The sequence below is a fragment of the Tympanuchus pallidicinctus genome, unplaced genomic scaffold (assembly GCF_026119805.1).
Source record: "Tympanuchus pallidicinctus isolate F22 unplaced genomic scaffold, pur_lepc_1.0 scaffold22, whole genome shotgun sequence".
In the NCBI taxonomy this organism is placed as follows: Eukaryota; Metazoa; Chordata; class Aves; order Galliformes; family Phasianidae; genus Tympanuchus; species Tympanuchus pallidicinctus.
The window spans coordinates 16,407,598-16,529,493 of NW_026294739.1; the positions used below are offsets into that span (position 1 = coordinate 16,407,598).

Below are 121,896 nucleotides of genomic sequence, written 5' to 3' on the forward strand. Positions count from 1 at the left end.
ACTACTGTGCTCTCAGCATAGAATTGATGTCACAGGAGGCTGTGTAGTTATACTCTAGTCTTGATAGATAGTGACAGAAAACTGTTCCCATCTGGGAGCTTTGTATCGGCCTTCTGAGTAAACCAATGGTTTCTTTTCTTAGATGATGGGTGTCAACTCATCGTCTCCTTGTTACCAAGAATAACCTTAGCTATCTAAGGAAAAGCAAGGATTGCATACAGCAGATCTGCAACCTGCCCTTGCCTTGTTGTGATTGGCCTCTCAGGGATGGGGTGGCCAAATATCATGGAAGAAAGCCAGTAACAACTGTTGTAAATCCCATCTCTGCTGTAGATAAAGCTGTTAATCTACTATGTGGCTTCATTGCTGGGTTCATTTACACAAATAAATAAGGCAGCCATTTATGCCTTTTAATGTTTGAAAATTCTACAAAATTTCATGTCTCTTGTTTGAAATTGAATCTTTCATTATTGTCTCTATCGTGCAAATTAATTTATCATTGCATTTGAAGTCCTAAATGCCTCTTGAGAGAGCTGAACATACACTCTAACAATCTACCCATAAAGAGCAAACATGAGTTACACATTTAAAGAAGATAATCTTTCAGTTGTATGGAAATCCTGTCACTCTTGCTTTTCTGTTTAAGCTTCACATAATAAAGGCTTTCTTTCTGCTCTCAGAAAAGTTGTGATTTTTCTTCACTCATCCCTGCTCTGTGTGGCAGAGAAAAATGACACATTGAATTGTGTCTGTGAAAAGGGCACACACCTAAACAATATTAATATCACTAAATTAGAGGAACACTTTTGTTCTTGAGTGGAATGCATTTTTCTGGGTATTCTCAATGAAGAGTAAGGAGGAAACAAATAACTGTGGATACAGTCTTCCAAACCTGCAGTCCACATTATGTATGAAGCTGCTGCATGTCTTTTTTTGAAGACTATTAAGAAACAGCCACTATCACTTTCAAACACAGACAGTAAAATTTACATAAGCAAAGGCCACCTGGCTAAACACTGCCCTATAAATGCACATATTATAATCAGCTATTACCATACAAAATTATATTGTCATGATACATCAAAATATTACAACTGGGGATTTTAAATGAATTACCACTCTTCATTCTTGTGCATCCATTATAAGGCCAAAATGCCATCTACATCTCTCTTATGAGTCACATACATCTCGTACTGTCTTTCTAGACAGAGGCATTTCACTTTTTTTGTAGTAACTCAATGAACAAGTACTCCCACTAAACCGAAAATAAGATTGAAAAAAAGGAAGAAAAGAAAATCCCTGAACTGCTTGTTCTCTCTTAGGAGAACACTATTTCATGATGCAATTAAAAAAAACTAGACAGAGGAAAAATAATTAAGATTACAGAAATTAATTCTATATCAAAGTCCACAGAAGGACTCATGTTGACATCAAAGCTTTGGCTTCCCTTTGATAATGAGATTACACATCATGCTTGAATTTCTACATTTTCTCCTCTGCAGAGTAGATGCATTACCATTCTGTCAATGAGTCTGCACAAAATTCAATCATTTAAAAGCAAAGGTTGTATTTTTCATACCACCGAGTTTAGAAAAGCTGTAACCCAAGACCTTGCCCCATAATCCTGCAGCTCAAACTAACCAGAGCTTGTGTTTTCACTGTTTCAGCACATCGCGCATATGTAATATTTTAGGCTTTCATTTTGTCAGTCAGGAGTCTGTCTCTACATTTTGGCCTGTATTATCTATCCAGTTTAATTGAGTACAGGTGTACATATGTAACTATATGGAACTTGGTCAGCAATTCTGTTGATAGGATGAAAAAGAACTGCTGTCCTCTCTACTGACCTCTCAACCAGGTCTGGAAAGATGAGCTGAAGTACGGTTAAGAAACTTTGCCTATTCTCTTACCAGAATAGGACAGTATAAAACAAATACAACATCTCTGTTTTCTGAATATCCCGTTAATACAGGCTGGCAACATTCTGACATGACCTTTTAAGAGTAAAGTTGGTAAGCTGTAAGGGAGCACAGTGCTTTTTATGCTGTATTAGGCTGAGGTGCCAAGTCACTGTTCCAAAGTTCAAGGTATGTTGCTGAGTCAGTCTTTGCTAATACTGATGTTTTACAGCATCAATATGGTGAAAACACTGGAGGAAAGTCTTGCAGGAGGCAGACAGATGTCTATATTAAGACTTATGCTGAATTGTTAATTTTTAGATATCAGCAAAACCAAACTAAGAAACTGCGTGCTCAGCTGAGAATGTTACTGGTGCAGCTTTTCATGCTTCAAAGATAACAGTTGCTTTCACTATGAAATGCTGAGATTTTTTTCTCCTAGGTTTGAGTTCTTCAGCTCAAGACATACTGCTTGAAATTGGTTACTAAATCAGCAATGAAATTTATGATGTTTACATCATTGTAAGATCTGAATTCTCCTGGATTTGGGGTAACTTGGTGCTGCCTGTGTGGACTGAGAAGAGAATTTTAAAATAAACATTTAAAATCACTAATACGAAACTCTTAACATTCTAATATTAATGCTGAACCTAAGCTGTGCAGTGGATGAGCAGTGGGTGAAGTTCAGCAGAACATGGACTGAAGAAGACCAGCATCTTGGACAGGGTACCTCTGACCTGCAGCTGGAGAAGGCTAACTTCATTGTCCTTTATGTGAAAACACTACAGTCCTTCATCGTGGTCTGGTAGACAGCCCTTATGTTAGAAATGACCCATATGGCATTTCCATAGTTTGAGTGTTTCCTCTTCCCTGCCTAGGGCTTCTTTTGCTTATCACTTCTTCCCTTACGCCACAGCCATCTACAGATGTAGGAAGTTACATGTAGCCGAAAGCAGGTGCTTTCAGAGGATGTAAAAGATAACTGATAGGTGAAGACTAATTCCTGATCTAGAATGTAGATCCCTATACCAGGAAAGAGATGATATTACCTGCCCAGAAGTCCTCACTATAGAACCTCAGTGTTCTATTAGGCAAAGATCTTTTCATGAATCAAATACTGGAGAATTTCCCTGCTGTTAGCAACATCACAGCACTGACCTTAGAGAATGCCCCACCGGAGGCCGTCTGGGGTGCTGGAGAATCCCCTTCTTTAGAATTTATGGCTACCAGCATAGCCTACAGCATGAGGTGGTAAATAGTGGTGCCTCTGTGTTAGAAACCACAGGAATGCAAAGCATAAGGAAAAAAAAAAGTTTTTCAACAGTGCTGAAGAAAACTGAAGCGAGGTTGTGCTGCAAGGATTCTGTGACAAGCTCAGTAAGCGCTTTTCAACATCTTCAGTCATTGTCTCATTTCAGTATATTAGGACACCTCTATGCCTGATCATTATAGTGGTTCACAAAGCAAGGAGTAATTTAAGTCTCTCCAGTGAACAACAGTTCCTCACAGGCTGAGAGGACCACTTCAGTGAAGTGGTATTGTAGCAGAGAGCCCAGCACTTGTGCATGTGCAGAAAATGTTTATGCCTTAATGCATTTTTTGTGCTCCAAAGAAAATATAGATTTCACAGCCTCATATATGGTAATATATATTACCAACAGCCTGTTGGTATCACTTCTTTTCCTACCTTACTCCACTTCAAGATACTTCCTAAAACGTATCTCCAGTCCTTTCTTTCTAAAACTAAGCAGTAGGTCAGACAGTAGATAAATATATTATGGTCTTGGTTGCAGGAACTCCACTCTAAATATTCAAGAAGTCATTGCAATAAAATAGGAAACAGACAAAACAATGAATGTGCTGATTAGTCTCTTGTAGTATATAGCTGCTATTCAGCTGAGAAGCTAACTGGTGGGCAGAACACTTACTGTTACTGTATATGTAGACATCACTATGGAGAAGGCAGCAGCAGTCCTTGCCCTCATACCATCAGCAACATTAGCTGGCACCTGCTAATGGGATGTCTACCATCAAGAACTGTACAAGGCTGAAAAGAATCTATTCAAAGCAGGGAAGGCACAGAGAGATGCTACCTGGGTGAAGGATAAGATGCCCTGACTTTCACTGTGCTTTTTCATCCCACCAGTAGAACAGCTCTGCCTGTGAACCCGCCTACAGAGAAGTAAAAGAGAATGCATATCCACATCTCGCAAAATTACCACCACAGTGTAAAGTTCAGTGGGAATCTCATTTTAATAGGACAAAATACTATTTCCATGGAATCATTTTCTCCCTGGAGCATCCCCCCAGCAGGTACTCATACCTACAAGGACAAGTGGTGAAACTATGTCTAATCCTCAGAAGACTCTGATCTCACAGACTTCACTGACTTGCAGCCATGAAGTTATACAGGACCTCGACAGACTTAAGGCTTGTAGTGTGCTTCGCAGTACAAGTGGCACCTGGCATTCATCAGAAAATAGAAACTTCAGCACACCTAATTGTGGAGCTTCGGAGCAGTTTGCAGCCTAGGGCATGGGCTTCCTTCTGCATTGTGAAGAGTGCCTGGTAATGAGAAACACAATACCAGCACCATTTGATTCTTGGATTACTTCACCTCTTATTCCAAGAGATCATAAGACCAGAGAATAGAAGAGTTGCAATTTTTTTTTTTGTAGTCTTCATTATTTTTTTTCCTTTATCTACTTTTATGCCTGCTTTTCCTTGGCAAGGGACATCCAAACTATTTCTAATTTAATGTTAGGATTTGAAAATGCACTTAGGCCTGTTCATTATAAGCAGGTGTAGTTTATCTGGGAAAAGTGCCAAAAAAACTTTATAATAGTTTCAAGTAGTCTAAAGCAATAGTCTGATAAGCTTACTTTTGAGAAAAGGAATGTATTAGCTACCATAAAGGCAGTGAAATGAAAAGGAGACCTTCTCCAAGTTTTTATTCAGGTGCTATTTTTTTTTTCTTTCTATTTCTCTGTCAAATAGTAACCATTTCTGAGCTACAGATTCAGCAGATGAAATTATTTAGGCATTACAGTCAGAGAGCTTACTGTGGATTCTAGAGAGTTTACAATCATTTTGTGGTACTGATGATGGGGTGACTCAGTTAATTTCGTGATTGAATATTAAGCAATCCAAGTAAAAACCTGATGGGCTCCCAATTAGTGTTTGGATCTCTCTCATATCCTATTCATAGGTCATACTCAAAGACCACAGTCAATCACCTCACTCATACAGATTTGAACATTAGAACAAGCCATACTCTCAAAAGACATCAACAGAATAATCCCCATAGTATGACCCTGTTATGGCATTGGGAAACAGCCTGTGTCTGACAAAATCTGCTTCTAACACAAATCTGGACCAGACAATACCCTAATTAATCCTTAAGAAGCTTCTTTCTGTGACTGAGGATAATATTCCAGCCAGCTAGAGAAAGTGAGAGCCCCATTTCCCTAAAGTCCATCCTCTATCTTAGCAGTAAATACTTTTTTTCTACCTTACTGGAGAGAATCTCTTCAACATGTTAGATCTGCCTTAATATTCAGTGCTTACACCTGGTGATGTTATGCTGCCTATCATCAACTCCCCGGTAGATTCTTGAATGTTTGGCTGTAACAGCAGCAAATCATACAGGGGAATACACCCACAGCAGAATGAACAACAAACCTACTATAAATAAATAATTACTTGCAGAATTTAATGTAACCTCGGCAGGTAGGAATACAAAAAGTATTCCTAGATGGCTTGAGCTTTTCATCCAGTCTCCATCAGGAGATGAAAAAGCGGAGCTGAGCAGCAACACCCAGCTAGAGAGATGCTGTTGGTTACGTTTTCTACCCATCAGTTTCTCATTAGTAAAACCCGGAATATTCTGAGAGTGATAAAATGTAGCCTGACTTCAGGAGCGATGTATCACTACTTGTGCATCATATTTCACTTCCGTTGATATTCTTTCTGTAGTGGGAAAAGGCCTACAGGAAATACACATTTTATCTCTTCCAGCTTTAATCCCCAAAAACTTGAACAGGATGGCTGTTTGGACTTAGCACAAACACAGTGAATCTTGGGTTTCTGTATTTTGTGCTGCTGCTGCCATCTAGAGTATAACAATAAAACTGTGCCAAGAAATATCAGCACTTTTTAAGTAATAGATTTTATATTATCAGTGAGCAAGTATAATCACAACCATACATTTTTCTCTATTTTGTTCCACTGCTGCCATCTAGAGTTATAAAAAAGTACTTTTTTTTTTTAATTTTATTTTACTTTAACTACAGCTATTTAATTAGTGGCTATTTATATTTATGGGCAATATCTGACTGTTTCATATTTCTATCATTGCTTTGGCTTGTTTCCTTGTTCCGAATGTCAGCATAGCCAAAGACAACATCTGATACTCCTTTTTAAAGAATTAACAAAGTGGTCAGGCCAAATACTTAATTTGTTTTGATTTTAGGCTTTTGAAGGTAATCTTCAAATAAGCCTATATAGAGAGAAAATATCTTAGGTCAACCTGACATTTTTTCTGGTCACAGGATACCATTCATCATGAAAACTGGACTTAACATTCTCATAAGAAGCCCTGATCAGAATTAAAAAGGGAAAAAATAGGCTGCCATTGTCATAACTGACAGTCACCATTACGCCTATAACAAAGAACAAGATTTTATAGAACCTTTTTTTTTCTTTTTTTCTTTTTTTTTTTTTTTCTGTGATAAAGAGAGCAACACACATGCCTTGGGGACTGTAAAACAATCAGCAAAAGAAAATAATGAATAATAGGTTACCAAATCTGCAGTCACTAGTGCACGTGACCTCCTTGTATATTTGAAGGTTCAAAAGAAGTACCCTTTGAAGCCTAGTAGGTAACTACAGAAATTCCTGGAAGAAATCCTAGGCATTCTTGTTCTTTTAGCCTATTTAATTTTTAGACAGCTTTGGATGACTGCACTGGAGGTAACAGCAACCCTCCAAGATCAAACATCCACCAACGCTTTACCTGGATTGTTCCTTCCTCTTTGCTGATGTAATCACTTTCATTATCCCTCTTCAGGTGGCCTCGACAGCTTACTTTGTTGGGAATCCTTAGCTTGTCATGTCTAGTGGAAACAGTAGCACTTTCTATATCTTTGTTTGACAGCTCTATTACAGTGCCTCAAAACTAAGGAATTTAATACATAGGCCTCCTCAATATCTCTAATGTCAAATTTCATGGGAAAAAAAAAAAACAACAAAAAAACACCTTTTCTTGAGCATTGATCACAGACCTTTCTCCAGCTGGCTGTTCTTGGCTCCTAGCTTGTCTAGTTGTGCCCCTTGCCTTCTTTCACCTACCTATGAAGTAAAGCTGATGTCCTGGTTTTGTCTTTTCAAACTATCTTTATGAAAACTAGTCATAGCTCTTGTCACAATGGCTTCACCTTAATAGCAACATGAAAGTCACACATGCTTCTGTACACTCTCCAAATAGCTCGCCCCAGGAAGGCTACTGCAGATACCGTTGGTAGTCAAATGAAGGAAGGTTTTGTTCTCAGGTTGGTGTCATTTGTCTCTTTGGTCATACCATGGAAACTTTAGGATAATACATCCAATCAGTTCCACAGTTTCTCAAAGAATGCCCTAGGCATAAATGCACAGCTATTTACAGATTTAAGAAGAATCAAATGGAAAAGAAAGCTAAACAGGGAATATAGGAAGCTCCACATATAGAGCTGGCAGAACCAGAAGCTTCAATATGCTCTGTAATTTTCTACAGATCAAAGCTATTAACAGCATGCATTGTAACAACTAAACATCTCATCTCCGCTTGTCTTCTCATTGTAGAAGTAAGTAATAATGGAGTGAAAGGCAGGTCTAGAGGAAAGAGCCACAGGAGCCCAGCATGTGTAAAGGATGAAGAGCAAATAGTGTGGGGAGGGAAAGAGCCCTATGAGGCTGGAAGGCAGGACAGAGACCTGGTGATGCCCATGCACTGGGAGGGCTCATTCAGTCTCACACTGCGAAGACAGAAAAGCTTCAGGGCATTCCTGAAGATAGAATAGCAAAGTGGTGGATACGACCTTACCAAGCTAGACAGACAAATATAAAAATTGCTTTGTGTAAGGAATGAGAGTGGCTGAAAAAGCATTTTTCTGAAGCATTCATCACTGTAAATAGTTATTACCATGAGATTATATGAGAAGAGCAAGCTTAGAAATAGCCTTTGTATTAAAGGTATGAAAAAAGTGTTGGCAATAGGTTGCTGTTATCTCCTAGCCTCACTAGCCTCAGCTATATCTGAGTAACAATAAAAAAAAAGAGTTGTGTAAACTATATAATCTTTACCTCTGCTAGCTATTATCGCCTCGTGGCCACAGTGGCTCTATCCTCTTAGACCACCCTGAATTTAGTCTAATTAGTTTCTGTCCTTCCTAAAATTGATCCAGGGGTGAATGATAATACATGACTTCTGTAAGAACGGACCACCCATTATCTTCCTGGGTTAGCAACCACTTTCCAAAATTTATCTTTTTTATTTTTTTTCCCAGTTTGAAATAGGGATCATTTGCTGTCATGTTTCATTTGGTCTGCAGTGACTTTTTTTAGGATGCCTTGTTTTCAGTAGATATTGACAACATTTTTCTTTTTTGACCTCTAGGTCCTATAACCAGTAATTGTAATAAATGCTATTCTCAGCTTAAGAAAAAGGTATTACGTTGTCAATACTTTGGTTTTTTTTGCTTTAAAATAAATCATTGTCTCTGGTATTTATGTTGGTTTTTCTTCTAATATTTGTTGCCATTATATTTCAAGTATAAATGAGAATTGATCAGAAGACTGCACCACTGGGTGATCGTCCAGCAGAAAGATTCATTCCACATAAGCTTTTTGAAAACCTTTTTTTTTTCCTGTTGGAATTAAAAGTAATCAATAATTTGTTCTGCAACTTCAGTAATTTCTTTCCCCATGCCGGTCCATTAGACTGTACTCAAGCTTCAGCCTGAGTGGAGGATGCTACTGGTCACTGCCCAAGTACCTGAGCATCTAATTGTTCTTTCTAAGGGCTCACCTGGTCTTCTGCAACTGCCCATTCCTTCTGGTGCTTTGATGAATTTGCCATGAATTCATCTTTTTTTTTTTTTTGCCATGAATTCAGTTAGTTTAATTAATCCTTTCCTGACATTTGGTCTCTCTCATGCATTGTACAATCTCTCTCTCAAAGCATGGGGAAAGCATGGGGACTAACTAGTTTTATTTCAAATAAGCAGTCCAGAGATAATTACTCTTTTTGTAGAACTCTAGAGATTCAGGTCATGGCTTTCTGATGGCTCTTATTTCTTGGGACTGGTTTATGGTTAAAGTGGAAATCTGGGAGGTATTTACCAAGAACGGAGGTAACAATTCTGAACATCCTTTGCTACGTTGGCCCTAGTCAAAGTAACACCTTTAGTTTTTAAACAATACTCATCGTATCTGCCACTATATTTGGATCTCTAACTTTTGTTCTCATTTCTTTTTTTTCCCCCCAACAGAGAAGTTATAATTACCTTAGTAGATGTCGTAATATACTCAATACCTACTATTTATCCACTGAACTTTCTTTTAGTGTTACTTGTTCAGCACACTGAAATTCATATCAATGTGTTATCTTTTATGTATAGCATATAAGGAACTTAACAAAGTTCTCACGAGATTTAGGAAAAGCATTTGCATCCTGATCAGCAGACAGTGTATACCCAGCACTCATAGTTGATAGTTTGATTCTGCAGCTTACTTTTTAATCCAAATTCACATAGGATCCCTGTTGTATTGCTTCAAGTGCTATTTCATCTTCTTGTAATGTGATTCAAAATGGTTAAGACATAAGAGTTCCCACTCTGTTTACATTATTAAACAAGTATAGCTTTTGCTTTTGACAGTAAATGGTCAGGCTCATAGTGCCTCAAGTAATTATCTTTCATTGAATACCAATATTTATATTGAAATTTACATCCAGGAACTAATCAGTTAGAAAATCCTGCTTTGAAAATGTATTAACAGAGAACAGCTAATTGTTCCCATGTGAACACAGCTTTGTCCTCAAGCTGTTTGTTCATGTAGGTGTGTTTGCTCTTATACCTTAACAATTTTTCCTGAATGGTGCATGTTTGCATTATATAAGCAAGGCATATGAAGCAGAGAAAGGCAGTACAGTTCATTAGACCAAATGCTATAAAGGGGAAAAAGCCATGATTTCCTGTGCAAACTCCTGTCTTTAGGTTTGAAATAGACACAGCAAAATGTAAAGTAAGGTTTAACATGATAAACATGTTAGGTAGATGCAATATTGCATGCTTTTTCACAGAGCAGTTTTGAAATATGTTACAGTTGAAATATTTTATAGTTGTCCTATGTTTATGAAAAACAATTTATTCTTGTTAGCTCTTGGTCTGTTTTCTGTAGTCATGCTAAAGTATATATTTCTAATGAATGCTCTTCAAGTCTGTAACTGCAATCACTATCATTTGGAAAGTCAGTATCTCTCTCAACGCGTGCAGTCGATTTCCTGCAGTAACTGCTTTGGACTATTTACTATCTTTACAACAAACAGTTGGTCAGATCAAGCTTGTGTAGATTTGTTAGCAAATAATGAACATAATGATCAATGACCTCATCCAACAATTTATTATAAAAGAAGTATTTTTGCCAATTAGCATTGTTGATCAAAAGACTGTTTAAATATATTTCCTTTGAAAACTACTGTACAGCCAAAAAAGTGTTCTAACTCTCTTGGTACTCCATCCCACAGCTGAATGTTGGAAAACATAGAGTGCTAGCTGCAATGGGTTGAAAAGTAAGTGCTGAACTAAGGAATCACAACCATTCATCCTTCCCCTGCCTTTGCAAATGTCTGAACCGCAACAGCCTCCACAGAAGGAACTGGCCCAGGCACTTCATTTCTCTAATATGTCATGCAGCAGCATGTATGGGATATACCCATCTTCAACATTAGGTGGAAACCACATGCTGCATCAGGGGAGATCTGAGGAAATTTTGATGATTAAGACCCATTTTGAAAACAAACTCATTCTGCAATGAATACATTATAAACTCCATCCAGGAGTTTTCATCAAAGTAACTAATCACAGTTTGTACTGTGAACTGTATCAGAACTGCAGAATTCACTTTTTCTAGCCAGCAGAAAATAATGTCAATTCCCCTTCCAAGCAATTTAAATTCTTTAAATGACCACAGGTCTACTCTGGAACACCAGATGCAGCACAGTATCATCAAGTTTGTCTCCTTAAATGGTTCTGCCAAAACAGAATTTTGTACAACACACTCAGCAAGCTTATACTTAAACCTTGTGTTTCAGAACTGAAATAAGAGCCCACGAAATGCACGTACTTATCAGAGAGTATCAAATCTTATTTTTGGTGTTTGACAACTACGTTACTTCCAAAGCTGTCTGTGAGCAAATTCATGTTTTTCCAAGCAGCACCATGCATTCCTGGAATAGCCAGAAATTCAAAGTCACAGTCTGGAAAGCAAACCACAGCTACTCTGCCAGTCAGTGCTCAGGTAGACTTGACGTGGCATTCTTTTCCCAGCAGAATTCGATAAAGCAGGTAAGCAACCACAGAGAAGCAGTAACTTCAGAAGGTGCTTACATGGCAATTACCCCACTGAAATTCAAGAACTTATGCATGATTTAAGAATCAAATTGCCCAGTTGTTCTTAAGCAAAGGCTTTTTCCCTATTGCCCATTTCATTTCTTTTCTATCTGATTTCACTGTGAAGGCATAAAACCGAACTTGCAAAATCACAGCCATTTCCATGGCAACAGCTTGTGATGTTTTGAGGTCCACTGTTGCAGCAAACAAAAGAAGTGACCAAGCTGTTGGGATAAGGAAGCAGTGAGAGTATTTTTTTTAACCATAAAGATTCATTTCTAAAATCATTGCTGGTTAATACGTTTATTTCACAGACATCCCCTACCACTTTTCCCTAAGACCACAGTCTCTTGCATAAGTTAAAATGATGAGTTAAAGGGTTGATCTAATAAACAGTAAGGTCAATGGAAAGCCTGCTATTCTTTTGGGAAACTAGATGGTACAGGAGAACTTGCCAGGAGGAATATGATCTAGATAAGTAGCATTATTCCTGTATAAAGGGGATGTAAAATAACTTGATTCTTTGTGATTTACCTAGAATCATGTACTAGATATCTGAAAGATCTATCATGGGACTGGTAAATTACATAATTCTTGTACTATTTTTTTAATAACTTACAATCTAGCTTTAATATTCTATCAACTCTTCAGGTTTGTGTGTGTCCAACAAGGTGAATTCTACTTAGAAACAGTGAGTTTCCATTTCCTTTAGGAGAGACGATCATTTTCTGTATTATGAGTTAAATTAAAAGTTGATTTACAAGGTTCAAGGTTAATATTTAAGTTGAAGGTGTACATTTGTATTTCCACAAATGCCATAAAATTAGGATTAAAAAAAAAGAGAGGAAAAATGGATTCTGCTTTCTTACATTTATAACACAATTGAATACAGCATTATCTGTAGAAATATAAATGTTATCTTTAAAACTATGGAGCTCAGTTCTGCTGTCATTGAAGCCAATGGAGATTTTGTTTCAATCATCCCCATTGTCAGTTATATTAAAAAATATGTTATTATAAAGAGATATATATTTTAAAAGTGCTCCTTTGATGAATGGCAGTAGCAGAATGGAATCTCTGAATAAGCTCTTTGAAGCCTGCAGTTTTATAAGCTCAGTGCCTTCTGAAGCTTCTAAAGTAGTTATAGACAAATGGAGACAGCTAAGGCTTTGCACGCTTACTTCAGACATAGGTGAGTGACTAACTTAGAATGGCCATTAATTCTTCAAAGGTGAAGTGTGACCTGAATATTACTTGTCATAGTACAATTTATTAGTGAGTGGATCTGATCAACTTTTTTTAAAATTAGAATCTTTCCACAAAATTCCAAGATCATGACTTAGATAAATTACACCATCTTAAATACAGTTTTACTTCTAAGAATTCACTTCAGATACCAGTGAATGCAAGCACTTTCTGGATATTCATATGATGCTGGCTCCCCCTCATGCTTCCAGCTGAAGATTGCCTATGTGTTGCTAAAGCTTTTGCCCTCAGGCACTGTTCTACTCTCTCTCTTCTTGCTTTTCTCATGATATCTCTGTCCAGAAAGCCCTTCCTTCTGCTGAATGCCATAAAACCATCTTCTCTTACAAATTGCTCTTTGCAGTTCACTTTTCCAACAGTTCTCAGGCTACTCTGGACAGCATATAGACACAATCATGGAAACACCATGGATTTGAAGATTAAGAACTGTTACCAGTTCAACTGATGTTGTCGCTCTCCATCAGAAGTGTGGAATGATGAGTGCACTGACAATCCTTTGAAAAATCTCTGGCAGTCTTGCACATATTGTTTCCCTTCCCCTTCTTTGTCTGCTAGAGGTCATCTGTTTCTTTGTCAAGACCCATTGTGTCTGACTTAGACTATAACAGTCCTCAAATGGAATTACTTATTTAATTACATTGAAATAACAATAATAATAAAAAAGTGCATGCCTACAGTGATGTGTTATGGCATTAGTAACAGTTATGCTTCATTCTCTGGAAAACAACCCAGAAATGAGAATTGGAACAATTGACCTTTATAGATACAAGGAAAGAAGGTAATCAGGTCTGTTAGTATTTCTTTACATGTCAGAACTAATTGTAACCCTTCATAGATCCTCTGTTTATGGACAATAACAGAAAAAAAAAAGTCTGACCTGTATTGTATTGTATCTTGGACTTTCAAGCAAGTTGTAAAGTTATTTGGACAACTTACTTGCATGCATAAAGCTGGACTGAACCCCAAAGTTACTTCTTACTAGTCTTCCAGAAAGACTGGAATGTGTGGGAATACTTGTTACTTTTCTGGAAGCCTATGATTTTGATAGGCCAGCCACAGGGAACTTACAAATGATCAAACAAAGCATACATCAACTGCTAATAGTGGTGACATTTGGTGAAGAACACTGTGAGAACTGCTGCCACAGCCAAAACTATTTTCTCCAGAATCACAAATCTTACATTTTTAAGCGTTTTATTAGAAAATGAACCATGACTGCATATACTGTAGAAAAGGAATATGTTAAGAAACTGAGAATACAGAACATTTAAGTGGTTTGAAGTGGATTGTTGCGAATTTATGTTCCATTACAGAAGGAAGCTTTCACAGTTCAGAAAATAAACAATCTTCAGAATAAAACAGGATCCTTTTCCTTTCAAATGAGTTCTCAGCCCCTACCATTAGCTGTCAGAAGCCTTTTTGCTTGTCCGAGTATCTCTAGGTATGTCAAGTCACAGATTTTCCAGCTACAAGCAATGATAAATGGACACATTTCTCTTAGTGTTTTAGCAAGGAAAGTTCCATGTAATTAAGAGAATTTGAACACAGGTGCAATGGCATGAGTTTCTAAAACTGACAAACAATAGGGAAAATAAGTTTAGAAAAGAAAACACTTAAAAATATCAACATTTGCAACTATTATATTAATGCTGTATGTGGCTCATAATGGAGAGATGACCATGAGTTTGGTAAGATGTAACACAGAATGAGCAGTAATAATGAATTTGAAACATCGTTTATAAATGTCCACTGTGCAATTCCTGATTACTAGATAATAATAAAATAATTCTTGAAACTAAGTAGCAAGTTTCATGTCCATGACAAAGAAACCTATATCCAGAGATTATATAAATAATACGTAGATTCAATAAAATCACAGTCTTAGATACAAAAAAAAAAAAAGTTGGAAAATGAAATTTAAGCTGCAAATTCTATGAGACAAAAGCAACAACTAGCAGCTGAGAGAACCAGCTACAGGTAATGTCTGAGAAATACTTTTGTGAGGTGAAGTAAAATGAAGTCAGCCTCTGAGGCTAAATTGTCTCAAGAGTTCCTATGTGAGACCTAGGAAAAGAGTCTCAATCATGGGGAATTTCTCCTTTGTGATGATTCATCCATTTTGCATTCAAGAAATTTATCTTTTGCTTTTCTAGAAATCCTGCGTTATTTTCACAATGAAATTAGCATAATGTTAAGACTGAATGTAGATGAAAGCAGCAATGGAGACACGTTGTTACTCCTCTACTACTCTAGAAGAATCCCTAAATTGCTAGAAGTTAACCAGAAGTGTTAATTATTTTCTGCAATTTTCTCCTAACAGCACCCAGCAGCAAACGATCAGCAGGAGCAAGCTATTACTATTATTATTATTATTATTATTATTATATATTATATATGTAATACTATATGTATACATTATATATATAGTATTATTATGGTATTATTATTACTATTTTAAGAGCAGGGCAAGTAAAGACAAAAGTAAATTCCCCTTAGAATGTGTTGGCGATTGCCTGATTACACACCTGTACTCTCCTTTCCTCTCTGCCCTGCTCTAACCACCACTCTCCACTACCTGGCAGCATGCTTCACTGGAGGCCTGCGAGCAGAGGTTTGTCCACGTCTGTACTGTCTTAGGGAGTAACTGCAATGAAATTGTGCAGAACACGAAGCAAATCTCCAATCTATTGTTTCACAAAGGAGTAGAAGCAAGGGATAACACCTCTTCTCTGGGCCTAATTCTCAATACAGCAACCCAAGAAGAGGAGTAGTACCACACTATATTGGACATCTGTTTTTGAGAAACAACAATTTCTGATCTTAGAAACATAATATATATTAAAGGTAATGAATTACTAGGTCATTTGGAATCAGCTATCAGTTTCAAGCTTTAATGACAATTAGCAGAACCACATTTTCAAAAGCAAGTAAATGTGTTATTTCAGCCATTCACCACTTGATGCAACTGTTTATCTCCTTCTCCTGCCTGAAGAACAACTGCCTCAAAATCCCCATAATTCAAGGAATTTCCCATAGACATTCATACTTTCCAGATTCTCAAAGACCTCGCTTACGTTCTTTCCTCCAGTGCCCTCTCCAACATTCCTGCCTTAATTTAACAAAAAGATATGTGTATATAATGGATGTTATATTTAAATGTGTGTGTATATCTATACAGACATACAAATTTATAATTATCTCAGTATACATACATACACACAAAGATACAGGGATTGCTTGAGATGCTTGCTCAGGCCACGCACAGTAGCTTGGTGTTGATGTATAATGAAGCACCACTAGACAGAACAGTCACTTGTGGCAGGTAGCTAAGAAATTTCAATAAAGTAAACTCTCAGTATTATCAAAATTATACATTTGGGGCTGTTAGCATGGCCTAGAAAAAGATGAGGACAGGCTCATCTCATTAAATGAGAAGAAATAGTGGAATTAGCTTGAATCTAATTACAAGCCACACTATCTAATGTAAAAACATGACTGTTTTTTCACTCCCATTCATTTTGGCTAGTAATTAGTTTTGGCCTCTAAAATGCCACCCTTTAATCATCCAAACACAGATGTGATTTGCTGTGCAATTTAATCTTGCTTTAATGAAGAACTAATGGACGCATCGCAAATTACTTTCCCTGTTGGAGAAAAATTCTATTTCCTGCTTTTCAAAAGATCAAGAGTATCTTGTGATAATAGCCCAAGCGGCCCTGGCAGCCTCGTCGCACAGAGCAAACAAGCTCTTTTACTCAACTCCCAATTCAATGGAGAAAAAGAGGCTACAATTAGCAACAAAGCAGGGGAAACGCGGCATTACTGCCGAATCACTTTCTGCAGCTCAACCCCCAGCAACCACTGCCTTGTTAGAGCCAGGTCTAAAGTGTCAGGAGCGAACAATGTGCTGTGATAAATTACTCTCTTCAAACAGCTGCACTGCTAATTTTCAATTATACACACAAATGGCTCTCAGATTGGAAGAAAATGGAGTGCATGGGGAGAACAGTAGTAGATTTCTATGTTTGTTTGGTGGTGAGTGTGGAGGCGGGAGAGTGACATCCTGAAAAGAAAGCTGTAGCGTGTGGAGTTGGTATTTCAACACCAGATGATGAGCCCTCCCAAATCTCGCAGAACCTGGTGGCTTCCTTTTCACGTCTATGCCAGGCTAACAGAGAAAAAGAAACGGAACCAGTTATATCCACTTTTAGATTAAGAAACTTTGAGCACCGGCTACGTGGATAGGTAGCCTTAGCAGCAGATGCAAGACAGCTGACCAAATTGGAGACAGAGGTTTCAAGTCCTGAAAGAGCTGACTCCCTCCCTTTCTCAGCTTTCAGAGAGAAGAACAGGGGATTCCACGTGTTATAAGTGGGAGAAACACTGAAGTACGTGAACTTGTGATTCTGTGTGGACAGTGATAATATGTCTTTCATAGGAGCACAAATTTGTCCATGATCAAGGTCACACTCTTCTCCATACAATCAACTGCTGCATCATATCCTGATGCTGTAGGATTGACATGACAAATTCTACAGAATTTGTTTGGGTGAAAGATGCTATTGAAAATATTTAGGTGTTTTGTTTAAGTCACGATTTCTGTTTTTTCAATATTTTGGATGAAAAAGCCAATATGAAGGTCCTCTTAAGATTACTGTGATCAAGATGTGCCTCAGTTTCAACAAATTACAAAGAGTCAATACTCACTTTTCTCTTGTCTTAAAAAACTTCACAGTCCCACTGAAGACAAGTAGATTTGAATTTGGCTTATCATAGTAAAGTTTGGATTAAGGTTTGATTATGATCTATTTTCTGAAAGATGGGAAGCAAGTATCAGAATTGCAAAATCGAGCAGCTTGCACTGAGGTAGAATAATCAAATCATAGATTCATTTAGGTTGAAAAAGACCTCTAAGATTATCAAGTCTGACTGCCAACCATCCCCACCATGGTCACTGACCACATCCCTCAGTGCCACATCTGCATGGTTCTTGAACACCTCCAGGGTCAGTGACCACCACTTCCCTGGGCAGCCTGCTCCAGTGCTTGTACAAGTTTCACCAAAATCAGGAAAAATACCTTCAGCTTCCCTTGCACTGTTTTGCTTAATCTCAATTTCGATGAATAACTGCTTTTTTATTCTTCTGCTGGGGGGAGGATGGGGAGGAAACAACTTTGGTTATATGACAAAATTGAGACAAACTTCAAAATCAGATTTCTTACATGTTTGATATTCAGACATTGAGATTCAATTGTGGATATCAAACTTGAACTCCAGAAAGTAAACACTTCATATTGCTTTCAAAATCTTGGTCAGCTTTTACATTTTTGTAAGAGCAGAGAGAGAAAAAGCAATTTTGGCAAATGGGAATACTGAATCCATAATTTGGAAATGGCAATGCTGCCTGATCGATGGCAATTTTCCTAAAATTCTTTATTTGGAGTCTAATATTGGCCTTTTTCCAAAAATGGCAATTTAGCACAGCTTTTATAAAGGCAAGGAGAAAGAATAGCCCAGCGTATAAAAGGTAAAAATGCAAAGCTAAATCCTCAACAAATGTAAGCTATTGTGGTTCCTTTGATTTCAGTACGAAACAACAGCTCTGTGATTTACATCCTCTAATGATGCTTTCTCTTTGCACACCTTCATCAACACCATACTAACTCTAAGTTCAGAGGGAGTTTTGAAACAGATTTTATGGTAACTGCAGTCCATAGTATCCCTGAGACAGTCAAATACGACATATGCTGTTAAAGTGTTTATGGAAGAGGTTGGCAAAGTCATCAGATTTGTTTTATAAATAGCTATCATTTCAAATGAAACGGGCAAATAAAATCTAGTTGATTTTAATACTTTTCAGCCTAGCTTTTTTTTCCCTTCCAATAAATGCTAACATTGTATCTCCTAATTATAAAGCACATTACCATACAAAAAGGATTATTTTTAAATTTAAAAATGCCAGTCACAATTTAAAATTACTTTTCTCAAATATGGCTCCTCAGAGAAGCTAAGGAGAGAAGAGAAATTGAGGGGGGTGGAATGAGAGGGGGAGAGAGAGAGAGGATGCAATATTGAATTGTAACAAGACACTTTTATTTTTTTGCTGAAGTGGGATTTCACTCCCTCTAGTTTATAATCGTTACAGAAATTTAAACCTCAAACCATTTCAGTCCAAGCTTATACTAAGCTTGTTAGTGGTTTCTGATGCTGCATATGATAGTGCTACAGCATTACCATAAATCAGCAGAATTAACTATGATCTTCAGAAGCATGCCTGAAAGTGGGTGACAGAAGTCTGCAATTTGGCGCTCTGAATATTATGATAACATTCTATATTAAATGTTTATAATCTACTTAGAGCTGAGCTTCGAGTATATTTTATATTTGTGCTTTACCCAATATTAGAAATCATGGGCTATTATGGCTTTCCATGCCTATGTTGTTTGCAATATCCAAAATTAAAGAAAATACAAAAACACAAGGCAAGCAAGAGTGGTTTTTTTTTCTTACCAATGTAATGTTATAAATATTAAGAAGTTAAAGTTTACATACAGGTTAGAAAATTTAAATGTACCTTGGAATAAATATACTTTACCCCTTTCCGTTCATAAATGAAATAATCTACAGCACTGACCGGATTTTAGAAACTCCATCCTAATACAATTTAGAAACTCTCTGCTGGTGTTGGAGATACAGACTCAATTTTCCTTTCAGTCTTCATAAAAAGTAACATATCTAAATTATTCATCTAAGAGTAAATAACGACGATGATTTGCAGAGGTAAATCACAAACTCGACAGTTTTGCTGGCCAGTATAAAAATCAAGGTTGCTATGTTACACAAAGACATTCTCATCCTAAGCAAGCATGATCCAAAATGTTTTAAAATACAGCCTTGTCTGTACTGGGTAGAGGATCCCAGTGCTGCCCTCTCAACTTAAAAAAATAACAAATTGGAAGAGCCAGTATTTTCCTGTATACATATATAATGACAACTGGCTGCAGGGTAGTAGGAGTACAAGCTTTTTTATCAGACTGCTGATGGATACGAGAGTCTTGCTGCATAAACAGGCTTGAGAGGCAAGAAATTACATCCTCGCTATTATAAATCAATACACCTCTGTACTTTCTAGTAAAAGTAGGTTGAGTTTACACTAGCTGATAAGCTAACTACTGACTTTTCAGGAAATTCTGAGCAAGAGCAGGAAAACAATGCTGTCTTCAGGGTTGAAAAGTATGTTTAAGAGCAGCTTACTTTAGATGTAAACTACCAAAAGTACGAACTAAGCAGTGAGCCTGCATTCTTTTTCTGAAAGGACCAATACATACAAACATCAGCTGTCCGACCTTGCTGTGTTAGCTACCAGACAGGGCAGGCAAAGCAAGGATACCAAACACATCCTGTTGTGCAACAAGATAAATTAATCCTGATTTCAGAAAAACATAAACTAACAAGTCTGTTGCTGTTTTCTACACCATTATTAGACCCCAACCTGCCCACCAACTACAGCAATGAATGACAAACAAACCAAAACACAACCAAGATAGTCTATGATGTCTGTGCTCCTGTGCATGCCCAGGTTATCAGCGCCCTGCCCGGCACACTGCTCACAAGGAAGGTGAAGAGAGCAGAGGTGACAGAGCACTGTGTTATGCTTGGGGCTGTTCTAAAGCTTGCTCTTTCAGAGCAGCATAGGGCAGCAGCCGGGGTTCTTGGTGACAAACTCTTTCAATCAATAAGCATTCTCTTAGCTCACACTGATTCTTTGCGGTACAACCAGGGCATCTTATGATCCCAGGTATGACTTTATCTTCCTGCTGCAAAGATTCAGAGAACTGAAAACAACACATAACTGAACCATACTGAGTTCTCTGTAGTTTAATTTGGTTAATTAACAAATTACCTTCACTTTTGAGATTCTTGTAAATGAACTACAGCAATGGGAAAACAGCTATGCATCATAATATATAGCAGGCAAGAGAGAAGCAAAAGAACCACCTGTTCCTTCATTACTTTAGTTTCTACTGTAGACTATTTTGAAGGTTCTTCACATATATTTTTATACCAAATATCCTGAATGGTAGATGAAACCTCCAGCGAGCTGGTTTGCTTTAAGTTTTATTAGAGCTTTTAAGTTTCTTTAAGCTGAAGCATTTTCCGAAGTGAAGACTGAGAGCAGGGATTTACCCTCACGACATCTACTGAAATATTTTGTGCTAGTATGAAAACTATGAATTAGCATATTGCGGTGTTCCTGAAATTAGAAGCCCCATGAACTAACCACTTTATGATATTTATGCTTTGCTTCATAATGCATTCTCCACAGATGAATCAAAGGGCCAAATGCAATTGCTGTTGTGAGATAATAAAGCATGAAGTGGTGTGCCTGGAATTAAATTTACATAAGACGAAAGATGGTGGGAACGTTTATGATGACAGTAACAATCGGTGAGCGTTCCGTGGGTCTGGCTTCTCAGAAATGGCTCAACAAAGTACCGCATCACCAGCGTGAATAATTAAAGCAGTATCTGGGGATTCGATCAATTTAAAAAGGAAGAAGGAAAGTTTCCTCTTTTTTCTTGGCTTTTATGATCAGAGCTGTCTAGGACACGTATCAGAGTTATTTCCCCAAAACAGTCTCATAGCATTGTGTAGTTTGTTCTTCCTGCATTTGCTTCTCTCACAGATGTGTGTTTTATAGTTAGCAGAAGGGCTGTTGGATAAAGCCTAGCAGAATCCCCCACAGAACACACAGATTCAGGGCAATCCACATTTTCAGCCTCCCATTTTCCACCTGTCTGCTCCACGAGTGAAACAGCCTTGTGTCCCTGCCCCCCTCTCTGCCACTCTGGAACGTCACTAGGAGGAGGCAGCCCACTCTGTAGACTGCAGTCATTGTTTGTGTCATAGGACTTCTGCCTGTCCCATTGCTCAATGTTTTAGAAGTCCTCAGAATGAAAAAGAACACGGTAAAAATTAATAGCATTAATATATCAATAGCATTAAAAATCAAAATATCTCATAGAAACTAATACTTTAGTAACCCTCATACCCTCAGATCATCCTCAATGTATCTGGGGGAAATCTGAGGCATGGAGAAATTAAAATATTTCAAAACTAGATTTTGCTTTCTGGAACACAAGGCATCTGATTCCAAAGACTGCAGTGTTAAGGTGGATTTCTATTCAAGGCATGCAAACGCTTGGACCTTTTAAAGGAACATCTAAATGTGCACAAGAAATCAGACATCACCTCAAAAAAACAAGTGGCTCCCAGCTTTGTGTCACTTTGGTGGTACCAGCAAGATTGGAATTCATGACTTCTCAACTCTTAAATCTCTTCAGCCATACGACCTACTTAAAATAGTCATCATCACCACTCCTGATCATGCAATAGCCATTTACCAAATTGGAAGTACCCAAAAGCTCCCAACAGACATGCTCACAAAGCCACATTTGCACAGTGGCAGCATGAGGCCAAACTGAGCGGCTGGTGACATCCTTAGGCATCATACAAAACTGAAATGTTAGACTTCTCTTAAGCTCCAAGTATTATTAGTTGAAACTTGCTTGGTTTTTCTCAAGTGAGCAGTGGTAAAATCCTCTAGAACACAAAAGCAAGTGCAAGCAACTGGCAGCACTGCACTAGCACTGCTCTCCTCCTCTCCATGAACTGAACCCCGGCTGTCTAAGGGTGCAAATACAGCTAGCAGAAGGGGGACGAAAGGAACACATACTTCTAAGAAGTTTGAAAAAGTACTGCTGTGTTGAAATTACGTCAGTGCAGTCGTGAGGGCTTTTTGGCCTGTTCTAAGTCACTGTCCATTGGATAGTCCCACTGAAGCACCATGAAAGCTCATAAGGCAAAGTTTGCAACCTCAAAGTATTCAGTTAAAAAAGAGAAGAGTTTCCTTTGGCTGATGTGAACAAAGGCAGATTTCTTCGGGTTTCTACCCTGTGATCAGTTATACAACCCCAAAGACAATGACAAATGCTCACATCTCATTCATTAAGGCCTCACTGAGTTTCAGAACACTCTGAAGTTGGAAAATATCTTCAAATGTATGTTTCGTAAAGAGATTAGAAAGCAGAACTCTAGTTAGCTTTTGTCTGTCTGTTTTACTGAGGGTGTTATTCTAAGAGCATGCAGGAGATGAATGATCAACACTGAAAACCTTGACGCTTCCGTAAATGTCTTATGTTCATTTTTTAAGAAATATGACAGCAAGAATTAGTACTGGCTCTTCTATTTCAATAATGGTAGTCATGTTGAAATGACAACAAACATCATTACATTTACATGCACATTTATGCAGACAAAAATTGTCATTACTTATTTCAGTGGAACATTTTATAATTTGCCCTATAAACAAATAAAATCTGTATAAGCTGTTTTTAGCCTTCAGCAGTATGTCAACACAAGCAACTTAGAGTTAGACTTACTGACACTGGAAAGTATCTCCTTCTATTTTTAAAACGCTTAAGATTAAAGATATATTCTTTATTTTTCAGTTTTAAAGCATATAGCAAAAATACTTTTTGATTGTTGGCTGCAAATAAAAAGCAGATGGTAGAAATGTTGCAACTGTAAATTAAAAGGGGGGAAGGAAATAAAGAGGCATCCGTGCGCTGGCTTTGACTTTAACGTTCTAAGTAGGTAATAAAATATGGCAAAACAAAAACCAAGACACAAGTTTATAAAAAAGTACACCTCCTTTTGGTCCATTGCAATGAAAATCTATTCTATGTTCCTCCACCCATTATCTACCTCATCTGATCTCACTTCTGTCCTTTGTCTACACTCTGATCACTGTTACACCTGATACAGATACTTTATACCACATTACCGAAATCTTATGGTTAAGGTCATAAGTGCTAGGGTGCTTGGTAAACACGTCTATTAAGCATCAGCATAAACTGAAATACTGTACAGGGAAAAGCATTTCCTAGTACTGAAGGAGTTGAACTGGCTTTTTTCTAAGTGGTTCTTGTTAGAATGTACAATTGGATAATGCCACAAGATTCAGGGAGTATCCAGGCGGGTTGTGGAAAAGCAGGACAGAGCTCCAGGTCCTCTTAATATTGAATTTAAAACAAAGAAGACAAAAGAAGGTGATTGTTTAATTAAGATAAAGAAGATGGCAGAGGATGAAAGTTGCTGTTACATTTGGTTTGCCGTGAAAATTTTTCGTGTAGAGGACTTGGATCAGCTTTCCAATGGAGAAAGTGGGAGCAGAGAATCTAACCTTTACAGTGGAGCTTGAGACCTGATCAGAATTAATATGACACTTCTGTGGCTGCAATAAACAGATTTAGCAGTCTAAGATATTGTCTTGTCCTAAGTTTCCACGCAAGCTCTTAGCATCCTATAAAAATTAGCACCAGTCAGGTCTTTTTATACAGAGGTAAAATGGAGAAGAATCGATCTGGAACGAGAAGCTGTGTACTTTTTATTGCCTTTGAGTTCTGTCATGCAAGCAGGAGCCAGAATTCAACAGATGTGGCTGCAAAATATCCATGTGCTTTGGTAGTGAAGTTTCAGATTTTCATCGTGCATCTTCAGTTACCTCTTCTCCCTCCTTTACACACTCCAACAGGAGAGAACTTCAAGAAACTGTGTACAGAGCCCTGCAATCAACACGACTGGACGTGACCATCTCTGTTCTAATCATTGCTATTTCATGCACCAGCTGAGCGCTTGTTATGACAGAGCCAGTTTAGGCTGAGCAAAGTCTGAAGGAAACCTATTGACTTCAGCAGAACTGTCCTGCATACACCTCAGTATGGCTGAGAACAGCATCCTCTGTTGGGTGCTCCTCAACTGAGGAGACAACTTACAGTTCTCTTTAATATCAGGGCTGTTTTCAATATTGCTTCTATTGGTCCAAACTCTGCTATTTAAGTTGAGCATTATACACCCAGATTAGCTTCACTGAAGTAAATATAGTCATTCTACACTTATGCCCATGCAGTTTACCAGAGGATGTTATTTTCCTATTTCTTAGGGCATCTGTAGTACAGATAGCTGAATATGGAGGACAATAAAAACTTTGCTATCAGAAAAAAGCATGAAGAAAATGACTTAATATAAAAAAGTCATGTAAGTGTGACATACATGAGTGCTGATAGAAGCAACTGAATAAACAGCTGAAGAACAGCTGGAAGCAATCACCTGACCTGGGTTAGGGTTACAAAGGGACACTATCTCTGTCATATGACTTAGGTCAGAATTATTGGTTCCAACAACAAGCCACATCTTTCCTCTTTTTTGAAATTCTAATGTGAACAAAATGTATTGCCAACTACAAAGAATCAGCACAAACTAATACAACCCAGCAAAGAGGTAGTTAATAGTTACTCCTGCTGCTACTACTATTGCTTTCTGAATTAAAAAACGAAAGAAAATGGAGAGTTTCACTTTGAGACAAGCTTCCTGACTGTTTCCTCATCCTCATTGTAATACACTATGCTAAATGCATACCTTGACACTGTTCAGCCTTTTAGTTCTTCTTGCCTCAGAGAAAAAAAAAGCCCTTGTGAAGGATGTGCCATTAGGTATCATTATTAAAAGAAAAATTCACAAGTTTTATGAGTAAGGAAAAGGAGGGCTCTGATACAAATGGCTGTAGTGTATCTGTAGTGTATCTGATGCTATTTGAATAACAAGCTATAGATCATGAATGTATTTGTTAATGAACAGTGAAACTAGAGCAAGCAGAGAAATACGTGGTTTGCTACTCTGCCTTCATTTATATTGGAACAACAGACTACATTTATTTAGTTTCAGCATTGTTTTCTTCATAAAGATCCAGCCTCCAGCTGATAAAATTGATATATATACCAGATTCAGTATCAGTAGGTGAAATAGTGAGAGGAGCAATTTCCGAACAAGCTTTTCTAAATACTGAGGAATTGTGAGGGAAACCTAAAACTAAAACATATTCTCATGAGAAAAAAAATCATTTAAATGCTTGTCATAAATGAAAACAATTTACTTGTGCCAGTGTCCTTAAGTGCCACAAACTCTTCTGCCTCTGCTGCTACATTCTCTAATGATATTACTGCACATAGCACATCTCATCTAATCTGTTAGTAAAATCCTAAAGTCACTTATGTCAGTCTCTAATGCAAGCCAAATGAGTCTTCCCAGTAATAAGAAGCTTCGCAGAATTAGTTTTCGTTTTGCAGAAAATTGCCATTGGGGCTGGCACTTTTATCTAAAAATTTCACTCGTGCATAAGCAAAAAACTCATATATTATTTGGTTACATTCCATCAGTATGAGAAATAACATTGTGAGAATTCTATGCATGCTAATGATATATAGAAATCCACCTGCTTTCAGATAAAATGAGTTTAATTTTCTGTTGCCCACTGCCTGGTTGGCCTTTCATAAATTACTTATGCACAGCTATTATTAAAATAGAGGGAAAGCAAATTAGAAAGTCCTCATATCTCTCCACTGGATTTAACCAAGGCAGGGCTGTGACAGCTAGAGTCAGCGTTTTTGAAAAAATTCTGCTCTCTTGAAAAATTTTGCATCTCTATACAATTCTATGCCACTGTTGTAAACGTTCTGACCTGCCTTCTTACCAAATTAACCTAAATCCTTTCTATTTTTCAACATTAATGGAATCCTCTAGAGTCTTGCTGATATATATTAAAATATATTTATTGGTTAATTTGAATTCCAGCATTTTGTACCTCATTTCCCAGTACTTCTGTTATATCTGAACAGCTTGGAGCTTTAGCATTAGAAACTTACAAATTAAGATAAATACATCTGACAATTATCAGATCAAAACAACTTAACTTTCATTGGAATATATGATTGCAAATTTCCCTTCCTGATGAAAGAGAAAATGAGGACTGTCTGCTTGAAACAGTTAATTGGATTTGAAAGTACTGTACATTTCAGCAATCGGTGCAGCTTTTGGTTGGTCAATGACTACTTGACCTCCTGATTTTCCAACAGACAATTGGTTTTCATTTCTTGAGGGTCTTTTAAGTCCACAGTTCATGGTGACTTTAAGTTTAATTTTCTGTTAATGATATTATTTTGCTCTCTTAGGATAAAACTTTCTTGTGATGTGCTGAGCAGCAGTGGCAATCCCATTACCGGCTGAGGAAGGACGCCTCAAACCGCATCCTTCAGCATTGTCTACATTCTGTTCTAAATGTTATTTTAACATTTCTGCTTTGTAATTCTTGTGCATTTAAACTACTTGCTATTCCTCTCCTCGAAAAAACACAAATGCAAAAAAAAAAAACATCAGTCACAAAGCCTTTGTTGTCACCTGTCCAAAGCTCCCCTTTAAGTAACTGGGTCCTGATTCTAATCAGCTACTAGTTTAATGCCTTCCTCTGCTGTACTGACTGCTGATTAGTGGTGGTGTGGGTTTGTTTGGGCCAAGGACGTGCCCTACAGGTTTCAGGCTCAATCTCTCCATTTTCAAGCCCATTAAATTTGCATCCATACCATATAATAGTGCATTAAGCCCATCCACACAGCAGGCAATTTTCTAATGCTAACAACAAATTTGTCCATAGCTGACATCCACAGCACTTTGCTAAGCCCAGCCAATCAATGCTGGCACTGCTAAGAAGTCTCTGCAGCTCCTATACTAAAGCAGTTTTTCTGATGTTGAAGCAATTATTCTGCAGGAGTTTTTGACTACGTATATATAAAATGCATATTTATTTGTTATCAGATATAGGCATTGTTTTATTTCGTGTCGTTCTCAGCAATGACAAGAGCCATAGAGATGTGCCCACACCCTCGGGCTGCTCCTTCCCACCGGAGCTGTGCAGATCTGCCAGCCACCTGCCACGCTCCAAGCCAAGGGAAAATGTCCCAACTAACATGTAAGCTATATGTAGGGTAACAGCAGAACCGGGCTCTGAACTACTAAAATTTATCCATCATGTGTGCACTTCAGCGATGATGACAAAATATGCACACGTGCATCTTTTATTTCACAAAGGAAAACATTTTAAAGCCCAACTGCCAACTGGCATTACCACTGTCACTCACTTGACTTTTAATGGAATAACAACTGCTGCCAGTGGACCTGGTATAAAGGAACTCTAAAAGGCAAAAAGTACAATTCAGGCAAAGAATTGCAAAGAACTGTTTCTGGGGTCTGTTCCTCATCTTGCCATTTTCTCACCCAGGGACCTTGGCCTACAATGGTCTCACCATTTCCCAAAGCAATCTTAGAACTACTGACATAAAAGTTGAATGCCTTTCTAATATGGAAAATGCTCAGATTCCCATCTCTACTCATTTTAGAGCATACACATTCTCTCATTTCCTACACTTCTGTTTGCTAACCAAGAGGACAGGTGACTTGCAGGTTAAGTACCAGCTTTTACCCACACTGAAAACATTTTAAAACTCATTCAGCTCCTCCAAATATTGTTAAATTTGTCTCTGGTTCTGAAACTCTCAGACTGCATTTCCTTTCCTGTGTCCAGAATTACAACTTTGCATCCTTCTCTCTCTGCTTTTCAATGACAACTGAAATTATCAGAGGTGTGTGTATGCAGGAAGGTTCTCCAAATGAAAGTATATGTTGCAAAATCTTTGATAGGATGGGAAGAAGTATGGTAGAGTGCCAGAGTGTAATACTGAGTTTCATGCATATTATTTGATTGTATGCTTCAGTAAAAGCTACAAAACATGACAGAAGGCTGTAGGGACGTAGGGCTCTCCACAACACCTTGTCTTCCCCTTCAGTTTCCTGTCCCTCCTGGCAACTCGCTGTCTGTGGGTCACACTGTGCATTCTGACACAACTCTTACCCTGAGCAGCTAAACTTCGTATTGAGGTCTTACCACGCACAAATGCAAAGGTTTTAGACAAAGCTATCTGACTAATCTGTGATGAATTACTTTGGTGTAATGTTTACATGATGGGAGGACGCAGGGATCCTTGTGCCACTACAGCAGATGGTAGACAAACAGAAAAAAATGCCACCTCTTCTGCAGAAAGTTTGCAATCTAGACATAAGTTGTAGATATAACTAGCTTATGGGAATTCCATAGACTGAAATACATTCTTCTAACGCCAATGACAGGTAATTTTGAGCAATAATGAGCAATTATGTTTGTTTTGTTTTTTCAAATTGATCTGTTGGCAGCTCTTGAACATTTCAAATATTCACTTTATGTAACTTAACCAGATGCAACAGGAAGAAATGAGTAAAAGCCTTTCATGAATTAAAAAAACGATATAAAACACATAAAGAACACCAAAAACTATGATTTATTTCTGTACCCTCTCAAGTACAGAGTGTCCTGTGCACCAGTAGAGGACATTCTATACTGTAAGACTGTTGAACTGCTATAATTAAAGGTCTGTCAGACTTTCCATTAAATCCCCGATTTTCAGGGTTTAATTAATAATAACAGTGAAAATTAATGTGAGTAGAATTAAAACCACTGTCACAGCCCTACTGCATATTAATTCGTGATTTTAAGTCTCTACAACATGTGGGACTGATCCAACTTTCCTTCTTTAGGCAGAGCTCCCATCACAGGGAAAACCTCTTTGAATGTAAAATTGCTCTTTGGAGACAGTGGATGTTTGTCTGAGCACAGACAGTGCAACTGGGTTCTGAAACACCTATGGCACTTTCATGGTAAGTCAGATGAACATTTCAGAAACTGGGGAGTTACAGAATTGAATAGAGACAAGGAAGAAAATTCCCTGAGAGTGCACTTGTTAAGCACGGTTCAAATTCATACACCACAAACATTCTAAATCCATCAGTTAAATCCTTCTCATCAATCAACTCAGTGTAAGCTTACGCATTTACTTAAAAAATATTTGCATTCTCAATTACTGCTAATTTTTCCTAAGCAAGAACCAAGGGATTTGTCCCATAATGGGAGATGTAGAATGTATGTAAATACTCGGAAATGGGCTTTCTCTGGAAGTATGAGAGCAAAACCAATGTTCTGGTACTGAAACAAAAGCTACTGCACTTCATCAGTTTGGAACACAGAACAGAAGACAATTCCCTGAAAATAAGGGCTAGTAGCTTCCCATACAACACAAGGAAATTAAATCTTTGGCATAAAAAGATCAAATAAAACTACCTCAGTGTGGAACTGTGGAGAGGGACCTGGCAGAATACTAGAGGATATTCAGCTCTCTGAGAAGTAAATAGTATTACAGCTCAAAAATGGGAAAGCATGAAATTTTCTCAACACTACTGTGAGAAACAGACCCAGAAAGATCAGGGATATGCAAAATATTACAGCAAAGGGTGGAGAGACAGCATATTCAGGAACTGCAGAAAATGTTAAAATAGTTTGTTTCAGGTAAAAGCACCTATTATAAGACTTGTCCAGATTCCAAACAAATAGCTGCCATCATTTTCTCTTACATTAAAAACATATGTTGTAAAGTAAACCTCTATCTCATATTTTAATGGTCAATAGATAGAAAAGGGTTCAGAACTATTTGCTGCTAGAACTGTTAAGTAGGTCAAGGAAATTCACAAGTAAAATCTGCATCTCATAAGGAAAAACTGATATTTGAAACGTAATATAATGAAACTTATGGCAACTCAGACAGAAGCACCATCAAAAACAAAGTCCACCTACAGAAAAATGGAAATTATGTCATAAAAAGTGAGCTGAAAGCAACAGCAGAGAACACGATCTGTTTTCATTAAAGTTGGATACATCTGCAGCACAACACAAAAACTGTGATAGAATGTATGCAATCAAAATGCTTTAGCTACTCTGGTGTATCTACATTTTTGGCTTCACTTCTTCCTGCAGCTGGACCATTTTGTTCCAACAGCTCTATGCTGTTTTGCGAGCAAAGCTGGCAAAATGCCACAAATTTATGAGAAAGTTTGCAAGAGTTTGGTATTAAAGACTTCTACTTTGCAATCAGTACAGCCTGAGCTGATAACACTGCTACTAAACGTAAACGGGGACATCTTACAAATATAAAAGCCAGGCAAATCTAAGTCTCTCTTTTCCATGCAGTTTGAGATAACACCTTGCTCTGTCAAAAAGGGAATGGAGAAGAGATGTAGGTACAGCTGGAAGATTGAACACGCATCCAGGTGTATGAAGTACTGGCTAATTCTGCAATAAGATTTTGATTCCATCAGAAATAATACATGGGAAGAGATCACAAAACACATTTACACTGTAAAAGGAGGAAAGGAATTTCTAGCACATCGCATTTTAGCAGTCTGAACTTTTTGGCTTGTTTACAGTACTCAGTTTACAGTACTTGTTTTACAGTACCTAATCCCTATTACTAATAAGTAAATAAAAGACAAATTGCATTTTCTATTGCCTCTCAAGCGATACTTCAACATGCCCCTAAGAGCAGACATTCTACTCCTATAAGCCCATCTTCAGGTACATCCAGAGAACAATCAGTCACAAGCAGTGACTTCAAACACTGCAAGGCCTTCCAAACACGTGTGAGCTGTCTCCAGGCAGTCAATGCTATGGAAGATGAAAGGCTCAGAAAGCACATCATGCTCATGGCTGCTCCAGGTGTGCAAGAGATACATACACTGACAGCAGCTGGTGAACAGCTACAAGCTGGTGAATGGCTACAAGTCAGAAGTTCAGCCCCGGTTTAAGTCATTAAAAGGTTCATGGGTCAGGTCAAGCTACAGAAGCTGCAGCAGGCAACAAGGGGATCACTCATTTTTGTGACTCAAATTCTCATGTGATATCTATATATATGTATGTAACAATTACAGAACTGCATAGCTTGCAGTTCCTCTCCTCTTACATATAGGCTGTCTGTTCCTGACACAGCCACTCTCTCAGGCCTGTAGCTATGCTTTTGAATAGCAGAAGTAATTGGACACTGAGGCAGAGAACAGCTGCTTTTAACACAACTCTTGTAAAGAATTTGCTAGGAGTTTTCTTAAAAAAACTCTTCTTGGAACCAGAACTTTTCACAGGAATTTAGTAATTTTAGCAAAGCTTTTAGAGAAGTCTTTCACGTCAAAGATTTCTGACAAAGAGCAGCTTGATCAGCACCTCCATATAGTACATATAGGTACTAGCTTGAAGTGCCAAAGAGCATTCAAAGTTTACATTCAAGGAAGGGTTTGTGAAGTTGTACCGTATGTTCTGGAATACCTGCATTCTTCAGACTGTCACCAGACAAGAAGCTGCCTGGATGCATGAGACTGCTACATACCCTAGTCCTGGACAAAGACCCAAGCTACAGCCTTTACAACATGAAAACCATTTCAAGGGCCATCTTTCTCATCAGGGCCAGGGGTACAGTGCTGTCTGAATGCTGAATGCACGTGTCTAGAAGACCTCGGTGTAAGGGAGAGGTAAACAGAAGCTTACTGCGAGTCTGAGAAGCAACACCTGGAAAGTTGCCTAAGGACTCTCCAAGTGCTCCCTCAACACCCATTTGACAACAAAGTTCATCCAACGAGTTCAGTGAAATTATCTGTACGGAGGAGTCTGAGAAAAATGAAGCTGCTTAAATGGTAAAAACCTTCCTTGAACATCTCCTTGTGCAAACCAAATAAAAACACAAACACAGCAAGTGGAAAAGCAGTCCAAAGAATACTCTCTGCCTGTAGGTGGAAGTCATTTATGTTACTCAGTGAGACACAATAACGGACATTATTTTTCACTTTGCCAGCTTAAATTGTGACACTGGGGGAAGGCCAGGCTGTCAAGTTTTTGGGCACAGTGCCTAATTTTTCACCACACTCCTCCTGCTCCCTCTCCATTGTGTCAGGGGTGCTCGAGGTGGTGGAAGGGCAATGAGACTCAACCAGTGGGTGGAGAGGCTGCAGCAGGGGGACTGAATTACAGGCAGCCTGCTGAGTCTGGCTGAAAGGCTGTGCGTTCCTCTTTATGACTGATAGACATCTATGTTCCCCATGCCATATTACATGGAAGGGATTAGAAATAGGATTTCTGATATTTCAGCTGACATGTGAGGAGAGATCACTCCACGCAACTGTCTATCTTGCAACTTCAAATTCACATATTCTGCTTTCTAAAGGGATTGTATATACTCTCATCTGTACTCCTAGGCGCAGAATCTTACGCGTATGACCGATTCTGCAATTAAATGTACTTCAGAGTGTCTAAATCATAGACAATCTTTTGTATCTGTAGGTGTACCTTACTCCCCAGAAACACAATTGGCTATGTGAAATAGAAATAAGTATTAAAATAGCTCCAAAATCTGGGTATATCACAGCTTCCAATAGTATGGAAGTTGTTTTGAAAAGCAAACATTAACATCTTTCTTCTGATGGTTTTTGTTTGTTTTTTAGCCAGGAGAAGAAAATAAAACAGGAAAAAAAAATACCTTAAACTTGCTGTAAGTGCCAGATATTGCTGCCTATAAATAATGCTGTCACATAAAACTTAAAAAACAGATTCCTGCAACTATCAATACAGCTTTACAGTATCTAAAAATTTGGTTTATTTTCAAAGAAAACTACAGGATCATATTAAAAATATTATACTATATAATATTTTATATATAATATAGCAAACATGACATCAAATATACACTTTAGAAATAGTAATTAACTATTGCATAAAGACTGTAACATTTCATGACAAAGAGTGCAATAACAAGACTTAGGACACCTGATCTCTCCATACAAAACATTCTTAAATTCTCAATTGTTTCATGGGAAATGTAACTTTTTTTTATGCTTCCCTGGAAATAGGCTTTGAGGATTCCAACTGTATTATAGAGATGTAAGATATTCTAACTTTTCTGTGTTCAGGCAGTCAAAATTCCAACACTACTCCACACAAAAATTGCTTGGGTTCTGCCCTTGTGCTAGAATGGGTGACGTAGGTTATAGTCATTTCTAGCACTCCAGCAATGATGTTTTCCATGCTGAATTCATGCAGACCACTGTCCACAGCAGATACAATTTAACATAGTTCTGTTGGTTCAGATGAGATACTAAGGATCTGTTTGACTGTTTTTAGTAAGTTTGTCCAGAGTGAGAAACAAAATCTCCCAGTGAAGAGTACTACCATAAGAACCCAGCTGGTAGCTTAGTCCCAAGGAAGTCCTTCTGGAATATTGAATAGTATCAAAAATATTAATCAGAAAGTTCCAGATGCTAAAAGTTCTATGTACTAAAGAAAGCCACGCTGACTTTCTGTCCCAACATTCGAAAATGTGATTTATGCCAATATTTTCTATGGATATGTACACAACAGAACAGATACATTGAAGAGAAGATCACTTTGAGCCCATAAGTATATACCTGAGAAAATATTAGGATGTTTTTGTCTGAAGCATGAGCTCCATCTCATTATGTTGCACTGTGTCTAACTTATTATCCCTAATGCATAAATTGATACCATTTGAAGAAAAGGGACCACACACGTTTATAGGATGAACAACAAAAGACCTTGGTTCTCTGGAGGATGTTCCTGCCACATTTCCTTCTGCTGTTCTCCATCAAAAGCTGCCTTGTTGCCTTGACAACTGTGGGGCATTTTCTGGCTCTATGTATGCTGGTGGGAAGAAGGCCAATTTCTTCCCACAAAAAACAAACAAACAAACAACAAAAAAAAAACGGAACTGATAAGAAATAAACAATAACTGTTCCAGTTCCCTCAATACTACAGAACGAGGAAGAAAAAAAGGAATTTTATTAGATGTAGGTTTTTAAGTCAGAAGAAAAAATATTCAAGCACTGAGGGACTCATAGATGAAAGTGGGGAATTGAAGAAATAGCAATTACTTGAGATTCTAGCAGTGCTGGGAATAGTTGTGGCTAAGGTCAGGGCTCAGTTCTTCTCTTTGACCAGATTCCTGCAACTGTCATGCCACTGGCCTTCCATGGCATTGCCCTGGCTTTACTGTAACTCTGTTTATAAAAAAACAGAAGCGATACTACACATATATACAGAAAGGATCTGTTTGTAATTTCCACTACTTCTGCATACAGCCTTTGAGAATACTAAATACAATTAACTTTATCTTGAATTCTGCGCCTCGTTTTTCTGAGCGCAAGTGTTCTTTGCTTAACGCGTCTCTAAAGCAAAAAAGAAGAGTAAAGAGATGACAGTATCTGCATTTCACTAGAAAGAACAGGAGATGGGCACAATTTATTTGCAGCACAGAAACAACTATCAGTGTGCTGCCTTGAAGATCTGGCCCTTTCTGTTTCCTTTAACTGACATGGAGATTTTCAGCTATGGAACATTCATTTATGTGGCTGTTCTGTACCAAAAAATTCAACACATCCATGAGGAAAAAAAATCACATGCCTTGAAAGTCAAGGCTTCTACAAAGAAACACAGATATGCTGTCATAATCTTTAAATTCTTAACTACTTTAATCATGTATCATGGCTTTTGCCATTTCTCTTGAGTTATCAAACCTCAACCTCCTTTAAGGGTTAGTGAAAGCACAAGCTACCTATCTTACCAGTAGATATTTAACAATTACATTACATGCATTCTTTCCTAAGATTAAATTATTTTGGAAAGTACTCATTACTAATTAGAGCTCAATTTTCAGTCAAAAGAAGCTAAAATTGCCTGTAATAAAAAGCAGTGTACTCTGTATTGCACAGAAACTGCAGTATATCAAGAGACACATCTGCCAAATGTACCTAACACCACTGAAGTTCTAGTCTAAGTTTATTTACTGCATTTTATTCAATGACAGGAAAGACAAAGGCTGTTGCAGTAACACCTCTGCTAGCAGCATAAATTCAACATGCAAACATTTATGGTCAGGATTCAGAATACATCAGCCTGCTAGTCAAACTAATAGCATTTTTAAGTTAAATGGAAAGGGATTAAGGCAAGAAAACATCCTTTATTGACCACTGAACACATGACACTGTTTATTACATAAGAGGCAATTGCTTAGTAAAGATTCCCTCTGCTTTTGCTGCAGAAAACGTCTTAGTTTGCCATTAACCCTTCTCCCCTTACAGGATGGTCACATATGTACCAGTGCTCACAGAAGCATAGGCAGCCTTCTGCATGATTGAGGGCAAGGACTTTGTAATGCACTACCTTTATCTGTCATATTTTGGTCTACAGCAGTAAATTCTGTATGCTTCTACAGACTACTCCCCAGAAATACGGTAAAGATGTGGCCTTTTATACAAAGATAAGGTACACAAACGATATCCAGAGAAAATACGGTAATAGAAAATAACAGGCTCAAACAACAATGAACAGCTCACAGTCAAATCCAAAAGCATTAGAAGATTTCAGGCTGTGTGGTAGAGTACAAATCCATCTTGGATCAAATTATTCACCCATTTTCTGTGGTCCCTTGCTTGGCCTGGCAATTAGTTCAACTGTGGAATGGTACTTACGGGTACATTCACAATCCCTACATATTCTCTACAGCACAAATGGACTTCGGAATGGAAGAACTGGATACAGGCTATCCCAAGTAACCAGAATAGCAATTACTTTTATACAGGATGTTATATTTGTGTCTGAAAACAAAATGCAAACATGCTAGGTCTATGTGGCAAGATTTTGGTAGCAGGGGGCTGCAGGGACACCATTTGTGAGAAGAGCTCAGGAACTGCCCCATGTCAGATCAGAGCCAGCTCCCAAAGGAACACAGCAATGGGCAGAGCTGAGCCAATGAGCAGTGCTGGCTGTGCCTCTGGGAAAGCAGATTTAGTGGAAAAAAAGCACTACTGTGCAACAGCAGCTGAGGACAGCAGAATGAGAAAATGAGCGAGAAACAGCTATGCAGGGCAGTGGAGAAGGAGGGCAGGAGGTGCTCCAGGCAGTTCTTGAAGAGTTTCAGCCTGTGGGAAACCCATGCAGGATCAGTTTGAGAAGGACAGCATCCCATGGGAGGGACCCCATGCTGGAATAGGGAGTGGCCACGGAGCAGCAGGAGGGAGGAAGTGTTGCAGACTGACCACAGTCCCCATTCCCTTGCACTGCTCAGGGAGAGGAGGTAGAACAGGGTGGATGGAGGAGAAAGGTGATTTTAGTTCGCTTTTAGACTTAGAGCAGTGAGAAACTGTCTGCAATAGGAAGTAAATTATATTAATCTCCCTGCCTTGAGTCTGTTTTGTCCATGACAGTTATTGGTGAGGGATCTTCCTGCCCTTATCTCAAACCTTGAAATCTTTTCCATTGTTTTTTTTTCCCCCCTTATCTTTCTTTGAAGACGAGGAGTGAGAGAGTGGTTGTGGTGTAGTTTGAGAGTGAAACCACCACAGCGAGGAAATAATTCCCATCCCCTGCTTGGTGTTGCAGGCAATCTGAGGCAAGTTAGTTGACCTCTTTGTGCCTCTGTTTCTCCATCTTTGTGTCAATTATCATACAACTGCCTTTGTGAGATTCACTGTTTTTGGCTCTAACAGAGTTAACTTTCCTGTCATGTGTAACATACATGTATGTTTAGCAATACAGATAGAGTTTAGCAATTCTACATGCTACTGTAAAACATTGTTCCCTTGTTCGGCCATCTTAACATGGAGAAAACTCTTCTACTAAGCAAAAAGTTACGTTAAGAAACTCACTTGAGCAGACTGAAAGTAGAAATGAATGCTACTGGACAGGCCTGATCTGCAGAAATGGACTTTTTCCATTCTTTCCAAGAAACAAAAATCAAGAAATGCTATTTCTGGAATTACCAGTTCTGATTTACCATTGCATGACACCATTTCTACAATAATTTGCAGGGAAATGTTGCAATTAGTCTAATCCTGTAGTGATGTAAGCTACTTTATGACTATGTAAATAAAACCATTTTAGTCTAAGCAGCAAAGCCTCAGTCTCTTCTCCAAACTGTCTAAAGTAATTTTGGTATAATTAGCCACCCCTCCAAATGTAATTATTCTGACAGACAATTCTGCAGTAAAGCTTCCCTTCCCCTCAGATGGGTTTTAATCAGAAAGGTCACTTTGGCTAATAATTTCTATGACCTTTCCTCCCCATCCTCCATAAAGTTGAAAGCTTGAGTTAACATATGATGTCTTTAAGGGGAAGGAACATCCTGTCTTCTTTGGACTGAGAAGCATGCTATAACTCTGACCTACAGGAATAACTTCTGGGAGAAGAAATACAATGTAGTCTCCTAAAGCAAGTCTGGCTTTACTCCCAAATTCTGGAGAAGGCTACTCTGATCACAGCATCAAACAAAAGGGTGATTTTTTAATTAGTTTTGTGCTTATCTAAAGCAGAGTGCTGCTTATTCTTTGACATTTGCTGACTTCCACCCAGTTTGAGCAGTTCCTTAGCTGCCTTTCAGCTGACCAGTGTCGACAATAACAACAATACTTTTTTTATACACTTGAATCTAAATGCAAGTTAGCACTGCACATGTATGCATGCGCACACAAATGTAAGTAAGATCTGAACATTTCCAAAGGCAACAAGTCCCTTTGGAATAGTAATGAATAGAGAAATCATCTTGTGCCCTGCATGAGATAGGTGCACTTCAAGATTTTCCTATATAGCTTCCATGAAAATTGGCCCCTAAGCAAGGGTGTGAGTCATTGATGAATGCAGCTCTAAGGCTTCACGCTGTGCAGCAAGAGCTGTAAAAGGCATTAGAGGAACACAGGGGAGGAGGAGGGGAGAGAGAGAGAGAGAGGTTAGGAGGTTATTAAATAAAACCTAGTAATGGTTTTACATGGACATGTTCTGAACAGTGTTTTGAAAACCTAAGTCCAAACCACTGGGCACTGACCAGATTACCGGCTGCAGCGCCCTCTGCTGGCGGGCGCTCACGGGGGGCCGCGCGAACCCTTCGCTGCCGTAGAACAAATTGTGCTGACACTTGCAAGGATTTGCTGTCCCAGCTACACTCGTAATGTCTCCCAGTAGAAAACTCCGCTTGTAAAAGGGAAAACTACCCTATGCCACTGGGTAAAAACTGTGCTGGAATATTGATTTCTCCTCTGCACCCATATCCACAATATGAAAGTCCACAACTACAGCACTGTAACAGCAAAGTCACTCTTAACCAGCGTAGTTGTGCAAAAAGTATGGAGCAGGTCAAAGAGAATCTACTGCTGACTGATCTGAACTTCAAATTTCAGAGGTATTTGGCTTACACTTGTCTTTCTTTCCTTAAGATCAACAAATTAAAGCTGCTGTCAATTCATCTCATTCACAGGTTAGGAAAGGACTATACATCATTGATAACACATCTGTCTTGAATTATGAGCAATTCAGCTTTTTATATATCTGTGTTTTGCCTATCCACGTTAGAAGATCCAAGTGTCAATACAGACATAACATTTTTAGTCAACATGCAAGACACTGTCATGCCAGATTCCCCATCCTTCATGCTTTCAACACGTTCCGTCTTCTACTCACCGCTGCTGTTTCCTCAATCTCTTCCCATTTTTGCTTCTTCCCTCGTGTTACCAGTCTTGGGATATCCATCTGAAAGAAGAGATCCAATACATCCCATTGAAAACATCTTGAAACTTACAGATGAAAGGACTTCAATGTGAAATTTAGTACAAGCACTGTCTAAATGACAGTAGCTGGCTGTGCTGAAGTTTTAAACAATCTAACAGACCTTTAAATGGGTCTTTTTCTTTTTTTCCAGGAGACACTCAACCAACAGACCTTCCTGTATTTTAGATAACAAAAATGCCTTGCTAGAAAACAAATCATAAGAACTTGAGAATTAAAAAAAAACCTTAGGAACAAACAAAAAATCAAACATTTTTTCTCCCTCCATAAGACATAAAAGAGGAACAACACATTTTAAATGCAGTAAAACAGTGATTTTACACTTATATCTTTTGAAGAAATAGGTGTAGTGGTCTACATCACTGAAAACTCAATCCAAAAGGAATGCTGAAACAGGAAAATAGTGTGCCACATTGCAATTATTTTTGTTTTTCCAGACAGCCTTAACACCTATACATTTTAAAAGAAAAGAAAAACCTTGGTGTACTTACTGATTTATTTTTTTTTAGGACAGAAATTACATTTCCCTTTTTAACTAAAGAGCTTGATAACTGTTAAAAAAAAAAAAAAAAAAAAAAAACACAAACCAAACACAAAACCATCACCCTGAAATACACAGACGTGCAGCACCATCTGCTGGATCAGCATCCCTGCCAAAAATTTCTGCACTTAGCAGAAGATAATTCCACGGGCTAAAAAGAAAAAAAGCCATACAAACAAAAGTATGTAGTACATCAAAGACAGTAATTTAGCCAGTAACCAGCAAGCAAAGGGAAGGAGCAAGGAATTTCCATGAAAACTGCAAAATAATACTCTACTCATACAGCGCTTTCTACATCTCAGACACTATTTATAAAGTGCTGTGCTTAAATATAAACAGAACACACGTGGGTACAAGAATTCAGAAGTTTGGGATGCATTTTAACTGCATTAAGATGATTTTGGTGTGGCTTCTTAACTGTACACGTCACATTACATGATTATAAATTAACGTTTCTCCGCTGAACGCTTGTTACAGAACTGCTCCCCTCACGATGACCCAGTAATTTGCTTTCCTGTGGTCAAGCGCTGTGTGGTCCCACATTAGTAGTACAGAAGCTCTTTTAGGATGACAGCAGATCATCACTACAATATCACATTTCATCACAGATGTTGATTTAAAATCCCTGCGAGACAAGTTGTGAGATGAATTGATCCTGGGTATGGGGAGAAGGGGCCCTTAAACATATCATATACCACAGCAAAGCTCTTTCATAGCTTCTACCATCAACCCTTCCCTTCTACCAGGCCATCTAACTGCAATCTGTGAATCCAGCTCTTGGTGCACTACTTGCAGCAGGTAAAAAAGTACAGCCCTCAGATGGCACTCCTTTCACCCAGCATCTTCCCAACAGCTGTGGATTCTGCCTTTTGTTCACAGCAGGAAATCACACTTTATACTGATTTGTTTTCTGATCATCTTCATTTCTGATACAGAACTGACACTTGTTTGTCCTAAGAATTTATTCTGAAAAGCCAGCTGCCTTCACATCATTTTTCAAGTCTTTTCCACATATGCTAGAACCAAGAATGCAAGGCCTTAAGAAGCCTGAGTTCAAAACAAAGGCAGCCACAACTTCATACATCCAGAGGGCAGACAGAACTGTGACAGGAAGCTGTGTGCAGTTAATTTCTGTCCCAAGCCACAGACAACCTTTGCCTGCTGCACATCGGCGTTGCTAAGCTTGCTTCTTCAAAAACACGTTTCAGCACAACTCAGAACCACTCACTGTGCCACATAAGACAACAGAGATCCTCCTACTGGCATATTTGTTTCAGTTAGCTTGCATGCTAGATTTCCTGCAGCATTCCTCTTTGTAAAAACCCAAGTTGCCTCCTAGCACTGTTTTTCTGTTTTCTTCTGGTGCTGTAAAGAACTTGAGTGACTTTTCTCAGGGGTGAAGTAACCAACAACGGAATACCCACAATAATCCCCCAAAAATAGCATGTTGCCATTTTAATATATTCACATCAGGCCTGACTTCCACTGTTTTTCAGTGATCTTTTCTTCTCCAGAAGCATTATATACAGCTGTCTACTAACATCGTTTCTCAATACGGTCACTGTTGCTACCATGCCACAGAACCATGTTCTGTATTCAAACTCACTGCAAACCCCTTCCCCAAACCTTCTCCAACAAGCACGTTCTAATTGTGCTCCAATTAATTTATTTCATGCCTTTTCACCTATTAAGCCTTCAAAGACGTAACAGTACTTATTTAACCTTCTAAGGATATCTTCTCCTAAGGATACAAAGTCATCTTTCTTTAAGCTGGACTCCTAGCAGCTACTTCTACATAGTTTCATCTCTCCTTTTTGAGAGTAAATGTTAGGCTGCTGCAGGAGAAGACAGACAACAAGACAGTTACCAACACAAGGCTTCTGCAGCAAGATTATATTTCCTTCAAAGTCTGGAATGCCTTTCTTCATCCAGGAACAACCAAATTCAGTGGTAGGGGATGCTTCCCAACCCAGAAATATAAATAAATTCAGGTTCAAGACACCTGTTAAGAGATATCACTAGCAGCCCGTTCAGAAACAGGACGTGCAGCAGGCGCTCTATGGCAATCTATTATTTGGCATTACCAGTAACAGGCGAGCTGAGCCCTCACACGGGCCCAGCTGTGATGGAGCATGCTGGGGCACAGAGCACTGAACCAGGTGAGATTCTGACGGGCTGTGAGCAGCCTGTCTGCTGAAGGCATTTCAGCCTGAGGAGTTCAAGTTCAGTGAGGTTACAAGCAGTTACAGGTAAAGCTGCCTTCAAATAATTCTACAAACAGCCCTGCTCGTGCCTTGCTGCAAGCTCTTAGAACTTTCTGGATTTCGCACCAGTGGACAGCAAGCTTCTCCCTTACCTTCCTACCGACCAAGGAAGGACTCACATTGCAGCCCTCGCTTTTCCCGCACCACAAACATACAAGCTCAAACCAGAACATAAACCTTTGCTCTCCACCTGCACTCACTTCACCTCGTGCTGCCCAGGAGGTACCGCGGCCACAGCCTTGTGATGCCTGGAAACGCAGGAATAAAGGGCACCGGGAGCCAGAGGGGCATAAAAGGAGACAAAGGAGGGAGGAACAGCCTGGAGGCGCTTCTGGTATCAGAGCTCACCCAAGGCGAGGGGAAATGCTGAACTGCTGCGTTAAGAGGCAGGCGGATTTTTGCTCACCAATCTAACGAGCTAAACAGCTCTTTTCCTCTTAGGAGTCGGGCTGCCTGTGGTACCAACCGTGCAGCAAGAACCCCTGGTGAGCAACCAGAATCCCTCCGCTCAGTAAAAAGCAGCCCGCTCTGCCTGTTAGAGCCAAGGAGGCAGAGAGAACTGCAAGATAAATAAATAAACGTGAAATTGAGAAAGACCTGCTGTGTTTTTGAGGTCTCATTACACAGAACATAAGCTCCGCTGCCGACGAGCCGACGCTCTCTGCCAGGGAGGCGCGAGGAGCGCCGCGCGCACAGTCGTTCTCCCCGCGGGGCGGGGCGGGAGGCGGCTCCCGGCTCTGCACTTCCTGTTTGGTTACCGGGGCCGCGGTTGCTAAGGCGCTCGGCCGCCCTCCTCCTCGTACCCGAGGCCATGCAGAGCACCGGCGGCCGCTCCACCGCCTCGGTGCTGGCCGAGCTCCAGTGGGACGATGGCTACGCCGTGCCCGTGGCCGACGCGGAGAACAGGGCGCTGGAGGAAGACGTGAGCGCGGGCTGCGGCCGCGGGGCTGTGGGGCGGAGCCGAGGTTCACACACGGCGGAGGGGCGAGGGAGGCTCCGGCAGGTCGGCCCGCGGAGCTCGGGAGCGCTTGGGACACGTCTGTGTGCTGGCCGCTGCTGGGTGCCGGCAGCCTCGGTTACCTTGATCCGCAGCAGCACTTAACGGCTGCTTTTGCCGCTTGTTGAAAATGTTAAAACATTTCACTTGTCTTCTTTGAGCAAGAAGTTGCAGGTAAAAAGCACTGCCCTCCAACGGCTTTATTGACAGTTCTAACTCTTAAACAGCTACAGAAGATGGAGAGAGAAAAAACGAACCTGCAAAATCAGCTGACCGACTTTGAAGAGCGCGTGGAAGCGATGACATCTCACTTGAAGAACGTGAGGCAGGAGTTCAGCTTCACCCAGGTAAACTGGCCACCCGGCAGGCCTGTCACTGACACTCTGGCAGCGCTGCGATCTGAGCGCCTGTCTGTGGTCGGAGTCCCTGTGTGGCAGCTTTGCAGGAGTTCCTTGGCCTTTCATCTGGGACTTTCACAAGAAACACAACTCAAACTGTGGCCTCCAGTGATGGCAGTTGATGGTCCATAAAAAGATCCTTCCTGGATCAAATGATGGTACCTAGAAAAAAAGCCAAAAAGGACACAGTTTAGATGTCTTTACTTGTAGATTTTAGAAAAAAAAAGAAAAAAAAAAAAGAAAAAAAAAAGTCAAAGAAGAAAATGAGTGTTAGGGAAAAACATTTCTAACCTTTTTAACAGTCAAGAGTTAATTGTCAGATTCTAAAGAAGAATGAGATGGTAAAGGTGCAAGACTGCACTTTTGTTGTGAGTTAATTGGCTAAAATGGGCTGCTTAGCTTTCTAAAGAGTTCCAAGTCACAGCTGCACATCTCTAAAGTTGAGAAACTGTCCTGCAGCTGAACAACTTTCCTGTCACTGCACACTTTAACTGGCGAGTGAGGAAAGAGGCAGCACATACCATGCAAGAGAAGCCTCTAGAAAGTGACAGATTTGTATTATGTAGGGGAAAAATCCTGTCAAATCACTTTGTCAGAAAGATTAGACATGATACTGCTGTAGGCCAGCCTGGTGGTCTCTCTCAACACAGAACAATAAAAGCATTTAATTCCCCGTACCTTCTGAATCTTACTTAAAGCTGCTGTGAGATTAAGATTTTTATTCTAAGACACTAAGATTTAGACTATTTAGACTTCGGAAGATCAGTATCTTGAATTTAGGGTGAAATATCTTTGACTTGGGTTCCTAGGGCTATACATGGTTGATCTGGGGGTATCTGATACAATGTGTGTATAAATACAATATTTACATAAAAATGCATTTACATGACAAAATCATGTCCTCTCTTTTGGTTGATTGGTGATGAGGGCCTGTTGTCTGTTGTAAAATGCTGAACTCTGTTATTCTCTAGTCTCTTTACAAAGCCAGAGAGAATGAAATTGAAACTGAACAACACTTTAAAGCCCTTGCTGAAAGAGAACATGGACGTCTTAAAAGTGAGATCAAACGTCTGGAAGATGAGACCGTTTCCTTAAGAGAAAAGAAAAACAGTCAAGAAGTAAGTTTCAAAACTTTTGTAGAAGAACTTCAGTATTGCAGTTAAATTTTATTACTTTTGTCCTCACTTGCAGTTAAAGAAATAATATTATGAGATTCAAGAGAGCTCTCTGTAATTAAAATTTTTAGACCATAATAAGGTAAATAGAATGACACTTAGGTTCTCCTTGCACAAACTGGTCGAAACTTAGCAAATGTTAACTAGACATTGAAAGGTTTCAATTCTTAATGCCAGATACACAGCCACACATCTGTGCCCCTATCTTGATAACTCTGGAAGTTGTTTTCTTTATGGTTCACAGATTAGATTGTTGGTGGCAAGTCTTCTTTCCCCCCTACAGTAAATTCAGGGTATGATTTTGAAATGCAAATGCTGCTTTACATAAAGAAAAAAAAAAGATTAAAATTGAATGCTGTATAACTACAGCATCTTCATATTTTACGGAACACTCTCTTATTTTTCTACAAATTATTTACATTTTTATTTTCCACAGTCTCTTTCTTCTTGTTATGTCACTTTGTACTCTCCACTCTCTCAGACAAGGTAGCAGAATGAAGACATCTTTGCTCTTCAGCTGCATCCAGATACTATCATATTTATATCAGGAAGTCTCTTCACAGTCATATGGGACCATTTGTAAATTCATACACAGGATAAGGATCTAAGAATGAGGCGCTGAATGTGTGAGAGAGAAACTTCCCTGTGTTGCCTCAGATCAGTTTATTATGTGGTGCAAACATGTTGCACATGGGTGTCACTTGCAAAGAACTGACTTTTCTGGTTAAAATCGTTTGCATTTTAGGTTTCTGATAACTTATTGCCTTGTTTCTTCTTTAGGACATATATTAGCACTTCTCAATTATTGGACACAATTAAAAAACAAACAAAACCAACTCAAACTACTTATCGATCCCATTGACAACAATATGTGTGTAAACTTGCTACAGTGCTTGAAGCAGTTGTTTCAATTACTAATCAAAGAAAATATTAGCTATTTAATATCAACCCTTAAATTTATTTCATGTTTTATTAGAATACTATAAATAAAACCACGAAGAAGTTGGAAAGCTTAAAACAACAGATGAACTGTGATGAGGAAGTTTTGGAGAGTTGGATAAAGGAATCAAATCGCAAAGATAATGATATTATCACAATCCAGAAATATGCACAACAAGATGAAGGGAAACTAGGAGTAAGTAGAAATGACTGCAATTTTCAGAAACAAAACCAGGAAAACATATTTCTTTTTTTAGCAGCTAAAGACTTTGTTATGTTGTCAGATCAGGTAAGACTGAGATTTTGTACAGTTTAAACTCATGATTTCTAATTAGCACAAGAGTGCTTGAAGAAGGCTCATTTCAAAGATAAGAGAGAACACGTTTGACAAAAGATGAAATGCATTACTGAAGACAATAACTTCTTTCTCTATAAGGGTAACATTTAAGTTTGAAATTTTCTGAGAAAATGTACAAATAGCTAGTAAAAAAAAATTAGACAGCTGACAATTACACTTAATTCAGCGGGAAGTTTGTTCAATAATGTGATTCAAATTTGGAAAAGTAATGTAGATTTTCTCATTAGAACTAAATTTTTTTAATATTACTTAGTATAAAAGACTGCTATTTCATGCAAGGGTAATGAATATTATACATGCATATAAATAGACACTCCCATCACAAGTTCAGACTTCCTAATGGTTCATTCCCAACTACAATATTAATTTGTAAGTATCCCTTCTTTTTAGCTTTGAAATACAGTGGGGAGAAACCTGCTTTTTAGTCATTAAATATTTAACCACAAAACTTTAATTTAGACTAATAGTCTCACTGATAACATCTCCATTAGCAAGTCACATGGTATGCTAAGAAGAGTCGGGTGAAACAGCTGGTGGTGAGGAGTCCTCACGCACATTATGCACGTGGTGAAAAGGTTCCTTTGGCCTAGCGCCAGTCTGGGCCTAGGGACATAAGATTATGGCCTCTTGTAGGAAGAAAAATTTGGGTTCTTAGTTCTTTGTTCTGTAAAATACAATAAAATGGATGCCTCAACAACTCCATCCTCAGTTGCTGCAGAGTTTTAGAAATTTAAGATTTTAAATATAGTTACTTTTAAATACAGACTATTTTCATATCATTTCATTTCAGGCACTAATCCTTCAGGTAGAAAAGTTGACCATGCAAGCAAATCAGAAACGCAGAGCTCTTGATAATGAGCTTACAGAAACCATAACTGCTCAGGTTTGTCCATGAGGTTCTTGAAGTATCTTTTCATATACAATTTTTTTAAAACAAGAAATCATAGGAATGCTTTTACTGAGCAGATGGAGCTCGACAAGACAGCTGAAGATTTTCGCAGAGTTCACCATGAAAGGCAAGAAGTCATCAGGCAGTGGGAGAACGCAATACAGCAGATGCAAAAAAGAGATCAACAGATCGATCACTGTGCTTTGGTAAAACTGCTTTGTTTGATTTGTATCACTATGTCAGCCTACTTTTCTATCTGCGAGATTGAGAGAAATTTTGCCACTTCCTCATGAGAACAATTGTTTGTTTTTTTTAGATGCTTAGTGTTCTTTTTGTTGACCTCTGTATTTTATTAAGGTATTTTCAAAGTCCATCTATTTGTGAAACGTAGTCAGAATTTATTTTGAAAGCATTCTCTCTCAGTGTAAATAATAGTGCTCTGCTTGATGCTGTATCAGGTTTAATTTTCAGTCTGAAAATGCAATGCATGCCAGTTTCAGTACTGCTCTTTTGTATGACCTAAGAATCTAAGAAGCGACAAGATGGAGTGTTATTTATTTCTTAGAGTGCAAAGACAGCAGCAGTGAGGGGATTATGTCTGGGCTGTGATACAAAGAAAGGAAAAGAAAATAGTGAACCTTTAGAATTGGAAGGAGTTAGCATTTCTACATCTGTGAACAAATGTACAAGAAGTCTTAACAGTAATCTGTCTTTTGGTTTTGCTCTAATCTAACACATTACATAATGTAAGAAAACCTAAAATGTTTTTCTCCCAATAGCTAGTAGCAGAGTTAAAACAGGAGATGCGAAAGAAAGAAAGTGTGCTGAAAGAGAAGGCTTCCTTTTTAGTGAATGAAACTATTAATAATATGGAATATGAAAAACGAATTTCTGTTGCTGAGCGAGAAGCAACCAGTCTCCGGAGAGAGTATCAAACTCAGGATGCTTACAGAGTTCAGCTGGAGAACGAGGTGAGGATGTCCAGTCAGTGCAGAAAACCAAACTGAAGCTATAATTTCTTAATTTTGATTAGATGGAGGAAATACATGAATAGCATTTACTTTTCTGTTCACATACTACGCTCTTCAATAGTTCAACAAAACATCTGTTCTTCCCAGTTTGCTCTTGATTATTTAGATCTTAAGCCTGAATTTAAACCCTTCAACGACAGCACTGAAGAAAAGCAAGCATACAGCCATTGAAATGAGCTTGTATTCTCTGTGGTGATGGAATTAAATGAATTCATTTGCTCTTAAATGATATAACACTATTAGATGCTTCAGATGGATCTTGCCTTTACTGTACCTAGACTCCAGTACTGTATACAGATCAGAGAAATGTCTTCCGAACAATTCCTGTCCTGTACTGCCAGAAATGAGTGTTGATTGCCCAGGGAGTCAGATTAAAATGCTTGAAAAACATTTTCTCATAGCTTTCTAATCAAAGGCAACTCTCCTGTGAATAGGAAATGTTTGATGTTGTTTATACTTATATTTAATCTGCATTTAGAAACAAAAATGAGCCACATTGCTTCATTACTTAAACATCTGTAGTAGTTGTTCCAGGAGGTAGTTCATGAATCTGTGCAGGAGGGATACACTTAGATTACCTGAGTAAGTTTTCTCTCAGCAAGAAAATGGTTTTACTGGGCTACTCTGCAATCTTGGCAACTTAAAAGTTTAATAATTTAAAAATTTAATAAAATACAGTTGAATTAAGTTTGGACAGGTTTTCCACACCAGGTGGTTCACGTACTGATTTCCTAATTAATTTATTAGCTGGACATTTTGAAATCCACTGTGAACAGAACTGCTTCTCATCTGGAGTCTTTAAGAATACAGGTAACTAATATGAAGAAAGAAATTGAGAAAAAAAAAGCCAGGTAAGAAACAGACTTTTAAAAATACAGTTTGTAAGAATTACAGATCTAATCAGATCCTTCTTCTAGCAAAGAATCTTAAATAATGTTAATTATTAAAGCCTCCCAGCTTCTGGTTTTTTCATGTCTACTTTACTACTGTGTACAGTAATTTCTTAGTCAGAAAATATTCCTGGTAACCACTGTTTATTAAAGGGAGTGAAACAGCCAGCTAGGACCGTGGTTATCACAGCTTCCAGTTCAGTCTGTGTTATTAGGCAGCTGCTCAGTAAGATACTTGATATTTGATTTCAGAGGTGTTTTAAGTGCAACATGCATGCAACTTGTTAAATCATCTATTTTTGTTTAGACTGAGCTTTCTTAAGGAAAGAAATGCAGGTCTTTCCAACAAGTTGAAGCTTGTAACTGAGAAGACGCTCAGTGCAGAAGACAATGCTTTGAGAATGGAAGAAATGCTAAAGGAAGAAGAGAAAACATTCAAGGTAAAAATGTTATTATGGCTTCTACAAATGAAGGTTCATTTGAATTTGCAAGCTCTTTCTAGAACAAACACTTAAGTTGGAATAATAAAACACTCCATTAAAATGAAAAACCTACTTACTGCTACTTAAAACTATTACCAGGGTGGCTAAACCATTAGCAGGGTTTCTCTACTCGCGTCTGTGGCGGATAACCTAAGATGACACTGAGCTTGGCAGCTCTGGAGCTTCAGGGTAGTATTTTAACTTGGATGCGCTATTCTTGAAGAGTATTTTAATGTATTAGTCAGAAAGATGCTTTCCATCAACATTAGCTACACATGACTTTTTGTGGCATCTATTAATTTGCTGTGAAGAGATGCTTACAGGAACAATGTGGATGAAATCTCGCCATTTTACGCTTTAGTGCTCTGATACTTCTTCTATCTCTGCCAATACACTGTTGTGCCACCAAGCTTACTGAATATCCTTGTGCTACTGACAACCACATTTAAAGAGAGGGGGGAAAAATTCTACTAAATAATTTAGATATGCAAGAGAGACTATGAAAATAAGGTCAAATCTTGATCCAGTTTCAGTTGATGAATCAGTAATTATTTCCACTAGGTTCAGAAATATACCTCAAAATTGGACACAGGAAATTAAAAAAGCTTACTTCTTCAGTTCCTCTGCTTGAGTATGACCCAGGGTCTGCTGAAGTCAGTGCAAAATACTATAGTCCTTAATAGATTCAATACTAAACTCGCCTTGCTTTTTCCATCCTGAGTTTTTGATTAGGAATTACACTTGCTGTCAAGTTCAGCTACAAAAAAATCTGATGGGTGAATCTGGTAATGAACTTCTAAAGGATCTAACTCATCTTACAATGTTACTAAAGCCAGCAAGATCATTCACAAGCAAAATTCACAATGCATACTTATAAAATCAAAAATAAGTGCACTTTTAATCAATTTGAAGAGTGAATTCTGTAGCGTTTTGCTTTATTAATTAGAATGTGCATATTCAGACTCTGTACTGGAGCAGTACTAAAGGTAATTGAGCCTTTCAGAACAGGACTCTCAAAGGCAGCAATGCCACTTACCTCATTTTTGCAGTGTACCTTACAAGAAACAAGTATACAGACCTGCCTGAGCTTTGGAAAGCCTTTTGTCATTTGGGGTGGTGGTGGGGAGTAGTGGAAGGATGGGAAGGAAGAGAGCTGCCTTCTTGTTAGGGTTACTCAAAAAACAAATTCTATTCTGTTTCATAACATTCCTGGTTCCCTGAAATGTTCAGCACTGTCTTTGTCATAGCAAACCCTCCTCAGACCTTGTTTACTGGACCGATTCATGTGTCAGTGGTAACTTACCTCTGTGGATAAGGAAGTGATTTAAAAATGTGTACTTAAGTTCATATAATAGCAGGATAAGATCAAAGTTAAGGCAAAAAACCTTTTCTCTTGAGTCAGTTTTTTTCACTGACAGCCATTTTGAAGACCTGTGAAATTCCATATTCTTATTAATGGATATAGTATTGAAATTTTTTATCTCCCTACATACGATTAATAAATCTTCCCAAGTTACTTAACGATTAATTGTCACTAGGAAAAAGAAGCAGAACTGGACCACCTAAAAGAAGTATTTTTCAAGAAAACTCAGGAGCTAAAGGTGCAGATGGATAAGGAGAAATGTGTTCTGGCAGAAGTTGAGGGAAGTCGAGCATCACTTAAAAATCTTAATAGCCGTCTGCGCAGACTTGATGCAGATGCATTAAAACAACAGGAATTGATATATAACCAGGTAAAATGTCAACACACTTTTCTATTCTGATTGTTCCCAGGTATAATGAGAGTAAGTTGCTCAAGTTCTGTAATCCCTGTCTGTCCTTTGAAATTCTTGCAATGCTGTGCAGTGTTAATCTGAAGTCTGCATTTCTGTCTCTAAATGTATCAGTAAAATTGAAATAACTGAAACTTGCTGTGTATCACCTATGTTATGTTCATATGTATCTTGTTACTTTTTGGATCTGATACTTTTCCTACTAATTTCTCAAATCAGTTCTTTTCTTTGATCCCTGTGAACCATGGACACCTCAGGGTAAATTTTTAAAGCAATACAAGAGGTACATGCCAAAATCCTTTTATTTACTAATTGGATTTTGTGCAAATTTCTTATGCACTACTTTGAAAATTTGCTCTTTTATATTGGCATCCACTGGTAACAGCAAGATGGCAACTATGCTGTAAGCCTCCCTTAGAGCAGACTGCTGAGCGTGCTTTGTTATTCTTCTAGCAGATTACTTCTGAGCCATCTCTGCACATCAGTCATCTAAGAATATTCTGATAATGTTTTACATTTATGAGGTCTATAAGCCATAAATTATTATAAAACAATAGCTTAATTAGGTGACTATCCTAAAGCAACATTTAGATCCAGCATTCTAGCTTTATAGGAAGGCTAGAATTGCTTATCTCAGACTATGAATTCACTTTCAAATATTTTAACAGGATTTTTATATTCAGCAAGTACAGAGACGTCTGTCACGGTTAGAAGGGGAGGTTAATGCAGATGAAAAACAAGTTTTGGAAGAAAAAGTTGCTGAACTTAAGAAAGCCTTGGAAGAAAAGAAAAGTGCATATGATGTTTTAAATGCACAGCACAAGAAACTTCAGGTATCTTCCTTAGAACATGAGGTTGACTGTGTTATATGTTTATAGCCTGCAGTATTATTGGAGTCAGATAGTTTTATGAAGATGAACTAAGAATATCAAAGTCGTGGCCAGACATGACTGCAGATGTTTCAATTTTTTTTAATGGACCAAAATACAAGATTATATTAGTACTGCCTTATTGGCTGAAGTATGTATGTTGTTTAAATAAGAATTAAATACTAGACTCCAAATGAAGCAATGACATCAATACTGCAACAGCACTCTCCATCAGGACTGCAGTGCTCTAGGCACTGCTTATGTGGCAGAATGGACACATGGACAAAAGATGGTTATGGCACCTGGCTCCAGCACTTAATTCTTTTCATTTAAATATACTAGTAGTTTTTTGTGCAACTTTCATTAACAGAAATAAATTAAATATAACTGAATTACATATAACTACATATAATTACATAAAATTGAATTAAACAGAATGATGTCCATTTCATCAAAAGAGCAATGGATAAGACAGGAGAAGAAGCAAGTGGTCTGATGATCAAGATAAACGAACTAAATCTTTTCAATGAGAAATCAGATCAAGAGTTAAAAAAAGCTAAAGCCATTAAGCAGGTACTGTATTATTTTGCATTTTTTCTAATACAAGGCACTATTTTCCCCCTAATGTACAGAAATTCATGTGAAGGTTGGTTGTCTTGCCTGGAACTACATTTTATCCATAACAAACCCCTATTTTATAATGTTACACCTTCCCCAATTTTTATTTGAAGTCATTTTCATCACTGCAATCTTACCTAAAAATGATACTTTCTTAGTTTGAGACCTTTCTGGCATTTGATAGGAGATGATGATTGAAGATAATCTCCTAAAACTGGAATTGAAGCGTCTTCAAGATACACTCTGTAATAAGACAGAGAAGGTTTTAACACTGGAAAAGCAGAAGTTGGAGTTAAAGAAAGCCATAGCAGAAAGGACTGAGGAAATTAAGATCCACAAGGCAATGCTGGATTCCCAGATCAGACTCGTGGATCAGGAACGGCAACGCATAAGGTAATGCTGATTTTCAAAATCCCCGGTGCAGCAACTCCAAAACAACATTACAATGTAAAACTTCATTTAAAAATATAAAAGTCCTAACCGATCGTCCAACGGTTCCTTCAGTTCTTTCATCTGAAAGTAATTGAGAAAAAAAAACTAAGTAAAAAAATTTTCTCAAGTACCTTTTCCATGAGCTTGCTTGAAAAAAAGGCATTTTAACCAATTTTACCAGTTGGAGGAAGTGAGAACAAAGTACATCTTGCTGTTAGTCATGTACTGCGACAGCTGAGGCTAACAAGCAATCTTCTCTGAAAACTGGAGCATTAACCACTAGACAGACCTCTGTCTTTGCTGTCCATTCTCACTGATTAGTGAGAGACTACAACTCATTCTGTTACTGAAGATCCCCTACAGTATTGAGAAGCCTCAGTCGCAGGCATTTTGTCTGAAGCACATGTTGTGTGTGCAACCCTGCATTTTTCAAAATCATCAGGAAATGTGCAGTCAGTGGCTGGAGCACGAGAAAGTACTCAAAGAGTTTAAAACTCGTATAGTATGGGTGTTCTTTTATTTTTACATTAAAAAAACAGTACTTAGTTATCTGCTCAGCTATGTGGATCTTACTTCTTGCCAATGTACTGTAATACAGAAGATGCCATCTGACAAAGCAACGATATAAAAAAACCTTTTCCCTTCTACAATAATCACTCTGAAGCATTTGGAACAGGCTTTAACTCTTAAATGGCAGTATCTGTATCTAGTAAAAAAATCAATGCTTTAGCAGCTGAACTCTGAAGTGTGGCAGGGTTTTTATTCACTCCTCTGCTAACCCCACCCCTCACAATAGGAAATTAGAATGAATTGGTGTGACTAAAACTTAACTGCTCACCAAGAGCGCAGAATGGGTGTTTTTTTCCTTTGGTAATTATGCAGCTAATTGATACTTCCGTGTAATTTGATTTGAGGTGTTTGCTTGCTGTTGCTTGCTGTCATCTCGAAGTGGCAATATTAAGATAGGATCAGCAGGGGGCAGCTTGCACAGCTGCAGGATTTAAATGCCAAACCTTTGAACGTTTTCAGGGAGGACTGTGGCACAGCCCTTCATGTTATGATCTGAAATGTGAAAATAAATCTGACTCATTTTAGAACTGAAAACAGTAAATAACCAGAAGAATAGGTGACTGTGGCTGGGAGAATACAGAAAGCATCAAAAACCAGGAACAGCACAAATGCTGCCTTACCCGCATCCTCATAGAGAGGCAGGCTGCAGGTCTAACAATAATTTAAGCTGCTGCAGCAAACTGTACACAGAATGCTGCTAGACAAACATTTGCTCATCTCATTTGTTTTTCCCCCATAAAATTCAGTGCTGAATTTCAAGATCGCCTAAATAAAATTGATAAACTGAGATGCAGATATGAAATTCTTACTGTTATCATGATGCCACCTGAAGGAGAAGAGGAGAAAACTCAGGCCTACTATGTAATAAAGGTATTTTATTATGTTTATGTTCAACTTAGAATCACAGGATCACCAAGGCTGGAAAAGACCTCTAAGATCATCCACTCCAACAGCCCACCTATCACCAATATCTCCCACTAAACCACGTCCCTCAGTACAACATCTATGCATTTCTTGATTTCTTAGCTGAAATCAAAAAGATTTTATCTGCTGGCCTGTATTGGTCAACTAGATAGGAGACCTTGTCACAAAAGGAAATTAAGTTAGTTAAGCAGAACTTTTCCTTTGTGAATCTATGTTGGCTGTAACCAATGACTATGTTGTTTCTGATGTGTTTTTCAGTAACTCCCAGAATAATCTCCATAATTTTATCAGGCAGCAAAGTGAGACTGTCAGGCCTGTAGTTACCAGGATCTTCTTTCTTTTCTTGAAAATTAAGACTCTTCCCAGCTTCCCATAAGCTGGGACCCCTCCTGATTCCCAAGACTGTTGAAAAATGATTGTGAGAGTTCTCACAAAATCATCAACCCTTCTTTCAGTAACTTGGAATGAATCCCATTGGGTCCCACTGACTTATGTGCATCCAGCTTCTAGTGTTGTAAATACCTACTTCTTCCAGTAACTCAAATTTCAGTCCAATCCTCACAAAGATAACCTCAGGATTTACCTAGGATTTTAACCCCCTACATATCCAACATATTCTTCTCTGTGTAATTGTCCTAATGTTTTTAGTATACATTCAGTCACCTAAGATACCAGTTTTATTTTCAGGCTGCACAAGAAAAGGAAGCACTTAAGCGTGAAGGTGATGATTTAGATTCAAAGATCAGTAAAGCTGAAAATGAAATTGTTGCTCTTGAAAACACCCTGCAAATACTTAATAACTGCAACAGCAATTACCGAAACTCTTTCAAGGAAGTCACTGAGACAAGTATGTAAAATGTAAATTACTGTTTGCTGTGAGTTACAGATGATGGTATAACTGCTATACAGTGGGGAAATTCAGTGGCACGAAAGAATGAATCACAGCCAGACTAAACTTGTAGTAGCAAAAGGGAGTGAAATTGACACACTACTATTATTAGTTCAGCAAGGCTGAGCAGAGTAACCACAGAAAACGTTCACATTCTTCCATCTGATTTATGTGAACATCCTCTAGGCCTATATAAATACTGCAAAGGAACATTTGGAGGAAGCAGAGCATGAAGATAATTACTGGGAAAATCATTAATGGGAGAAAGGAATGACAAATGAAGTATGTAGACAGAGTCGCACAACACAAGAAGCACTACTTTCCCTGCAGTGCTGCATCTCACACTGTAACCAGCTCAAATTGCAGATACAAAACAAACTATGCCACTGATCAGCTTCTGGTGTCAACTGAACTAGCTGGGTCACAAGATACCCAGAGCAACTGGACTGCAACTCTAGCTCAGGTACAGCCAGCTTAGGTACATGCACTCCTAGTGAATGCAGATCCTTTAGCTAAGCTATCATATATGGTTCTCACATGGAAGGGGAGAGGAAAAAGTAGTAACCTCTCATCCAGGAAAATGATTAAGAAAAGCAACAGAAACTGCACTGTTTTAAGGTAGTGTCAGCTAAAATAATAAACTATAAGCTCTTTTAGATATTGGAAATATCAGAATTCTGAAACTTATCTTCACCTATGATTTCTGTCATAATCTTGTATTATTTTCAGTGGAACTTCCTTTATTTAGCTTATAAAAAGCATCATTATGAGCAATTATATAAATTTAATCCTAGAAGATATTTAACTTATGTCTTCTCCTGGCTCTGGGAACACTGGATTCAAAATCATTATCTTCCATAAAGCTAGTAAGTAATTTGGAACAAGTAAGGGAACGTAATAAAAATATCTTAAATCTTGAGGTAACACTTTAACTAACAAAGTCATATTCTGCAGTGCAACTATATTCAAGTACAACTTATTTTGAAATGGAAACTGTGTTGTGTACAACTCTGCCTCATTGTTTGGGATCACAGGTGAGGAGTATGAGGAAAAACTGAAACTAGAAGAAGAGAAAAGGGTTGCTGATGAAAAATACAGATACAAACGAAGACAAGTCCGGGAACTTCAGGAATATCTGAAGGTAAAGCAAAAGTGCCAGTCAGACATGGCTGCAGCACGTAGTTCAATCCATACAAACCATCTCATCAAAAGAATAGCAAATTCTGGAACAACTTTTGCCTCATTCTCTTTTACAACTTATACTTTGTATCAATATATGCAAATTTTTATGTAAGGCTCTACATATCCTTTAAAAACTGCTTATCTGCATTTCCTTGAGTCACAACTGAACAGCAGGCTTTTTAGTCACGTATGCCTTACAGATCCAAAATCCCAAATCCATGGTGAATAATGCTCTGCACTGGCATCCAAGGAAGCAGTTACATCTTTGTAGCACATTGTATCAACTTGTCCAGTATTGCAGGTTTTGAAATTGACCCATCTTGCCTCCTCTGGGACTTTTTTGTCTATCAAAGGTGCTCCAGTTTGTCTACACAGCATTACAGTTTAGCTTGAGGAAACTAGGTGATTCTTATAAGGAAAAGGATAATCTATGTTCAGGCTCCACAATGGAGACTTCTCTTGGCTCCAGTTATAATTAGAAAGCATCCCAGACCCTTAAGAAATAGCATAACTTAATTAAGATTTCACACATTGAAATTAATATATCCTCAAACAGAAGAAACCTAAGGCATGCTGTTATACCCTACACAACTGTTCTAAGCCTGTAGGTCAACATTCTTTTTGCTTATTTTACCTCCACATAACATAGCTGTCGTCCCTCTTCTTTGATGTCAGAAATGTTTTCTTAAGCTAGGTTTGTCTTCATTGGGCATTAAATTCTAGGGAACTCTTAAAGAATATACTTTCCTGCCTTTTTATTAGTTAACTGAAAACAGAGCCACCCTTATAGAGCTGGTTTTGCTCACTCCAGCTGCTGCATCCCATCTCTTTTCTTGGGAAACAAATGAAGAATGTTATTTTTCTTGAGACAGCTCGCAAGGGAAAGTATGGCTCTGCAATGTTTGGTACTACACTGCATAAATCATTTGTAGATGCAACCCACAGCCACATCTGGAAACACATGCCTGTGATTTCATTATTCATACCTTTAAAGTCAGTGGGAATTTACTAAATTAATTAGTGGTCCTTTGTGCAAGTATTCATCCATTGAATAGTCTGAGAGAACTGCAGTACCATTACTACTATTTGCTTGAGCAACATTTAGAAACAAGTAGTAGCAATAACACATCCTCTGACAAAAACTGAAAGGACATCAGAACTGCTTTACAACTTAAAACTACTCTTCAAATGCATTTGCAGAGCATGGAAAAAAACTTGGATTCACTACTGAAGCAGGAGGCCATCTTTCAGGAGCAAAATAAGGAAAAACAAACTGTTATTTTGCAGCTGAACAAAGACATAGAAGAACAGAAGCCAAAGCTAGAAAGGGTTATCAAACAGGTCTGTATGTTGGTTAACAACTTGTAACATTAGTGGTCAACAGCTGTACTGTGTTAAGACCCCAGCACTTGAACTCAGTAGGTTTCTACAAGGAAACTGCATCTCCATCACAGCATGTTTTAAACTTACTTATGTTAGTGTTCCAGACTCTCCAGAGAGATTCAGTCCCTAAGGAAAACTAAAACAGAAACACAGGAAGAGAAAGACATCGATCTCCGTGCACTGAAGAACTTCAGCAAAACCATCAACAAATTGCTAGCCGATGTTCTAAATGCAAATCCTGATTTAACTACGTCCTTTCAGAAGTACTTTCACCAGGTGAGCTTTCCAGTTAACCTGCCAGTAAAATCCTGATTTATAGACAAGGTGTCTTTCAAGTGCAACTGCCTAATTCAGCAATGAAGTACAGTACTTACAGTACAACAGCAAAAAATGTGCTCATCAGCTTTCAATATACATTTAAATACAAAGCATTATAAACTCTCCTGCTGTGCTGCATCCTATTACACAACTTTTTTTTCTCCTCCAAATTTTCTAGTTCAATCTAGAGCTGCCAACAGTTGTTTCTGTTGGAGGTAGTCAAAGTTCTCCATCGCCATCCACACAAAGCTCACTGTCTTCTAGCAGGTAAGTGCTAACAGTGTTCTTTTGTGGGGGGCGGGGAGGCGCTCATTTATTTTAAATTAAAAGCTAAAACATCAAAATTATTCCCTACATGATAAAATTCCTTACACTTGCAGGTTTTCTCAGTCTTGCCTCTGCTTACACTTACTATGAAAGTTTCTCCCTCCTTTCGGACTACTAGATTATTTTTAGCACAGAATTAAGTTTAAAATTCACAGTTGAAAATAAATTGATTTTTCTGCAGTTATTGTTCTGTTCTTCTAATTGTGCTGTCACTTACAAGTGGTCTCACATACAAAGTGGTCTTACAAGCACACATTTGAGCTCAACCAGACTTGGCTCTTAAGTTTGTAAGCTCCCTTTCATAATTAATCAGGAAAGACAGGCCTATACTATTTAATTGATATCTTTCTCCTCTCTCCAAATGACATTTGATTAACAATGCATGAAACATACTGAATCAGGTGTGGTCTAACAGCATTTCCACAGGTTACTTAAGCCGTTAGTGTCAATGTCTACCAAACTTCTGTAGTGCATTTCCCTAGAACAGACACTGATTTTGTACACTGATGAATAAATTTTTGTTTTTCAGGTCCTCCAGAAGCACAAATTCAGCCTCTAGTCAGACTTCGTTGCTCAAAGTCATAGACTTGAACTTATCTGTCAACATTCCTGCAGAAGCAGCTGCTGCCAGTTCACCACCATCCAGCAGAACTAGCAGCTCTGACAGTCCAAATCACTACTCTTAAATTATCTTTAGAAGGCCACGATGAAGGCTTCTAAATTGCTTAAGCTGAAACTTAATTTATGCAGGTCTGATGGCAATTAGACCACTATAACTTTAAAATAAAACTTAAAGTAAGCAATATATTATTTACTATAATGGATGTTTTGCCTAAGTTAACCTTTAAATATCTTCCTGATTCTGCTGTTGAAGAACAAAAGACCTGCGAGACCTTTTAGAAACCAGTAATTCACATGCTCAATGAAAATAGCTTTAACATAACTAACATCAGTTTTAGTTAACTGGTATCTCACAATTACTGCAGTCTGCACAACTCAGAACTCCAGGTAGTCAGCTGACTGCATTATGCCTATTCTGTGCTTGCAAAAGCTGCAGCAGGGGCAATAAATCTGTAAAAAGGATCAAGCTTAATCTTAATTACAAAGATGTCACATATTTCTCTAACTGTCTTTCTTACCTTAACAGCAATGCGGAACATTTGCAACAACCCAGACAGTAGTTGTGCACTGTTCCCAGGTCACTCTTGACTTCTTACAGTCATCTTACCATAATCAAAAGATGATGGTATACAATAGTGCAGTTGAAGTCAGTAAAACACTGCTTTGCAAAATTACATGCTACCTTTTGGCAACTGACATATTAAGAATTACTCTGCAGAGGTACAGATGAAATGAAATACAACTGGTATTACACATCATTAGCCAGATGTTAGCTAGTCCTTCAGTACTAATAAATAATAATAAATTTCTTTTTACAGAAACATTAGAGAATGTGTTTGATATACCTAAAGAGCACAAGGCATTTGTCTTCTCTCAGACACTGGAGGGTTCAATTCACTAGAGCTGCACATAAAATAACCACTGCACCTCTATCAAATAGCCCAGCAACAGTAACAAAAAACCAAGACACAAAATTAAGAAAATTTATTGATCAAACGAGTTATATATGTTGATGGCATATGAATTTAATTTAGTATTCCACCTTCAATGGCTGGAAGTTAAAGCTTGAAGCAATAGTCAGTTGTATCCCAGGGGAAGAAAAACAAAAAACAAATTCCTGCTGTTAAAGTGTATTTGATGGAAGTTCCACAGCCACAGTCCAAGAGAATCAAATGATTTCATTCCATCACACAAAGCATACTGTACAGGAACATCTTGAGAGGATAAGAAAATTTGATTCTAAATAATAATCAATATCTTATGTAAGGTATCACTGCATCTCTTTCCACCACAAAAATCTTTACCTTAAGAACTCTTTGACATTCTGCAAGACAAGAAATTCTGCTTGTCATTTTTCATGTGTGTGTTCCCTTCAAAGAAGCCCAGATAAAAATGCATAACTACATCCAACAGAAAGCATTTTCTTATGTATTTTGCTGTTTCTTCTGCTTACTTCCTTTTTCCCGCTCAAACTCAGCAATCTGATTGAATATGTTAACTAAGTTCTGGGGCAGGTTTCTTTTAGTGCCGCCTTCTGTTTGTCCTGTATCATTTAAAGTAGATTCCCCGTCTGGTTCCTTTGTTTTATTCATCTCCTCATAACTTCTTTCCCTGTTCTTACGCCCACTTTCATTTCTATGCTGAGTTAACTCCTGCCTATCACTGTCATAAAGTTTATCACCTTCATGTAAAGGAGTGCCAGAATATGATCTGTACTTTCCCATTGACTTGCCAGAATAGTCAGACCCTGCTGGTGACATGTAATACCTGTCCTGACCCCAGCCGTGCTTTTTATAGTGTTCTCTTCTCCCTTCTGCATCCCATTCCGACCTCCTAAAGTAATGCATCCTGCTTTTATCATCTGACTTATAACATGAACCTGAATATCCCCTTCTACTGGAGAAAAATCTGTCTGTTTTATGGTATCTTTCGGTTTTGCTAGTACTTGCCTGAGTTTTGGAACTACAAGAATCTCTTGAATCTTCAGACCTACCTCCAAAAGTGTCTTCATCATCACCTGAAGTCCTCGACAGAGAACAGTGTCTGTCTTTCTCTCTTACCTCTGTTTTTGGACATACTAAGCTGTCCTGCCTTTCCAGCAGTTTCTCCATTTCAAAATTTTGGTTAAGGAAGGAGGCGGAGGTATCAGCTGGAGGTGAATACCACTCCTCTTTCCTAATCTGATCTTTATAATGTGAGGAAGCTCTGGAAGAGCGTTTTTTGGAGCTATGGGATGACTCTGATCTATTCCGATGCTTTTTCTTGCGTTTCTTGTGATCAGAGGAAGAGGAGGAAGAAATTGATGCATCGGATGAAGAATCGGTTGAGGATGAAGAAGAGGATGAAGAGGAGGAGGAGGAGGAGGAAGCTGATCTTTTCCTTTTCTTCTTCAACCTAAAAATACAATTAACCTGTGAGGTAATCTTCAGCATTAGGCAAAGATTTTATCTAGAAAACAGTTCTGCACTCCCCATAGTCTGGCTGAGATTGGACTGTAAGGCATGAACAGAAACTGGGCCTGTCTTAGCAAGACACTTTAAAATGTCATTTCTTTACCAAAAGAATTAAGATTAAATCCACTGAACAATGTATCACAAAGTGTGTCCTGTTCAATACAGCACTGCGCTTCAATACTTTACAAAGTCTTACAAAGTATTTGTAAACATCTGTTCAATAAAAGGCTGTGTAACTAACAAATGCTACCATTACATAGTTCATTTGAAAATCGATTATACATGGACTTACATGCACTTGCTGCCCTTCTCTTTTTAAAATCGTAAGGCCTATTCAATGGCTAATGTTGAAATAATAACAGGATGCAGATAATGACTCAAAATTTAGTAGACTGCTCACGTCAGAGCTCATTTTTCATCAGCCCATGTTAAAAGCATGCGGTTGGGACACAACCATGGAGCTGTGTTGCTTTATGTATTGTGATTTTTCTTCATTTAGCTCGTGCATTAGCTGTCAGAAACTCTAGAATTTACAGTGGGCCCCTTAACAGTTTGTAACTTACTGGTTTGGGATGCTTTCTCTAATAGAAAAAAAGAGCTCACATTCTGGCTTAATATGCTCAAGAATCAGTACTGAATCAACAAAGGTTACCTTTTTTCCTCTTTTAAAAGCTTACGCAATTTTTCTGCACTTGTTTCTACTTGCTTTTCTTTCTCTCTCTCTTCTTTTGCAGCTTGTTTCTCCCTCAATTCCAAAGATTTCTTTTTTGAACCCAAACATCATAAAAAAAAATTCATTAAAAGTGTTAATTAAAAGTTAAAGTTTTCCCCATGCCCCCAACGCCATTCAAATATATAGTTACAGCACGGATGTTTTACCAGGATTCCCAGATTGACAGTTAATAAGAAGTTTGGCATTGGCCATTGTTATGATCAGGTTTTTGTTAATGACCATATCGCAGTTTTTTATCCATTGGGAATGTATTTGACCAACCATTGCAGTGGACCCGTGATCCAGCACACCACGAAACACGTGGTCCAAAGGGTATAGAGAGCATATGCAAGAAGAACACAGTGTTAGCAGTGTGGAGGAAGAGAGCAGGAAAATGTTAAAAAAAAAAAAAAAAAAAAAAAAAGAAAAAGAAAAAGAAAATATTAAAACAAAAAAAAAGATTGGAGGGGAAATATTGTTATTGCAGTTTACAAGTAAAGTATGGCAGAGCCCATTGTAAAATGTGTTTAAGTTGGCCATGTTTGCATACAAACCATTTTGTAACAATTTCACAGACCAGTTTGATGCATAGTTTACGTAAGAAATCATGTTCCAAGGGTTTGTTGGTGATGAGCAGCACCAGATGTCAGATACAGCAACAATGGTCCAATTCAGAAGAAAATGCATTGAAGAAAAACACATAATCAGTATTACAGGAAAACACACTTGGGTGTTGTTTCAGCCATCCTAACACAACAGTGACAGTACCAGACTTGCATATTCAAATGCATATAAATGCAAGATTGTGATTATCAGACGAATAAGACAAGCCTATTAAAATCTAGTAAGGATCAGACTTCTGCAATCTACACCCCTAAAGAGCAGCTCTATTCAGAAAAAGAAGCAAGTCTGGTGATTCTCAAAACTTAGCAGTAGTCATAACAGATACAATAAAGGAAACCCTTAATAGAAGATACGGCTATGCAAGCGAAAGAAACAGCCCACGTTATGTTTACCTGCTGCATCAATGACCATAATGCCAGAATTACAAAATGCTGAAAGAAAATGAAGTATTTCCTACTTGCTACAAATATTCTTCATTTTAACCAAGGCTTTAAGATCTTTCTACGGCAGCCAAACATAGATAGTGCTCAAATACCATACAACAGTTTATCTATACTGCAGCTCAGTTTTATTAAAAAGGTTGTCGTAGATCCTCTTTCCCTTCTCTCAAAGCAACCTGTCAGCATTATGGCTTCACCAACTGAAGAAGCATCAACTGAGGCCACCTGCCTGAGTCTCTTTACTTCATAATATGCAAAGCATAGAACACACCAAGCCTGCCCCTCAGTGCTTTATCTTACTATGATCCTCCCTGGAAGACAATACAAGTAAAGGAGATAAATAAAAGGAAAATGGGGAAGAAGAAAAAAAAAAAGACAACAGATTAGCAAAAAGATTAACCAGGGCTCACCTGGGAAACATGCTGTGTGCAAGGGAAGGGAGGAAAAAGATAGCTAAGATTTTCAAAATCATCTGCCCATCCTCCCAGCCCACTCTTTTCCTTTAAATCACCTACAGATTCCCCCCTTGAAATCTTCCTGCACTTTGGCTGGTTTTACCTAAGCTTAATGGTTTTATCCTCTTTTCCCACCTCCACTGTTTGGCATTTTTTCACTACTCTGTTCAAAACAGTGGAGTCATCAAGAGGTACCTCTCTTCTGGTAGGTACAGCCATAATGCTCACTATAAAAGATTTACTATGGAGAAGGGAAGCAGAGAGCAAGACAAAGCATCACTGTCAAGCCTCTCTGTTCAGAAGACTTAAAATGATTTTTATTTATAATTATTATGATGATTTATTATATTGCTATTTATAGTATTTATTTTAATTGAGTTATATGAAGAGAAAGTAAAGAATCACCTGTATACGCTTACGGACTTTTGTTAAGGCCTCTTCTGCTTCTTGAAAAGTCTCATCCAAACTTAAGGCTTTTTTATAGTAACTCTCAGCATTTATTAGTTTGTCTTCCTCTTCCAACCTAACATTTAAATGATGAAGCATATACAGTTAATTTGTATCTCCTCATGTCCTGGTCATCGTTAGAAATAATACTCTGTATAATTTCAATTCCAGTTTCAAAAATAATGTGTCTCTTCTTAATGCAGATTCTAAGAAACCTATTCCCGAGTACTCCAAAGTTAATTCTTCTGTTGCAGAGGCTGACAAATATGTCACAGAAGTGACAAAACATGATTTTGTTACAAATAATTTCATAAAAATATATACAGATATATATGGGAATATATATTCCTCTATACATAAGAGAGTCAACATTCCTATACACATGGGAATGTCTTCAGCCATTTCACAGCACTTTAAACGAGCCTGGCACCCTGCCTGTGGAAAGATATCAAGAATTGAATCTTAACTATTTTGCAAAAGTTATAACTAGGACACAGCAGTAAATGTAAACCCACAGCAGCTGTATTTCCAACATATAAATACCCAGGAAGGTCAGGCGCCAATCTGTGCCCCAACTAGGGCCATATTAAAAAATACTGTAAGAAAATTATTCTCAGCCAAACAGAAATATAATGCTAACTACACTTACTGCTCGCCTCTTTCCACAAGTGTCTGACAGAGGTACTTCCTCGCATTCCTGTGTGTAGGACAGTTTTCTAAAGCAATTTCAAAATCACTTATGGCTTTGTTCAGACTTCCTTTAGTTGCGTACCTACAGCAACACAAAAGTTGCACAGGCTTTAACAATGTTTTTCTTTCACAAAGTAGGAAATCCAATGAGACAAGCAGACTTACAGAGCCCCACGAGCTACCAAAGCTTCAACATTCTGTGGATCTATTTCCAAAGCCTTGTTGTACTCATTCATGGCTTCCACGTGGCGCCCATCCTTGAAGCAATCAACCCCTGCCTTCACGCTAGAGAAAAGTATTTATAAAAACATCATTATGGTAAGGCTACAAATTTTTTACTGCCAATAATACAGGAATTAGTGCTCCATGCAAGCAATTAACTTATTAGAAGGTAAATTACATGAATTAAATTTCAGAACTTTCTTTAGACACTATTATTTGTAATTTAAGATAAGATCTGTCACGGTAAATAATCTTTCGTGTATTTAATTGAAGCTGCTACATACTACTGTTTTAAGAAAAAATGTTTTGCTAGCATAGAATTCAGAAATAGTAAATACTCATCCCCATTTTTCCCCCCTCACACCTAGTAATTCAAAAGAAGTATTTCAACAAAAAATTGAAGTGTGTGCTGTGGAAAAACTGGTTCAATGGGTATTTTCCTTCAGGAAATAGAGCTGTAGCCTAACCTAATCTTACAACAACCTCTGAAAAGAAATCAGCATACTGCATACCAATTCAGGGCCCAAGATTCAGACTGCTTTTTCCTCAATGCAGGGGCAAAATCTTCTTCATCAATATTTTTCCTTTAAAAATAACAATAATAAAAGTTAAAGTTGCCTTTTAACTCTGTAACATTAAAATTATAATACGCAATGCATTTGAAATAAGCTAAACTATTACTTTTACAACACATTGCTTCCCTCCCTCAGTCAGGACTTATTTTTTCTGGGTCCACTTTTCCCAAACTGTTCTAACACTGCAACATGGCTACAGCACATTTAAAATATATATATATATATATATCATATTCACATCTACCTTGGGGTGTATGATACCAATACATACATACACATGTCTTAAGTTTATTTTACTTACTAAAAATCATCATGCATTTCAATCCAAAGACATTAACGAGATTGAAATAACAACCCGCTACAGCCTTGGCATCAAACATGCTTGGGGACACGTCTCACTCAAACAATTTTAAATACTAATTTCTTACTCCAGAGGAGCTTGCCTTTAAAATATTAAAGGACACAGAAGCTGCAGTCATGGAAACTGAAATAAGAATGGTTGAAGTACCAGCGTCTATGACTTCCACTCATATCTACATTGGGATTAGAATAACAAAGCTACAGGTAGGAACAAGGTAAAAATCACTTACATTTGTAGACTTCTCATCAAAGATGGTGGATTTGATTCACTTATTCCTAGTTTTTCTGTTAAATATTCAATTAATGACGGATTTGCAAATCCCGGGGAACGATGCAACACCTCTTCAAATGTCTCTCCTGTTTTTGCAACTTCCAAGCTTCGCCTTCAGAAAGCACCAGCATACACAGAACAACACGGATGCACACGACACTGAATGTTATGCTCAGAAGATGTAAGCAGCACTGTCAGCATGGGCGTACAAGCCACTTATTTCTACAGGCATAAGTTTTCCTACTGTTCAGCTATACTGAAAGTGGCAGAGACAGCAAGGAGCTTCCCGCCAAAGTAAATTTTAAGGAGTTCAATATTTCAGTCCCAGAGTCACGATAACAACAAAAACAGTAAAAAGTAAAGCAGTTTTACAATGGCAGATACCTTCAGTTCTGCATTTAGCAAATGTAACTTCATTTGCTTTTTGCTTTTCTTGCATTCTGGGACAGACAGTGAAAAATCAACTACAGCTGATAAATCTAGAAAAATGTAAGTGACAGCAAAGACCAACAAAAAGACTGCAGTTACCAAATTAAATTGGAAACAATCCTGACAAGTTTCAAGGACATTCTATCAAAGACACTCTTCAGACAAGCTGAATATTTTTAGTTAGAAAGCCTGGACAGCATATTCTTACCTATAATGTAAGGGCAAGTCCTCAGTGGCAATTACTCCTAGTTTTGTACTAGAAAGATTGGGTGGAAGAGCTGAGCTGTAGAGTGATAACGTGATCTTCTCGTGGTATCGATCGACATCCTTAACAGCCGCTACAGAAACAATTCAAGTTAGGACAAAGCACAAAGATCCCAAAAGTGAAACTGATTCCTAATTACACTCGCAGCTACTTGCCTCGAATAAGATCTCCAGCTTGATAATAAGATAAAGGATCTCCATGGTTGGTTTGAGAAGGCACATCTCTCAGTGGACAAAGAGCCTACAATACAGGAAAGTTGGAATAACATAAAAAAAAAAAGAGGTTTAATTACAGAGCTAAATTGGCTGCATTACAGAATTTTCCATGTTACTGCCATTGACTCACAACTTCATCTGCTCAACAATCTTTCAACACACATTATATATAAAGTAAGAACACTCCATGTGTACATGAACTTTTTTAAAAATGGAAACTCTTATCTCCCTGAAGTAAAACATGTGCTAACAACATCAAAGCCACCACACATGCTTACATAAAAGCATTTGAACAAAACCAGGCTTTTTAGCTCCGCAAAATTAAGATGGAGGAATGTAAGTTTAATCTTCCCACACATGAAAGTCATAATAATTGAATGCATGGCTTGGCTCAAATTACAATTTATGAATCCATAGATAATGAACATTTCCACTCTCAAGTAACACATTTTGAGCATGGAGTATAATGAAAGTGCTTGTTGACTCAGCCAAAGCATCATAAAATCATGAGTTGTCCACAAATTCAATTACCACTCCCTGCCTCAAAGCTCAGATTCACCTTTACTTGTACCACTGCATTATGAGATACAATGTAAACCCGTAAAACGATCACAGTCAAATCTTACACTGATTTGTAAGTCATCAATCTGCCGTATGAAACCACTTCCCAGACACATCAACACCATGAAAAAGCCAAATTCACGAATGGAAGTAATCCTCCCAATCACGATGTCTCCACGTTCGATGTCTCGAAAAAATAACTCTCTCCTGATTTCCCCAGGAACCTCCATGAACTGCTCCAAGGGAGGCATCACAGCATAATACTCTGCAACACAGGAGACATTCACAGTTCCAAAATGACCACATTACAGCCTGAAAGCACAAAATGCTTCAAAACAGCAGAATGCTTTAAAACCTGATTCATTTATAGCAGCAAAAGTTTATGCATAGACCAGAAAATGTAAAAGCAAAAAATTTTATCTGGGCTTCTAAATATACCTGGAGCACAGTGAGCAGTTCAGGGCACCACAATACAGGAAGGGCATAAATCTGTTAGAGAGAGTTCAAGGAAGGACTACAAAGAGGAGGAAGAGCCTAGAGAACAAGATGTATAACAAATGACTGAGGTGCCTTGGCTTTTTCGGCCCAGAGCAGAAGAAAGGCCTCAATGCAGCCCACAGTTCCTGAAAGGGTGTGGAGGGGCAGTGCTGAACTCTGCTGTCTGGTGACAGCAACAGAACCCGAGGGAACAGCAACGAGCTGTGTGAGGGGAGGGTGAATTAAGGGAAGGTTCCTCACTGGAGGGTGGTGGGCACAGAACAGACTGCCAGGGCAGGGGCACAGCCCCGAGCTGCTGCAGTTCAGCAGGTGTTTGGACAACGCTCGCAGATGTAAGGTTCGGGTGGTGCTGCGTGGTGCCAGGAACTGGCCCTCACCTTCATTTTCTTCAATGTTGTCGGCAATAGGACCATTGGGTTTCCACGACTGAGCAAAGAGTAGGTCCGCCTTTTTGGCGATGAAGCGCTGTATCTCGGCGTCGAGCTCCGCGTCTTCCTCGGCCCTGAGGGGAGGAGAGCGAGCTGAGAACGGCCCCGCGCCCCTCCAGGCTCTCCCGCCGCCCCTAACCGCCCCTGCGATCCCTCACCAGGCGGACGGAGAGCGGGGGGCCCCGCGGGGCGGCTCGAAGACGGTCCCGGGGGGCGGCAGCAGCCCGCGGAAGTCGGGGTTGTCGTGCTGCTCGGAGCGAAGTAAGGCGAGGAGCGAGGGGCCATGGTAGCTCAGCACCTGGCGCAGCAACTCCCGCTCCATAGCGCCGCCTCCGCCAGGACCGGAAGCGGAAGGGAGAGCGCAGGGCAAGGCGCACGCGTAGTGCCGGGTAGGAGAGGCCGGGACGAAGAGCGGGACGTGGCAGCATCAGCGCCCCCTGGCTGGCGGGAGGACTCCGGCGGCCGCTCTGAGCGAAGCGGTGCGGCGGGCCGGGGGCCCTACGTTGGGTGCCCCGGCAGCAGGACGGAAAATAGAAACAAACCTGCCAGAAAGGCAGGGGCTTCGTGCGCTCCGCCCGAGCCGGCAGCGCTCAGGGAGCGGCGGCAGCAGCGGCGGGCCGCCAGGGGCCGCTGCCGGGCCGGGCTCGGGGGGCTGCATGGGAACAGCGGCTGCACGTGGGCTGCAGCCTGAGCGGGGCTGCTGTCGGGGCGGGGCTGAGCTCCGCTGTCCGGGAAGTCGATCTGTGCTTCTTAGCAAATGCAAAGAGCGAGCAATAAAAACTGTTTGCAGCACAAACTTTGCTTTCGTAAGCGTTTCGCCTGTGCGGTATGCAGATACACATAGGTGTAAAAGTGTGGTGCACGGCTAGAGCTGAACCCCACGTGTTACGGACTTTTCCTACAGACCTTTTCTTCTGTCAGCAGAAATCAATTGCAGTTTAGGAAATCGAGCAATTCAAACTGCCGATCCACAGACTGCATCTGGTTGCCCCTCAACGTGAGTGTTAATTTCATATTTAAGCAGACCATTTTGTCTCCATGCTACCATCATTGCACAGGGACATCTGCCTTAGAGACAGTGTGTCAACAAAACAACGCAGCCCAGCGTATAATTAGCTATACTAGATTTTACCTGGGCCCAACAAATTCTTAAATCACCTTAATCAGATGTGCAAAACACGCACTGTATAATTCCACCTTTGGAAATAGCTTTGCAATAGCAGGCTGTAGGAGCATGAACTCATCATTTTCTTTCTTCATTTTCAGATTATAGGAATGAAATCCAAAGCAAAGCATGGCTACCAAGAACCTTCTGTACACAGTTCCGTCACACTCAGGATGTACGCAAGCCCGTGCTGTCCTTTCTTGTCATGGGCTATTGCCTGGATATTTGCTGTGCTATTAAAAATCCCTGTATGTTCTTAGAGGTGGGTCTTTTTCCCCCCATATTTTGCTTGTTTTTCTTCAGTTAGCTGATAGGAAATGCTTGGGATAGGAGGATACAGCAGCCATCACATTTCAGTTAGGTTAACATTAAATGGGACAGTATGGAACAAATGTGGGTATGCACACAGCGTAAGAGATTCCAGGGCCCAGGGCTGGGGCATGCAATCCTCAGTTCTGTTGACTTCTAGAACTGCCTGAATAAGTAGTGCTTCCTCCCTTGCTGAACAAAGGCAGAGTTGTGCACGACATCCCTGCTCCTGCAGGAACAAGTTACAGACATGACAGAGCAGCATTCCAGGCACTCTGAAACCAGCCTTGGCCAAACGAGTTAGATGTAAATTTTCTGACAGCTTAGCTCACTGCACGGTAAAAGGCTGCTTCTAAGATCATGTACCCTGCAGCTCTTTCAACACAGAGCTTATATTTTCACACCAGGCTACCTTTGAACCTAGGGTCCAGCTTACAGTGAACAACCCAAAACCTGATCAGCATGAAAGAATTTTAAAGCGGATATGTGAAACACTAAGCAGATTTTCATCAAACTCCAGTAAGCACAGCTTGAATGCAACAAGGTCAAGCTGCTTTTTCGTGTTCCCAGGTATATCAGTGGTAAAGCTTACAAGAAAATTGCAGAGAAGAAAGGATTTTGTGTCAAGAAGCACATTTTATCATGACAGAAAGATCTCCCAAGATCATGCTTTTCAAAGTGTTATTTTCTGCAAAGTTTGAGCAGATTTAAGGTAAATTTTAGCCTTCTCCAAATGGGAGTGAAATGTTCAGCTAAATTTATTCTTTCGACTAAAGAAGATGAAATTAATGTTATTGATGACAACTAACATGAAGAGCTGTGCTCCCAAATGTTTTCTTGGACTTGTTTTTGGGAAGGCTCTGCCTGAAGTAGTCCTGCTGCCCAACCTTTCTGATCATTTATGAGACAGCAAAGGGTTTGTTCAAAGCTGATGTGATAGCCGAGATACTATTTTAGTTCAAGAATGGGGGAGGGATGTTCAGTGCAAAATAATTGCTAGCCAGCTAGCAGCTCTCCTTTGTGAAAAACACAATGTCTGCAGACAGAACCACCAAATTATGATGGAGGCGGTGTGAAAACAACACCACACTGAGTGGCTGTGCAACCCAGGCTGTGCACATTCAAGCATTTCCCTTTTTAATACGTTCATCCTAAATCCAACTTTGGCATGGTCTGTGAGAGATAGTAAGGTTTCAGTGGAGACTCATGGAGGTATGCTGGGCACCTGGCTGTGGTGTCCCGGTCTTTGCACATCTCAGATGTGTGGAACTGTGCAGGCAAAGAATACTTGGTCGCATGTTGCAATTATGCAGAGATGGACCCTGAAAACTGCCCAGGCTCTGAATGAGCAATTAGGCGCTGCTGGAGTACAGAAGAAATAATAGTTAAGAAATGTCAACTGAGCACCCCCTGCGACTTTCAGCAATTTCTGTCAAACTTGCAGGCAGAGGCACTGCTGAGCCTTTGTGAGGCTGCAGGGATTACTGCTCATGCTGTTGGTGCAGCACTGTGTCTGCAGATCACTGAGGAGCGTTGGCAGGCTTCAGGTGAAACTGAAAATGTTGCTGAAGGAAACGCCGACACTGATATTTTTTCACTTGCATGTGGAAAAGCAGGCTGTCGTGAGTGAAGATTTACTTATTTAACGGGAACACCAATTAAGCAATTTAGTGATAACCATGACACAGACAATATGTGCACACCCACCTGTGCAGTTTGCAGTGTTTCTGGAAATACTGCCTACAGAGCAAATTCCCATGGTACATGAGGAACACGAGTACATGAGGGACTCGGCGGAAGGCAAGCTGAGCAGGCTGATCACTGTGCTTCCTATGAACTCCCCAGCCTCTCAGAGTCCGCACGCTGGTGGTATCTGCTGCTTTGAAGCAAGGGAGTCATTCTGGCTTCAGAGTTTTAGAGTAAATCATTACAGCTCTGCAGCTTTCCACTCAGCAGAGTACATCATTCCTTACAACCCACAACTTTAGTTCCAGCACATAGCAAAATACAGTGCCAATATTTGACTTCCAGTCAGCAATCACTACAAGACTTTTAACTTCAAGCATACAACTCTCAATTCTTATCCTCCTCTCATCCACAGTAGAGCAGTGTTCATATTTTCATTGTAAAGTTATTCCACCAGCAGTTCTCATCTTTCAAAATTGCTGTATGCCATATCTGAATTTTTCAAAGAAGTTCAAGAAAAGTCCATAAAGTATTCTGAAAATGTGAATCCCATGGAATTTTCCTGTTCCTCTTGAAACTACCCATTTCTTTTTGTATCTCACAGGCGGTTGCCCTAACCTTCCATGTGTGCAGCATCTCTAATACTGGCTAAAGAGCAACTGACAAATGTTGGAAGTTATGTTCTTAATTGCTCACAATGAAGGGAGTTGTACCATTGCTGCAAACTAATCAGCAGCCTCTTTACGTTGTCACTTGTATTTCTCACCATTTAAAATACACTAAATTTAAAAATAAATTAACTGTTTCAACTCATGAAAAGTTAAGCAGTCGGCAGCTTCTCACCACAAATTAATTATCTCCATGTTTGCTCGCATTTAATGCATGAGCATAGCTTTATTTAAAGCAAACAAACAAAATGTACCTAAAATTGAATGTTGTCATACATAGGTGAAACTTTGATTGAAATTGAGAAGCTGAGTTGGTTTGATATGATGTCCAATTAATTTTCATTTCCTATAAGAATTGTTTGAAGATAGAATGACTAACAAATAGCTTTGCAAAAAGAAAGAGAAGTTAATTCCCATGTATTCTGGATGATGTATTTCCAAAATTAACAGCCATGAACAGTGAGTTTCATGTGCAACAAAGACATCCATTGGTCTTCTGACAGAAGGTTTGGTGTTCCCCTCACCTGGGAAAAGCTGAGACCAAACCCACAACACAGAAGATCAAACTGCCAAATTGATGTATGCATATTATGTTTGTTTCTTTAAACACTTGGCAAATCCCTCACAGCATTAAATCCAGAAAGCTGAATTGATTTGCAAGTAAATTCACATTCCATTAAAAAGAAAAAGCGTATCTGCTCTGAAATTTAGAAATATCATTTGGTTTGTAACTTAAGGAGAGGTTTCCAATTTGTATCAGCATTTTGAAACATCAACAGTTTTAATAGCAGGCAGCAAATGAAGTCTGTTGTCGTTTTGCTCATGGGAGAATTTAGAAAGGCTGTGACAGCCACAACTGCCACTGATTTTAATGGGAAGTTTTGTGCTTCTGATGGATTTTGGATGAAGATTTTGAGGGCTGGCTTTGACTTCAGCAGGTTTCGGGTCAGCCACGGGAGTCAGAAATCTATCATTAAAATGTCTGTGCTTGCATTGCTGTCTGCAATTAGGAAAGCATTAATCACAACACATCCGTGCAATTGAGTGTCAGTGTGCAGGCATTTTGGCTGGAGCTGCTGAAATGTAAATAATATACATCTGCTGATTTTCTCCAGCTATGTGTCTTATTAAGGCAGTTCAACTCAAATACATATTCACAGAAAACAGAAGGTCTTCAACAAATGAAAATCTAATGGAGAAACAAGGAAACAACAACAAAAAATGAACAACAATATAAACAACAAATGTGAAAGAAAGCTGTATGCACAAGCAGGTAAAATCACTGAAGTAAGAGATCTATGTTGAAGCACAGCAAGAGGCAGAATTCATCTTTTTTTTTTTTTAAATATATATTCCAAATCTAATGACAGGATATTGAGACGATATTGAAATGAAAATCATGTGTTCTGTTCATCTTTTTTCCTCCTATTTGTTATATTTTCTGTGAAACTGAAAAAAAATAAATTGTTTTTAAGGTATTTGGCAGCTAAAGGCACAGGATGGTGCCAAGCACTGTTTCCAAAAACAAACAAGTAGGTTAAGCTTGTAAATACCTTTGAAAATTCTGCCCTAAGAAAGCATGATAATTCGAGCCACAAAGTTCCTACATATGTAAATGGCATTGTTTGCTGTCACAGCTAATTGCAGATGTAACTCTGTGCTTGGTTGATTGTGAGTGCAGAATAAACATACAAATGTAAAACACTGGGCTTTAAAACTCCTCTCTTGTATTGGTGGTGATGCGATCTTCCTGAAACTGACAACTCTATGCATGAGGGACTGTGGGTACATGTGTAGGAGCACAGCAAGTGGGAGAAAGGAATCTAAATTTCCCATCTGCACAAAATGTCAACACACACTCTATAAAAAGCCATCACCAAAATCTTGATAAGCAGAATTCAGTCTGGTCAAGTTCTAATTTGCATCTTCACTGACAACGAGAGTTAATGAGAACTTCAGCACAACGTTTCATTTAGTTGAAAATTTAGAAGAAAATGGTGCTTTCAAAAAATGCAGTAGGACTTGGTTTATGCTGGACAGCACAACTACAACTGCAGTTTAAACAAAAGCTCAGTAATCCAGGAGCAGGTTGGCCCAGCAAACATCTCAAGCCCATATGGTCAGCTCTCAAAGACACGAGGAACATTTTTTTCTACAAAAGCAGCAAATTCAAATGCATCCAAACAGCCCTTTGGGTCCCTGCAACCCAGAACAGGTTTGGACATTTCAAAGTGTGAGAAGGGTTTCTCCCATACATTTCTTCTTTAGAAACTGGGCTCCAATAAGAAGGGGAAAGTCTTCCCGAGCTGAAGCCAACAGTTCCTGCTTGTGAGTGATGGGCTGCAGAGAAACAGTTACAGCATCACGTGCTCAGAAACTCCCTACAGTCTGAGAAATCACTTGTAATAAACTGCTGTCCAAGACAACAGTAAGATAAACCAAGCCAAAAAACAAACAAGGGTGGGATGTAGGACAGGGAAAAGAGAGGTTAAAATACATAGTGTCTACAGTAGGGCCAAATGGAAATATTAAAAAATAATGAGGTATTAAAATAAAAACAACTTACTAAAATAAAACAAGAGGGCTATAGTGAGAAGTCTAAGATAGTCTGTAATTGCAGACTTGGAGCAGTAGCATATTCCTGTTAGTAGCTAAAACGGGCCATAATCCTTTCTATTCTGCTTCAGAAGTTGTGTCTCACGCAGCTGAGAGATGAAACGGACATTTGGTCTCTTTAGTGGCTATGTTAGAAGCCACAAAAAATGGGGAATAGTGGCAGCTTGCATTGTGCCATTTACAAATCCTTTTCTTTTAACATTGACATCTTATTGCCTTCATACTTTAAAATAACTATCAGAGAGAGGAAAAAGTATTATAAAGAAAGATAAGAGTACAAAAATTACTGAGCTTCACTGCTAGTGGAACTGCGTTATTTAGCTTGAGAAAAGGAAAGCCATCACTGCAGAAAATCTTAAAACGGAAAAATATACAGCATAAATATTTTGCGTTTTCTGAGGGGAGCATCCTTTGGTGTATCAAGCTCTCATGCAGCTTAGCAGCATGACACATCTTAGTGATTAAATGCCAGCTCCATGGCAAAACCCAAAAAACAAAACAAACAAATTTTTCAGTGGAAAAAGCCACTGTTCTCTAATCCTGCACCTCAGCTCTCACAGCTGTAAAGGCACAGTGGCAGGATGGCAGAAATTAAATGCTATCAGCAGGTGAACTGCAGTCTGAACTTCACAGTCTGCCTCTATCTACCTTCAGTCTCATGTGGCTCCATGAAAAGCCCTGGCTCAAAGTAGCACCAAAGGAACAGGAGGGGCAGAACTTCGCCATCTGAAAAGTCACCTTAGGTTTGTTCCAAATGGTACAAAACAGTAACATGTTTTGGTGAGTTAGCAGTGTTTATCCATCTTTGTTTTCCTCACACTGCTTGTAGCTCAGTCATATTTGGCAGCTGACCATGAAGGATATTCTCCATAGATCAAACAGCTCCACGGGTGCAGCAGTCAGATGGGGGCTGATGAAAGGCACACGCTGACACTTGACAGGATGGTGATTGTCCCATAGTTTAATAATAACATGTTAATCATCTTAGAGTCATTATTCACTCTCAGGCACGCTGTACTCCCATACTGACATTAAAAAAGGATCCACTAGAGAGAAACAACAAACAGGACATTTCTACAGGGCAAAACACACTGGAAATTTAAAAGGATCCTGTCAGTGTAAATCATCTCCTCATCTGCCCTAGGACACAAAACCAACAGAAAGGTGGTGTAGCTTTGTGCTACCTCCTGGTACTCACCCCAAATGATTTGGGTTATAAATACATAGCATTAGGGTGCTCCCACAAAGGAGATTCATACCAGAGCAGAAAGTAATTGAGTTGGAAAAAATTAAAAAGTCATGCTCTGCAAATGCACAAACAGCAAAGGATGACAGATTGCCTTTAAGATTTGTGCTCATTTAGAGTTGGCTATTGATAAAGTGAATTGAGTTAGTTCATATTCTAATTCGAGCTGATCTATGAGTTTAAAGGACTCTGGGGATACTCACAACTCATATGAAGGGTGGGCTGGTATGAGGTCCTGTCATGGGTCTGAATGGCAGTTGTTTGGGGTTTGCTGCACCCCAAGCCAGGCAGTGACAGGCAGCCCAGTCCCTGCTGTCGCTTCATAAGGTAAATACAAAATTAATGGGAGTTTGTGTGAAGGTCATGTCTTGATGCTAATAGAAATAAATTACTTGCTGAAATACATTTAATCAAGACACTGTCCAAGTCTTCAAACAAAGAGGCTTAAATAGTTTCCTGGGAGAATTTTACACTGTCTAGTTCATTTCTGTATCAGAGTTTTAATCTTTGAGTTCAGAATATTTTCATCTCTTCTTTTCAGCACTCATCTGCCCCAGAACATCCCAAATAATTCCTCTTCCTTCTTATTGCTCATCCCACTGATAGACCGTTGGCAAGTTCTGAAGTTCTCAGCCACTTGATCCTCCTTTCGCCAAGCTATATATATAGATCCACTTCAATCTTCCCCTCTATGTCTATTCAAAAACCCCTCACTTTTCTTTCTGCCCTGTACTGAATGACCTTCAGCTTGTTTGTTGTAATGTGCTACCTGGACAAGCACACGTTCTCCTAGCAGTCGTACAGAGATTAACAATTACCTCCTGTCTGATGCTGTGTGAGCACAGGCAAGCCAACCATTTCTCTGCCCTTCACATCACTGCTCTACATATTTGTCCCTCAAAAAAGCAAATACGTAAATCTTGAATGTTATTTTCTTTTAGATAGAATGGCTGTCATTTTCCCCAGTTGAATTTAATTTTTCTCGTATTTAATGAATTTTTTAAGAACTCCAAGAAACAGATTGATTCCCAGTTGCTTGCTTTCCTTTTTTTGTCACAACTCATCCAGAGTACAGCCAAAGCACAATCAGAAGGTTTCATTAATATGTGAGTTACTTCTTTCCCTAGATTATCAAGGAAATATTCTGGGAGGACCCACCAGTGATCTCTACAGTCAGTCACATTATTCCAAGTCAACATTTGTCCATTTATCAACCTGGATCTAGATTTCACTCTTGATTCATCACTAGCTTTAGGAAATAAACAACTGCCTGGCTTATTTAAAAGTTGCCATATCAGTTGAGAGTCTTCCAGAAATAGAGACATCTGCAATTTTGGTGTTATATATGCACAGATACGCATGAAAATCCCTATCATTCACTGCAAAGATTACAATTTTATATTTCATACTCAAAACCATTTCATTTTGTTTCTACTAATACAGCAGGTACTGCAGCTGCTGCTGCCAGCAGCAATAGCTCATGCAAGTTTGCAGCCTTGAATATTGTTGTAAATTGCAGCCATAATATAAACTACCCTGGACAGTGAAGCAAGAACCTTCCACAAATGTCTAATAACAGAATTTGTCTTAGTAGCCATAGAATTACTTCTGCTTAATATCTATCTACAAAAGAACCTTGAAAGCCTGTTTGAGGGAGTTATTTTTAGATCAGTTGTCTGCTGATAAGAAATTCTTTCCTTCTGCATCCCAGCCAGAGCATATGAGAAAGCACTGAGTGTTGGGAAGCACAGCCACCTGCATCTCTCTGGCCTCAGACCGAGTCGCTGTTTTGATTCCGACAAATGAGACATCATGTAGCAAAATCTCACTGTTTGGGCTTACAGCACCTGCTAACAACATCTGGTTATCGCTATTTAACTAGAGCTCAGATCCTTTTCTTTTCTGCCTCATGTGTTTCCCCACGCTCGTCCTCATAAAAGGTCATGGAACAGAATGAAGTCGTCCCTTTTTGTGATCCCTGTATAATCCTATTGGTTTGCCTGTTGTTCAGCTCAGTTAATTTCAATTTGCCTACTTATGACTATTTTCTCTCGAAGTTTATAAGCCTAATGCTAACCATTTTAGTTCCAGCTATCATTTATTTGTGCCAAACCGCAGGGGTGAATAACGAACGATGAACTCCGGTGCTGTGCCTCAGGGATGCAGCACAGAAATCCCAGCCCATAGCACAGCACGCCCAGATGGCTTCTACAGTGCTGGAGGCAGCTGCGGCGATGCTGGAGGACTGTGCAGCTGCTCCCAGGACGTGAGCACACTGGCTGACACCCGTGGTGGGTTCCTGCTGTTCTGTCCCCTTGGGAACACCTGCCTTGACTTAGGGCTTGATTTAGCTGATGTTTGACGAGTTCCCTGGGCTCTGACATAATTCAAAACGCACAGCCTGATCTGTGATGTGTCTCTCAATGCTGAAACGCCTTTTACATGTAAATCCTGCAGGCAGCTTGGCACGGCAGCATGGGGAGAGTCCATCAGCACTGCTGACCAGCAGCAGCACATTCACATTCTGTGCAGTGCTGAGGCCCTGACAGCAGCGTGGCTGCTCTGATGTGGTGCCAAGGCTGAGGTCATTATACAGCTTCACGGGGGGAGACGCATTAGTTCAGGAACATTGCATTAAAGAAGTTACACTGCGCTCCGTTTCATTGTGGGGGGAGATGTGCCCTTCATAACACCGGGCATGGGAAGGGCTCTGCTGGCTGGCGCCCTCTGCTGCTATCAAGCTTCTGTTGGCTGAAACAGAACTGACTGCATCAGGTATGCAACAAAGGAGAGATCAGAATATATGGCGGTATAATCACAAGCCTCCGAGTCAGACTTATATTTAAGTGATATCTTAACAGAGCTGTACTGATAAGGAATGGCCTCTGCATTCTCTTGTGACCATCCTCTGAACGTATTCTGTCATGTTCCAGGGCTTCTGAAACATGATGAAAGCCCCACAGATTCTGAACCTCTGTCCCTCCCTCCCTTTCTGGTAATACTGATACCGGAAGGTCAGCATTCCATGATACCACAACACTGACAGAATCATCAATTTAGTCCAAATGCAGTAGTCCACAATTATATTTTCCAAAACTTTTTCAGGAAACTGTTTTCACACCCAAGAAAGATTATTCAGTATTTCTTTCTGTAGAACCTGAATGTTCTCTCTAAAATCCACTTCCAGTGGATATCTGTACCAGCTGTAACATTTTTTGTTAGCAACTCTTTCAGCTCATCTCTGGATCTGAGACCTGGAGCTTAGAGGAAAAGAAACATTTGCAAAACGGCAGTCTCAGAAGCACAGTGTTAGATGACAAAGCAGGACTGAAATCTATCACACCGTGGCCTCCACTTTACCTCTATTTCAGTTAGGGCAAGCATTTTTCCAAGAAAAACAAATAGTTAACAATAGATCCCATTCCAGCGTAGCTTTAATTAGATCAGTAGCAAAGAGAAAACACAAAATATAACTGCTGAGTGACTCAAAAATAGCTCTGGCTACAAGTAACAAGACACAGGTTAGAGCAAGGCACAGTGCCTGCAGATTTTGCCAGGTGGCAGAGCAAACAGCCAAACTCCTGACAGCCTCTGCAGCTCCCCTTCACCTGCTGCTTCCCAGAACGGCAGTCATGGGCCATTTGTGAGTCACCGGTCGGTTCATCTTTGCAAACCATCTGAACTACTTTCAAATGTCACAATGGAAACAGCTGTCATGAAAAGAGAAGGGAAGAGGAAGAGGAGGAGGATGAGGAGGAGAAGAAAAAGAAGGAGAAGGGGAAATGGGAGGGGAGGGAAGGGATTCATTGTACTTTTTGGAAAGGTTTTAGGAAAATGTCTTTCAAGTGATTGACAGGCCTACGTGTGGAAAAAGTTTGAGTGGAAATAATCTGTATAAAAGCCCTCCATATGTTCATGTAGAGTTATTTTGCCACTGACTAAACATTTTCAATATGATTGAGCATCAAATGCAACATGCCATTTTTTTCTATGCTTGCTTTTAAATGTCTTCTATGAAGAAAATCAGCCTAGCAGTTGTAATTTCGCTCAGTTCCCTGGGGAACTAATGCATGTTACTCCAAAGAGAAGCATGTGGACCTCAAACCCTACAGATGTATTTTTTGTACAACTTTACTTGCTGATTTTGTGCCTCAAGGAATGGAGTTCACAACAACCTTCTGTGTGCCACAATAATGAAGAAGCTGACCAGTGACTGCTGTAAAGGTACTGCTAATTGCACATGCCTGGCTGTCTGGGCTGTAATGCTTTGACTCACACATCTAATGAGGCTGAAGCTAAAGCATGCAGAGCTGAGGAGGAGTAGGGAATCATGTAGGGATGAAGGGCCAGACCCTCTCCTGGCTGCCAGCCCTCTGTGTTCTGCTGCACAGCCCTGAGCTCAGAAGTGTTCCTGGCAGTGATGTGGTGCTGTTTTCTCCCCCCCAGTGTCACCAGGGCACTATATATCTCCAGCACAGCCTTGTTAGTGCAGGCTCACCAGCTGGGAAATGCAAGCAAGGATGCAACAACAAAAGCTCACCTCTCTTGCTTATGAGCAAACCCTTAACTCAGCTCCTCAGATCTAATTGTAGCCAAAAGTTCCCTCTCTGCTGACTGTGAAGAGGGATGGAGTAAATCTTACCTGACTCAGAGCTACAGCTGGACTGAAATTACTGCCTGCTGGAGACGCACAATAATATTTTTCTTAAGATACTTTAATCTCTATTTTCGTTTTGTGGATTTTTTGTTTGTTTGTTTGTCTGCAGCTTTTAAAATATTAAAAATATAATTAATGCTCTGAAATGACTAAAAACAGGCTACTAAGAAAATCACTGGAAGTTTCTCAGGGTAACACACAGTCTGACCTATTGCAGATAGCAATAATTTACAATCAAGGGCGGTGAGAACTTTACAAGAAGATTTTGTATACAATAAATCCCAAAATAAATCTATACATCCATATGGGAAATCATACAATCACAGAATCATTGAGGTTGGAAAAGATCTCATAATGAAGTCCAAATCCAACCCAGCCCCACCACAGCCACTGACCATGTCCCTCAGTGCCACATCTCCACAGATCTCAAACACCTCCAGGGACAGTGACCACCACTCCCTGGGCAGCTGTGCCATTGCATTTCCACTGTTTCTGATAAGAAATTTTCCCTAATATCCAACCCGAACCTCCCCTGGCACAACTAAAAGCCATTACATCATGTTCTATTGATAAAATAATTAACTACAGCAAAGAATGAATCTTGTATATCCACCAACTGCCCTGTGTTTTGTCTAAAACTCTGCTTATCGCTTTCAATTAAAACCAAATTTTCCTCATTGTTAAGATGGATGCAGTGCACAAAGCAAATTCTGATAAAAGTCATATTGTTCTCTCGCACTTGCTATCTATAGATCTCAAAGTAATCTATAAAAAAGAACAGTGTGACTATCTTCAATTTCTGGATGGGAAAATTGAGGCATACAGAGGTGAGGTCACTTGCCTGGAATCCTCCTGTGGGTCTGAAGTTTTTGTGCTGAAAGCAGATCTCAAAACTTTTGCAATAGATTTATGTGTAAAGAATTCCAGAGGAAAGACCTTCTATTCAGGTCAACTCACAGCCTAAAAGTTAAAAGTTCTTGAAGTTCCCAAGTACTCAAAACAAGCACCTGATGTTCTCACTGCATGTTATCCTCCTTAACTAGGTAGAGGAACCTACTGTGCTAGGTATGTTATACAAAATCAGTAAGAATTAGTATCTGCCTTGAAGAGCTAAAATTATAATCCTTCCGTTATCAAACACTCTTCGTTACATGTTAAGAGTTTCCCAATTTTGGCTCCCTTGCTGTTAATTACATATCTCTTTCTTCAAGTTTTCAAAGAACAGCTGCCTCAGAGATCAAAGCTGAACGACCTAAGAGGGGGTGCAGGGAAGGAGTTGCATTCACCTTAATACATTCATGGGGGTTTGATCAAAGTGGGAAGAGAATCACATTAAGAGGAGATTGAATTCAGTGGGATGCATCTATATTCAGCTGACAAATGGAAAAATAATCTCTTCTAGTTTATTGGATACAGAAGTCTGTGTTTATCCTTTCTGTCTCTCATCTTCATTTTTTCCCACATAGTATTCCTTATATATGTGTGAACTGAATGATTCAGTGGTGTTCAGTGCGAGAGTCTGGGGTCACGACTGCCTGAACTTAATCTTCTCCGTTATGTTCTCGATTGCCAAACTCTGCCACCCACAAGGCAGAGCTGGAACAACAGCACAGTAATGAGCTGCATCAGAGGTCCTCAGCAAATATTGGAGAGTGATTGTTACTTCAGATAGCCCCAGGCTTTGCTTTTGTGAGCAGCAGTATTGCCCCTATGCACAGATCCACAACTTTGAAGGCAGAATGCAGTGCTACAGATATTCTGCTTTGCTTAGGAAAGCGTCCAGAGGGTCAGTGTTGTGTATATATGAGACAGGAAAAAACAGCCTTTGTATACCAGAGAAGCAAGGAAATCTTTACGTATCTTTAAATTATTTGGTATACACAGGAAGTTTGTATGAGAAAGTAGCATTCATTTAATTGAAGTCAGATTCCGGATCAGTGTAATTAGACTGACACAAAAGATTTTCCATATCCTATTATTTTAATGTGTAGTTTGTTGCTAACTAGAGTAAGAAGTTTCTAAAAGCAGAGTAATTTGTTTCTAAAAATGTAATGTAAAATGGAAAAAAGAAATCAATCAAGTTGAAATAAAAGAAACCTATTTTTTTTTCTGCACTAGCTCAGACATCTTAGATTAAACTCAGACATCAAATGATACCAGTGCAGTTCTGATGTGAAGGTATGGATGTACATAAGTATGCTCATTAAAGACACAGCAAACTGAAAGGAATAACAATGATGTGAAACACGTGGTCACGAGGAAAGGTTGTGAATCTATCAGGCCTCATAAAACCCCTGATCTGTTCCTAAAGAAAGCATGTGCATGGTAAAAATCTCTGACATTTTTGTAAAATTCTGTTGAACTCCTATTAAGTGCCCAGATTGCAATGCCTGAACAGCCAAGCAGTGTTCAAATTTCATTTTGCCCAGGCACCTACATTCTCCCTTTTCCATTTGGATCTCCTCTTCCTGTCCTGAGCTCTGCTGTGACAGTTATTACACAACACTGCAGAGCTCTACTGCCCTCTCCAATGCTTTGCCAAGAGGTAGATTATTATTCATTTACAGACAGATAGCTGCTCACTTATAAAGGGGCTCATTCTGCTTTTACACTCGCTGTAATTGTGTGAAACTGTATAGAAAATATATAACTGGTGAACAAATGGGGAGAAAGATAAGGTCATACCCGAACTGATGAGGTTCTCAAGAACAAAAAGGACTTATATAAATAGCAGCTTATATTTTCTCATTAATAAGAGTGTTTCTTCATCTTCTCCCTGGGGTCATGATTCTGCTGTTCCAGTCCTTGAGAACTTTTGTTTTCAGTGCCTAACTACGGTGTTTCTCAAAAAGTTTTAATAAACAGCAGAGATTGCAGTTCATTCACTGGTAGATGGAGTGCTCGGGTGAATTCAGTGGGCCAGGGCTGAGCCCAGAACTCAGGCTGAAGAGCTGTGTGCTGAAAAGTGCTTTCATCTTAATGACCAGTGGCCAAATTCTGACTGCAGATTCCTCCCACATAAATCAAAAGTGGCACTGCCACAGTCGGGGATTAGAAACATAAAATGCCGATAAGCGAGATGAAAACAAAGCCTTGGTGGGGGAACTGTTAAGAAAGTGGCTTACGTAACTTTGAGCAACTATTCTCAAGGAAGCACTGGAGGACGGTTACGTTTAATTAGGCTATGGCTCGTTCTTGTGTGGGAAGTTTTGTTTCAGCCCCAAACCTCTTTTCCTCTCACTGCACCAAGGAGAACCACGACAAGCAAATATAGCTGTTAGGAGAAAACCCAGCTGCAGGAAGAAAACTTCAGCAAGTGCATGAGGTTTAGGAAGAGGTTCAATTTGCTGAGAGATTTTTTTCAATTATTTTTCATTTATTTGGGTTAAATTTGAATCAGACAGAAAAAATGAGAGTCTAAGAGCTGTCTCAGTTATATTTTGCCTTTTCCATATTCACCCAATTTTTTTAAATGTAGTATCCTTTACATGTTGTATCTGTGACAACAAAGTGCTGGAATGACTTCATATATAATTTAATGAAAATTTTTAAACTGCATTTTTTGAGTCATTTTCATGTATTTGATTGAGTTTAGCTTGCTTTTGGCTTATACTAAATTAAGAAATCTTGTACTGGATCAGGTCAGATTTGTATTTGTGGTGTATCAATAAGAAGCCAACTAAGTTGTTGCTAATTTTTGAAACATTCCTGAATTTCATTAAAATGAAATTGAATTATGGTGGTTTAAAAATCTAAACTTGCTGTTAGAATATTGATTTTTAGCCATGTTCTTACTGTCTCTTGATACAGAAAGTTCTCCCCAAAACTTTCTAGAAATATAGTTTGGTTTTGGAGTATTTATGCTGGTTTTTAAGAAACAACAGAAAAACAGTAAACTAGTAAAAGCAAAAACAGGCTTAAATGTAACCCTGATCCTATTAGATGCGCTGAAGGATTCCATCTGGATGCTTAGAGATTCTACAATCCATAACACTGCATGTGTACAGATAGTACCTTCCTTTATAGCCTTGCAAGGGCAGCTGGTCTTGCACAAAATGGCACAGAGAGCAGAAAAATGGGTGCATTGAGGTTGCTAATTTGGGAAGATGTGAATTTGCCTTCCCAGTCTTACTTATCACACAGACTTTTACAGTAGTCACCAACATATCCAAAAATAGGAGTTTGCAGCCCTAACTATAGCCTTGTGAAACAACTAGAAAGCAAATCACTTGGCACAGCACATTTCACCTGATTGCAATCAGTTACCAGAATGTTTCAAAGAACACAGAGCTTATTCCCATTATTTTAATTGTAATTAATCTCACGGTTTTACCACCTTGAATCCTTTTGGCCCAATTTTGATTCACACTGACATACTAACAGGAAGCAGAGACGATGGGGAGAGTAAAATGAGAAAGGAGGCCATGCAAGATGTGAATATTCACACCAACAAATATTCCAAACATCATGCTAATGTATGGTGGGACCCTGTACCACTGAACTGTAAATACAAGGAAAAAGAAAAATATTAATTACAAAGGCAACACTTGGGATATCTCCACATTTACAACAATTATATAACAGAATTTATAACGGAATTCCTGTAGGACATTACAGTGTTAAGATGCTGATATCCAAGTTTTGCAGATTTCTCTGCAACATCACTTTACTTTTTTTTTTTTAATTATATTAGAAATTCAAAATTCCTGAAAAAGTACACATCGTATGATGATGGTGAATTTTCAGAAGCTGTATGTATTCAGGATGCTCAGGAAAGAGCATTGAAATCTGGACACTGCTGTCGCGGGATAGCTGAGAATTTGGTCCTACTTGAGCTCTGCAGAGCATTTATGTGTTTAAAGATGAAGAGAAATGTCTAGGGAGATTTATAGAAGCACCTGAACGTTGCTTGTTAGTCAATGAAAATTAAGTATTGAAGCCAGTCAGATGCTTCTGTAAATCCCACTAGATGTCCAGCTGCATATTTAAAAATAGAAAACATTTACAAATCAAGTCCTTTGATGCTATCTGGCATCTCAATATCCTGAGATGGATTGCTCTCAGCCTGGATCCTAATTTAAAGATGTCCTTTATCTATATGATAGACTAGTGAAACACAGGACAAATCATAAAAAGTCAGTTTCTGTAGCTTTTTAATTGATTTGCCCCAGAACAAATATATATTGTTTACCATCATGTTCTGTAAATCCTATGAAGGTATTTCTCCGAAGGGATAGTACCTGGGCTACAAAACTAATGTGTTATTGAAATGCAGTCAAGTGTTTTGAGCTATTCTCTCCACTGAGGTTTTCTCAAGCAAAAGTAAGAGTGATTTGCTATTAATTTCTCCATAATATAGAAAGTTCTTTTTCCTGTCTCACTTTCAGCTTTCTCATGTGCTGTTTAATATAGCCTTGCTAGGAATATACAGGGAGACAGCACGTGTTTTGCTTGGAACAGATGCAAACTGGGGTCTAAAATGAGAGGTGTGTTTTGTAAGTTGTTACTGATGACATATGGGCACAACAAATTCAGGACAGATTGTCATTTAACACCACCAAGAACCTTACCCTTCAAATCAGGCTGGATGTGACCCTGATTCCATCACTGCCTGAGCTCATGTCTTTGTTTCTAGGAGAAACTGTTTCAACTCTCTTAGCACTGTGACAAATTCACAAAATCACATATGTCATTTAAAAGAATAATTTTGCTGATCTTGCTCTTTTGATGCATTTCTTTGTGGTCAGTCACACCTGCATTCGTACAGCACAGAGCATGCATGCAGCGATCAGGAAGGAGAGAGCATGAGACCCATCCTCTGTGTACTGACTCGAGTCATTCTGACATGGAACACCCTGATGCTGACATCTCATTCCCCACTATTTCATTTCCAATTTTATGTGATATAAAGCAAGTGAGAGCCACTCTACTCTGACACTGCCAAATAATGACAGGAAACCTCACATGGGCAATATTTTGATCAGTAATAAGCGACTTGCTATTCTGCTCCTCAGACAAACAGAAATTTAAAGAGATGGGCACAGAACTGCATGAGTTGTTGAGTTGCCAGAGGAGACAGAGCCTTCTCCAGTGTCTGACCCTGCCTGGGATACCAGGCTCCATGCAAATGTGTATCTTGCTGAAGTGTGAGACTGGGCTTAAGTGATATTCTCAATTTCCATATTAATTCAAGGACTGCAGCCAAAGGTAACAACCCAAAGTCCCCTGGGAAGGGAAACAAATTACTGGCTTGTGAAGGAAATCAATATTAGAGTCTGCATTGATTAAAGTGTGGAAGCCCGTGGATTGGTTCCAGATACTGAGAAGAAATCCCTTAGGAATCCTAGAATAGATCTGCATTACATTCAGCTTAGAAGCCCTTCAAGCAGGAGGTGAAGTTAAGCTGGACAATTCTGCAATAGGTTGTCTTTGGCTTAGAAAACAAAACATATTTTTGTGTAATTTACAGCAATCTGCTAAACCTGTGAGCTCTGCCAGCAAACCCACTGCTCTGCCTACATCATCTCCTACCTGTAAAACAGTGAGGGAATGAACAGATCTCCAAAGTTATCAGGTTGCACCTCCCAGGGAAAGGTTATAAGGCAGTTGGATAATAGGATAATAGAATCACAAAAATCATGGAATTATCACAGAATCAGAGACTGTCCCAAGTCGGAAGGGCCCCATAACAATCACTGAGTCCAACTCCTGGCGATAGGAGAATTTAGATAAAGTGAGAATGGAGAAGACTCTCTGTGATTACATTCCAGCTTACACATCTGGACCATAGAAGACCACTCAGTGGTCTCATGCAATAACATGAAAGTAGAAGCAGGTGAGTTACAAGAAGATGAGGCAGAAGACACTGCATCAGGTTAACCATTCTTAGGCAGCCAAAGAACATTCTGTTCTGGTTCCAGTTGTGCTCATGCAATATTCTCCTACCCTCCATCTAATCCACACTGCAAATCATCGTTTCCTGTGGTAGAAATTATGCTGCTTCGGTTATGCTGCCAAAGCTGCTCACATGACTTTTCCTTAACCTGCATAAGCCTAAATGAGGCACATAAGCTGAAATATTTGCACAGTATGTTCTTTTCCACTAATACATATAATTTTGAATAACTGGGTTAGGAAGCTCATGCACCAGCCGTCATGCTGGCAGGTGTGAGAAGGCTGTACCTTCAGCCCAGGAATGGTAAGTAGGCGCTGGGAGATGTGCTCAGCTCAGCAGAGCTGTTTGCAGAGTGAACCTCACATCTCACTCTTCTTCAGTTACCTCTTGGCTTTTTGTCAGTTTTACTGAAATCTTACTGCTTCTGGGCAGAAAGGAAAGTTAGGTCTAATAGACTAGAAGCCAAAAAAATTAAGAACTATCATGAAACCTTGCTTTGTCCAGTCCTACATTCACTGATTGCTGCTGCTCCCATTTAATTAAAAATCAGCACCAAAGAAAGCCTTCTACAAAGATAGCATTTGTTCCAGAAATCTGCAAACAAATGATATTTTCAAGAGCTTCCCAAATCTTTAAACATTCAGTAAAATCCATGTTATCATCGTGACACATGGTTTCATAATTAAACACTTATTAAAACCTAAAAGCACACATACAGACTCTCAAAGTCAAAAAGCATGCAGTGATCCATGCCACATTCCATTTACACAAAAGCCTGGTTAAAAAAAGGAGCAAGCCACCATCTGCTGAGCCATCTGCTTCACCCAAGTCCTGTTCTTCATTCACGGTCACTGGGATAGGAGCTTCCATGGGAAAAAATGTTTAGCATCATCAGAATCCCCAAATAAATATTTAATACCTTCTAATACCACCCTCAGCTTAGTCACAATAGCTGTTTCAGGGCAAAATTCTGGCTCAGGACACAGATCAGACATGGCTGGATGTATACTTGAGGATTGAGGACATGCTTTTAAATAGAGCTTCAAGTGCTAACGAGCTGATCTGAGTGGGTTCTGCTACTCCTACTTTAGTGCTTGCCGTGAGATGAGTAGGCCACAGCCCTTGGCAGAGAGCCACTATGTGAACAGAATGCAGTGCTTGAGTCTGCGGGATTGTGGCCATTCGCAAAATCTGTTTCACCTGTTGATCCTAGTGTGCTTTCAGCTTTGAAAGAAGAGAAAAACTTCCAAGCCAGATGTTTTATACGGCATTTCTATCCTGTATAACCTGCCAACTGCATAGTTTTTTCCATGTAAAACAATTTCAATCTAAGTATGTTTCAACTGCTTAATGTGCAGCCTACCAAAATATGTGAGGACTTCCTACCCTTATGCTCTGAGAGCACATAGAGGACAGCTGGGAGCGTGCATGACTTACAGTACAAACACCAAAGGGTCAACAGACAGCCTTCATCTGCGAGCAGTCAGGGAAACTTTCAATCCAAAGCAGGCCTGTTTGATGCTGACCAAAACAGCGCATCCCTAAATGCAGGGTACAGATGTTAGTGCCCTGGTCAGAAATGAGTGGAGGTGGCAATGGGCAGAGTGAAGGGCATGCAGCTGATGGTGGCCAGATGTATTTTTGTTTGTGTCGCTGAAGCCACTTAAAAGGTTACTGCTCCCAGCTCTGTGCTTTGCCCTCTGTTGGACTTTGCGACAGCAAAGGAGCAAAATGGATCGACTGAGCACTGCGTATCTGCTTCAGTGTAAAACAATGACTTGCATTTGCCTGACCTGTCATGAGGCACTTTGGCTTCCTGCTGCTCACTGCATGTCCTATACAGCCTTTCTTTTTCGCTCCAAGTTACATTTTTTCACTTTCCAAACTCTTTTTAGTTTAACTAAGCTTATCTTGCCTTCAAACACCTAAGAAGAGAATACCTGCGCTCTTATATCCTCTTCTACCTCAAAATTTTCTCCCTCTTCCTTTTGGCTAATTCTTTTCTGAATCTATTTCAGTGGATTCTCCCACAGGGATGGACTGCAACAGACTTTTAGCCCACTTACCATTTTTCTGTGTAAATATGTGTATTTGTTACAGACTTGAAAATGACACTTGAATGAAAGGAAATCTTGGGTCCTTCCACAGGTTCCTATAGCAACTCAGCACTCCAAGCTGCACTCAAGCATGTACAGCTCAGGGTAAAGTAAAATGGCCATAAACTATCGCTGTGCACTCTGCCTTCTGTCTCCAGCTAGGGATTGGCGGGGTTTCATGGCACTAGGCCATCTGATAGAAGTTGCTCTGGTACATCATGAGCTGGCACAGCTCCAAAGGGATATTCTTGTAGAAAAGAATACACTGTGGTGGACAGGCATTTCCCTGATCATTTTTCAAGGACAGAATCCAGAAGAAGGCTAAAATTGTGCTGCTGCTTTGGCACTCTCCCATCTCAAATTCCCACTCACTATGAAGAAATTCCGAAGATAATTTTGGAGTGGCAGAATGGACCCTTTCTAAATGGTCATTATCTACCTCTGGGGGTTTTGTTTCCCAGGGTTTTGTAAGCTTCTCCCTAGCACTGTGCAAAGCCAAGGTAACATGGTTGGAAACCGTTTACCATCATACTTATAAAAGCATCACAACAAAACAGTAACAAATTGTAAGTTCATGTAGATAATCCCAGTACAAAAGACAGTCATTTACATAACTGCAAGACACTGTTTATATAAATATTGCACAAATTTATCGTAAGCTCCGAGTCTTGAGGAATGATGAGCTATGATAGAGAGTATTGTTGAAGAATTCTCAAGGTACCTATTTACAAGAAAGAAAAGCAAGACCTAGAGTGAGCAAAATGTTTTTTTTTTAAAGGAGCCCAAATCAGCGTGCCCATTTGAAACAGCAAGGGTGAATGCTAATTGCAGCTAATAGCCAAAGCAGGCTCACTTCCCCGAGCAAAATTATTTAGTGCATCCATCAGAATTTCCACAAAGACCCAACCAAGCTTGAAAGCGAGACTGAAAACAGGCATGGAGCTGTGCAACAGTGTAGGAAAATACAGCTCTGCTTTGAGTGTAGGAACCTGCAGAGATAACAGTAAGCGGATAATGGCCAGGATTATCTCAAAACCCACTACCCACTAATATCATTCAAAAGCACAGCTGATTCTTCCCTTGAGGAAGAGGGAAATGTATCCGAGCTGCATCACAAGAGAAGTTATGAGGCTTGCTCTGACTGTCTGCTCTTAGGAGTGAAATTCTACATAACAACTTGGTAACTTCTTGTTTGCTCCTGTTGTGACTGGCACATTTGGGATGCTGCTGTGCCAGAACATGAATTTGAATTGAAATTGAATATTTATTCAGAGTCCATATGGAAATAGCCCATGATTACTTTTTGCTTCACAGTGCACAGGCTTGCCTCATTCTGGACCTTTGTGCAAATGAGGCAGGACTGTTGTAATGAGTAGTAGTCAGGCCATAGAAACGGACCATGTCTTTCTCACTTTTTAAATCCCAGATGGAAAAGGCAAACATGATCAATACTTCCCATGGTTTATTATCTCTCTCAGGCTTGGATTCTTGTGAAAACACATTACCTCGTCCAGCATTGGTTGCTGCATTTCGTTTACATGGCGTAGAGAATGAGACTATTCGGAGACAACAGTTTAGGTGAGCAGCTCCTCTGAAAGCTTTGCAATTGGAAACATTTTCAGAAAATCGTGTCTTTGCATAACTCTATTTTATATTGCCTTGAGCACATTCCCAAAGACATGATTATATGCAGCCCCTGGGCCTTTTCACAGGTTCATCACTGCTTGCTTGTTATATCACTGATTATCTTCACATTCAAATGCTACCAAAATAAATTCATATAATTCTACTCTAAAATTAGATATTTAAAAATGGTAACTTTGCACACCATGATTTGCTGCTGCAGGTTTTCCAGATCATGGCTTGTTTCTTCTCTGACCAAACCAAGCTTTTACTTGCAGCTGACAGACAGGGAGCCGATTGCTGATCCAAATTTGCTTTCTCATCAGATTTGTTTCCCAAATTTAAGCCAATTGTTTCAAATTGGTGACAATGAAGTCCCAAAAGTATAAAAAAGGTGCCATCTGGCCATTACATACAGTTCCAATGAGGAAAACTGAGTCAGATTCACTGGCAACACCTAAATACTGCAGTGTAGTTGCACTTATTTGGCAGGGGTAATGGGAAGAAGTAACACATTGAGATGAAGTTCAGATTTTATTCCTTCTACAAAATAAGAGAAGATTAAGCCTGTATTTCTTAAGCTTCATAAGTTCATTAGTGATCTAATAAGTAATGTCTTATCTTTTAACCAATCCCATTTCAGAGACAGTTTCTCCATAAGAAGTCTTAATTTTGAAAAGCAGGCTCCTTGGCAGGGATTAAAATAAACATTTTCACTAAGCCATTATGAAATAACTTCATGCTTATTCAACTGCTACATTCATTAAGTTTTGAAAATTCTGGTTGTAGAGATCATAAGTCTTGGCAAAATTAAAGACCAAAGAACTTTCTGCACCCCATCAAAATCACGTTGGACCACATGTCCAACCTCATTTCCCATCATCAGCAAAGGTGATATTGCTTCCTATGTGATGAAACTATTTAAAAAAATCAAAATTCTATACCACCAATTCTGAAAATGTGTGGATCCTTAAGTAAAATGCCTGTGTCTTTCACTTCTTAAATTTAACGTAGCAGAGGGCTTGAATTGGATGCCTCGGTGATTTCTTACCACCTCAACTGCTGTGATTCTATTTAATCACTGTGTTACAACAGAAGTATAAATGCAGCTGTACAAAAGATTTCACACTCAAGTGGAAAAGGGTATAAGACCATCAAATTTTTCATTTGAAAGTTCGAATTGATTGAGTTGTTTTTGCCAGGGACCAGGAGCATTTCAGCTTTTATCTGGGTTGCCTTGGTTCCAGAGTCTCAATTCGCAGGGTTCGCTTTGGTGGTGCTGCTGTTGTGACATCTCCAGGATGATGCCTGTTCATTACAGGTTTGTACAGGATGCCACTGTACAGGACCCAGAGCTCAGGCAGGGCCCACAGAGGCTACTGAAATAAATCACAACAGTTACTGCACTCACCAGTGCAATGCACAGCTGTGGGAGAGAGCATCCAGCTGCACTTAGCAATGCTGCACACCAGATAAAGAACATTTGATCCAAGTGCAGCTGCCAAGAGAATTTATGAAACCATCGTATTGCACAAGAGATTGGCTTTGAAACTTCATGGAATCCTTGCTGACTTTAAATGTAACTGTGCTTCGATGTATACCAGGCATGCTAACTTGACAGATCCTATAGCTGTAACCTTACAGAGAGTTCTTTGATTGCTTTGGTGGTCATAAACTGTTCAGATCTAGCCTGAAAAATTCTTCCTGCATTGACTCAGAATGTGCCCTTATTAGTAAATTTCAAAGCTGCCATTCCCTATGGCCACAGAAGTACAGGTCTGTAAAAGCTGTATTGCAGTTGGGAAGTGAGGGTTTTTGCCTCTTGCTGTCTTGCCTTTTTCATATTGCAGTCACCTGTGTGACCGAGGTGCTTAAAGAAATTTTTACAGATAAAATATGAGAAAGAGAAAATATTTCAGTCATTGTCGAATGCCAAGGTCATTCAACAATGACTGAAATATTTTCTCTGTCTTTGCCACTGATTGTACCATTGCTACCAAGAGCTGACGATTACAGGCATGAAGTCTGTGTGTCAGTGCAGGTTCTTGTACAGCTAACTGCTTTTCCTTGGACTTCTCAATCCAAACACGAGCTGTGCATGTCACCTTAATGTGAGGAGGCTGAGATTTCATTATTGGCAGCAGCACAATTCAGACTGCTTTCTTTAAACCCTTCCATTTCTTGAAATTAAAGCAAACAGCAAGCATCAGTAGAACTATCTTTATGAGTCTTGACTTATTGCTACAGTTATCTACCACTGTTACTGAACTACAGCACTGCCCATACCCCAAGCTGAGAACAAAATATACAGAAAGACAGAATAAAAGTTGTTACCCTCAATAAATTACAGTTTAAGTAGATAAAATCAACAATGTAATTAAAGAAAACACAAATATGAAGAACAGCCAATGCTTCTGATCAGCAACATTATGCTTTGATAATAAATGTATCGCTTTCTTATGTGATAAGACAGGCATTCCATATTTAAGAGGGGCTCCCAAGATCTAGGAGTATTTCATAATACCTATCTCTAACATGCAAAAGTTTTGTGTGTGTTTTTTTAAATAATAACTCAATCATTAAATCCACAGGGAAGTTATTTATATCAACAGTAAAACAGTAAAACAGAAAGAGAAGGGAAGGCACTAATACGTTTTGCAGAGCTGCTGTGTGTTATAAAGATTATATATGAACTACCCAGACAGGAAAATAATAAACCACAGGGCATCTGTCTTCAGCTCCTGTCTGTTGCCAAACTACAGTGATGGAAATGGTCTGTCTTTTGTATCTTTCATTTCCAGTGGTGCTGACCTTTTCCTTTTTCCCTGAACATTCTTTCAATTAATAGGTTGAAAATGGGACTTCCCTGCATAGAACTCATTTTCTTATGAATTTTTCTGTGGTATTTATGCTGCATGTGATTGCAGAGATTGCAAGCAAAGCCTGTAATTCAAAGTACTGTATACTCTCCTTACACTACTGTTTTTTATTGCTCCAGCAACACAAAGGACCATAAAGAAGGTGAGATTAATTTGTTGAAGTATCAGCACACGGATCTCTTCTTTTGCCTGCAGTGTGCAGAGAACTGGAAGAGGCTGCTCATGGTGACATAAGCATGGCCATACTCCACAGTGCTGCATGCTCCTCTATCTCCTGCAGCCCACAAGGACCCTGGTGTCAAGAAGTAAGTGGTTGCACCTCCAGATCAGATCAATACATACAGAGACAAGCAGATTCCCCAAGCTTTCCACAGCAAGGGAATATTAAGGACGCCTGGAGTTCAGCCTCTCTTTCTGCCCTTTGTTTGCAAAAGATGTCAAGAGTTGATGCTAATTTTCTAACTGTAATCCAACTGATTTCTATGAAATCATTTCTTCCTTCAAATGAAAATTGGGACTGAAAACTCAAACTGAGAGAAAAGTGTCCTAAAATATTCCGGTAGGCCATCCCCATGGTGCCTGCACTGCTTTTGATGGAAATTTGCATATGCATACAAAAGTGGATTTAGAAGTTATTAGTTAGATTTGAGGCTAAATGTAAAACATCTGATTTAACATCACGCATTCCCATGAGTTTTGTTTGTTTGCTTATGTGCACAAGCAAAATTCAATGATTGCCTGTTAACAGATTATTCAAGACATAAAAATCAATTAAAATAATTTTCTACAATTCACTCATAACCAAATGCTGACATAGTTTAAACGGGCTCACTGCTTCCCTGAGAAGCAATTGGAAAACCAGCCTGAAGACAAATATGGTTTTAGCCACTTAAGAAAACACTTCCAGTGTTCTTCCTCCCACATTTCAAAGCAGCTGAAAACAATGAATAACTAAAAAGATTGGTCAGCTTTTAAATGACCTTTGTTCATATTTGGTCTAGATTAAGAAAAGTGATTGTGACCATTTAAAAAAAACAAATGCAGTTTTTGGAGGACTTAGACCAACTCACTATAAGTGGTAATTAAATAAACAGCAGATCTAGTTATCTAGTTGCTCTTTCTTGTATTTTCTCATAGGCAATTACACAATTTCTTACAGGCCAAGCACTGCAGATGTTTATGATCCTAAAGGGGTACTTCAGTTGGAGGGGACCCAAATTCAGGACTCAGCTGTTGAAGATGGGCTGCCCAGGGAGGTGGTGCAGTCACCATCCCTGGTGGTGTTCAGGAAACATTAAGATGCTGTAGTAAGGGACATGGTTTAGTGGGGAAATATTGGTGGTATGTGGATGGTTGGACTGGATGATCTTGGAGGTCTTTTCCAACCTTGGTGACTCTGTAATTGTAAGACAAAATAAAATCATTCACTGCATCCCGTGGCAACCTTCAGAGATATGAGAAGAAAATTAATGTGTCCAAAGGCTAAGTCTGTTAATGTTGTGCAGTGGTGACTGGTATGGTTTGGAAAACACTGTCACTACAGCTACAGAGAAACCTGATGGTAGAATGGGGGATATCAGAATGGGGGGCAACATTTGATGCAACATTTCATGGAGATAACTGTGTTTTCCCAGGATTCTCATGATTTTTTCAGATACTCCATGTAATTTGTAGGCTCTGTTTTCTCCTTCTCCATGGGTGACAAGCATACCATATCACTCACCTTCTTCCCGATGGCTTCTCAATCGATCTGCACTACAGCAGAATGTAAGTCTGTGGAACAGGTGTGATGTGGTAAAGCCTGAGTTAGGTCTCAGATTTCCAGATTTAGCCTTATTTGTTATAATTCTCACAGGACATGCTCTGCTCCTTTTTTGTTAGGATGATAGATGTTAAAAAGCAGTGAACTCTGCACTGATCCTACATTCAAAAGCCAGTGAGAGCTCATTATAAAGTAGGAATTCAGTAACAAAATAATTTTCCTTCTCATGACTTCACTCATTATTTTAAGTAGCAACTAATGCTTTTCATTAGCCAAGGAAAATGAGATGGTTGGAACTCCACAGCAGATTTTCAAAGGGTTTTTGTTAACAACAGGAATTAAGCACTTCTGTATCCTTATAAATCTGCCCTGCAGTATATTTCCTGCTTAGAAAAGAACTGTTATTATGCTGACCTGAGTTGGAAATGGGGAACATAAGCAACTCTTCTCTCTGGTGCTCCTTAGGTATGTCCCAGCCATTTCCATCTCCCCTGATCTTTTGAAAGATTAAGTGAAAGAGCTTTTTATGCCTAATAAACTCATTTTAAGCTCTCAGACTTTTCCAGGTCATTAATTCTTTGGTTATTTACTTAAAAATATGCAGCCAAAGAAATTCCCCAGCACGATGAACTTCATTCCCAAAGCAACTTTGCACAAGCAGAGGCACTGTAAGAGATCAGACATTATGTAGCTCATATTCAGCCATGTAGAATGTAATTTAAAAGTTATAAATATTTGATGGTCTTTTTTTAACTCAAACCGCACTAAAATTTTACATCAGTGCAACTTCTTACACTTAGACAGTACATTACTTAAACTTGGATACATTTGAAATGAATTAGATGTTATGTTTTCTGTTGTCTACTTATGGGTCTTCCTGATCCTGGACCATGACTGGTGTCTCTGTTACCAAGCTAGGAGGGTACGCTAGCCTCTGCTAATGGCTTTAATGTCTGGAGTACTTCTGAAGTCTGAAGCTATCATTTCGCCATTCACCTCAATGATCAGAGTTGCTTAGGGCTGCTTGAGCACAGTTTACCCTCTCTCTAACACCAGCCAGCACCTGTCCATGCCAGCAGAGGTATTTTTGCAGCAGTACAAAATTCCACAGGGAATGTGCATGAGGGGAGGTAAAGATTCATTTCTCTGCTGCCTTTCTCCATGTAGCCAAACACAGAGAGACAGGTTCTGGTGAAGGTACATACCACTGTTTTTGCTTCTGGCTAAAAACTTAGAGCTTTCTCATATTAAGAATATTTATCCAGATCCACGATGTAAATCATTTTTACTCAGTACATCCCAATGATACAATAAAAATATGCAACAAGTTATTAAATGCCACCCTTGGTGCTATAGGCCCGCTGCTGTAAGATGAGCAAGGAGAGGTTTAAGCTTATCTTTAGCTGTGTGCTTATTCACAAGGGCAAAGGGACTGACAAACACGTGTAGGTGTTTTGGCGAAGCATGGCTTAATGGAAAGTCAGCTCTGATCTTCCTTTGTCACTGTTCTCTGAAGTAAGTTATGCAGATTAAAATGCTGTACAAGAGCTTAGGCAAAACCAGAGAAAAGCCAGCAGTTAAATACCTTGTTATGGGTTTCCATCTTTTTGCAGAGTGGAATTAACTTAAGCAATTTCCGCGCTTCTCGTAGAACACTCACTGAACAATCCCATTAGAGAAACAGAAATCGAATGGGCAGCCAGTCGTAAAAATAATTGCTCAACCTTTATCCTTTCTGGATGATTTTTAAGAATCGGAACTAAAGAGCCCTCCTTACTCTAAACATGAATTGTCTAAAATTGAATTAATTTCATTTGGTAACAGTAGTGTTTGAAGGCAAAATATTGCTTGACCAGAATTTATTATTTTGGCATCTGTTTCCTATGCAAGTACAATTTTTAAAAATTACATATTTTGAGGATGACTGTGTCTACACCTGAGACTGTAACTCTTTTATAACACCAGCAGTAGGAGCAGGCTGCATGCTACAAACATCTTCAGACTAGCAGCTCTGGCACAAAAGAAGAAAGTAGAAGTCTCAGAGCTCCATATCCCACCTTCAAGACCACAGACATGTCAGCTAATATTTTTACATTAGGTAAGACTGATAAACTCTGCAAGGTAGCAGAGAAATGATGTTATTCTGCAGCCAGTATTTGGGTACAAAGATTCACAAACTCAATGCTATGGTTGCAGATCTTCGAGACATCCTTGTGTGAGTTTTCTCAGCAGCTGGAGTGAACAAAGTTTCCTCTTCTCTTAAGAGGATTAAAAAGATTCTCAGAATCATAGAATAATTAAGGTTGGAAAGATCTCTAAGATATCTAGTCCAACAGTTCACATACCATCAGTACTGCCTGCTAGGCATGTCCCTAAGTACCATTTCTTGTCCTTCTAACATACATCTTGTATTGATAAATCTTGTTTCTGTAATAAATGTTTAAATGCCCTGCACACATTCTTTCTATTAAAGATTAGGACCATCTTTAGCAAAAAGGATAATTCTAACAGAAACAAGGTGGTATGCCCATTCACGTTTTATTAAGTCATAGTTGCCTGGAAGCCTTAATCTTTGTAGGTATTCCTCAGTACTCTGCAAAGGAAGACAGCCTTCTCCAGGGAAGAAGTGTATCCCTAAGTAGGAATATAAAATGGGTAAAATTAATGGACAAAATCATAATTCTTACTCAAACAATCTGGTCCAATTAGTTCTTGCAACTAATAATAGAACCAGCAATAAATAACTTTTAAAATCAATGAAACCTAAGCACATATTTTGAATGCTTTACTGAGAAGGGGTGAATTAAGAACCTGGCAAAGTGCTTTACTAGTCTGCAGCGTTGCTGAATGCTGACTGAAATCCCTCAGTTTTTCAGAATCAGATGCAGAAGATTTTAAAATCCAAATGTCCTTAAGATATGAGCACTGTGCTCTTTTCAGTGCTATATACACACGTCAAGCTGTTTCCTATCACCTACTGGTTTTAGTCTTTATTTAATGAACTCTTCACTAATTGGGAAAGGTCCTTTCCAATTGGTGACAAGGTTTTGGATTGCTCAACAGATCTAATTAACGTTAAGTCACGTTATCTCTGAATCAAGCATTTTTCTGCTCCTGCTATCTTTCAACATTTAATGAATTAGTGCTCATTAATGTCTCCAGGCCATTATTAAAGTTTGTGCTTTAATCTGGAAGTTTGAATTGATGGTCCCTCGACTCCGAAAATCCCTTTGTCTGTGAGCTCAAGGGAGTGAATGTGAGAGAAGGAATGATGGTGGGCTGGAAAGAAAGCAAAACTGCACAAAAAGGCAGCAAGTCACCGAACAGTAATCCCATCACTAAATTAAACTGAGTCAGATACAACGTGTTGGGGTGAGGTGACTTGGGACTACAGTTACTATAGAATCATAGAATGGCTTAGGTTGGAGCAGACCTTAAAAATCTAGTTCCATCAGCACAGAAGACAGAACCCTTCCCTTCCCAGAAGCATCAGCCCCTGGCCAAAACCACGAAGCTTCCAGCACTGTGTGCTGCTGGAATGGGCCTGAATCAGCATTTAAAAATATGTAGAAGTAGCAATAGCAAGGAAGTCAGCAGTGCAGATCAAGTTACATAGAATTCAGGAGCTACCATTTACATATGCAAACTGATAGTTTACATATTAGCATACTGGCTCATGCTTAGCTAATTGTTTACAGATAGAGCAAGCTATGGCACTCACAGGATATAGCATGGATGAGGAGACACAAATAGATAAATAGATATGTAGATGAATAACGATTTGTAGAACATTACCAGTGATATCTGGACACAGGTTCAGTGACAGTTCTCAATGATCAAACCAAAAGTGGGGGTTTTTATTTGCAAAACCTTAAAAATCATTCAATTCTGCTGTTAGCTCACTGGATCTACTGTCCTTGTTCCTTACAAAGTACAGAAAATGTCATGCACTTGTCTGAAAATGCTACAGAGTGAAATCAGGAAAAGAAACCAACATTGAATATGAAGAGGTATTTTTAGAGACCATTTTCTCAGTCACTTCTTTGGCTTTTGCTTTTAGTCATAGTCTGTTTCCCAGTGGATAATAATGCTAAAAGCTGGATGGCAGCCACACACAGCATCCCCAGTCTGACACAACAAAGAGAGCAGAGACCCCTCTGAGCTTCAAAGAACTGCATCTGCCTCAGTTCTTTGGGATTTTTCCTTCTCACTGTTTATTTCCTCTCTTTGTATCTACCAGTTTACATAAACACAGAACCCCCTTCTCTTCCACAAAACTGCTCAGACAGCTGCCTGGCTGGAGATGAAAGAAACCTACATTACAGGGACGGGAGCGATGTCAGCTTGCATCGAAAGAACAATGTGCTACCTGCTATGATCTCAGCTCACGGGTGTGGGCCAGCTCTTGCCAGAGTACTGTGACACGTCTGAGTCTCACGTGTGTGTGTTCAAATCAAGGTGGCCAATATCTGATGTCAACACCTACTTCTGACACGTCCCTAGTATTCTGCTGAGATCAACCACGCATTTCAGCTCTCTCTGCCCACACTGCCTCGAGGGGAAGCAGAATACATGCCAATCTAGCCTACTTGTTCAAAGCAGGCAAAAGAAAAGGTAAAATCTTGATGATTGACACGTTATTTTCAATGCTTTTTACTGCACATCGGCTTCTTCCTAACTTCTGCTTTTGTCCAAATTGGGATGAAGCTGAGGCACAAAGAAAGTCTGCTTATCTCGTGAACTTGGAAAAATGCTTCTGTCTCTCCTCACCCACCCTTGCCAGATTTGATGATCTAACTGATCACCAACCCAAAGTTCACAAAACTGAAGGCTGAGCCCCTACAGCAGCTGTTCTTACATCTGATAATTCTCACATCCTTTTAGGAGGTCCAAGGAGGATGGCAGATATTTTCATCATCTGATATTGTCAGCACTGCATTTTGCTGTACCTGAACTCACATGGACTGGGTCCTTCTCAGCTTAAAGGAAGTTGATCTCTAAGGACATCCAATAAAACCTTCAAATAGACACTTTCATGCCTTCCCTGATAAAAGAGTACTGTTCAGAACCAGCATAGTTAAACACTTTATTTTCTGTGCCTTAGAAAGTGAGAGCTACTTCCTAAGACCTAGTATTCAGAAGGAAAGGGTAATCAGTGGCAGAACAGCTAGGGGAAAGCTTGCCACTGGATGAAAGACTAGTTTAGTCTGACTGCTTCTTATAGGAAAGGAAAGTCAAGGAAGAGAAAGGACACATTCAGACACATCACAAAGTTAAAATGTGGGCAGTGAAAAACGCATCATCTCTTCCATAGTTCCTATCCTGGATTCTGAATTTTTCTGTCTAAGCAGGAAAACATTTATTAACTCCCAAAGCTGGAAATTTGTCCAATCCTTATAGACTGATGTCATTCCCAATAAAGCAAGGCACTTGAATTTAAAATGCGGCATTACTTAGCACTGGAAAGTCTTGGCTGTATTTTCATTCTAATTACTTTCATAACCAGCTTTTGACTGTGCAGCAAATGAGATGGCTGGCATGTTCAAATAACACTGTGATGTTCCCTTTCTGCCTTTTTATGCTGGAAGATGAGACAGTCATAGCATGCTGCAATATCCCCACTATTTTTAAAATAAGCAAAAAAATATTTCTACAGTTTTTTTAATAAACTGGAAGACTCTCCAGCTCTGCTGAGTATTATTCTGGACAGTTCCTCTGGCTTGGAACAGAAGCTTTTATAAGGAAATGGCAGAGCTCACAGCAAAATACTTCTTTCTCTGTCCATCTTGTCTGGCTTGCTTGATGCATAGGGCAAAATACAAGTCTCAGACATACTGCAATTTCTTAATATCACTCAATCAAATATTGGCTGCCAGTGTCAAAGAGCTGTAGACTTGAAACCAGCAGAAGAAAAATGAAAACAGGCACCCAGTTATAAGTATTATCCCTGTGGATAAGCATACAAGGGATTCTTTGCAACTCACTTTTGAAAATGTGTATATATATTTTCCATGAATTACGAGTTTTCCAGAAGTGGTTTCATGGATACAGTTTGCAAATGAAAGAACCATATGAATATTTATTGCAGTGGTTTATTACACATCTTCATAATTGCAAATTATTTTGGAAGAGATTGGTAGTTTCTTGAACATTCCTCCAAGAGCTTTCACAAATAATTCTTGATTTGCAACTGTATTGTTCTTGGGAGACATTCAATATTCAAATTCTGATGTGAATAGATTGGAAATTACAGTTATACAAAATAGATCCTTGTATTCCAACTCTAACGATATTCTAATTAAATTTGAGTTTTGGTGCCATATTTTATCAATTTCAAACTTACATTCTGCAGACTCTTTCAATATTTGCTTTATCAGTGAGGCTATAGATTGTAAAACAATGTTTAAGGTTCTCAGAGAGCACAGACTTTGAGAAGATACAAGAGGACACCATACAACTTCAAACAGATGAAAATCAGCATTTGCAGTGCTGGGAGGCATATATGGATTGCCCTGCCCTTGGAGAAAGTCATCCTTTTGTGTAGACGCTGCCAGATTTGACTTTTATCGTGCTTCAGAAATCATTCTACAGCCACAAACTGTTTTCCCTGAAAGGGCATCACATGGCATTTGCACTATTTCCCCAGGGCGGAGCACAGCAAGGGTTTACTTCACAGGACTGTTCCAACAGCCAGCACTTCATTGATCGCTGGGTGGTGTGAGGACAGAAGTGTTACTGTAGTGCTTAATGTTCTCCCAACTTTTTAAATAATTAGTTGTGCCACATTACAACTGCAATGCCACATGTCTAACAAAGGAATGCGCCTTCTGGGTTATGATCCAGGGCATAGAAGAACTAAACACTGCCTTCAGCTTTCAAGGCACATGCCTCTGGTAAGTCATATCTCTGTAGCATGTCAGCCCTGGGGAAGTGCCAGGGGGAGGACATAACAGTGCATTTTCTTCCCAGGGTACATCAGAGGATCATAGGGTTGTTAGGGACTTCAAAGAGCATTTAGTTGCCAGCCACTAGATCAGGTTGCCCAGGGCCCCATCCAACCTTGAACACCTCAGGGGATGGGGCACCCACAACTTCTCCAGGCAGGCTATTCCAGCACCTCACCGCACTCTCAGTGAAAACACCCTTGGCAAAAACGTAGTGTCTCCTCAGATGTTTCTGCTCCCAGAGCTCCTCCTTGGGTGTCTACCCAGTCTAATATTAAATATTCAAATCAAGACATATGTACTACATTAAATTAAAACCCCATGGTTATCTATGCTATGTGTTCTCCTCCTTGCAACCCTCTAAACAGACAGGCTTTAAATGTTGATTCCTGGATGGTTCGCAGAGCTCAGGTTTTGAGCACAGGGAACTCTTCCATGTTCTGCAGCACACAGGCAGGTCATCCCTGCACCTGGACACCTGGAAAGTCATCCAAGGAGAAGATGCCTTGGCTAAGAAAAGCCATCAGCTTTCAAGCAGCATCTGAATAATCTATATGTTGGTTTTTTAATCATTTTGAAAAGGTTTTCAAGTATCTTGAAAGCACTAATAAATGCATTTGGTGGATTTCCATACAGCTTCCATTTTTCACTGTTGCCCCTACGTAAGCAAAGCTTTGTGTATTTGGCTGTTGTTATTTGGGTTTTTTTTTTTTCCTTTCTTTTTTTTTCATTTATTGCATTTTTCTGTTGTTTTGAGTTTCAAAATGATGAGCAGGTATCTGAACAAATCTTGGCAGTCTTAAAGCCAAACCATAAAATGATTTTAAAAAATAATTGGGATAACTGAAATGGACAGCTTAAAAGATAGAGCAATAATCTCCATCCAAAATGTAAATGCAAGAGTGATAATGACAGTAAAGATGAAGTCCAGATGAAGTTTGAGACCATTTTCTGGCCAATTTTAACCTAACAATCACATCAGAGATACTTAGGAGAAAGAAAATAAGATATCATGGGAATGGAATTAATCATTCTAATTTAGGAAGTGGCAGAGAGGAAAGGCAGGTGGAGGTACTGTGCACAGTCCTCTCCACATCTCAAAGCAGACCTCACTGGGTGGAATGAGAGGGCTACAGCACTCTGTCTTTGTGGTATTGCTGTAATTTCAATCCAAGAACTGTGCTAAGAAGGCTCTATGGGATTTTTTTTTTTTCCAGTGGAAGATAAGGGGCCGAATTCTGTTTGGCTGTTCAGTGATATAATAGCAAAAATTTCAAATGGCTTCAGCCTCGAGCATGGCACATAGGAGATTTTAATTCTACTGCTTAAATTTTACAAAAAAAAATTAACCCCTCCTTTCATGAAGAGTATTATATAAAGAACAGACAATATTGACAAGGTTTTTTGAAAGATGAAGGACTGCAGATGCAATGAAGAAAGAGGACTTTAGGGAATGCAAAGAAACAGTGACAGGGAGCACGGAAGAACAAAGGAGAGAGGGCAGAAGAGTCTGGTGAATGCAGGTGCTGCTACGCCAGCCAGCACTGAACAAGTGTTTCATCTATCTTACAGAACAGATGAAGGCATATAGGCAGTGGGAAGTGGGGAGATGAAAGAGGCAGAACTGGCAGGGAGATGCTTGTGCAGAGAGGCATGGGACTGCTGTGCTCTGCTCTGCCTGGTACATTGTGCTGGTGCTGCAGCAGGGTTAGGTGCATGAAGGGTTGAGGTGGAGGCTGCAAAATTCTAGAGTTCCTGTTCATGAAAGGGCTTCTGATCTCAATGAATGATCTTTAAAGTGAAAACATCAATACTGAAAATACCAGGGCAAATCATTTGAATTCTTCAATCCCCATCTCCTGTTTTCAACTTGGGATTGAATGCTGTACAAGGTTCAGTAGCCCCCTAAGGCGTCCTTGCATTGATAATATTCCTGGTGTTCGCTGCACACCTACAGGATGGACTGGAATGTTCTAAGATTTAACAGCAAGCCTTCAAAAGTAACCAGAGTGATGAAAACACAACCATCAAAACTGCACACCTAAATGAGTTCCATAGTTTGGAGCACAACTCTGTACATGATGGAGTTATATGACCGTATCATATAATGACTGATAAAAAGTTTAGCAGTAAGTTCCTGTTTTTGCCTACCATCCTTTCAACAAGAGCCTCTTGATCTTCCCACCTTTGTACAGGAAAACCACCTTTCTGGTAGCATCACAAACTGCTTTGCCAGCACAACCGAACCACACACACCCCTTTTCCAGCTCTTCTCCAGGCTGCATCCAAAGTGAGCTATAAGGGACCATCTGCGTTTGGGGTCCTCGTTTTATCCATACTGCCTGGAGACCTGCTATTGTTCTTGGACTGCCTCTTTTGCATCCCTTATGAGGTGGAAACTCAAATCTGTCTTTTCAGACATGGTACCTGACAACCTCAGCACACTGCAGCTGTATCTGGTAGATGTGGTTGGTTTAGGGTAAGTAAAAGTTCTTTCTATGCAGCAATAGCTCATTAAAAGAATATTTGTGCACAATATTTCCCAATCATTCATTATTAATATCTATTTATAGCAATGTTAGCATGGGTTTTAATTTGTTTTTCTTCCAGCTAAAATCCCGAGGGCATGGTTATGTTCATGAAGAGCTTAACAGAGCTGTAATTTCGTAACAAACTTTTGAGACATTCTTCTCATGGAACAAATTGTAAAGCTGGATAAAAAGAAATAAGATAGTTTAATAAGATACAACAAATAAATAATAGATGTTCTACACAGAAGATTGGCACTTTCAGACATGCTGGCCAAATACAGAAAAGCAAACCCTAAGGACAAGGGATCATATTTGTTTTGCTACTCAAGGGGAAATAGTAAATGATGAAATCACATTTTCACCTTCATAAAAAAATGCAGGAAGGATATTTACGTTGCATGCATGAATAAAAAAATTTATTGTTCTATTTTAACATTTCCTCAAAACACCTCCATGAAGGTTTCCATAGAAACCTAAGAAGGAAAGCAAAGAGGAACATAATTTTTGCTCAGTTTATATTGATTTCAAATACCACTGCACTTACACCAGCAATTTGTCTTCTGCACACACTTTTGTCAGCTGAAAATCCAAGCATTTTAGTTGATTAAAATAGCAATTTTGATTTAGAACAGTTATCAGAAACACAGTTTGCAATTCAGTCTATCACTTATTTAAGTTGAAGAATTTTTTAAGCAACTGTCATGAGCTTTATCAAATTGAACAATGAAAGAACAACTATGATCCTCTATTCTCTCTTTTCTTCCCTAGTGCTGATTTCATGTGCTATTTAAAATCTTTAAGTAGGATTAAAATACAAATCTCTTCTATTTCTTGAACTGTCAGACCAGTGTTTAACATCACGATTGATTTTTTCACAGACTGACTGTGTTCTTTCCAAGGGCTGCGAGTTGGCCTCCTGCTAAGGATGGGGTAAAGTCTGTAAGAACCCATGTTTTATAACTTCAATGTCTTCTTTTCTTTCCTTAGCTGTTTATGTTTCTCTCCCTCTCACATTTTAAAATCTTTTTGCCAAACACAGAAGAAAAAGGAAGAATTAAAGGCATTCTAAAGGATTCCCAAGGACTTCAGAGATGCAGTCTCTTTCCTGCAAGCAGTTACTTATCACTGCTGTTCACTGCTGACTCATTTATACAAGCCTGAAACCATTTTAGGAGAACCAGTCCAACAACAGCTAAATGCTGTTTCCTGAGAAGAAGCCTCATGCTGAGATGTCTGGAAGATTATATGTCTGAGCTACAGCAGCCTATAGGTAGTTTCACTTGGAGACCCTGTTCTTTTTGCTGCAAATTAGCAAAACCTTTCAGGATTCCAAATTCAATACCATTTCTTCCTGCTTACAGAGAGCTGAAACATGATGACCTCTCACACTGTTTCTCCTAAATGCCAGTTGCTGGAAGTCAAAGCTGTCTCAGCGGCATGAATCTAGCTTTTAATTTTATCCTATTCTAGCTTTGGTTTTTCACAAAGGCAGAATACAAATAAATGTGAACAAGTGATTTTGTTTTTAGTGTCCAAGATCCATTATTTCCTCTGCGTTATAAAATCTCATATTTATGTACACAGAGCTACAGAATGGGTGATGATGAAATGGTACATTCCCTCTTTATTTTGAGGCGAGCGGTGAAGATTGCCTGAGAATGGAGGCTTGTTCTCTTGGCTTGTTTCTTACCATTCTCACCTTGGGGATGGCAGATTTTTCTGTCTGCTTTAGTCAGCAGCTTTTCTCTCTGGACACCTACAAGATGACAGAAGCCTCCCTGAAACAGGGGACTAAACCTTTCAGGAGAGCTCCCCTCTCTGTGCTCAGAAGCAGCAGTACAGAGGTAGCAATACAGAACAAACAGCTGCGTGATAACTCAGAGAGTCACTTACTACGAACTTCCAAGCTTGAACCCTAAATCATAACCTTGTTGTAAGGCTGGATACTTTTGCTCACTTTCACAGTGGAGCAATCAGTTTCAGATTTCTTTCCACATCTTTATTTTTAGGCCAGGTCTGCTAAGAAGACCAAAGTAAGTGGTAAAATTCCCCCTGATGAAATGATGTAACAAGTGTGAGCTCTGAATTTGTGCCCAACAATGGTTAACAATGTAGGCACTTGAATGATGGCCAGATCAGGCCAAATTTCTGTCCCTGCTATTTTAAAAAAAGAAAGGCATTGGCCTATCTTTCCTTATTCTGCGATAGTGAAATGTAAAAATAGAACTGTGCACTCCAGAGGGCTCCAAGGGCTCCTTTCATTAATGTGAAAAATCCATCATTTATAGCTCTGCGACATGAATAGGTTTGGAAGACATTTAATCACTAGTACAAACGCTGCCCAGCCCCACTGCTGCGGAGGTATATATAGCTCACAGCTATTCAGCTGGTGGGGAACTGCTGAGTGCCCCATATATCCTGCAAAGGGAATGAGAGCACAGAACATGTAGTGAGAACTGTTAGTCCAAAATACAACTCACACTGAAAATATATAAATAAGCATTTGGAAGGGTGGGCAAATGATACAGCTTGCTTTCTAAATATACTATATTTTGCCTGTTTTCCAAAGAGGATCAAGTCATACTGTTGATCTCTGTTACATATCTTGGCATGATATGTGGCAAATGGATAAGTAGTTAGAAGAAAATCTATCTTGTATTAAGGACAAGAAGGCTTCCACTCCAAGGACTAATCTGTATTACACTTCAGATCCTTCCACAACTGAATTCAAAGGTTCTGTGTAGTTCTCTGTTTTCCAGTTATATGCGAAGGAAGATAAAAAAAGGTTTTGTTGTGAAAATGTCCTGTTTTGAAATGTTCCATATGTTACCAAATTAAGTTAATCTACTTCTTTGTTTGGATACGCACATTCAGGGATCTACTTTTGTGATAATTCAGATTCCTAAGTATATTTCCAACAGTTTACCATCTCTTTGCACTGCAATTAAAAGATGGATCTAGATGCTAATGATGTCTCCATGTTCCTCCTGGCTTTCAGCAGTGTTTTTCAGTACACTGCCATGGTAGATTCTCAAGAATTGCTTCTCTTTAACATTTTTATAACATGGAAGTTCTTTGAAGAACTGCATCACTGAAATGCTAAGCATTCATTTAGAAAACTACATCTGTGATATGAAAAGTTTGTACTTGTTGAGACTGAAAGAGAACAGAGTAGTTATGGCGAAAATGTAAAGTAATAGGAAATATCTGTTACACAGAGAGCCTTTGAGTGATTGCACAAAGGGAAATGTAGCACAGAGAATGGGAAAAAGTATAAAATGTGTGGCAAGACTGAGAAGGTTATCCTGAATCATTAAGTCCAAATTTCACATAACCACACATTGTCTTAAAGAAGGAGATACATTTTTCAGGCTTTCCATTTACAACAGCACCAAGCCAGGATTATTTGTGATTTCTCATACAGACCTTTCTCACTCTTGACAATATCCACCTTCAGACATTCTAAAAGTAAACCAGAAACACTGTCAGTGCATGAGAAACAGCAAATAGGATATAATCTCTTACTGCCCTTTGGAACTGGTCGAAAAACTTCATCTTGCTATAGTTGCACTGGCAGGATCTATGTTGGATCTGTTTTTATCTGCGGTGCTCCAATTTCACATGAATCAGTGCTACCCATTCTTTGGCAGCAGGATGAAGCTGTGCATTAGTTTTATTTGGTGGGAAAATGCCTGCATATAACTTCCACCCAATTTGCATGGTTGTTTCTGTTATTAATTGCCATCTTGATTTCAGAGAAAGAACATAGGTCGAAGCACTGGCTGATTCAGTCCCAAGCACCCTCTCTTCTCTCATGTGTGCACGGCAGGGAGCCTGAGAGTGGACGGGGCCCTTTGTCTGCAGCCCCACGCTCACAGGGTGGCACAAGCCCCCGCCTCAGTCAGGCCTTCACACACATCTGCTGAAAGAAGCACAGACACGCAATCTGCAGCATGCAGAATTTGGGCTGTTTGCAGCTGAGTTTTCACTGACTTCATCGGGGAAGGAAGACAGCGTGTTCCAATGAGTGCATTAAAAGTCTGAAAAATCTAGAGATGAGCATAACAAAGAAAGAATCTCACTGAATCTGACAAGCATTCATCCCTTTGGCGACCCTCTGCTGTCTCCACGTGTCAAGGACACTCAGCAATGAAGCTGAATTAAACAAAAGGTGTCAATTTAAGGCAAATTAGGTAGATAAGCTCTGCTAACCGGATGGATTTTCATTCAGAAATAAAGGTGGCATAGCTTGGTTTCATTAATTCATTTCAAAGTGAATTAAAGTAAAGCAAATTGAGGCCATTTAAATTCTGACTGAGTATATGGTTTCACTAATGCATTTCAATTCTAAATTCATTTGGGTTAATTTTATTGGATGTCCCTGAGTAGACTAGACAAGGTATAATCCAGCATTAAACATCTGCCTTTGGATTTTTGGATTTATGCACTCTATTCCTTTTCATATTCTTTCTTTTACATATCTGCTGCTGCTATTTGAATTTCAAGATAAGTGTCCTATTGGGTACTGTGAGATTTTTTTTCCTGTCAGAAAGAACCATCTGGAGAAAGACAGCAATATTGCCAACCACTAGCATTAAAATTGTGAGTCAGGCCTGAAAAAATCACAAGATTTATTTAAAAGTGTGAATCTTTCCCCCACAAATGTGTTTACATTTTTAGTGTGCCTCTGATATTTTAGATGTACTCCAGCCACATTTGCAAACTGAAGGAAAAGTTGGCATGCCTACATAACCACTGGGCTGCAAAAGCCACAGGGTGAATAAAATCACCAAATATCAGGAACCCCATCATGGAATCTTAAGAATTTAAATTGTGTAAGTGAGGAGCACTGTAACTGTTCATAACAGAGATCAATTAAAGTGAGATCAATGCTGCAAAGGCAGTGAAGTTTGAGTCCTGCACCTGTTTAGTTCCAATCCCAGTGCAGAAATGGCCTCTTTTCTCTTTGGAAATTGCATAAAGCCCATATCCTGCTTGCTGGAAGAGGATGTCAGTGAAATGTAATCTTTGGTTGTTTTATTAAACTCCAGTCACATAACTTTGACCTGCTGCTCGGCTGTGTCACATTCGCCCGTTTGGTAACACAATTTCCTTCAGAACAGAAAAAATTACTCTCCTAGAATAGAAGTGGTTTTATCAAGTAGTTAATTGGAAGCTCTATTTCCAAAACTCAGTTTAGAAATATATTCTTCTTTTAAGTTATAGATGATACGAGAGGTGGTGAGCTTATCTTCATTTAATAATAGAAACTTCACAGCATTGGGCATTCTGCAGCCAAGCCATCCAGACCAGAGATTCCCTTAAGGGACTCGTAAAAAAACACTACTGCTGCTTTTTGGCTTAGAGAGTTTCATCAGAAGAAAACTCTAAAATAAATTAATACAAAGAAAGAATATTTTACCTTCCATTGGATGTCAATCTCCAAATGCAAAAAGTGAACTACTTAGTCAAAGCATGAGTAAAACAGCAGGAAAAAGAGCTAAGCATGGAGTTAGAGCACAAACAAAGCTTGTATGGTTTGGATAAAGAGGAGATTCTGAGATCACCAGACTGTAATGTTTGGTCCAAGTTCCCTAGAAGTGAAGTAGCTCAAACAGATTTCCACATGCCAGCAATGAGGACTGATCCAAACCTCCAGAGGAGCCTTCCCATCTTGGGCATTGCAGGGGCGGACAAGTGGAGGGAAGAAATCCTTTCCACTAAGTCTGCAGCTTCTGCAAGTATGACAGCATCAAACCTCAGGCCCACTCATCAGTACAGATGGGTCTGAGAGTCAAAGAGATTTTTCTCTCCATCTCTTTTTTTTTTTTAATAATTTTTTTTTTCTAACTTGTGCTGAATGTAGTAGCAACCCTTTAGTGTTTGGCACAGCATGGGAGCTCTGCAATACATACAATACAAGTTGCATAAGAATAATTACTGGCCTGCATGCTGAGATACTTGATGAAGGACATCTATGGTTTGTTGGTTTTTTTTTTCTTTTTTCTTTTTTTTCAGACATAAATACACCATAAACAGAGGCCATTAATTATAAAGCAGCTCCCTGGAGGAACAGAAATTATTTGAGGAGTAAGAATGATCACTCCAAGCAGAACACGTCCCACCAAGATGCAATTTCTTTCCTTTTACATCATTCAAATCTGTTTCTCTATTTTGCCAAACCTGGATTCTACCGACTTTTCATAGCAAACCTCAGTGCAGAAGCCTCAGTGAGCTCCATATCTGTTCTTCAATAATGCATATAAAATGAAGTAAAAATGTTTGGTGCATTTAAAGAAGCTCTCACAGCCCAGGGTTACAAATGTGCATTTCTGAATATAAAGGCCAGATCAGAATTTTAAGTTAACAAATACATAAACTTTATCTCCCCCCACTGACCAAGTATCTGTAGACACAGTAGCATCTCTTATGCTTCCATCAGACTGCTCTTCTAGGAAGATTTTTAGTTCAGTATGAACATTTTAAATAAATTACATGAAGGTAGATGAATGGAAAATGTATCAAATAAGTTTATAACTACTAAGGAATACCTTCACTGAGCAGATTCTCCTGTTTATAAGATTGCCTTATGATTGATACAAGCTGCAGTGATAAGGCAAGCTTTCTTTGTGTGCACTTACGATCCAACAAGTATTCTCTCTAGGTAAGATGTGGGGTGCATTGCAAAAATACTAAGATTTCTTCAAATTCATGATTCCCACGACCTGCATAACGAACCCATAGTGTAAACCCCATACTGAATCAGGATTTACCCAGAGCATCTCAAAGATAGTGTAGATGGGCACTATTAGCACAAGTGCTGGGCTCTGGCAGATAGCTATTTACATTTCTTTCAGTCATTCCTGGGACATGTCTCCTGATTCCAGAGATGCTACTGAAACTTTCTATCCATATGAAAATATTACCATCTAGGAAAGCATTAAAAATGCAATCAAGCAAAAAAGCCAGCAGTGATAATGGCCACTCACACATTGGACTCTGTGATCTCAAAAGATAAAGTACCTGTGTGCTGACCAAAGTAGCATATAGTACCTCCAGCTTTGGACGTGTAATTGTGTGATTTCCTGTCACGAGCTGCCAAGTGGTAGCACAGTGTGCACTTCAGCAATTGCCGTGTTCTGCTGCAGCAAAGAATGAAGTCATCCCAGATGGTATGCAAGGATATACTTGCTTATAATGTGACATATATTTTGAATCCATAAAAATATGTGTTGGTTTGTTGGTTCTTCTGGTTGATTTTTTTTGTGTGGTACATCAAGCAACTGTGGAGCAAATTCTGCACTCTTTCTTATGTGGGTCATAGAAGTAGCACCAAACTGAAGCTGTCACCACTGCCACGTCCCATACCTCTAAAGCAGCTCAGTGGGAAGGAGAAACCTGAGCAGCCTGTTCTCTCAGCAGCCCTGTTTGTTCTGTGTGACCTGCTAAAGGGGGAGTTGAGAAGTCTGTGCTGTAAATGCTGCGCCAAAGCACAGAACAAACTACTGGACCCATGTTTTGGCTTATACTCTACTTAGGAGTCAACGCCAGATTGGTTTAGTTGTTCTCTGAGGAGAAAAGTAAGTTATACACAGTGCAATTAAATTATATCTAGTCTATCATTGTAGATCAAATATTAAGGAATAGCTATTTGCGTGCATGAGGGAACTGAAGGTGAATGATGCTCCAGAGCTAATCGAAGAGCTTCCTCTAAAGGGAAGGAGACCTGTTTTGATACTTTATTTTGCTAATGAGAAGCAACGTAAAATGACTTCCTAGCTATTATGCTGAAATATGTCATGCATATTCAAAAACTATCTCTGAGGAACCGAAACAATTTAGATGAGATGAGTTACTGAATGCATGAAAGGAATTGACTTCATGATCCAGCTAATGATTAGGCTCAACTGTTAAAAGTAATGACTGAATCGAAAAAAAGTACATTCCCATTAACTGCAAACACTGAAAGTTACTGTGAGCTTGCAGGCTGAATGGCAATTTAAATCTATTTCAACTGTTTGCTCTTCATTTGCCTAAAAAAAAAAAAAGTCAGTTTACATCCTTTCTGTGTGTGGAATCACAACATTGTTGTTATACTCCAAATGCATATGTGTGCCATGATCATGATGTTGAGAGCAACCTCATTTCCCCTTCTGACAGGGCATGACTGTACAGCCTCTTTCTTTGCAGTGTAACCAAAAATGTACAGCACCCCTACAATCAAGAAGATGCAGCTGAGCAGAGAGGAAGAGAGCAGGACCTTGCATGAGCACGGTGTGCCCGATGAGCCTGCTGGTGGAAGAGAAGCCATCCATCCCTGAGAGATCACAGCCCATTGTGTTCTAGCTCAGACTGGCTGAGGAAGAGTCTGTCCATAAGGAGCCCCCAAGGTGGCAGAAGGCATGTTGTACCTCTAGATGCACAAAGGGTGCCCAACTGAGGATTTTTAACTTCTCTTGCTGATGGGTTTTGACCTTCAGAGCAAGACAGCAAGGACAAGGGTCAGGCAGTCTGACTCATCTTCAAGCTCTATATTAAATCTGTCTCACCCAGGATATCAAATGCCTTTCTGTTTACAGAATTAGCGTCTGGTTTATTATCTCCTAATACAATACTTATGTAATTGGAAGTCTGTATAATTTGATATGATCTCAAGGCAGCGACTAACGCATGGCCCTGTCACCCCCTTGCCTGGAATCACTGTGGCTGCAAGTGGGCACTGGTTTACTCCTACACACGCTCAGCTGTATGATTAGGACCTTATATTGTATTTATCATACACATGCCAAGGAAACACAGATCGGCAAGAAAAACCTTCACAAGAGAACTGCTGAAAATTTTCTGGCACACTCAGTATGCTCCATGTGTGCTTCCTTTGTGGAGGCAGAAGAGAGATGGCAGCAATGCTCGAGTTGAAACAAGGAGAAACAGGTAGGAATGAAAGAAGTTTTAAGAAGAACTTAGAAAGGACATTCAGAAGCACCTAGCCCCCAGGTAAAGAATGGCAGAATGCCTTCACTCCAGTTCTCCTAATCAAATTAGACAGATTTGCAGTGTATAGAGTATTTCTTGCTTGTGGAACCAGATAATTGCCCAGTTTTCAGCAGCAGTAACCTGCTACTGTGCTGACTAGGGCAGTTTAAACATAGAAGTCGCCCACAGTAGCCTCAAGCTCCTAGAAAAGTGGAGAAATTCATTTAGATCCCAATTTGCTTTTGTAAGGAAAGCGTAAAAAAAAAATAAAAAAAAAAATCTGTTTTAAAATTAAGTTACCAAGCCAACACTCCATCTCTAAGCTGACACTTCACCTTGCTTGGGTGTCCTGTGAATTGCTATAGTTCAAGCTGATGCAGCTAAAAGAACTTAAAAGAGCTAAAAAAAGACAGAAACAGCCATTGATGCAGCCCTTATTAACCATTCCTGACCATGGCAGCTGTCCATCTTCATGTCTGCCTCTGCTACAATTACCTGCCTCAAGCAATCTGATCCAAATGCATTATTTGGATCCTTCTGTTACTGCTATACAACAACAGCCTCACCTCTAAGGACAGAAAATATGTAAAGCATTATGATACAAAACAGGATAAACTCGCTAAATTAAGGATGTAATTAATATTTGCTTTGAAACGTGTTATGTGATAATGTGTATTTTATTCTGTTGCACAGAAATGAACCTAAAGCAGCAAGAATCTAGGCTGCACGTATTTTCATTTCATCATATTAGCATGCCTTATAATATACATATAAAGCTTTTGACTAAAACTCAAATCCTGTGTATGCTAATTTCTGTAATGAATGATACAGGTAACAGATGTTCCAGCTTACTCCTGAGTGTCAAACTGAACTCAACCCAAAGGCCACTGAATCAAATCAACACTTCACCCTGAAACTGTACAAAATCTTTAAGTTTTGCTGATGCTTAAGACAATCTCCAGCTGTTTTGGTTTCCTTCTTTGCTCAGAAGATTGAATAAATGCTAGGAATGCATCTGTGAACCAAAGCTGAACTCTTACTGGGAGCACATCAGGAAGACTCAATTCCAGTCATCCTGAATGATTTAATGTTTCATAAATAACAGAATCACAAAGTTGTAGGGGTTGGAAGGGATCTCTGCAGATTGTCTAGTCCAAACCAAAACAGGCTTAGGCTGATTGTTACTGTGGTGAATGCAAACAAAACTATGAGGATTCTTTCCATTTGTGAAGATGTAGTAAAGATGCATCAAGTCCAATCCCAAATGGAAAGCCTGTGTCAGGAACTCTTGTGGCAAGATGGTGCACGTAAAGCAGGTCTGAAGGCGATACAGCTGCTTTAGAAGACAAACTTGAGCTTAATAATTTGGACACCTTTATGTGGCCGTGCCCCAAGTCTGAACTGTGTCATACTGTACTGCAGTGTTCAGCTTTATCACCTACAATTCACACTAAAATCAGCCCGAGCAAAAATCTTTAAGGCTGACAGTGACCTATTGTATAACATGTAGCATATTTGGCACCTGAGAAACTAAAAGTACTGCCTACTAATGCAAACTAAAATGTAAACCACTATCTCATTAATTCAAGTGACCTGTTAGTAATCCAGGTGGATCATTTCATGCTCAATCCTGGAGATTTGGAATAATGCCCAACTCATTTACCTGAAGATGCATCATCATCATTACTGTCTTATCAAGCAGAAATAAATATACGGGAATGTGTTTTTTGGACAATACAATAAATATATCTGATAAACAGCCGATTGACTAAAACAGTGCCATCAGCTCCACAGAGTCAACTTGCTTTCTTTCCTTTTGTTTCACTACTCTCCTTCACATCTTTTTTTCTGACAGAAAGCTCCAACCTTTTTTCTATGAAGAGCCTCTGTAATCACAAAAAACAAGTAAACATTCAGTAAGAGATATGAGAATTTTAAAATATTAAACCCGTATTTCTCACGTTTCTATCTTCTGACAGCTGGTTTTTCATTCTGAAGATTAAATGTTTTAATTGAAAATTTCCTGATGTTTATAAACATGTTGTTCATTCAATCTATATTTCTCTTTTTACCAGCTTTTATTAATATTGGATGCAATAGAATATAACAAGTTTGGAAGTGATGGCCTTGCTAAAGCTCAATTCGGCAGAATGCTGATATTCTCTCAGCTGGTAGAGAATGTGCAATAAAAACATAAAACCAGGGAGATTTCATTTTGACAGTGGAAGGAAACTCTTTATTAAAATATAGTGCTTTGGGGATCCATTTTTTTTTCTTGGAAGGTGTTCATAACTCAGACTAGTTCATATTACACCCTTAGTGCATAAAAGCTTGTTTGCTCCCGGTAACAAATATTGGAAATATTTTTCAAGAACAATTGCTGCAAGGCAGTCTCTGCATTTTCATCACAGCTGCCTGTGCAGCCTCTGAACTGAAACTGCTGCCCATAAAGTTACTCTGCTCAGAACATCATTTAACTTACAGCTTAGTACAAGAGGTATTAACAGGTTTGTGCAATACAACTTGAGCAGATTAAAAATCAAAACATCATCTCATTAATCTGAGCTATCTCCTACTTTTGGTGGAAAGCAGTTTTGGCTCCTTCCCTAGCAGCTTTCTTTCCTTTTTCTTTCTTCCCTCCCCCCTGCTGTGGCTTACAGCAGCAAATAAATTTACATAGAAGAATGAAAAACAACATCAAGATGCAGTATTTTTCACATGCTTTTTCCCCACCTCTTGCCTTCCTGCATAGCAGGAGAATAGCAATCTGGTATTGGCCCCTTTCCTATTTATGAAGATAAAGTAGCCCACATACAGGGAAGTAATGGGGCTCCCTACCGTTCCTTAGTCACACGAAGAGAAGCCAAAGGCTCATGGCTGAGTGCAGCCCTTACATGACAAAGCACTTTGTTCATTTGAGCCATTCCTTTCTACTCTCTTCATAACCCTGCTTGTTTCTCAGCTACCTCTACACATAAAACCCATGTCAGTGAGAACACCAAGCTCCAGAACACCATCCAGAGAATACCTTTGCTGGTGACAGCCCACCTTCAGCTTCTCTAGTACAGAACATCAAAGGTCAGCAGAGATGGATTTGAATTTGAAGTTCAAGACAGAAGCCTTCAAGTTTTGTATTTGGGAATGTGGTCCTAAGTCCTCAGTGCTTTTGAGAAAGATGGGGGAGAAAAAAAAGAAAAAAAGAAAAAACCGGGAGGATTTTATCCCACAGACAGTTTAGATATTGCCTTTATAAAGCCACAAGAAAAGAGGTGAACTACTTCATCCTCAGCATTTTGGCATTCAGGTGTATCAGCAGCGGAGTCCTTTTGATCCTGATGGATGTGAAAGTGGTAACTTGAAAACAAAGATGTGGATATTTAGTCCACGGAGGTTCAATACTCTGTGAAGTCTTTGTCATAAGAAACAGAAACAACAGAATCTAGAAGAGAGGGTACACAGTCAAACCGTTCAGATGTATTTCATGTAGCCCTTCCGGGAAATGAGGTTGAGGGCTATTCTTGACTGAAATTCATTGTCTCAGAAGGCTGGTTTCCAATTTAAGCTTAAAAAAGGTCATGAGATTCTACAACACAGCAGCAAGAGGAGCCTTGGCCAGAACCCTCCACGTCATCACTCCACCCACATAACACTGGATTTGGCCCTGCGCACTGTCACAGTCAGATTGACTGCAACAACACGTGTTGCCAGAAGGGCTGCACTTGACAAGTTTTAGGGACAAAACTATCAGAATACTGGAAAAAAAATATTACAGCTTCAGATTAAAGATAATACACAGATTTCCCCCACTGAGATTTCTATACAGCCCTGAAGATGAACTAGTTTAGAATTTCGATAAACATATTAACAATAAATAATTATCTCTGTTTTAATTTTCTAAACAGAAACCTACAGAGGTGGCTGAGTTACTGAACAATCTGAAAATTCAGATTGGCTGAGCTTTTCACAACTAAAAACTGAGATACACAAGCTTAGAGAGAATGAAAGATTTTCCTCCTCCAGATGGTAAGCTGCCTAGTCAGTAATTGATCTTAATCACAGAATCCTGACATTACTCTCTGCATAGGAAGGTTCAGTAGCTACTGATTTCTGCAGCTGAACCAATATGGTTCCTATTTTCAGTCATTTTATGGTCCAGTTCCCAGTGTTCCCAGTGAACTTTATCCCGAGAGGATAAGTTATTATCCTCTCTTGTTCTATATGTTACTGCCTAGTTTCAGTTGTAGTTGCACTCTGAACTTCCAAGAATACCATCCATCTTTTCCAAGCCACTGACTGAGCCATCAGTTTGTAGATGTTTATTAGCTAATCCACCAGTTTAGCAGGTTACAGTATCATATTTCCCATTCGCTCCCAAGTAGCCAAAGCTCTTTGACTTCAAATTTTATGAATTGGATTCAGTATTCTTGCCAGAAACTGTCTCCACAGTTCAACCCAGTTCATTTAATTCCAGTATCTCTGTAAAGTGAGCATTGTTAATCACATTTCTCCCCACATCCCTATCTTTCACAATTGACTCTCTGAGAGAACCTTTTCCAGTAATCTTTGAGTGACACCAGAAATGCTTTTCATCTTCATTGAAATAACAGCAGCCATACTAGACAGACACTCAGATACTTCACAGTGAATAAAGGATTCTCCATATTTCTTTATTTTCCTCTCTATGTTTCCTGTAATTGGCTACTGTAGCCACAAAACCTTCAACCTTTGTGCATCTCTTTAATATGCAATAGGCCATCCTTAAATTCTGTCTGCTTCTCTTGTATTACCTCTGAAAACATTCACAGACTTTAAGGACTGTGGTCATGCAAGTGCTTGTGTTCTGCATTGCAGACTGCTTTCCAGCCATGAAATATTAAAGAGCATCTCTGACAGTACCTTCAGAAATTACCCTTCACATATGAGTGAAAATGTCCCTTTTAACAAACTGCTGGAAGAGATTAAATAATCACAACCAACCCATGGCACTGCCCGTTTGTCATCAAACAAGAGATGAAAGTTCTCATACTACCTCAGCAACTCCAGTAAGATCATCTACGCTTCAGAAAGAAGAGATTTAAAATATGTTCACTGCTGGGGCTTTGGGGAGGACATAAACCAGTTCAAATTCAAGCTGTTTATATTTAAATAAATTCAAATATTCCCAAGGAAGAAATGCTTGGATGTACACTGGTAGCACAGATACAAGAACCTCTCTGCCTTTCACAGAATAAATTCTCTAGTTTGAGTTTCACAGCCGTTATGGCAAAAAGAAGAGTTAAGTGCATGACGTATTTGAAACATCCACATACTTTATTATATTAAGCATTGGGAAAAAGTATAACTGCACTGCAAGCATCTCTCAAATTAAATACCACGTACAGTCCCTTCATTTGGTAGATACACTCTAATGGCACATTGGGCATACCCACAGATGTTCTTTGCTGAGTTGTGCTGAAATCAATCTAATTTTGTGAGTTAAATGAGGTGTTCTGATTTAAGGCCTTAACTACACAGCAAAACAAAAACATTAAAAGAAGTGAAGCTTCTTACCACTCGGAGTCCTGATGGATAAGCCAATTTCTCTGTCACGATTTCTGCCTTTTAAATCTGTATTTCAAGAGGGCAAATATGAAGTTCACATCCATTAGCTACACGGGAGATATCTGGAAAACAAGAACCAAATCTGGTACCTTTAAGTATCAAGAGCGTTATTTTGTTAAATGATATGGAGAGATTCTGTGTCCACACTGTGTGATGCAATATTGATCTGAACAAATTTGCTCTAGCAGTGGAAGCGGTACAGCTCCATTTGCAGAGTGCTCCCTTGATTCAGGAGAAGATTGGATGAATTCAAACACTGTGCAGCTCTCATGAAGCTGTACTGTTTGCAGGTGCTCACTGAAGCATGCAAGTAGCCAGTATCACAAGCCCAATAAATAGGGGTAGTGGGCAGTTATCATATATGTAAGTCATGTAATAGCACTCTCTTCTTGCTGCTTTAAGGACCACTCTATTTCACAAATTGCCATAGCACCATGCTAAGACAAGTCCCTATTGGCATGAGCTTCATCCTTTTACACCTCAACCACCCAAAAGCATTTTTGCCATATCCTCCCCACTGCACTAGCCCTGCTGTGGGGAGGTTCTCTAAGAGAGCATTTAAGGCCCATATAACTCCCTCTTTAAACATGGGAACAAGGGTGTGGTGAAAGCATGACCCTAGATCACATTGAATAGGAGCTGGTTTTGCTTGCGAGTTACACAAGCTGGTAATATTTCCTATAATTATTATAATAATTAAGGAAGCTTAATAGTAATGTAAACTAATATTCTTATTAAAACATATTAGTAAGACAGTGATTAAAAATCTCATGACTACAACAGCAGTACAGCCTGTGACTCTAATGGAGACTGAAGTATATTCTCCCTTAGGATGAGTAACAAAGCACTGAAATGCTCTTACTGTGAAAAGCAGAAAAAGCAGTTCAGATTTTAACCTAAGTATGTTCTAGAAACATGTGAGCTCTAGAGCACGAGTCCAATTACAAAGAACTTTCTCAGATAAAGTAATGTTTCCTTACTTCAAGAAATTTCACCATGCAGATGAATGGAAACTTCCATTGTATTACTATTACTGCATTATTTTCATTGTGGGCACCACCTAAACGTGTGACCCTACTGTGCTAGACGCTGTGCAAGCACACGAAGACAGCCACTTCTCCCAAACACAGAAGGGAGTAAAGATCAAAGTTTACACCTGGTTTAATATTCTATTTTATAGAAAGCTGAAGTACATCCTTACTTACATCGTACTACTCATAGCAGAGACAGGATTCAAGCCCAGCTCTCCCTAGAGCCAACTGTAGCACAGGGACTGGAAAAACCACACTTTTGCTTTAAAAGGACAGTGCCTAATGCTGATGTTTTTTTAATGATCAGTGATGTACTCCAATCCCACACGCACCAGAGGTACCACGTTACTGGAAGTTGTACAGAGCAGAGTTCAAACATCCTTCACCACTGCTCTAGTGGTGCAGTTTCACCTTCTAATAGAAAAGAAGTTCTTTAGTGTTAGAGTTCTAAATTTTACCTTCATATA

At 39.2% G+C, this 121,896-nt stretch overlaps 2 protein-coding genes across 4 annotated transcripts; one reads left to right on the forward strand and one right to left on the reverse strand.

The window, feature by feature from the left end:
* Positions 1 to 42,802: 42,802 nt before the first annotated feature.
* Positions 42,803 to 59,952, forward strand: CCDC39 (coiled-coil domain containing 39). Of its 2 annotated transcripts, none has more exons than XM_052687118.1 (20): positions 42,803 to 42,960; positions 43,263 to 43,382; positions 44,405 to 44,551; positions 45,585 to 45,743; positions 46,696 to 46,788; positions 46,872 to 47,000; positions 47,574 to 47,765; positions 48,573 to 48,676; positions 49,023 to 49,155; positions 50,736 to 50,930; positions 51,638 to 51,802; positions 52,274 to 52,411; positions 52,641 to 52,849; positions 54,205 to 54,328; positions 55,070 to 55,229; positions 56,306 to 56,412; positions 57,654 to 57,794; positions 57,933 to 58,112; positions 58,333 to 58,421; positions 59,011 to 59,952. In XM_052687118.1, the coding sequence occupies exons 1-20, from the start codon at positions 42,850 to 42,852 to the stop codon at positions 59,165 to 59,167; spliced, it is 2,853 nt and encodes a 950-aa protein (XP_052543078.1). In that variant the 5' UTR covers positions 42,803 to 42,849; the 3' UTR covers positions 59,168 to 59,952. The 2 variants fall into 2 exon arrangements, with proteins under 2 accessions (XP_052543078.1, XP_052543079.1); XM_052687119.1 differs by having other exon boundaries at positions 51,653 to 51,802.
* Positions 59,953 to 60,071: 119 nt separating this feature from the next.
* On the reverse strand, positions 60,072 to 120,461 carry TTC14 (tetratricopeptide repeat domain 14). 2 transcript variants are annotated; one of them, XM_052687122.1, is made up of 12 exons: positions 120,348 to 120,461; positions 68,697 to 68,821; positions 67,887 to 68,086; positions 67,201 to 67,285; positions 66,989 to 67,118; positions 66,311 to 66,463; positions 65,658 to 65,729; positions 65,089 to 65,208; positions 64,883 to 65,005; positions 64,192 to 64,309; positions 62,208 to 62,317; positions 60,072 to 61,496 (listed from the first exon to the last, which is right to left on the reverse strand). In XM_052687122.1, the coding sequence occupies exons 3-12, from the start codon at positions 68,070 to 68,072 to the stop codon at positions 60,527 to 60,529; spliced, it is 2,067 nt and encodes a 688-aa protein (XP_052543082.1). In that variant the 5' UTR covers positions 68,073 to 68,086; positions 68,697 to 68,821; positions 120,348 to 120,461; the 3' UTR covers positions 60,072 to 60,526. The 2 variants fall into 2 exon arrangements, with proteins under 2 accessions (XP_052543082.1, XP_052543081.1); XM_052687121.1 differs by lacking the exon at positions 120,348 to 120,461 and adding an exon at positions 68,906 to 69,104.
* Between the last annotated feature and the right edge of the window lie 1,435 nt (positions 120,462 to 121,896).

Bases quoted from the DNA above. Each gene is read 5' to 3' on its own strand.
- CCDC39 (XM_052687118.1), top strand. From the start codon at position 42,850: ATGCAGAGCACCGGCGGCCGCTCCACCGCCTCGGTGCTGGCCGAGCTC. The intron at 42,961-43,262 runs GTGAGCGCGGGC...ACTCTTAAACAG, and splicing joins ACAGGGCGCTGGAGGAAGAC to CTACAGAAGATGGAGAGAGA. The intron at 49,156-50,735 runs GTAAAAATGTTA...AATTGTCACTAG, and splicing joins AAGAAGAGAAAACATTCAAG to GAAAAAGAAGCAGAACTGGA.
- TTC14 (XM_052687121.1), bottom strand. From the start codon at position 69,069: ATGGAGCGGGAGTTGCTGCGCCAGGTGCTGAGCTACCATGGCCCCTCG. The intron at 68,087-68,696 runs GTGAGGGCCAGT...CCTGTGTTGCAG, and splicing joins CAACATTGAAGAAAATGAAG to AGTATTATGCTGTGATGCCT. The intron at 64,310-64,882 runs GTAAGTGTAGTT...TTTAAATGTTAG, and splicing joins CTTGTGGAAAGAGGCGAGCA to GTTGGAAGAGGAAGACAAAC.